The sequence below is a fragment of the Molossus molossus genome, unplaced genomic scaffold (genome assembly GCF_014108415.1).
Source record: "Molossus molossus isolate mMolMol1 unplaced genomic scaffold, mMolMol1.p scaffold_m16_p_1, whole genome shotgun sequence".
NCBI lineage: Eukaryota > Metazoa > Chordata > Mammalia > Chiroptera > Molossidae > Molossus > Molossus molossus.
In genome coordinates this window covers 2,583,320-2,702,059 of record NW_023425344.1, presented here as the reverse complement: position 1 = coordinate 2,702,059, position 118,740 = coordinate 2,583,320, and the positions used below count along the sequence as shown (strand labels likewise).

Sequence of the window (118,740 nt, the reverse complement as noted above, 5' to 3'; positions counted from 1 at the left end):
CCAAACGCCCGCCTCCAGTCTTGGGAAGCACAGTGACTCCCTGTGGACCTCTCTCCTGCCCGAGCACGTGGCCTCTGGGCTGGCACTGTCCTCTGATGACCTGTGGCCGAGTCTGTCTCCCACTCGTGCAAACGAGGAGATGTGTTCAGAGAAGGTGGCTGTGCCGGGCCCCACAGCCCGCGGGGGCAGAGCAGAAACGGGAGCCTGGGAGTCTGGTTCTCAGTCAGGCGTGGGCCCCACGCACGCGGCCTGCACAGCCGTTTCCCAAATCCCTCCCGGCCCTCCTGCCCTCGGCCAGCCTGAGGGAAGCGCCGGTGGCGGCGCCGGCAGACCTGGCGAGGACAGCAAGGCGCCAGGGAGCAGCCTGCAGGAGGCGGCCATGCGGAGGGACAGTGCAGCCTCCCCCAGTCACACCCTTACCCAGTCCCCGCCCCGGGCTCTGGCTCGACCTTGGACTCTGCACCCTAGAACACAGCGGATCTGGGGTCACCTGTCACCCCGTGAAAGGCTCTGCTGGACTCTGCGCTCAGCCGGAGGCGCGTTGTGGGGGTTCAGCACGCCATCCTGCCTTCCTGTCCTTCCTGTCCTTGGAAGGGCAGTGTGACTCAGGGAAATGCTTCAGAGCCAGACGAGTGTGACCTGGTGTCCTGACTCCCCCACCCATGGCTGTGAGACCCGTTAGTTTCCCACTCAGGCCTCAGTTTTCTCGTCTGTCAAATGGGCACACAGTCTTCCCCTCACAGGGCCCACAGGAAGAGTCTCCGGGACCACCCAGGGTCGAGTGGTCAGTGCTGTGCAGCGGGACCCCACTGTGTGAGGAGCAGGTCACATTCTGGGGTGACCCTGAAGGGTGAGAGCACACACTCACCCAGATCCACAACCTGCTAAAAGTGGACGTGGGACCTGCTGGCCCTCTCCCGGACCGTCCAGTGGGCAGATCAGGTGGGTGAGGTGGTTTCTGTGCCTGGCCCGGGTCTGGTGCTCGTGTGACGAGGGCAGAGTTGCAGGGGCCGGTGCAGAGAACCCTGCGGGAGCCAGCTGGGGCTCCAGGTGGCCCTGCGCATGCCCCTTCCCGCGGAGGACCACAGCCCCCGCTGTGCAGCGGGCTGCCTGCCCCGGGGACTGAGGGAGCCTCCCAGGACCCTGCCAGCAGGGCAGTTTGGGGGGCATGGAGAGATGAGGTCACGGGGACGAAAGGTATCACGTGTTTACAGGAGCACACCCACAGTTACAGCTGCTGCGTGGAGGGTCCCACGCGGTGCCGTGGACAGACAGCCCTGGGCAGAGAGGGCAGCCCAGGAGGCTTCGGTCGATGGCGGGCCCGTCTGCAAAGGACAGAGCGTGACACACGGTCGCGTGTGAGCTGCTGGGCGCTGCTCAGGGCTGCAGCCCCGTAGCTCTGTGCAGAAGCCACGCTCCGTGGCCGCCAGCAGGCACCCCGAAAGCTCGGCCAAGCAGCCGCAGAGGAAGTGCCGTCTTGGCAACTGCGTTGGTGAAGAGGCAGAGGGTCAGGACACCTGCTCGAGCCTCCCCCACATGCGCCTGTGCGCGAGGCCCTGGTGGACTGGAGCCGGGGCGCCCTGAGGGAGGGAAGGCCCGAGGAGAGACCTGAGGGTGACCAGGAGGCCGTGGGCAGGCCTTGAGAAAGCCCCTCCCCAGCTCCTGGCCGGTACCCCGTGGCCTCCCGGTCCCTCTGCCCATCAGCCCACCTGCCCCGTCCCATTCACGGAGAAGTCACTCCACGTGGCCAGTTCTCAGGCCCCTCCGGTGGCCCCAGGGCCTTTGGTTGGACACTGCTCATCCCAGCAGGCATTCCGGTCTCTGCTTGTCCCCGCCTCGACCCAGCGCCCCAGCCCGGGCCTCCCCCCCCTTCTGGAAGAGGCAGCTTCGCTGGTGGGACCCCGTGAGCTGACGGGGCTTACCGGCCGCGATGGCCCCAGAGGGCTGTGCGGAACAATGCCAGCTGGACGGGGCCGGGCAGGGGGTGACAAGTCCTAATGAGAACCAGAGGGAGCGGCCCAGCCCTTCCTGGCGGGTCCCCTGCCTCCCAGAATGCCGTGGTGCGGGGCGGGGCCGAGGCCTCTGTCTGAGCATCTGGGCCCACCTCGGCCGGGCCCTGGGGCAGCCAGTTCGACAGGGAACGTGACACCTACTGTGTGCGACCCTGTGCCCATCGCACCGCATGTCGTTACTGACTTGATTTTCAGAATCGCTTTCTCCTCATTTACAGACGGGGAAAGGGAGCCGCCTACCTCGGTGCGCACAGCTGCGGAGGAGCCTCGTCATCTTACACCTAGCCCACGTCCAGGACGATCACACGCAGGGCAGACGGAGGAGGGACAGAGTCTGCTTCCCCGGAGGGCTGCCTGCAGCGTCGGGGTCCCTGAGGCCTCCTGCGCCCCCCACTCCACCCTGCGCTGGGAAGAGGTGTGCGGCCCACTCTGCTGGGAGGGCCATGGAGACCGGGAAGGGGGCCGATGCAGGGCCACCAGGGCCAGGTGTGTGCTGGGGAGGGTCCCCCGCTCCAGGGGGGCAGGGACCACAGTTCTGGAAGCCCCACCGGCCGCGGGCCCGCCGTGTCCAGTGCTCAGCGTCCGCACGCACAGGTTCTCACAGCACGGACCTAGAACGCGTGGGATCCCTGGCGGCACGGAGCCAAGGGTCCCTCCCACCCCCCTGCGCAGACGGTCCGGTGTCCCCACGCCAGGGCGAGTTGGGGGCAGCAGGGTTTGCTCCTCAGGTTATTCTGAGACTTGCAGTCCCGCTACTCTGGCCCATCTGCAAAACCCTCGCTTCTCCGGCCTGGACGTGGGGTGGGGTGGACACCAGGGAAAGGTCCCGCGTGAAGAATTAGGAATCCGACCGGCTGGGACTGGACAGCGGCTGGACTGGACGGAGCGAAGTCGGCTTCCGCTCACCCTTCGCTGCAGGAAAAGGATGCGGTTCTACGCCCAGGGCAGAGACGGGGTGTGCGTGCCCCGCAGTCCTGTTCTGAAGCCCTGACCTCCCCGGGCTGGCATTCAGAGGTACTGAGGTCATGAGGGCAGAGCCCCCGTGAACGGGATCAGCGTCCTCCTAAAAGACACCCCCCGAGAAACAGCTAGAAGACGCCATGTGTGAGCCAGGGGGCGGCTCTCTCCAGACACCAGACCAGCCTCGGCTGCTGGGTCCCAGCTTCCAGACCCATGAGAAAGAAGTCTTGTTTCGACGCCTCCCCGCCTGGCATCCTGTTACAGCTGCTGGACGGACCGAGACAGCCAGCAGACTGCCCCTCGGGTGAGGGCAGGATGGGCCATTCTCAGGCAGCCAAGGTCACAGCCCTTCGGTCGCCCCTGCACCCGGGTCAGGAAGGCAGCTCCCAGGGCGCAGGTCCTGACCAGGGAAGATGCAGACGCCCGCTGTGCCACAGGCCCAGAGAGTTAGACCAGGGGCGGAGAGTTTGGCATCAAGTTAGAAATAAGTACATTTTAAAAAACAAACAGGTGAGCGAGCCCTGGCTGGGGTGGCTCAGTTGGTTGAGCAGCATCGTGGGCACCCAAAGGATGCCAGTTCGATTCCCGGTTGGGGCACATGCCTGGGTGGTGGGCTTGATCCCCAGTAGGGGGTGTGATCCATGTTTCTCTCTCCCTCCCTCTATCTCTGGAATCAATAAAAACATGTTTTATATTTAAAAAAAAAAAAAAAGAGGAAAAAACCCAAGTAGACAAAACAACAGCGCGTGATATCTGTAGGGGGAACAGATAAGGCAGGAAGAGTCATCAGTGTGCGACAGGGCTCTGCTGGGAGCCGCATGTCGGGGTCACCGGGATCCAAGGCAAACACTCCCTCCGCCTTGGAGGGCGCTGGGAAGGTGTGCAGGTGTGTGGGGAGGAGAGAACGCGACCCCTCTCCTCTGAAGGGAGGTCAGAGGGCACCGACCAAGTTGAAAAGCAAGAAGCAGCAATACGACAATGCTGTTTCCGAACACAGACATAAATACCAGAGACTCGGCTTAAAAAAAGGAGAAGGGAAGTGGCTGCCTCTGGGGGAAGAGTCGGGGTGGGTGGGGTGGAGGGGCAGGGGACTGCTGCTTTGTATAACAAGGGGGGGTTAACCCCTTAGACGACAGGCGGACACAGCTTTGATTTCAGCAGAGAGGTGTCCCTATGAGCCAGGAACAGAGAAGAGTTCAGACCGTGGGCAGAGGGAGGGCTGCCCGAGAGGGGATGGGACCCTGGCTGGGGGAGCGAGGAGGGGAACGAGACCTTAGAGACCAGGGGGTGCAGAGCTTCTGGCTCTGTGGGGTGTGTCCACAGCTGGGAGCAGATGCTTGGCTGGGTGCCCTGAGATGGGGGGGGCTCAGCAGCAGGCCATGCAGGGTGGGCCCACAGACAGGAACATCTTCTGCACCCTGGTCTTGCACCCTGGTCTCACCTCTCCTGCATCCTAACCTCCGAACCAGAGAGTCTGGGGACAGGGACCCTGCACAGGCCTGGGCGAGCCGGGTGCTCCGTGGGGGGAGCCGACTCGGCCAGCCCGCCCCCCACGCCGGGCCCCCCTCATCCTGCCCTCACCACCAGGATGTAAAGCCAGCCCTGATGTCTTCCCATTTGACATACTTGGGAGTGAGCGCCAAGACTCATTTGTCTGCTGAGAAAAATATGATGTTCTGGTCCCTCTGCCCCAGTGGGGGAACAAACACCCTGGCGGATGCAGGGCGGGGGCGGGGCGGCGCGCACAGGCCCATCTGTCCTCTGGGCTCCGTTCCTCCACGTTGCTGGCGGCTCTGCGATCCGACAGCAGCTGCAAACGCTTTGCTTTCTCCCGGGAGCCCCACGCCCAGCACAGGGGTTCAGCTTGCTGATCCCCGAATCTGTCCCAGCGCCCTGGGCCCGAGTGCCCCAGGCAGTGACGTGGGTGCCGAGGGGCCACGAGGGGTTTCGCGGGCTGGGTCCTGTGCTGGGCGTTTCACAGGCTCTGCGCCTCCCACTGACCTCAGAGTCAAATCGACGTGGTCTGGGGGTCCCCACCCCAGCAAATACCGTCGTCCCCCCTGCTTGCCATGGACAGCTGTTCGCCGCTGTCACTCCGGTCTGCCGAGTGCACCTGCAGCCCACCGCAGAGCTGGGACCTGCTTACCACCCCCGATGCTCGGAACCACCGTCGGCTGCCGGGTCCCTGCCTCTGCCCTGGCTGCCCTGGGCCCATCCCTGCCCCGTAGCCCGTGCCCGAGTTCTCATTCACTGTTCCTCGTGTGTTAATCTGCCCACCAGCCCCGGCATGGGGGCGTCAGCGCCACGGGAGCCCCCGTCCGGGGATGGCGCCCGGAGCACGGCGAGAGCTTGACGCGCACAGGCCGACCGAGGGACCACACGATCTGATTCACACCTTGAAGGGCTGCTGCTGGGAACGGGTCAGGGAGGGAAGACGCAGGGCTCAGGAGGACTGCCTGGAGGAGGTGTGGCGTGGTCCGCCGGCCTGGCTGAGCACATTCAGGGATAGAGCAGGACGAAGACTTCCATTAGCGGCTCACTAGCGATGCCTCCCCGCTGCCGACTGGGACTCAGCTTTAAAGGAGCATCAGCGGAGGGCCGGGGCCCTGGAGGCTCGCTGCTGCACCCCAGTATCCAGTGCATTGAGGCCTCCACCCAACAACCGCTAACTGGACACTTGCCACATACATGCGACCAGGGACCCAGAGGAGGACCACAGGGCCGTGGCCCAGCCACAGCCACAGAAGAGCAAGTCCTGGGGCAGAATCAGGCCACCTGCGCCACAGAGGTGGGCGGGAGGCAGAGCGAGGGTTGGTCTGGAAACAGCCCCCAGAACAGGAGCGGCTGCGAGGACCAGGCGGGGACAGCGCTGGAGGCGAGGGAACAGCCTGTGCAGAGGCCCTGAGCAGGCGCCCAGCTGCCCGCGTCCTCGGAGGGGCCTGGCAGGACCTGGGAGGGCAGCTCCGTCAGGCCAGGGGGCCGGGCTCTTTAAGGTGAGAGTGTCCAGCGCAGCCGCTCGAGTTTCAGGGACCCGACCGCGGCCTGGCAAGCGTGCCGCTGACATTCCGCTGCGTGTTTTGGTTTGTGTTTTTCTTTTTAAGGAAAAGCGGCTGCAAAGCCAAGAGAGAATAAATGTTTTCAAGAAACTTCTGACACTACAGCCCCCAAGCAGCCCCCTCCCGCGGGGCTGGCTGCAGCCACCCCACACCCAGGCAGGCCAAGCTGCCGGGCTCGGCAGATTTCCACCTCCTGACCTCCGAGGAGCTGGGCTGCGTCCCCCCTGAGCCCCGCGTGCGGGTGACGCTGCCCCACGTTACAGATGAGGAAACTGAGGCACCGCACATTGCAGCCCTGGCTGAGCCCCAGAGCGGGGCAGGAGCTCTGACGTCAGCAGGGGAGTTGGTGCCCCTCCCAGGGACCCGGGTCCAGCTGGCAGGGGAGAGGCAGGGGGTTTGGGGAGGGGCTGCAGGCTGGAAGCCTGTGGGTGGGGCTGCAGGCTGGGTTCTGACGTCAGCGCAGCCGGGAAGGCTCGGGTGAGACAGCAGCCCCCACCTTCCCCGCCCCACCCCAGTGCAGGACAACAGGGCTGCCCGTGCTGTCCCTCGGTCCCTCGATCACGGGGACCTTGGAGCGGAGGCAGCAGGAGGTCCAGAGAGGGTGCAGTCTGAGGTGGCCGAGGGCACGGCCGGGTGGGGCCGGACAGGGGGAGGGGGTTCGGGGGAGGTCCTTGGAGACGGCACGTGAAGAGCCCTGAACGCCCACCCGAGGGCTGGGGGCCAGTGAGGCCGCACCTCTGGGCACGTGTGGTGGATGCTGGCTCTGAGGGGGGTCTCCTGAGAGGACACCCTGCAGCCTCGGCGGGACCAGGTGCCAGGGCTCGAGGGGGACTCCTGGGTGTCTGGCTGGGGTTCCCAAGGACTGCCTGTCGCTGGGGAGGAGGGAGAGGAGTGAGCCAAGGGTCTCGGGGACCTGGGCACAGCTATCGGGGCGGGCGAGACGGGAGCCCAGGAGCCCGGCACTGGAGCCGCTGGGGACCCTGCTGGTGTCCATTTCCCTGGACGTCCGCAGGCTCCGAGCAGCTGCTGCCCATCCAGGCGGACAGGTGGGGCAGGTACAGGGCCTCCTGAAACCTCCCAGAAACCCCGCCCCTAACCATCTGCCTTCACCCCACTGCCCGGGCGTGGGGGGCCAGGGTGCTCGCCTCCTGGGGCAGCCGCAGCAGGGGACCAGGCTGGACCACATCCCCCCTCCTGGAGGCCGGGGTGCCTGAGGCCTGTCCTCGCCTGTGGACGGCCACCCCGCCTCTGTGTCCTCACAGCGTCGTCCCTCTGTATGTGTCTGTCCTCACCTCCTCTCCTGATCAAGACGTCAGCCAGATTGGATCAGGGCCCCCCAATGACCTCATCTTACCTTAATGACCTCTTTAAAGACCCCCATCTCCAAATACAGCCCCATTCTGAAGCCCTGGGGGTGAGGCCTTCAACATAGGAACTGAAGGCGGGGAGACCTGCAGCGTCGAAGCCCCCTTGGCCGGGCTTCCTGAGCTGCTACGTCATCGCTGTGCGAGCTGAGGAGCCGTCTGGGTCTCTGGCGGTGTCCGCCCTGTGTCCTCCCGCCGCCCGCCGGCGCCCTCCTGCCTGGTCAGCCTCCAGGGCCCCGACCCTGCACTGGTGGCAGAGTCTGAGCAGGAGTGACGGCGGCGTGCTGGGGCGACTTCGGGGTTTGTGTTCGGAGTCCTGCCCAGTGTCCTGCCGTCCCACACGTGACTTCAGAGAGAGAAAAGACGGGCGTGCAGGCTTCGAAATCCGGCCACTGTGCCTGGCGGCGAATTACCTGGAAACAGAGGCTGTTCACCCGACAGGGCTGGAGACCCTCAGCGGCTTTGGCTTTTTCTTGATCTTGGTGATATTTTGAAGAATTCTAACTGCAGTGACATCACGAGGTGAACAGTGGCCTTTCCACTGGCCAGCCAGCTCCGTCCAGTCATGTCGTCTCCGGCACGATTTTCAAGGCTGTCCGCCTGTCTGGGCCGCTGAACCCGGGCTCCATCCATCCTTAGCGTGGACAAAGCGTCTGCCCCTCGCTCACCCTCCCTCTGCCAAGGACCCCATGGGGGGGCCCTGTGAGGAACAGCAAAGTATCTGGTCACAGGGGCACGAGGGGAGGCAGCCCCACCCAGGGTGCGGACCACCCACAGCCCCTGGCTGCTGCTCTGGACAGTGCTAACCAGGGGCTGCAGCTGCACAGGCAGCAGCAGGTTGGGGTCAGCATGGGGGTCAGTGCATCAGCACAGCCTAGGGTGGTCACAGGAAAGCCCACGTCCTATGTGGAAAGGGGTGAGCACCCCAGCTGACGGCATGATAAGGCCACCCCTGTAAATGCCACCACTGTGCACTGCAGCATCCAGATCCGCCCTAATCTCTCCTTCCTTCCTTCATACTCATTCATTCTTCTTCACCCTCACCCAAGGGTAAGTGTTTTCACTGGTTTCAGAGCAAGAGGAAGGGAGGGAGAGAGAGAGGGGAACATTAATCGGTTGCCTCCCACACACGCCCCGACTGCAACCTTTTGGTGTATGGGATGACGCTCAAACCAACTGACCCACCCAGCCAGGGCTCACTTATCTATTCTTATCCCACTCATTCATTCATTTGTGTGTCTGTCCATCTTTCTATCCATCCACCGCCATCCACCCACCATCCACCCTCCATCCACCCTCCACCCACCCTCCACCCTCCACCATCCACCATCCACCATCCATCCACCATCCTCCATCCATCCTCCACCACCATCCACCATCCATCCTCCATCCATGATCTACCCTCTGTCCACCATCCACCCTCCATCCACCATACACCCTCCATTTACCATCCACCCTCCATCCACCCTCCATCCACCATCTATCCACCCTCCATCCACCCTGCATCCACCATCCATCCTCCATCCAATATCCATTTACCATCTATCCACCCTCCATCCACCATCCATCCTCCATCCACCCTCCACCCTCCATCCACCCTCCATTTACCATCTATCCACCCTCCATCCACCCTTCATCCACCCTCCACCCACCATCCACCCTCCACCATCCACCATCCACCATCCATCCACCATCCTCCATCCACCCTCCATCCACCCTCCACCACCATCCACCATCCATCCTCCATCCATGATCCACCCCCCGTCCACCATCCATCCTCCATCCATGATCCACCCCCCGTCCACCATCCACCCTCCATCCACCATCCATCCTCCATCCACCATCCTCCCTCCATCCACCATCCATCCATCCATCCTCCATCCACCATCCATCCTCCATCCACCCTCCATCCACCATCCATCCTCCATCCACCATCCACCCTCCATCCACCATCCATCCTCCATCCACCATCCACCCTCCATCCACCATCCATCCTCCATCCACCATCCACCCTCCATCCACCCTCCACCCACCATCCACCCTCCACCATCCACCCTCCATTTACCATCTATCCACCCTCCATCCACCCTCCATCCACCATCCTCCATCCACCCTCCATCCACCCTCCATCCACCCTCCACCATCCACCCACCATCCACCCTCCACCCACCATCCACCCTCCACCATCCACCCTCCATCCACCATCCTCCATCCACCCTCCACCCACCATCCATCCCCTCCACCACCCTCCTCCACCCATCCTCCATCCCACCATCCTCCCTCCATCCACCATCCATCCACCATCCATCCTCCATCCACCATCCACCCTCCATCCACCCTCCATCCACCCTCCGTCCACCATCCACCCTCCATCCACCCTCCACCACCATCCACCATCCATCCTCCATTCACCATCTATCCACCCTCCATCCACCATCCACCCTTCATCCACCCTCCATTTACCATCCACCCTCCATCCACCATCCATCCACCATCCACCCTCCATCCACCATCCACCCTCCATCCACCCTCCATTTACCATCCATCCACCCTCCATCCACCCATCCACCATCCATCCACCCTCCACCACCCTCCATCCTCCATCCAACCTCCATCCACCCTCCATCCACCATCCACCCTCCACCATCCACCATCCTCCATCCACCCTTCATCCACCCTCCATCCACCATCCATCCTCCATCCACCCTCCATTTACCATCTATCCACCCTCCATCCACCATCCATCCTCCATCCACCATCCTCCCTCCGTCCACCATCCATCCATCCATCCTCCATCCACCCTCCACCCTCCACCCACCCTCCATTTACCATCTATCCACCCTCCATCCACCATCCATCCATCCATCCTCCATCCACCATCCACCCTCCATTTACCATCCATCCATCCTCCATCCACCATCCACCCTCCATCCACCATCCACCCTCCATCCACTCTCCATTTACCATCTATCCACCCTCCATCCACCCTCCGTCCACCATCCACCCTCCATCCACCATCCACCCTCCATCCACCATCCTCCCTCCATCCACCCTCCATCCACCATCATCCATCCACACTCCATCCATCCACCCACCCTCCACCATCCACCATCCATCCACCATCCATCCTCCATCCACCATCCTCCCTCCATCCACCCTCCATCCACCCTCCGTCCACCATCCACCCTCCATCCACCATCCACCCTCCATCCACCCTCCATTTACCATCTATCCACCCTCCATCCACCATCCACCCTCCCTCCACCATCCACCCTCCATCCACCATCCACCCTCCATCCACTCTCCATCTACCATCTATCCACCCTCCATCCATCCTCCATCCACCATCCACCCTCCATCCACCCTCCATTTACCCTCTATCCACCCTCCATCCACCCTTCATCCACCCTCCACCCACCATCCACCCTCCACCATCCACCATCCACCATCCATCCACCATCCTCCATCCACCCTCCACCACCATCCACCATCCATCCTCCATCCATGATCCACCCTCCGTCCACCATCCACCCTCCATCCACCATCCATCCTCCATCCACCCTCCATTTACCATCTATCCACCCTCCATCCACCATCCATCCTCCATTTACCATCTATCCACCCTCCATCCACCATCCATCCTCCATCCACCATCCACCCTCCATCCACCATCCTCCCTCCATCCACCATCCATCCATCCATCCTCCATCCACCATCCACCCTCCATCCACCCTCCATTTACCATCTATCCACCCTCCATTCACCCTCCATCCACCATCCACCCTCCATCCACCCTCCATCATCCATCCTTCATGCTCCATCCACCCTTCATCCACCATCCACCATCCATCCATCCACCCTCCATCCACCATCCACCCTCCATCCTCCATCCTCCATCTACCCTCCATCCACCCTCCATCCACCGTCCATCCACCCTCCATCATCCATCCTTCATGCTCCATCCACCCTCCATCCACCATCCATCCATCCATCCTCCATCCTTCATCCACCCTCCATCCACCACCCATGCCTCCCTCCAGTGCTTGCCAAGTCCCTGCCCTGGGCCTTGCCCTGGAAGCTGGAAGCACACCGCTGGTTCAGACCCGACCTCAGTGAGCTTCCGGCCGGTGGGAAGAGTAACTGCAGACCAGTCAGGGCTGCTCAGGAAATCAGGGCTGTGCCAAGCCTAAGGCAGTCACAGCTCCTTCCGGAACCCGGGGTACCAGGTAGGAAGACGTCTCCTGCCAACACTGGGCCACATCCACGTCATGTCCACACAGCGGCCATCAGTCACGGAAGTGGGGGAGCACCAAGGAAGGATGAAGGGAGCTAGGCCCACGTGCAGCCCCAGCAGCTGCCCTGGGTTTGGGAGTCCATCTGGGGAGCCAGCAGTGGGCAGTGCCCGGGGCCAGAGTGAACTGTCCATGGGGCCCCTGGCCCTCCACGGCTGGGTATTGAGGGTGCTCACACACAGACAAAAAACACGTGGCCAGGGCTCCCCCCGGTGCAGGCCTTCTGTGCAGGTGCAGGATTTGCAGAGAAGGACCACCTGGTCCCTGGAAAAGACTCTCTTTTGAGAGGACAGGCTGGCGGCCGAGAGCAGAGCCATCCTGGGCACCGGGCAGGTGGTGGGACCCCACGTGGTCCTCCTCCATCTTGGCATCTTCAGAAGGGACACAGGATGGCTCCTCCTGTCCCCAGGGCCACTGACCACTCCCATTTTCCCCAATTCAGGCTCCATGCCCATCAGAACTGAATGAAATGAGCTGGGCATCAGCCAACATGAGCTCAGCCCTGGGGCGGGAGCACGAACAGAACGGGGGTCCGTTACAGAGAAAGAGGGGGCTCAGAAGCTGGGCAGGAAGCTGATGAGATGAGAAAGATAGACATCTGACCTCCACTGGGCCCCGGCTGGCCCTGGCGCTGGCTGGCAGGCACATGCCGCGTGAAGTCCGGGGACTGTCCCATGTGGTTGGGGAAGGAACCTGCTCGTGGTGAGCATGCCTGCTGTCCCTGCCACAGCGCCAGACAGACAGACTGCACAGGAAATGCCTGTGGCGCAGCCCGAGGCGAGGGCCGCCTTACAAAGAACACGGGGAAGGGGGGTCAGCGCTTGGCAGCAGGTCAGAGGTGCATCCAAGTGACAGTGCCCAAAGGTATGCCCGAGCCACGGCACGTCCCGACTGAGGGGTGCTCTCCCCAGGGGTGCTCCCCTCCACTGGAACCTCAGCGGTGACGCGAGGACTCAGTCCTGGGGTGTGCGTGGGCCGTCGCGGGTGATGGCGGGGTTCGGGCTGATTTTTGTTTTCTTCTTTTAAAAAATATTTTTCTTTATTGATTTTATTTTATTTATTTATTTATTTATTTATTTATTTATTTATTTATTTATTTATTTATTTATTTTTATCCTCACCCGAGGACACTTTTCCATTTCTTGTTCAGGTAGAGCAGGAGGGAGAGAGAGAGAGAGAGAGAGAGAGAAACATCGACGTGAAAGGGACACATCGAGTGGCTGCCACCCGCACGACCAACCAGGGCTGGGGACAAACCGCAACCGAGGTACGTGCCCTTAGCGGGAACCGAACCCGGGTCTCTCCGGACCGCAGGCCGACGCCCTAACCGCTGAGCCAAACCGGCCAGGGCTTCTTTATTGATTTTAGAGAGAGGAAGGGAGAGGGAGAGAGAGATGGAAACATCGATGAGAGAGAACATCGATTGGCCGCCTCCTGCATGCCCCCCACTGGGGATCAGGCCCACAACCTGGGGATGTGCCCTGACCGGGAATCAAACCGGTGACCTTTTGCTGTCTGGGTCGACGCTCAGCCACGGAGCCACACCAACGCGGCATGATTTTTGTTTTCTTTACCCTGCACGGCCGTGCCTATGAGACACTGCCCGCGAGCGCACCGGCTGCCACGCCGTGGGAGGGAAGCCGTCCCGACGGCTGGGTGTGAAGGTGCGCCCCGTGCAGTGACAGCCAGGTCACACGGTACAGCGCACACCTGAGTCCACCCCCTGGCCTGTCCGACACGAACGCCCCAAGGAGCCTACTTTCCTGGACGCAACAGACTTTTGACCCTGAGCCACGTCTTGACCTGTTGGTTGAACAGGTGCTTCAGACGCAAGACCAGACAATAAACCAGTGACAACCAAGGCCAGAGGTGACAACCCAGGATGCTCAGAAAAGCACTGGTAAATGAGGGCGCAGGCTGCTCCGAAGGGGTGTGAGGGGGCGGAGGGCCCCACCCCGGCACCAGAGGCCGGGGTGTCCGAGGACCTGCCAGCCCCTCTGCTGAGAAAACCACGGGGTCTGAGGAAAGCAGCAGGTGCAACACTCCTCATCCTCCCAGCGGACACCGGAGAGACCGGAGAGACCGGCGTGACCCCAGCTGGCAGGCCCGCCCCTCTCTGGCTGGGACCCAGGTGGGGACCTCTGAGGAACAGGCCCCGGGGGCATCGGCAGGCGCCTCTGGTCATTCGGATTTGCGCTCAGAACCGACCGTCTAGACTGCCGGGTCTGGAAGGCCGTCTGTTGCTCCCATCTCTGCAGGCACAGAGGCTCTAATGCACAAAACAGCCCTACACACGCGAAGGTTTGTTTAAAACCAAGGAAACCGCCCGGCCAGACACGTTAAATTCAGGCAGATTGCTCCCTGGTTAGACTCCCCGATACTAGTGACTCGTGCTATGTGCCGGCCCGAAGACGGGCTGGGCCCCAGAACGTCGGGCCCCAGCGGGCGACAGGTCAGCCTCAGCCTGTCCAGCTCTGCCGCCTCTGGCCCCTGGCCCCTGGCCCAGGCAGCCATTTGGCCTTGAGGGCCAGATTCTCGTGTGTACCACGGGCACAGCGACTCCCCCACACCGCTGTCGGAGGGTCCAGTGAGACAGAAAGTTCCAGCATGCTCCTTAAGTAGCCACTCGGCCCGGCCCGTGTGGCTCGGTTGGCTGAGTGCCGTCTGCACCACGAGGTCACTGGTTCGATACCTGGTCAGGACACATGGAGGTGTGCGGGAGGCTGCTGATAGATGTTTCTCTCTCTCTCAAATCAATAAAAACATATTTAAAAGGGCTCGGGTGACTCCGTTGGTCAGAGCCGGTGAGAGTGTCAGCCCTACGCCAAGGCTGCGGGTTCTATCCCGGGTCAGGGCACATACAAGACTCGACTGATAAATGCATAGATAAGTGGAACAACAAATCGATGTCTCTCTCAAATCAACCAACTAAAATAAAATAATAAAATAAACAGAGGCAGCCACTGATGCTCCTGGCAGCTCTGGGGTGGGGGTGAGGGTGCACACCTCTTTTCTCGGCATGAAAACTGAGGCTTGAGAAGCAACCAGCCACATCATTTAAAGAAATCTGGTCTTTAAAAACAGACTCATGTCCACACCCTTCCTGTGCTCAGAGGTTCTCTGGGCCATTTTGAAAAATAAGAACCCAGGCTGATTCGTTCTGCACCCCATGGGCACCTGGGTCAAATCTGCCTGCCGGGCTCCACGGTGACAGAGGTCGGAGGGCACTGGGGCTGCTGACGGCACACCGTGCCCTCCCGGACTGACCAGAGGCCAAAGGAAATGCAGACCGGCCAAGAGGGCCCAGCACCAGGCTCCATCCTGACCTTGAAAACATGAGTTTTGGGGAGGTGCTCAGCGACCCCCGTCTGGTCTCAGTGACCGGAACAGGCACTCACAGACCTGGGCCGCGCGGGGGGCACGGGCGAGGGCACACGCACACGCACACGCACACACGGAAGGGCCTGCTGAGCACACGCTCCATGAGGCTGAGCAGCCCGGATTCACCAGTGTGCAGAGCGAACCGATTCAAGCAACGGGCACATGACCTGGCGGCCGGGACGGCAAACTGACCAGATGTTCCAATTATCAGACATTTTTTATTTGGAAACATATCCTTGATGGAACATGATTTTCTTTTCCTTAAGACTCTGAAACAGCGTCATTCTGGTGGTCTACAGAGCAAATCAGTCCAGCTGGAATTTGACCACATGGTAAAGCCAGATCGTTGAGGAACCAGACCGGCGGCGTCCACCCCCGGCGACGGCCGAGTGGCTGCTGAGCACAAAACCCCAATCATGAGCTGTCGGCTTCATTTTCCACGTGTGAGAATAGAATGCGTGAAGTTCTCATTGTCAAAAGCCGATGGTCCGTTAAGAAGAGGTGAGCTGTTGGTTTTCCGTTCACACAGCCAACGGGCTGCCCCCCTGTGAGACTTGAGGCGCAGACGGGCCAGGGCCCCTGGGCTGGCACGGTGGCACCAGGAAGCGGGTGCTGCGATCTGAGGTCCGTGTCTTCACTGGCTTCGTCGGACTGAGTGGGACGCGCTAGGCAGCTACAGCTTCGAGCTCAAGGTCCCGATGGCAGGCTTGTTGGTGCAGAATTCCGGCCACCATGACACCCTCTCCAGCACTTGGCTGTCCTGAAGGATGGTCCCCCAGAGGTTTTTATAGAGCTGCAAAGAATAAAAACGCACATCAACAATGGTGTCCTCTGATGGCCACGTGTGCAAAACCAACTCCCGTGTAAGCCCTTGTTAACCCACGGGGATTCTCTCCTGTCGCCTTTCATGAAAAGTGTAAGATGACTTACCTTTAATTTTTATTAACCTCTTTTCCCCAGTAGAAAACAATGGGGAAATGCAACTGTAAAATACCATCAAGTACACTTAGGAGGGAAACACCCCCCTTGTCTTGTCTTTGGAAATTGTCTCCAAGGACAGACGCTGGGTCCCGGTCGAGTGTGGCCACAACGGAGTCCGGCGGGTCTGCGTTTCTGCTGTGCCGACGCCCATCCCCGGCACCTGCAGGCTGCCGGCTGGCACGGTGGAGGCGCAGCCAAGCAGAGAGTGACAGCCGTCGGGCTGGCCTGCTGTGTGGTCCCCAGCCCCCTGGCCCAGCAGGCCTGGCACATACTGTCCCTCTCTGCCTGCCCAGTGACTCCTCCAGGGCTTTCAAAACAAACAGCTTTCAGCCAAGTCACCTCACTAGACAAACAGAGCAGCTCCGAGGACGGTCACGAGAATCACATGTGGCCAAGTCCGCACCAGCTCCCAGCAAAGTGAGTGCCCAGGTCAGGAGCCCGTGGCAGACAAGCCCCCTCGCCGTCCGGGGACAGGAGAGGGATCCATTTCACTGTCACGGAGCCACACTCCCTGCACCTACTGAACGCACTTGGCCCCTTGGGCTCCACCACTGCCGTTCTTGGCTCCCGGAGACCAGAGCCGGCGCTGGCTCCACGGGTTGTAAATCCGAGGTACGGTTTATAACCGGGAGCACCGTGCTCCATCACACGGCCGTCTCGGGCGTCTGCCGCAGCTGGTTCGCTCACTCGCAAGGAGTCTCTTACTAGCGGCACCTGGTGTAAACACCCGCCCACAGACTGGAGAGACGCATGTTTCTGTGGGCGGGGCCCCCGCTGGCTGGGGTGTCAGAGGGGCGCACGTGGGGAGGGCCTGCGGTCACCCCGCCCTGACTCGGGCGGCCTCCTGTACCGCAGCTCACGCCCGTGCTCAGGGACCTTGTCCAGGGCAGGCACCCCAGTGTGCTCAGGGGTCCCCAGAAGATGCCACCCCCAGCCCTCCCTGACAGGCCGATGCCCACCCACCTGGGTGCCTGCTCAGCCCCCGCCAGCCCCTCTCCCACGGGCTGAGCGTGGCCGCCTCTGCAGCCCTGGCCGGACCGGGGGACCAAGGGGCACTCCCCGGCCTCGTCCTGGCTCTGCCACTTCCTGGCGGGGTGGCCACCTGGCCCGGCTGTGGGTTTCTGCCCAACACTGGGCATGAAACATCCACCCATCCAACGGGAACTCTCTGTCCTCCACACCCTCCACCCAGCACGCATGTCCGACCCAAGTGTGGCATAGGCTGGGAGAGGTCAGGGCCCTGCCCTTCCTGGACACGGCAGTTGCAATGCAGAGTGACTGTGAGGTGCCGGCCTGTGTCCTCTGAGGACAGGTGCAGGCTTGTCCCTCACCACCACCCTCCACGCAGACCCTGAGCTAGCAGCAGGCGTCTCACAGAGGACACGGTCTTGGGGTCAGGGGTGGGGGCACCCCCTGTTCCAACGCTAGCAGCTGTGAGCCCTCAGGCACGTCCCCAGACAACACGGAGGATACCCGTAGACAGCGCAGTGCGGGGAAGCGCGGAGCAGATCCGCGAGCGCCACCCAGCACTGGCATCTCCGTGTGGCAGCCACGAGGGATAGTCTGGGCTCAGTAACGAGCGCACGGAGGGTTACACAGCAGACGGAGCGGGGGCGTGAGTCGAGACACCTCACGGAGGCCGGAAGACCTCTCTGAGAGGCGGCATTTTGCTTAGAACCCCAGGAACGGAAGTGCTCCAGGCAGTGGGGACAGCAGGTGCAAAGGTCCTGGGGTGGAAGGAGCCTAGCATGATGGATGAGCAGAGAGGACAGTAGGCTGGAGGCGGGTGGGCAGGAGGAGCACAGTGCACGGTGACCTTGGAGAACCAGCCCGGGCCGGGCCAGGCAGCGGGCACAGGAGGAGGGCTGGGGCGATTTCAGGGGCGGGAGTGCTGGCGGAGGACGCGGTCAGAGACGTGGCCTGACAACACTCGCTTTGTGAGAAATCATTCTGGGGGCGGGGCCAGAGGGCTTAGGGAGCCGCACAGGCGTCCCCAGGGAGTGCAGGCTGGAGAGGGGGTGCCCGGCCAGCGGGGGGCAGGAGCCAGCCCTGTGAGATGATCGGGAAGACCGGGCTGGAAAGGGAGTGTTAAGGGAGGGAGACGCTGCAGGGTCCCGGGCCCCGCATCACAGCCCTACAGAGCCCCGCTACCCACCCCCCATTTCTCAGGGGAAGGCTCTGGGGGACAAGACACCCTGGCTTCTCCCTCCACCCCTCCACCGCGGCCGGAGCGTGACAACGGCCCGCGGGCGTCAGGAGACTCCTGGGCAGGCCACCACCTCAGGCCCTGCAATCACTGAGCAGCCCCCGGGGCCCCTCACCTCGCCGTCGGCTCTGGCAATCGGGGAGTCCAGGATAAAGTCAGGAGGGGCCAGCACGTCCACCAGGGCAACCGCGTCGTCCTTCAGCTGTTGGGAAACAAAGGCCACACACTTGGCATCGCCCCACGTCTCCATGGCGACCAGAGGAACAGAGCCCTGCAGTTTGTTGCTGGACGGCTAGCAACGGTAACCCTAGCAGGCGGCTTGGTTCCCAGCCCGCGTCCCCTCGAGGGGTGAGCCTCCAGCTCTCCCACCAGGCTGCCCTCTGCCAGCGGTTCAGTCTGCCGGCCGGTAGGGGCTGCTTGCAGTAGTGACCCCCGCAGCGCCCACTGCCTGCCTCTGACCCCCGACTGGTCTGGGCAGCGGCTGCTCCAACCCAGGAGCACGTGCCAGGGCGAGCCCCAGGGCGAGGCCCCCTGCGCCACTGGAACAGCCCTGACGCGCGCCTGGGCGGCTCCGCTGTCCCGCCCTCTGGTCGTCCGTTGCTGATGAGTCTTCAGTATGGAGCGCACGGGAGGCCTCTCTTGAAATGCAAAAACACATTTCTGCTCTTTCAGTCCTTGTGCAACGCCACAGCTGTGCCGAACAGACCGCGGGGACGGGCGGCCTCACGTGGACCGAGAGCGAGCGGTCAGCACAGGGGTTCCCAGCCCCGACGCCGGGCTCACTCGCTCACCGGCCCACAGCCCTGGGTCGCAGTGAACCTGGACGCAGTGGGCGGCGGGTGGACAGGGGGCGTGGGCTGGTTCCTGTACCTGTGACCCGCGGCCTGGCCACGGGGGGGGGGGGGGACAGCGGGCTGGAGCGCCAGGGACACAACGCTGTGACTGTGAACCGCACACAGCACCATAAGCCACCAGGACGATGCCCGTGCCGCTGGTCTCCCTGGGGGGACGGGGAGGCGCTGAAGCTACACCCTTCCCAGGGGCAGGGAGATACTGCTGACACCCGCACCCATGAGGGGTGACCGGGCCGCCCACGGGGCTCCAGGACACGCCCACCCCTGTGGAACCTTCTGCGGCACAGTCACTGGGACACTGGGGGTCGGGCGGCTGGAATTTTCTGGGCGACAAGGGTGGAGGAAAAGGTACAGCGGAAGGAACTCAGACCGGAGGCCTCTCCACCAGCTGCGAAGGGCGCCGCGTGGGCGTGAACAGGGTCTGAGGCAGCTCCTCGAAGCTGCTCTTTTCCGGCAGTTTCCGGCACGAGCACATCTTCCGGCACCGCCCCTGCTCTGCAGACGCCGTGGGCACGGGCCCCTGGCGAGAATGCAGGGTCTCACCTGTGAGCACAGCTGCAGGATGGCGTCCTCGACCATTTTACCCGCTCGCTCGCCAGAGAAGTAGCCACCTGCAAGCACAGCGCCGGTTACCCCGGGTCTGCGAGTCCAAAATCACCCACGCGTGGCCACCATCCCAAAGCAGCTTTTCAAACCAGCCCATTTTGTGTGAAAATGGGTTGCCATGGCCGAGCCCAGCTGAGCTGTGACCCCTCGGCAGGTGCTTCACTGAGCACCTGCCAGGGGTGGGGGCCAGGGGTGGGGGCCAGGGGTCGGGGCTGTGGGGCCGAGGCAGGCAAAGCCCGACCGGAGGCGATGGGTGGTCTGCCTGGTGCTCAGGGCCGAGGGGCTCAGGGGAGGCTGGCGGGCTGGATCCTTCTGAAGATGGGATCCTGAGAGGAAGGCACCGGCGCTGTCGGGACCCCAGGAAGGGTGCCAGGGGAGATGCGGCTGGGGTACGAGGGGCCGTCTGGAGCCGGCAGGGGCAGGACGCAGACGCCCCTCCGGGACCTCCCCTCCGGAGCCACCGAGGCGTGGCTATGGTGTGTGGCAGGCCCCAGTGGCCCTGCGTGTCTGAGGCCGCGTGTGTGCTGCAGGACCTGCTCCAGTCTGACTTTTGCTATAAAAAACCGCCAGCGGTCACCCGAGCTGGCGTTCCCCAGAGAGGTCTCCTGCCCTGCGCCTGGCCCCCCTGTGCCCACAGGCCCTGGAGTCTTCCTCTGTCAGGGAACCCTCACCACCTCCGCAGGGCGACAGAAGCCCAGAGGGAAGGGCAAAGCCGTAGGCCTCATAAGGCCCAGGTCCGCACCCAGGACGGACAGACAGACTCTCCGAGCAGACGTGCCCTGGGGCGCTCAGGGAAGCCTCAAAACGGCTCTGCACGGGGCGATCAGGAAAACTCAGGCTTTCCCCCTCCCACCAGTCCTCTGGGGAGCACCCCTCCTTCAGCAAGCCCTGGCCCCTGCCGGGCACTCCTGGGGTGCTCCCAGCCGCCTGGCTCTTCTGTGCCCATGGATGACATCCTGATGCTGCTTTGCCCTCGTGTCCCCTCCTGTGGTGTTCGGGCTCCCTCAGCCGCGCTGGGTCCCACCACACGGAACCGCAGTGTCGCCCAGAGAAGGGGGGCGCCCAGCTTGCGGGCGGGGCAGGGGCGGAGGTGCTGCGGGGCCTCACCTCGGTACAGCAGGGCCGTGTGCTGGCTCAGGGACCACAGGCCGTAGAGGGCACTGAGCCGCCGCAGCACGGCCTGCAGTGGGGGCGGCACGTCGGGCCGGTGCGTGTGCTCGTGGAATCTGCGCACCACGGTGAGTTCCAGGAAGGCCAGGGCCAGGGAGCGGCCACAGTACACCTGCGGACAGACGCCACCGTGAGCCGCAGCCCCAGGAAGGCCAGGGCCAGGGAGCGGCCGCAGTGCACCTGCGGACAGACGCCGCCGTGAGCCGCAGCCCCAGGAAGGCCAGGCCAGGGAGCGGCCGCAGTGCACCTGCGGACAGACGCCGCCGTGAGCCACCGCAGCCCGGCTGGTCGCTGGGCTGCCATCCCCAGGAAGCTTCCAGCCTCGGGAAGGGGGTGTGAGCCTGCTGGCATCTGGGTGCTAATTTCTGCCACACTCTAATTTCTGAGGACGTTTCAACAAGAAGATGCTTGAGGCGATACACTCCGAAGTGTCCAGGTTCAGAGATCAGTGTGCAGCCCGGGGAAAGAGCTGGGCCCTGGGGTCGGCGGGCTCGGGGGGGGGGGGCGGCCCCGGCACAGGTGGGCGGTGACCGGGGGCCTTCCTCTCGGCTTTGACTCCTTTGTCCACCAGGGACAGTGGTGTGAGCACATGGCGGAGGAAGATATTCTCAGGGCCCCTGAAGGCACCGGATCCCCGGAGGGTGTCCCCAGGAGCTCAGGTTGGTGCCATGAGGGAGTGGCGATGCTGCACTCCAAGGCGGGGACCCCCCACTGCCCACCTTTCTGTATTTCTCCCTTTGAACATGTGATGACGGTGTCACCTGGCCAAAAATGCGATAGGCCCTTTTTTTTAAAAAAAAAAAAAGAACCGGTTGGGTGTGTCTGGCTCGCCAGAGTCAACAGTAAGGGCAGCTGCTGCCGCAGGAGCCGGTCAAGAAAGGTTAATAAAAGTCCCCCCTGGTCAGAGAGGAGGCAGCAAGTTCTCCAGACACAGCCGTTCCCACTGTCCATCCACACCGGGCTAAGTGGCCGCTGTCCCTCAACCTGCATGGCTCAGGCCCCCGTCAGGCCTCGTGCTAGCCCCCGGGCCAGGCTGCCGTCAGTCTGCGGGAGCTGTTTCCCCCGGGCACGCTCTGTGGGTTACAGGGGGCATGTCGCCCCAGCCGGTGTGGGGATGGAGGGCAGCTGGGACGCAGTGACGGAGGCCTCGGGACAGCTCTCCGGGGCTCAGGGGGCGGAATACCCCTTGGGCCCCTGTCTCTGTGCATCCCCGTCTGGAGCTCAGAAGAGGGTCCTCATCTCCATTTCAAGAGTGAGGATCTGACGCAGGGAGGGGAGCGCGGGACAACCAGGTCCACAGCCATCGGCGTCCGAGCGCCTCAGCCCGCTGGGACCCCGGCTGGGACCCCGGCCGGCCCCGGAGGCCCGTTTCCGCCTGCTGTGCTGGTCACCGTGGCACCGAACGGGAGCACGCTGGTGCTGGCGTTGCTCAGTTCACTCCTGAGCCACAGGTTCAATCCTGGTACAGTCGCCCTAGGCCGGACTTTCCCATCAAGGCCCCTCCCGAGCCCTCACCCCTGCCCCCACCCGAGAGGCAGTGTGCCCAGCAGGTCCCCAAGGACACCACGGGCTCTGCGTCCGGCCGAGTGTGACGCTGCCCCTGCTGGTCAGGAGGACACAGCAGAGTTCTCAGAGGACAACGAGCCTCGCGGAGCAGGACCAGGAGAAGGGACACTGGTCTGAGAGGCGGCCCACACCTCCCTCCCCTACGGCCTCCCGCAGGACCCCATCACACAGGTCGCAGCTGACCAGACCCTGGGGTCACGGGAGTCTCCCCACAACCCAGCAGGGGGCACCACCGCCCCACAGCAAGCGAGGCCGCAGGGCCAGAGGGGCGCAGCACAGAGCGAGGTTTCCGGAACACACACGCACCTGAGAGTTGTTTCGAGCTTCGAAGTCACTGCTCCCTGAGCTCCGCTCCTGGGTCAGCTTCTGGTGAGTCTCCCGGAGCAGGCTGCACACCAGCCACTCGTACGCCGCCAGCGGGACTTCAGGTGGGGAAGCAGAAGGGACACCGGAGCGTCAGCAGGGGCCCAGCCTCCCCGAGGGATGGCACCGTGAGCGCCGGGCGTGCCCGGGGGAGGGGGGGGGTCCAGTTTACAGACAGAGACTGAGGCACAGGGAGGGGACCACCCGAGGGCCCCCTGGGTGGAGGCCAGGACAGGCGCCGGTGAGGGTACTTCCTGGCCTGGCCACACTACTCAAGCCCGGAGCCACGTCTTGGGTGACCACCTCACTGACATCGGCTACGCTGGCAGGTGCTCTGGTACTTAGGGTGGACGGAACGGGGCAGCCCCTCAGTACCACTGGGCGTTTGCACGGACATCAAGACAACTTTCCGGCACCCGGTGGGTGGGCCATGGTGACAGGAGGGGGCACTCCGTCCACATGGCAGCCCAGCCCTCGACCTCACTGCCCTGGAACTTGGCCTGAGGCCTCACCGCAGACGCTCTCGGGGAGCAGAGGGAGCTGCGGACAGGGCCGTGCCACGGCGGGGTGCAGGCAGGGTGGAGCCGGAGGAAGAGCAGGGTGAGGGGGGGAGGCACACGGCCCCTCGCCCTGCCCAGGCGGTGCCCAAACCGGCTCCTCCTCACATCTCAGCGAGGGCTGATGTTCCCACACGGCACTTTCTGGGGACCAGGTTCCAGAGCCTGGCGGTCCTCGGAACACCTGCCACCCAGACGTTACCACCCTGCCCGTGAGCACCGGGCACAAGGAGGCGCCCAGGCACAGGGAGAGCAAGCGGAGTGCCGGAGGGCCTGACTGGTCTTTGCAATTAAGTTGAGCTCCCGGCTGGTGAGGCTCCGTAGCTGAGCATCGACCCTGCACCAAGAGGTCGCTGGTTCGATTCCCGGCCGGGGCACATGCCCAGGTTGTGGCCCATCCCCAGTGGGGGGCGTGCAGGAGGCGGCCAATCGATGTTCTCTCTCATGGATGCTTCTATCCCTCTCTCCCTCTCCCTTCCTCTCTCTAAAGTCAATAAAGAAGAAAAATTAAAAAAAAAAAAAAGTGGAGGGTCTCGAGATGAGGCCACTGTGGGTGGGGTGGGTGGTGCGCCCAACACGCGTGCCCTTCCACAAGGGACCGCAGAGGGGACCCAGGAGGTGGCATGTGACGATGGAGGCAGAGACCGGATAAATGCAGCCAAAGCCCCGGAACCCCAGGAGCGCCGAAGACCAGAGACGCGAGGACGGACCTGCCCCCGGAGCCTCCAGAGGACACTCCCCTGCGTGCACCTCGATCCCGGACCTCCCGTTTCAGCACGGTCGGGAAATGCACGGCCTCTCCAGGGCACAGACAAACCAGGCGGCCCCGTGCGCTCGTGAGCCTCAGTGCGGCCCTTCCGACGACCCTGCAAACCCAGCGAACACGACAGAGCCCGTGGGACAAATGCGTCCTGGGCCCTCGACTCTGCCACTACGAGCCTTCCCAGCCGGACGCCGGTCACCAGCAGCAGGCTCTCCTTCTCCATGGTCCCCTCGCCCAGCAACAAGCCCAAGGGCCTCCCCAGGCCCAAGGGGATGACCCGCCGACCAGCTGCTGGCCCCCTAGGCCTGTGCACCCCGGGAGGCGCCCGCTGCAGCGGCCACACCAGAGGTGCCCACGGTGCCCGAGGCGCCCACGGTGCCCGAGGCCAGTGCCCGCTGGCTGTGCTGTGAACGTCGCGCCAGCCCGACCCACGAGGTGTCGGAAGTTGCTTTTCGTTGAAGCCTCGCTGTTAGCTGTCAGTGTTGTAGAAGACAGTACATCACGCTGCTTCGAGGTGTCCACGTGGCAGGGGGGGACCTTGGCGAGCACACGAAAGTGTGACAAGTCCTCGGATTTGGAAGCGAGAAGCCGCTGCTGGACAAATGCAGTGGGAAGCAGGCCCAGCTCACAGCCTCGCTCGCCTGGGAGGCTGCTGACGGCTCAGGGCCTCCCGATGCTGGTCACAGATGGCCTCCCAGGGCTCCTCCACGCCCCCTCCGTGCCCTCGACGCTCCTCACCATGCCCGTGCCTCCCGGGGCTCCTCCACGCCCCCTCCGTGCCCTCGACGCTCCTCACCATGCCCGTGCCTCCCAGGGCTCCTCCACGCCCCCTCCGTGCCCTCGACGCTCCTCACCATGCCCGTGCCTCCACACCCTGTGTGGCCTCATCCCTCCATGCACACGCCCCCAGCTGTCACCCTCAACTCTACTCCACTCACTTCTAGGCCTGCTGCTCGGCCTTCGTCCAGGGGCTTCTGAGCATGCCCACCGGACACTCGACTCATCATGTGACACCTGAACTCCCAGCATCGCCAGGGGGTTCACTCGCGCCCAACCACCTTTTGACCACCTCCCCTGCCCCCCCAGCCTGCCCCCTCCTGCCCTGTGCTGCCTCTGCCGGGGTCTCAGTTTCCAGGCTGACTCCAAGGCTGGACGCCCTGCGCCCACCTTCTAACGCAGGGCTCTGACCCGGGCACTGCGGCCAGCGAGGCCTGGACGCCCTGCGCCCACCTTCTAACGCGGGGCTCTGACCCGGGCGCCGCGGCCAGCGAGGCCTGGACACCCTGCGCCCACCTTCTAACGCGGGGCTCTGACCCGGGCGCCGCGGCCAGCGAGGCCTGGACACCCTGCGCCCACCTTCTAACGCGGGGCTCTGACCCGGGCGCCGTGGCCAGCAAGGCCTGGGCGCCTGGCCCCCGCTCCTCAGCTGATGCACAGCCCCAGGGCCGGGCACCACCCACTCCCCACCCGTGCCCACGTGCCCTTCACCACCCTGCTACCCGAACATGCTACTCTGGACCTCCGAGACCCAGGCCGTGAGCTGGCTTCCTGGAAAATGGCGAAGTCCCCCCAGAGCTCACCCTGCGTCTCCTGTGCCCGAGGGGAGCTGTGGCCCCGCCACATCGGCCAGTGCCCAGGGAGGGTGCAGCGGCCCAGCCCTCACTGCAGGCACAGGCTGATGCGTCCCTCCCTGGGCACAGCAAGGGACGGTCAGGGGGGGCAGCACTGAGCCCCGCCCCTGCACACACAGCTGTCAGCCACAGACAGAGCTGCGGTTACTTAATACGTTTGCAAATGTGCCAACTACAGAAAAAGTGGGCCTCGGGTCGCTAAGTGATGGTGCAGGTCCTGGGTGCAGGACCGGCTGTGAACCCATCCTCCCCGCACACGCAGGCGTAAGTCAGGACCTGGGCGCCGTGCCCGCCCCTCCCTCTCCAAAGAATCGTTTTCTTCCCTGAAGAAAGACCTGTCCTTGCAAACAGGCTTCGCTCAGTCCTGGAGAGGCCTCTCGCGCCAGTCCTGCCAGGCTCGAGGGTCATAAATCTTCTATGTAACTTTCACAAGGACCCAGCTAAGACGAAGGCCAGCCCCGAGATGCGGGCCGGAAGATCGGAGGCCCAGAGACGGGCTGGCCGCCGCCGCGCCCCCTCTGCGGTGCTCCAGGGAGAAGGCCGGGTGCGCGGCCCAGCCGCTTCCGCCAAACACGTTTCAGTTGCGTTTCTTCCCACCAGAAGACGTTTGCACTTCCTCGGACTTCTCAAAAAGTACGGCACTCAGGGAAGACAGATGACGCGGCCCGACGCCTCTCCTGGCCTCTCCTGACGCCGGGTCGGCGAGGACGGACGTGGGGGGCACGGGAACACACCGAGGCGTGAACTTGTTTACTTCCCGTTTTACAACGGGTGGTGGCTTTAGGGAAGAGAACGTTCTGGCCGGGTATGTCCCTGGAAGGAGAGGTCACCCTCTGGGGCTCTCTGCGGAGGCCGCGGGGAGGTCTGCAGCCGTCAGGCACATCTGGAAGGCGAACAAGGGCCCTCGGGTGACTGGGTGCCAGCTGTCACGAAGGCTGGTGCCCGACGAGGAACGAAGCGGTCACTGGCCGAGAAGTTTCTGGATGACGACGATGATGACGAAGAGGACGTGGACGGGGTGGACAGCTGCGCCGCCCTGCTCTGTCACTGTCTCCTCTCTGAAGGGCCACAGCTGCTAAGGCCACAGTGCCACGCGCTCTCTGTCCTTCGTGGAAGGGAGGGTGGCGGCTCCTTCCCCCAGAGGACCCAGTGGCGCCCCCAGGGGACACTCACGCGGGGGTCTCCTGCCTGCAACGCAGGGGCCCTCCTCCCCTGCCGAAAGCTCTCGGCAAACAGCGCTCAGTGGAATAAATGGCACCTCGGTGGTGATTCTGTGATTGAAATTGGAATCGTAACAAGGTTGTGTGTCTGCCATAGTGCTCATTAGTGACTGGCCACACGGTGACACGTGCCGTGCTGAGAGCTGTCCGCGTGTCAGCTCACTCATCCTCAGGAAAGTCCGAGTGCAGCCAAAGAAACCGAGGCAGGAGGGGGAGGGGAGGGGAGAGGCGGGAGAGGAACTCGCCCTGGGTCCCTAGTGGAGCCAGGTGGTCTGGGTGAGCCCAGCGCCCCCTTGTGGCAGGAGGCTGCTTGTCCAGTGTCCTGGGGTCTCAGCAGAAGGGCCCGCTCGCGACCCACCCCCGGCCCACAGAGCCAGCTGGGCACCTGGAGCAGGTGTGGGCAGTAAGAGGCGAGGCTCAGAACTCTACTGGACAGGTGACGGCAGCCTTTCCACTCTGGCTGAAACCTGCTACTTCTGACGTGAGATTTGACGGAAGAGCGGGCGGACAAAAGTGCTTCCTTCCGAGCCATGAACTGGGGGTGGGGACCTCGGAGACGAGAGCAGAAGCCGCAACCCAGTTCTTCGGGGAGACCTCAACCCGACGGCCCACTAGAAAGCTTCCGGAAGCTGGGCTGGGTCATCCTGAGCTTTGGGGCCCAACAGGCTCCAGTCCAGACCTGGCCCGTGTCCCCTTGGACAAGCCAGGGACGTCCCTGAGTGAGGGGAATGTCATGCACAAGGAGCTCTCCCTGCCCAGCCACTCCGTGCCGGTCCCGGTGGCTCCGGCCTGCGCCCGCCCCACGCCACGGCCACTGCCCTGCCTGGCCACCCTCTGCTCCTGCCTCACAGCACAAGGACGACACACCCCAGCCACCAGCTGCTCTCTGCTCGCATCACCGAGTGGCTCCTGGGGCCCTGTCCATCTGCCCTGTCCCCGCGGCCAGCCTGTTCTCTCCACCGAGACCTCAGCCACCAGGCCCCTTCCTCAGGGGACTGTCCTGGCCAGCGCTGCCGTGCGGGGCCACCGCCTCGCAGCCCTGCTTCTCTGACGGGCCTCTGGCGTCCCCCAGCGACGCGGAAGCACTGACAGCAGGGACCCGGGTCTCCGTGACCTCTGCACCCGGCGCGGGCAAGTGCTCAGTGAACACCTACAGTGAACACACGGGCCCCGGAGCGAAGTCAGGACACAGGCCTGGGGACACCCCAGCTTCCCAGGAGGGGGGCCGGCTGGGGGACTGGGCTGCCCTCAGGCCACCTGTGGGGTCGGCACTTGCTCAGTGTCCCCACGGGGAGAGGCCGGCTGACCGAACGAGGGGCACACGGGGCCATGTCGCCCGCACAGGGAGAGGCTGAGGGAGGGCACACGGGGCCATGTCACCCGCACAGGGAGAGGCCGAGAGAGGGGCACACGGGGCCATGTCACCCGCACAGGGAGAGGCCGAGAGAGGGGCACACGGGGCCATGTCGCCCGCACAGGGAGAGGCCGAGGGAGGGCACACGAGGCCATGTCACCCGCACAGGGAGAGGCTGAGGGAGGGCACACGGGGCCATGTCGCCCGCACAGGGAGAGGCCGAGGGAGGGCACACGGGGCCATGTCGCCCGCACAGGGAGAGGCCGAGGGAGGGCACACGGGGCCATGTCGCCCGCACAGGGAGAGGCCGAGGGAGGGCACACGGGGCCATGTCACCCGCACAGGGAGAGGCCGAGGGAGGGGCACACGGGGCCATGTCGCCCGTACAGGGAGAGGCCGAGGGAGGGCACACGGAGCCATGTCGCCCGCACAGGGAGAGGCGAGGGAGGCACACTGGGGCATGTCTCCCCGCACATGATGAAGGCCGAGGGGAGGCGGCACATGGGGCCATGTCGCCCGCAGCCAGGGAGAGCGAGTGAGAGGGCCACACGGGGCCATGTCACCCGCACAGGGAGAGGGACGGCTGACCACCGGAGGGCACATGGGGCCATGTCGGCCCGCACAGGGAGAGGCCGAGAGAGGGGCACAGGGCCATGTCACCCGCACAGGGAGAGGCGGCTGAGAGGGGCACATGGGGCCATGTCACCCGCACAGGGAGGAGGCCGAGAGAGGGGCACACGGGGCCATGTCACCCGCAAAGGGAGAGGCCGAGGAGGGGCACACGGGGCAATGTCACCCGCACAAGGGAGAGGCGAGGGAGGGGCACACGGGGCCATGTCACCCGAACAGGGAGAGGCGAGAGAGGGGACACGGGGCCACGTCACCGCCACAGGGACGGCGAGAGAGGGGAACACGGGGCCATGCACCCGCACAGGGAGTGAGCCGAGGGAGGGCACACGGCGGCATGTCACACCGCAAGGGAGAGGCAGGAGGATGAGGGGCACATGGGGCCATGTCGCCCGCACAGGGAGAGGCCGAGAGAGGGCACACGGGGCCATGTCACCCGCACAGGGAGAGGCCGGCTGACTGAGGGGCACATGGGGCCATGTCGCCCGCACAGGGAGAGGCCGAGAGAGGGGCACACGGGGCCATGTCACCCGCACAGGGAGAGGCCGGCTGACTGAGGGGCACATGGGGCCATGTCGCCCGCACAGGGAGAGGCCGAGGGAGGGCACACGGGGCCATGTCACCCGCACAGGGAGAGGCCGAGGGAGGGGCACACGGGGCCATGTCACCCGCACAGGGAGAGGCCGAGGGAGGGCACACGGGGCCATGTCACCCGCACAGGGAGAGGCCGAGGGAGGGCACACGGGGCCATGTCACCCGCACAGGGAGAGGCCGGCTGACTGAGGGGCACACGGGGGCCATGTTGCCCACAGCCTCATGCACAGTGCGCCTGCCTTGTCGGGAGGGAGCAGACGGGACCGCGGGTACCTGAGGAGTCCAAGCAGTCCTGGAGGCTGGTGACCTCGAACCTCTGGCCAAGGATGGCGGGGTAGGCTTGCAGGAAGTTCACGCTCTTCAGCGGGCTCTCGCAGCGGGGGCCACCTGGGAGCACACCAGTCCCATCGGGGGAAGCCCAAGCCCCAAGCACAGAGGGGGAGCCCACCCGCCCGCACGCCGCAGCGACTTCAGGAGCTGGTCCGTCGTCGTGTGACGGCACCTCCCTTCCTGCCATCACGGGGTCACTTGAGAGAACAGCTAACCTGGGGCCCAAGAACCCACGCCCCGTGTGAGTTCCGGAGCCGTCCAAGCTCGAAGGCGCTTTACCTGGCTCCATCCACCAGCAGGCCGGGCAGGCAGTGCTCACCTGGGCCCCCCCCCCCCGGCAGTGCTCACCTGGGCCCCCCGCCCGGCAGTGCTCACCTGGGCGCCCCCCCCCTGGCGGTGCTCACCTGGGCCCCCCGCCCGGCAGTGCTCACCTGGGCCCCCTCCCCTGGCAGTGCTCACCTGGGCCCCCTCCCCCGGCAGTGCTCACCTGGGCCCCCCGCCCGGCAGTGCTCACCTGGGCCCCCCCCCCGGTAGTGCTCACCTGGGCGCCCCCCCCCGGCAGTGCTCACCTGGGCCCCCCCCCCCGGCAGTGCTCACCTGGGCCCCCTCCCGGCAGTGCTCACCTGGGCCCTCCGGCAGTGCTCACCTGCCCCCCCCCCGTAGTGCTCACCTGGGGCCCCCGCCCGGCAGTGCTCACCTGGGCCCCCTCCTGGCAGTGCTCACCTGGGCCCCCGCCCGCCAGCAGGTCGAGCAGGTAGTTGCTGGTCTGCTGTAGCAGAACGTTGTTGTCCCCCTCGTACGTGCAGTTCGGGTCGTTGTCATCTCTGAGAATGCCCAGACGGTTCTCTGCAATGAATCCACACATTCTCGTCACTTCAGGTACGTGTGTGAGAAACACCGTCACTTCCGGGGCTGGGGACAAAGCACCTCCCACCTGCCCCCTGCCCCTGCCGAGGGGCCCCTGACCGCTGTGGCCGAGGCTCTCTGTAAGGCCGCAGTGCCGGCCGGCAGGGTGCGGGCAGGGAAACCGGCAGCTCCCGAGACACACTGAGCAGCACTGAGGACTCGGGGGCATGACACCATCAGCATCCCCGTCCTCGAGGGGCCACCTGGCAGAGCCTGGTGGTTGTCCCCACCAGAGCTGGCCGTCTCCTCCTGGAACTGAACGAGCCCTTCCCTCTCTTTACACGAGAAAGTCCAGATATCTGAAAAAACTCATTTTTCTCGTGTTGTCTCTCTTGCTAATCGAGGGACCCAGTTCTCTTGCACATTTTATAAGGTGCGCTTTCCAGAACCTCATCGTTGCTCCCCTTCCTCCGGTGCGTTCTGGGTGTGAGGCTGAGGTGGGAGGGGCCAGCGGGGACAGGCGGGACCCTGACTCTGGCTCACTTCCGCCGGACTGTGGTCACCTGTCACACCTGGTTGTTCCCAACTCACGCCCCACGCCACGGCCAGGCCACTGGAGGTGAAGTGCTGGGAGCGACCGGAGAAACAATCTGCAACTGGCACTCGGGCCCCGACACCGGCTGGCTGCCCACCCCGCCGGGGGCCTGGGCCAGCGCCCAGCACCGGTCTGCGTAAGGACACTGGAGGCGAGCATTTCTGTCGTCTGCGGTGCGGCAGGACTCCACTTCCTTATTCTGAACTATTTATAGCGTCTCCATGAGCTACAACAACAAACAGAAACTACAAAGGGCATGCCGAGGGGGACCGAGCGCGGCGCGAGGAGCTGTGGGCTCCAGCGTCAGCGAGCAGCGGGCGGGCGTGGGCAGCCCAGGGCACCGGCTCCAGGAGGCAGCTGTCCACAGGCTGTCGCCGAGATGCTCAAACTGGGCGAGGGCCTAAAGTGCCCCTGGAGGGGAGGGCTCTGCGGGGTGGAACATGCTCGTGGTCGCCCCAGAGGAAGTGGGCTTTTGTCAGTCAGCCCCTTAGCAGCAGGACACAGGACCGGGGGCAGGCTGGCCACACACAGTAATGACGACTGTGATGGTGATAAGTCGGGTGACCGCAGCAAACACCAGTTCCTGAGCCCGCCCGCTCCAGGGGCGCTGGCCCCTCAGTCACGGCTGGGGGCCGCATCAGCAGCCCCACTGCACAGATAAGCAGCCCGAGGCTCAGCGGGGTCCGGCAGCTGCCCACGGTCAAGCGGCTCGCGTGCTGGAGCCGGGACTGGGCCCCAGGCTCTCGGTTGCCCGCTCTCTGACCCACACGCCCGCTGCCCCAGCAGCAGCGAGGTCACTAGAAACTCACTCTCGCTTTCCCATGTTTGAGACTTGTTCGTCGGAACCAAAGCTGGTGCTAATTTACTGCCAAGTCATTAACCAGAAAGCTACGATTCAAAGGAAGAGATGTCCTCCTTCCCGCTCTGGTCTTTAGGGGCTCCCCCAGGTTCCTCCACCGTGGTCACTCTCCTGATGTCCGTGTTTTCAGAAACGCCAAGCATCGGAGAGTGGGGGACCTGTCCAGGGCAGGGGAGCAGACTCGCCGTGGGAAGGGCCAGACAGTGAACACTGCAGCTCTGTTGAGGCCACAGAACTCCACAGACAGTGGGAACACGGCCCTCAAAAATGCGCGAAGGAACGGGGTGGCCACGCCCAGTGAAACTGTTCATAAAAAGCGGTGACAGCTGGTTCGGCCCACGGGCCATCGTTTGGGGACCCTGGGTCTGGACTGAATGGGGGTAAGGACAGGAAATGGTCACACCCTCCCCCAAGAACCTACTGGCCAGGTAGCCGTGCCCTCCACATGCTTCCCGGCACTCCTGAATCCCCCGCTGGGCTGTCCATGTGGCCAGGGCCTTGCTGGCCGACACCAGGGCGTGGATCTCTCGGCCGAGCTCCACCTTGGGAGAGGAAATGCAGAGAACAGGTGGAAAGAGGCTCCGACACCAGAGGGAGGGGTCGGTTCAAGCGCAGCGTCGAAGGCACGTGTCCGCAGCAGTCCGACCCAACCCACCCGGCACGCTGCAGTGAAGACACGTGGACCCCGCTCTGCCCGGCACACAGATCCCGGGGCACAGGCTGCGGGCAGAGCCAGCTGCGGGGACTACGCGTAACTGTCCACACACGAGACACGGAGCAACACGCTGTTGAAGGTCCCCGCTGTCTCTCTGAAAGCAGGGGTCACACCCCGTCAGGGCGGTACTCTGAGGGGGGGTCGGGCGGGGGCCGGTCCTGAGCAGTCGGGGTGATGGCCATTCCGTCAAGTCTGCAGGGGGACCCCCGCCAGCCTCCCTGGGCCTCCCACATCTTATAAATACCTTTGCTTCTACCTGGTATTTATTTTTCCTTTATCGATTTTACAGAGAGAGGAAGGGAAAGGGAGAGAGAGACAGAAACAACGATGAGAGAGAAGAATGAGAACATCGACTGGCTGCCTCCTGCGTGCTCCCCGCTGGGGATCAGGCCCACAACCTGGGCACGTGTCCTGACCGGGAATTGAACTTGCGACCTCTTGGTGCAGGGTCAACGCCCAGCCACTGAACCACACTGGCTGGACTCTACTTTATATGTAATAAAAACAACTCGGAGAAAGACACACACACGCCTGCTGAGGAAGTGTTTTCAACCTCAGGGACGGTGACAATCCCCTACGGTGCCTGGCTCAACCAGGTCCGGCCAGGATAAAGCGTGCTCGCACTTAACACCATTAACAGGAGACAGAGTCCAGTGTCCCCTGGCAAAGGTTTCGATGACTCAAGCTAAGGGAAAAACATGCTTAACCCCCGCCCTCCTGGGGGGGAACAGGCCCCTGCAGACCTTGGCCAGCTCCGCCGCGCCCCCTGCTGGCCACCCTGCACCACCACGGCCTGGACTCCAGATGCCTGTGCGGACAGTCCTAGGGTACAGGCCTTTAATCCGTTTGCAAACGTGTGGTTTGTGGGTCACACCAGCCCAGGAGGCAGGGAGGTGGCGACGCAAAGGCGACTCGCACCCCGGCTACAGAGGTCAGGACGCTGGCCTGAGTGGCCTGTCTCCGGCCAGTCCTCGTGTCAGCTCGTCCCCTTAGCCGGGGTCAGGCCTTCGCGGCTGTTTACGAAAGGATCAGCCCCGTGAGATCTACTCGGGGCTGGTCACGCTGTCACAGGACCGCAGGAACACACGGCCAGCCAGGCGCTGCGTCGGCACGCCCTCGGGGAGCGGGAACGGGAACGGGAACAGGGCACGGCTCCGAGAGCTCCGAGGGCGGGCACGGCCACGGAACACGGCGGAGCCCGCGCCCCCGAGGCCAGGGGCTGGCTGACGTAACCCTGCGGAGAACAGCAGGCCGCCCTCACCTTCCTGGCGCTCTGGCCGCGCCCCAGGAGGCTCTGCTGAAGCTCCACCAGGTCCAGGAACAGCGACTTGGCAAAGTGGTCCAAGGCGTAGGTGGCCGCCAGGTACGGGAGCAGGCGCCACTGCTGAAGTAAGCAGAGACGCCGCATGAGCACACCTGCCACGGGCCGACGAGACGCCGTGCGTGGCCGAGACCGGGACAGGGCAGTGGAGGTCCCCGTCACTGTCCCACCTAGCGAGCAAGGTCCTGCGCATTGGACTCTGCCTTGGAACTCGGCCACTCCAGCTCCCAACCCCCAAACACCTCGCTCACACACGACTGCTCCGGGCAGCCCTGCACACCCGGCTCACCGCTGTCCCCGTGTTGGCTGGCACCACGTCAGCCCACCTGGGAACCAGAAAAACCAGCCCGTTGTGCCCAGAGCGTGGGACTGACCAGTGATACCGGGTGCTTTGCAGAGGGAAATGGGGAAACGGAGGCTCGCGGGGAGCCCGAGGTCCTTCAGAGGCAGGGAGCGGTCTCACTCACCTGTGCACATCCAGCTGCGGGAGGGGGAGGGGCCTGAAAAGACCTGGATGTTCCCGGATGTTAAGTGCCCGGCACTGGGCCGACTGCTTCTCACGTGCTAATGTATTTAACCTTTGTGATCACTCAAGAAGAGCGGCTACTGTCAGTTCCCGAATGAGGAAACCAGAGCACAGAGGCCCAGTGCCGTGCCCAGGGGCACACAGCCAGTACAGATGGACCTGGGGTCAGAGCCCAAGCATTGTGGCTTGAGTGGGCTCTCTCAGCTGCTGAACCACCCCGATGCCCAGGTGATCAGGTGCACAGTGACCCATGAAACCATGGAATTTGTGGTGGTGGTCAATGTGCCACGGGATGGGTGGTGGGCAGGGTGATGTGCCACGGGATGGGTGGTGGTGAGCAGTGTGCCACAGGATTGAGTGGTGATGGGCGGTGTGCCATGGGATTGGGTAGTGGTGGACAATGTACCACAGGATGGGTGGTGGTGGGCAGTGTGCCACGGGACGGGTGGTGGTAGATGGTGTGTCACAAGATTGGGTGGTGGTGGGTGGTGTGCCACGGGACGGGTGGTGTGGGCGGTGTGCCACGGGATGGGTGGTGGTGGGTGATGTGCCACAGGACAGGTGGTGGGGGGTGGTGTGTCACAGGGTGGGCGGTGTGCCACGGGACGGGTGGTATGGGCAGTGTGCCACGGGATGGGTGGCAGTGGGTGATGTGCCACAGGACGGGTGGTGGCAGGCGGTGTGCCACGGGACGGGTGGTGGTAGATGGTGTGTCACAAGATTGGGTGGTGGTGGGTGGTGTGCCACGGGACAGGTGGTGGTAGATGGTGTGTCACAAGATTGGGTGGTGGTGGGTGGTGGGCCACAGGACGGGTGGTGGCAGGCGGTGTGCCACGGGATGGGTGGCAGTGGGTGATGTGCCACGGGACGGGTGGTGGTGGGTGGCGTGTCATAGGGTGGGTGGCGTGCCACGGGACGGATGGCAGTGGGCGGTGTGCCACGGGACGGGTGGTGTGGGCGGGGTGCCACGGGACGGGTGGTGTGGGCGGGGTGCCACGGGACGGGTGGCGGCAGGCGGTGTGTCATGGGCATGAAGCATGGCACTCTGCTTTTCCTTCCTTGTTGTTAAAGCAGGTTCACGGCCATAATACAAGAAGTATTAGAAGAACCAACTGTGAACGGTACGATTTCCTGCGGCTCTCACCCAGACACACCTGTGCGTAGGTGCAGCTGGGCCCGGGCCTGGCCAGACTCAGCTGCTGCCCTCTGACAGGAGTCCCTACCGGTCCTCAGCCCCCACCCGTGAGCTGGAACGTGGTGTGAAGACCAACACGAGGTGTGTGTGGAAGGCTATTCGCTGGGATAACTGCACATCCTCCCCCCGGTGGCCTCAGCAGCCCCCGCTCTGCAGACCTGCAGGACAAGCGTCCCTCTGCTACCCTAAGTGACGTCACGGCGGACAGCGCGGCACACTGTGCTGCGTTTCCTGGGGTCAGTTCTCAGGACGGGACGGGTGGGTCAGAGCCCTGGACGTGCACGGCCACCGGCCAGAGCCTGCAGGGCTCCTCGGGCAGGCGGCCACCTGTCTCCCGGGGCCGCACCAGCACCAGCTCTCCTGGCTTCCTTATCTGGGGCATTGCACAGACTCCTTCTCATTAGACCATTTGCTAAAAGCCTCCTGCCCCAAAGGCTGCCCCTCCCTGGCGATGGCTGCCCACGCTCGCGATTCGCCTGAGCGGGTTTGCTCAACTCCCCGTCTAGCTACTCGGGGAAGTGTATTTGCACGCGCGCGAGAAAAAAGCCTGACCTGCAGTTGGTACTCGAGGACCGGCAGCTCCTCGCCCTCCGCTGGTCCAAACTGACGCCGCGTGGCTGAGAACCGAAGGGCTATGCACATGGCCAGTTTCAGGTTAGTGGCGGCTACGGTCACGATGCAGACCCGGCCCGAGGACAAGCTGCCCAGGGACGCTCCCAAGCGCTGCCTGTTGTCCTGCGGGGAAAAGCAACGAGGAGTATCAGCACGGCCACCGCCGCCACCGCGGCCACGTCAGGGAGAGAGGCGCAAGGATGGGGTGCTTATTCATCCTTTCAACCTGGGCAAGTGACCACCTGCAAGGCCCTGCCCCCAGGTGCCCCAGACACAGACCTCCAAGTGAGGGAGGACTGGGCAGCAGGGGTGCAGGTGCCATTAATGAATTGTCATGGGACAGGTGAGGAGGCACCTGGGGACGCTCAGCTCCATGAGGAAGGGGGCTCCAGACAGAGTCAGCAAGCTGCCCGCCAGTGTCTGGACTACCGGTGTCAACCCCAGACCAGATGCACAGGTGGGGGCCACCCCAGATGGACAGTCCACTGCTGGAGCCCATATTTTGTTTATAAAATGCCTCCCTTTGACCCTGTTCTCCCCCAAATCCCTCTCTCCCTAAGTGACACCATTTTAAGGGGTGTGACGTTCACCTGTGTTCTTTCAAAATTGGCAATCACCTTGTGGGCACCTCCCTTTTTTTAAACTTATTTTTATTGTTGAATGTATTACAGATGTTTCTCCTTTCCCCCCATTGACCCCCTCCTCCCGGCCCCCCTCCTGCCTTTCCCACACTGTTGTCTGTGTCCACTGGTTATGCATATATGCATAGAAGTTCTTTGGTTTATCTCTTCCCGCTCCCCCTTCCCTTTGAGGTTCATCAGTCTAACAACCAATGTGTACTTCTTCATCCCTTCATCTTTTTCATACATTCCCCCAACGCCCCTCCCATCTGGCAACCAACACAATGTTCTCCGAATCTATGAGTCTGTTTCTGATCTGCTTGTTCACTTTGTTTGTAAACAATGTTGATAGATATGTATTTATTGCCATTTTATTGTTCCTATTTTTGTTTTTCTTCTCCTTCAAGAAAACCCTTCAACATTTCATACAATGCTGGTTTGGTGGTGATGAACTCCTTTAGCTTTTTCTTGTCTGGGAAACTCTTTCTATGGCCATCGATTCTAAATGGTGGCTTGGCAGGATAAAGTCATGTTGGTTGTTCTTGTTTTTCATCACTCTGAATATTTCTTGCCACTCCCTTCCAGCCTGCAAAATTTCTTTTAAGAAATCAGCTGACAGTCTTATGGGAACTCCCTTGTAGGTAATGAACTGCTTTTCTCTTGCTGCTTTTAAGATTCTTTTTGACTTTAACCTTTAGCATTTTTATGATGGTGTGTCTTGGTGTGGGCCTCTTTGGGTTCATCTTGTTTGGAACTCTCTGTGCTTCCTGGACTCGTATGTCTGTTTCCTTTACCAAGTTAGGGAAGTTTTATGTCATTATTTTTTCAAATAAGTTTTCAGTTTCTTGCTCTCTCTCTCCTCCTTCTGGCACCCCCATGTGTGAATATTGGCACGCATGATGTCCCAGAGGCTCCTTACACTATCCTCACTTTTTAAAATCCTTTTGTTGTTCTGATTGGGTGTTTATGCTTCCTTATATTCCAAATCAATGGTTTGCTTCTTGGCTCCAACTATTCTACTATTGATTCCCTGTAGATTATTCTTTATTTCAGTTAGTGCACCTTCGTTTCAGACTGGTCCTTTTTTATGTTGTTGACATTCTCACTAAGTTCCTTGGAGGTCTCACTGAATATCTCACCAAATTCCTTGAGCAACTTATAACCTGTGTTCTGAACTCTGCATCTGATTGTTTATCTCCATTTCATTTAGTTCTTTTCCTGGAGTTTTGTTCTTTTCTTTCATTTGGGACATGTTTCTTTGTCTCCTCATTTTGGCTGCCTCCCTGTGTTTGTTTCTATGTATTAGGTAGAGTTGCTATGTCTCCTAGGCTTCCTAGGGTGGCCTGTTGTAGGTGTCCTGTAGGGTCTGGTGGCACAGGCTCCCTGATCACCCCAGTTGGGCCCTCGAGGTGCACTCCTTGTGTGGACTTGACACCCTTCTCTTGTAAGTGAGTCTTGATTGCTATTGGCATGTCAGTGGCTGTGCTCACTGACCTCTGACTACCTTGGATGATCAGCTGTGCAGGGCCCACCACACAGAGCAAGACTTACTTCAGCAGGGCTCTGGTACCGAGTCCATTCCTTGAGTGTGTCACTTGTGGAGGTGGTTGGGTGGTGGTGATTACACATGGTCTGAAGGTGTCCACTGGGTGTGCTGGCTCTGGAGCAAGGTCAGCCACTGCCGGTGTTCTACCCAGGGCCACCAGGCATAAGCTACAGAGCAGTCTGCTGATGGCTGCTGCTTGTGCTGGGCTTGGAGGTGCCCAGGCGAAGCCAAGCTGTGGACCAAGGCTGGCTGCTTGTAGTGCTGGGCCTGGGGCCACTTAGCGAGAGGTGTGGGGCTCGCTGAGACCAGATGCTGCTTGTTTGAGAGAATTTAGGAAAATCTGAAGCAGGAGCCAAGACAGGCCAATCCAATGGTAAAGCCACTGGAAAGAGCTTGGGTGGGCCTGTAAGTTGGGTGGGACAGGGCCTCAGAGAATCACAAAGCTGGGGCAAACAGTGTGAGCCAGGTTGCTGGAGCCCCAGGTATGGCAGCCCTCTGCCTGCCCATGGGGGGAAGGGCTCCCCAAAGGAACAAAGGTCTCCGCCAGCATGTCTGTCTGGGAGAAAGCTGCCCTCCAGCTTTTGGGGGGCACCCAATTTTAATCTTCTTTAAACTCAGAGCACTACCTCCGTGTCCAACAGGGTCGGTGGGTAAGGCTGGCCCAGAGCCGCCCCCGTGGGCCACACACCTGCTCTGCCCGCTCCAGCTGCCTCTCCTGGGTTCATTTCCGTATGTGATTCGGGCTCTTCTTCCAAACTGTCCCCTGCAGGCTTTGTGTGGCGCCCTTCCCGACCCCAGCAAGTCCCGTTCTCACTTACGAACGGCAGCCTGGCTGGATTTTAACATGTACGTTTCAGTCACGGCCGTCCGCGGCGGCTGTCCGCGGTGTGCGATGTCACCTCAGCTCCTGCATGCGGACATCTGGAGGAAGGGAGTTTCCCAGGCTCCTGCCGCGTGCGGGGTGCCCTCTCCGGTGGCTCTGGGGCTCCCTGCAGTCCGAGTCTCTCTTCTCCAACTTGGATGGTTACTGCCCCCCCCCCCCACTCTCTCCTTTTCTCCTCTGGAGCGCCGCCCCCAGGATTCCCAGCCTCCCACTTGTTCCCGGGCCCCACGGATCCTTTCCACGCGGGTTCAGTTCTCCGTGGGCCTCGCTCCAGCTCAGCCGTCCTGCCCATGTTGCTGTCTCCCTCCCCTCCAAGCGCAGGTTGGCTCCAGCCCGGGCGGGGGCTGCTGCCCGGCAATGTTCTCAGGTCTGTGCTGGGGACGTGGTCATCCAGCTGTGAGCTCGGGACCCTCTCGGGAGGGCAGTCGGCGTCTCTGACGGGGGCTGTGTCTGGAGAGGCCCACGCCGCACTACTGTGTGGCTGCCACTCAATGGATTTAGGGGGCTCGGAGCCCTGGACACCAGAGAACACTGTCACCCCCATTTGTGGACCAAGCAGCCTTTCACCTTTGAACTTTCTGTGGAGAACAGCAGGGGCAGGGTTGGGGGGCTCCCTACCTAACCCTGAGGGCCAGCAGGGCGGTGCGGGGGAGTGGACGCTGGTGGGCAGCCAGCCAGCATCCATTGTACGCCCAGGACCCTGGGTGGCTGAACCAGGCACCCCCTTTCTTGTTGGGGACACCGGAACCGAAACCTAGCGAGGTCCACCCCCCGGCTTGGCTCTTGTGGCCGAGCTCCTGGTGGGCACAGGGGAGCTTCGCACCTGGAGACACCTGTACCTTAAAGGGGGTGACGTAGGTGCCCTCGGGGGTGACGTCTCCGGTCTGATTCAGGAGGTCCTGGCGAGGAACCCTGACCTTGTGGAACACGGCGAACCTGAGGAAGGCAGGGGCCTCGGGTCAGACAGGGCCTGGCCGCGGCTCACCACTCCCCTGAGCCCCGGCCAAACGAGAGTGCAGGACGGCGACACAGGGACTAGTCCACAAAGACAGGAGACGGGAGAGAAGACACCAGGAGACAGAAATTTCAACACCTTGTTCTATCCAAGAGAGTAGGTTTAAACAAAGGTGGGTGTGTGCGGCAGTTCTGAGTGTGACAAACCGGCCACATGCCGTCTTCACAGAGCCAGAGGTGAGAGAGCTCCTAACACTGGCCCCCCACCGGACACAGGCCCCCCCACCGGACACAGGCCCCCCGCCGGGACACAGGCCCCTCCGTGGAGACACAGGCCCCCCCACCGGACACAGGCCCCCCGCCGGGACACAGCCCCCCCCGAGACACAGACTTCCCCCACCGGACACAGGCCCCCCCCCACCGGACACAGGCCCCCCCCCCACTGGACACAGGTCCCTCCGCAGGGACACGGGCTGCTCCAAAAAATAGAGCGTGTCAGCCCCTGCATGCCCAGAGGCCGTCACGCAACAGGAGAGGTGCCGGTCTCGAAGGGTGGGGTGTCTGGATCTCACACTGGTCTCCGAGCACAATCGACACCACCATGTGATGAATCAGCACATCGAGGTTTTGACACTCTCGGGTCAGACAAAGCCCTGTCGCCATACCCCACCGGGTGGTGGGCGAGCCGGCTCTGAAGGGTGGGGAGGACCCCACACGCTCCGCTGCTCCCGCCTGGGCCCCAGCACAGCCGTCAGGGCAGGCACGCAGGCACGCTTCCCCGCCAGGCCAGGGCCAGGCCAGGCGGGCGACCCACCTCACCACCCCCACAACAGCACTAGCTCTGGTCGCTCAGCGGTCACACTCGCCCACAGGCTGCTTTCCCTTCCCACCCACCACAGTGGCGCCCCCCCCCCCCCCCCCCCCCCCCCGTCTGCTCCACTCTGACCCAGCCTGGCTGGTGTGTCCTGTCCCGTCCCCATCCCCACCTGCACTGACCAGGGCCCCTGCTGGCAGCTCTGCCCTGCTGGGTCCCACCCCCCTTTGACTGACAGCAGCCATCTCCCCTGGTCCTTTGCATCTCCCCTCCAGCCTGTCCTGGGCACAGAGCAGAGGCCTCCAGACTGTCCCCGCCTGCAGAGCTTCATGCTACCACCTAGGGCTCTACACCCCTAAAACCATGGTGAGCCCTCAGAGGGACCCTGCCTACGGCTCCTACCACTGGCTTGCATCTGCTTGTGACCCGCACACTGGCCAGGCTCTCTCCCTCCAGAAGGCCTGCGGTGGGCACCGGTGGTCTCAAGACATCACTGGAGGGTGGTCTCATTCTGTGGTGACCACCCACTGTCCGCTCCTTGCCGAGCCACCTGCTTCGCGTTGGCAGTTTCTAGGGTCTGATTCACCCTGGACCATGAGGCATGGAGCCCGGCGCCTGCCAGACTCAGTAAGTGCCGTGGGATGAACCAGCTGTGAGGAGACAACGTCCTCCGGGCGCCGGTGTCATCTCCACAGAATTGGGTCTGGGGACTGACAGCCTTGGGGACAAGACGAGTGGCTCGTTCCAGCTCCCCCAGGGAAGAGCAGAGACCTGGGCTGGCACAGAGCGGGCTGGAGGAGACCCCTTCCCGTTCCTCAGGAAGCCACGAGGACACCGCAGGTGGGCCCTCAGCAGGCCGCGGCCCTGCTGGCTCCACGCAAGGGGCTGACTTCCACAGGTCACCCTTCGGGGGTGAGATGAAGGCCGGGCAGACCCGGTGCTCAGCAGGCCCAGCCCAGCACACCAGGCCTCTGTGGGTGCTGACGGGCTGCAGGGGGGCCGTCCGATCTGACACCCGGTTTATCAGAGCAGATGGGTGTCAACCTCCCCAGCGTGCTCCTGCGCGTCACTAGACGCCGAGGAGTGCTTTTTCAAGCATGATCCTGTAAACTCAATGTGCCATCTGTGAGGGCTGGAAGCTGTCACCTCCCTTGCCGCACGGCGACGGGACAGTGAATGTTTACACGCGCACAGGTACTCGCGTGAGCTTACAGAAAGCTGTTTCCCACCTTCTCTTCAGTATCTGTTCCAGGGACAGTTAGCCGGTGGCCGGACTGGGGGTCCAGTCTGCAGGCCAGAATTCCCAGTATCCCCAAAGGGCACGGTATGTGTGTGTGACATGGGGTGGCACGGGGAGAGTTCGTGTGCCGGGAGCGTGCGGATGGCAGGCCCTGCCTCTCGGGTGCCACTCACACCCTCCCTCCTGGGACCAAGCGCCCCAGGGCCCTCTGGGGACTTCCTCCGGCCACTTTCGAGATGGCTTCCCAAGGCCTGGACCCCGCCTCCCCACAAAGCCAGTGGGTGAGAGCGTCCTGCAGCCCAGTACAGGGTTAGAGGGTCTCACTTGAGAGAGTCTTCATTTTGCTTTTATTCGCCTACATTTATCTATAAAATTTATGTCTGCCTCTGATTTCTAGTCATCCTACATCCTTAGAAACTCTTGTGAAATGACAAAATCTAACCAATAATTTCAAGATAAATGAACTCTGACCAAAAAAAGCACTCAATTCTAACACTAATAGAGTTAGACAGCAAAGGGCATGTGAGCCCCGACAGCCGGCCCGGATGTCCTGTCTGCAGAACCCGCGCGCCCCCTGCTGGGCGTGCGCGCCTGGCTGGGAAGGAGGCAGCGCTGACCCAGGGACCCTGCACAGCTCACTGAACCTTCAAAGGCTCAGGGACCAAGTATGGCCACTCCCAGCATCTCATGGGCCTGCCGCGGAGCAGCTCCACGGGGCACGGTGTCCCTCTGGTTTGGTGGACCTGCTCTCAAAGTCCAGGGGGTGGTCACTGTGCTGCCCATGGCAACGCTGGTCTCGGCAAGCCTGGCTACACTGGCGTGACGTGTGCCCATTGACTGCTCCCAAGGCAGTGAGAGACCACATTCCGTCTCCGGAAACACGCGTCCACTGAGGGGCTCCAGTGACGATCCAGAGAACACGAAGATTCTCGTGTGAAGCCAAGTGACAGAGGCAGAGACGCTGCCGGCTGGCCGTGACCTGGCCCCTCCCCTGCACAGCGGGAGGGGAAGGCACCACCGCCTGGGGCTGCGCCGGGCCAGGCCTCAGGCACATGCAGCCCTTTCCCAGGTGCGGTCACAGGGCGGGATTTCCTGAGTCCCACACTGGGAGGCACAGACCTGTGCTGGTGTTCAAAGTCCAGGAGGGGCAGGACCTGCCACCCCCACTTCCTGGGTGGTCCCCTGGTGCCCCCTCCCACAGCCAGATGGATGCTCTCAACCATACCAGCTGCATCACGGCTGCGAGCGGAGGACAAGGGCCCCCGGGCACCCACACAGACTGGAGATTTGAGGGAACCGCTGGCCCGTCAGGTGCCAACATTCCCTAGCAGGAAGCGCACGGAGCCAGGGGTACACATCAGAAGGGTTCTGTGTGTTTGCCTTTTCTAACCACTTCCTGTTTTCTCCTCAAGCTAACTGCGTGAACTCAGGCTCCCCAGCCCTCTGTGGCATAGCCTGGGCTCGCCTGTTCTGAGCAGAGACCTGAGACGCTCCCCCTGCACCCCTGCTTCGTGGGAGGGACAGCTGGACGGAGGTTTCTCCATGCTCAGCATCTGTGCAGACCACCCGGTCCCGCTTCTCTCTCTGGAGAGGACCTGTCTCCTGACTTATACTCAAAAGGACCAGGTTTGGTCAACCAGTGAGTTCAGACTACGGACAGCAGGCTTCCCCTCCTCTGCCTCAGCACAAAGCAGCAGGTGTACGAACGTTCTCGACACTTACGCAAGACGCAGGGCGAAGGGACCCCTGGCTCTGCTCCCTCCCAGTTATACATGAGCTCATGGAAACAGGCGCAAACCCCTCGGCCAGGCTCTCCGGGGCGTGTGCAGCATCTGTGTGTCTGCGGGGAAGCACACACAGCCGCCAGCCTGGTAGCCCACCATGTGCAGGCCAGACTGTCCAGGGTCTGGCTTGGGGACTGTCGCCATGCCCACATCGCCGATGAGGAAAGGCAAGGAAGAGCTAAAGGTGGGCCCAGGATTTGAATCCAGATCTGCGTGGTCCCAAAGCTGATGCTGTGCGTGACCCTGGGCTCTAAGATCAGCTCAGGAAGGTGCCAAGGCCCTTGTGCCAGGCTCTCCCGCCCACCCTGCCCACTGCTGGGCCCCTCGCCCTCTCCAACCCTGGAGTCTACAGGACACTGCTCCCGCTACCTGGAACGCGCTTCACCCCCAAGATCAGTGTGGACGCGAGCTGTGTGCTGCAGCCCCGGGAGGTTGCTGACGGGACCGCATCTGGGACAGGTGGGCCCCGGTCATAGCTCAGCGCTGCCCGGGCAGAGGCCCACCAGGCTGCAGCTGTCCGGCCTGGGCCCGAGGGCAAGTTCACTGCCCAGTTCTCAGGCTCCTTTATAGGTTCCGGCACTGGAGTTGACGCAGGGGACCGCCCTGCAGGACGTGGCTCGGGGGTGCGGTGAGCTGTGTGTCTCACCTGGCGCTGAGGGTCCCGGGAGTCACAGACACGAGTGGCCACGTGGCCTTGGACCTGGCCCGGCTCTCAGCCCCGCGCAGGCAGCCCGAGGACAGCCCCTCGGAGAGTGCCGGGGCCAGGAAGCTCGGCGCATGCTTACCCGTTATCCAGACCGTTCTGCCCGAGCTTCTTCCCCATGTCGCCCAGCATCACCCCAGGCATGGGGAGCAAGGTCTTCGGGTCCCGGATCTGTACAAACCACAGGACACACAAACAGTAACTGTATTGAGCATGTGAGTCTCAGAATGAGTCTGTTCAAACCCCCGTGGCGGGCACGGGCTCCCTCAAGCACAGCTGTGGGCTCATTTGGAGATGGGTCTTTGCAGATGCGACCAAGTGAAGGTTCTCGACATCAGATCTCCCCGGATTATCCAGGCGAGCCCCAAAGCCCGTGACAAGTGTCCCAGGAGAGCCAGAGAGACAAGACGTGGAGAGAAGAGAGGCAGGGACAGAGCGACACAGCCCATTCCAGGAGCTCAGGCAGGAACCTAAGGCCGGGCAGGTGGGGAGGACCCTCCCCGAGGCCTCCAGCAGGAGCACAGCCCTGAGCACCCCTGAATCTGGGTTGTCTGAGCCCCCAGTCTGTACGTTTTGCTTTGCTCCGGCAGCCACAGGAAAACTAAGCCAGGAACCAGTTAGCGCACGCGCCTGGGGCCCTCCAGGGCTCCGTGGTCCTGCTGGAGCTGCAGGACTCCCTGCCGGTGTGAATACGACAGAGGCTGCTTGTGTGCTGTGGGAGAGACCACCTAACGTCGTTTCTGTCTCTCTGCTCCCAAAACGAGCTTCCCGTGCAGACTTTCCTAGGAAGGCAGATGCAGCTGGCAGACAGTTCCGCACCGTGTGAGCTCTGTGCTCAGGTTACGGGGTTCCATTCTGGAAAACCTGGGGGCCTGAGTGCCAACCGGAAGGGGTGCTCTAGAGAGCAAACGCTTCAACCAGACAGGTGGTGGCTGCACACCCTCAGGGCACTGAATGCCACGGAATTGTCCACTTTAATATGGCTAATTATAGCCCGGCCAGTGTGGTTCGGTGGTTGAGCGTTGACCCCTGCACCAAGAGGTCGCTGGTTGGATTCCCGATCCAGGCACATGCCCAGGTTGTGGGTCAATCTCCAACAGGGAGCATGAGGAGGCAGCCGATTGATGTTTCTCTCTCCCTCTTCCTTTCTCTCTCTCTAAATCGATAAAGACATATTTTTTAAAATGACATAAAGTAGTTAATCGCATGTTGTATGAATTTCAACTCGATTTTAAATACATAGATGACTTCTGTAGTGAGCACGGACCAGAAATGCCAGCATGGGGCTGGGCGGGGGAGGGGGCTTCACTCGGGATCCAGCGCCCAGAGAGGAAGGTCTGAACGAGCTTCTAGAAGGCCCAGCCCTGGACACACTGCAGCCCTGGACGTCGGGAACCCCTGCCTGGCCGCCGGTCCCAGGCACCATCCCCTTGGGGCACCCCCAGACCTGGCCGGGCAGTCCAGCCGGTGCTGTATCTGAGATGACACCCATGTGGCTGAGAGGAGGGGGAGCCCCTCTGCCAGATGACCTGGGGCCCCAGGCTCAGGGCTTCTCAGCAGCGGCACCGATATACTTGGGGAGGACGAGCCTCATCCGAGGGCGGGGCCCCCCTGTGCGCTGAAGGACGTTTAGCTGCATGCTTGTCCACTCACTAGAGGCCAGAAGCACCGGCCCCCAGCGGTGACACTGTCCCCGGGGCGGCAGCCCACCTGCACGACGAAGGGATGCAGGCCGTGGCACTGGCCCCCCGGCATGCACAGCTGGGCAAACACTACCGCGTGGGTTGCCGTCTTGCCCATGTTACCGACCCAACACTTGGCGGCTTCAAAGTCGGGGGAATGGATGATGAATTCCTGCACAGGGCAAAAAGTTATGATCAGCAACTCACACGGATGCAGGAGTCCTTCTCCTCCGGAGGTTCTTCTAGGGAAAACGAGGCCCGAGCCCTGGCCGGGTGGCTCAGTTGGTTGGAGCATCGTCCCAAACACCAAAAGGTTGCGGGTTTGATTCCCGGTCGGGGCACATTCCAAGGATGCAGGTTCGATCCCCGGTCAGAGTACGTATGGGAGGCAACTGATCGCTGTTTCTCTCTCTCTAAAAGTCAGTAAAAACTTATCATCCTCAGGTGAAATTCAAAGGAAAAAAAAGAAGATACCCAATATATTAAACAATGTGACGTATGCAAAACCTTGGCAGCTGGCCAAGCCCGGGTGGCGGTGTCCTCTCGCGAGTCCTCCCCACCAGGTGTTATTCCCGCCAACCCCGCTTCACGCCCACCCCAGCCCCTGGGGACCTCCACTCAGTGACGTTTCCAGGGGCGACAGGCGTGGCCAGCTCCCATCTCCTGAGCTCCCACGTGGCAGCGTGACGGACTCAGCGTGCACTCTGCGAGCTCGCGTGTGTAAAGCTCACAGATCTGGGGCTCTAATTACTTTTTCACTGGTGACCACACGTGCTCAAAGCCCAGAGAGCGAGGGGACGGGAGCGCCTACCTCGGTGGCGGGGTCGTAGTGAGCAGTCGTTCGTATGGCCTTGGTGTTACTCCCGTGACTCAGTTCAGTCAGAGCAAAACACCCAAAAATCTACCGTGGAAGCAGACACACCGTCAGGCCGGACAGCTCTTCTCACGCTCCTGGAGGGACCCTGCCCCACCCTTCCCGTGAGGACGAAGAACCCTCTGACCACATGACGGGCCCCGGTCGCCTTCTCCGACCTCCCCACATCCCTCTGCTGTGCTGGCTGCCACGTGGCACACCAGCTGCAGCCCGGCTACGTCGGCTCCGGGCAGCGTGGCAAATGGGAGGCTTTCGTTTGATAAGAAAAAGCCAAATTCACCCAGTGCTAGGAGTCAGCAGACCCTGTCTGTCAAGAGGAGCATGAACTACCCGGTGAGAAGACTAAGAACACCGCTCCGTAGGTGAGATCACCCCCGCCCGGGCTCCCACCTGCAGTCCACCCTTTCCAGACCTCAGGGGAACAGGTCAGACGCCGTGGGCTCTCAACTCCCCACCAGCCCTCAACCTACCTCCATAGTGAAGATCGGGGGAATGTACTTGAAATGTCTTTCAGAACCAGAGTTGTAAATCGCTGATCCAAAAACCTGAAAATATAACAGCGTTCCATAAACGGGTGGAAGTTCACGAGGACTGCCGTCCTGGGATGTCACCCGTGACGGGCACGTTAACCGCCACCCACCCCGGTTCCGCATGCTGGTCGGGACAGGAGCCTGCAGCCGAGCGGCTGGCTCTGCAAACCTGCAAGGCCCCTGTTCAGAGCCGTCTATGTAAGTGCAGCAGAACCACCTGCACTTAAGATGCTGGACAGACAGCCCGAGGGCCTGTGAAAGGACAAGGGGCAGGACAGGAGGGCAGGACGGTGGGTGAGGGCAAAGCAGACCCACTTTCTGTCAGACAACAGTGGGCAGATGACCTGTGTTCCCAAGGTTTTGTTTGTTAGTTGGTTTTTCTTTTTTGGTATAAAAGCCAAAAAGTCCCAAAGCTCCTCCTCTTATGGAGCCCGGACTTCCACAGCACTGTTTTCCCAAGGACTCGTGTGTGAATTTGCGTATAAAGGTACGAGAAAACGGGACTTCTCGCTAGTAACCACAAAATCAGCCCACACCTTCTAATCTCTGCTCATTTCCTACACTGTCTTTAGAAATCTCCTTAAACAAGCATTGCCCCAAATGCGTAAATCCCCAGAACTTTAAAGGTAAGTAAATACTGCCGCCGGTGTGGCTCTGTGGCTGAGCGTCGACCCTGCACCAAGAGGTTGCTGGTTTGATTCCCCATCAGGACACATGCCCAAGTTGTGAGCCAAATCTCCAGTAGGGGGCGTGCAGGAGGCCGCCAATCTATGTTCTCTCTCATCGATGTTTCTCTCTCTCTCTCCTTCTTCCATCCTCTCTCTGTAAAAATCAATAAAGAAAAAAAAAAAGCAAGTAAACACTAAGAACCCCCAAACCACCAAGACGCGCGTCTCAATCCTACAGGCTGCATGTTCGAGTGTTCCCTGTAACCGGGTTCCTGTGCCGTGGCGCCCTTGCCCCGCTTGGACCCGCACCCAGTAACCTCACTGCCTCGCGGCGAGGTGGGAAAGCAGATCGCGACTTCCTCTCCCGTGCCGTCCACTCACGAGCGTGTGCAGGAGGACCTTGGTGGCCAGCGAGCTGTCGTACATGCACAGGCACTGCAGGAGAGCCAGCAGCGCGAGAGGGCTCCGCAGCAGCTCGTCCATGCGGAGGAAGCCGAACTCGAAGAGCCGCTTGCAGCGCAGGAAGTTCAGCTCCCGGTACTTCTCCATGGAGAGCTCGCGTCCACTGGGCCGGGCGAAGAGGGGGTCGCTCTCCAATGCTGAGAAGATGGTTTTCTGGAAATGCAGGAGAAGGAAACCAGCGATTTGGAGGCAGAGGATGGAACCTCGCTCCACTCGTTCTTATACAGGTATGCTCGAGGCCACTGGGTACACGGAACACACTGTCATTCCCCGAGGCTCTGGCATCCTGGGGTGCAAAGAGGGGTCAGGCTTGTGTTGCTCCTAGGAACAGCCCTGTCTTACGGAGGCTGACATGAGGCCCAGCGAACCCAGGTGGCTTTAAGGGTACTAAGCCCCATTTTGCCAGTGACCTGACACCTACCAGACCCCTGTGTGGCCGGCACGTCCAACACCGCACAGCCTCACCTTAAAGCGCAGAATGTCCTCTCCTTCCAAGAACAGCGCCAGCTCCTTCCAGCAGAAGGACGCGCGTGCGCGGTAAGCATGCAGGGGCCCTCTGGGGAAATCGGGGAACAGATCAGCCTCACTTCTTGCCAAAGGAGGTGCCATCGCTTGACATCAACCTGCCAAAATATACAGCCTGAGTCAAGGTCCTTGCATCTGTCTGTTCACTTCAGCCATGAACAACTGTGTGAGTGTAATGTGTTACAAATACGAGAAAACGAACACAGAGACAGCAGAGAACGGCCACATTTAGAGCTAACGTTCGTTTTCTCCCAACAGAAAGGGAGGGATCTCTTTGAACAAAAGTCACAAGGAGAGGAGACAGAGGGAGCAAAGGGCAGTCCTGGGGCTGGAGCCGGGCAGCGCCAAGGTAAACAGGCCATGGCCTCCATGCGCGGAGGGTCGCCAAATCCACGCGGTCACTTGGCAGTTTCCTGGCCACCACCCCTCCTGTTCTGGAGATTCTCGAACTCTGAATGTTTGACAGTGAACTCACCTCGGCCCCCTGACCAGCCTGTCCTGCAGGCCTAATTCTATAAACTGGGGTGTCATCCTGGAATTCCCTTTCCCCCATGCCCCAGAGTCCCGCACTCCTCTCTTGGACGCTTTACTGAACCTGTCATTTCGCTCCGTTCCTAGTAAATCTAGCATAACTTCCAGTTGTTGAGCTATCTCTGCATGCCGGTGAATGTCTCAGTGCAGTGGCAACACCAACTCCTATCTGTACTCATTTTCGACTGACGAAACTGTTAGCGTGAAATCAGTTTCCCAAGATCATACAGCTGTTATCAGGCACATTTGACCCTGTGTCCAATGATCCTAAGCAATCAGTAAGCCCCCTATGGCCCCACGCCACCTGAGGTCACCGGCATTACTGTTGCCGGGAAGGGCTCCGAATCCAGACTGCCTGGCGTCAGGTCGCAATGTTAGAGCTTAGGAGTTGGATAAAGTAACTCACTCAGTTAGCAAGCCACTTCACCTCTCTGTGCCTCAGGAGAGACAACACAGCAATGCTGGGCTGGAATGGAGGACACCGGGTCCTGGCACAACTCGCTTCCTTCAAGGTGGTTTCACTGAAAGGTTGATGAGACGCGTAGCAGTGTAACACTGGTTTGCGTCAAGGAGCCTGTGTACCTATAAGCTGGTTTCCTTATCCTGCCAGTGCCGAAGGCAGAACCTATCAGATCAGCGACCAACAGCCACAAGAAGTGAGGACTCGCTGTTTCTAGTATCTGGGCTGCTGCAGTTGGGAGGAGGCACCCAGAACAGTTCCCAGAACTGTGGCACCCACATCATCACGGGGCCACAGTCTCCTCCAGACAGCTTCCCTCTCTGGGGTGGAGGAAGTAACCCTAAAATGCAGATCGGATCATTCTCCCTGTAGGTGACAGCTGCCCGCGGCGACCTCAGGGGACTACGTCTGAATTCTGTAAAACGTCACGCAGGCTGACCCTCCAGGCCATCGGCCCCTGCCTCCGGTGCGCCCCGCAATTCCCCGATGGCCGGGTTTGCACAGGCCCCCACGAGTGCCCCTGGGCCTTTGCACTGCGGTCCCCTCCCCCCCAGGCAGACGCGGGCTCGACCTTTGGATCTCGCGGGGCACGTCTGTTCGCTGGGTCGCTCACCGCTCGGCGCACACGGCGGGCGCTCGGAGTCCCTGGGGCGCGGAAGCCGGCCCTGGGAGACACGAGCGCGCAGCTGCTGCGTACTTCGGCCGTCTGTCCCCGCCTCCTCCCGGCCACTGTCCGACCCTGACATCAGCGCACCGCCCATCCCCGTCGCCCTGGAAACGCAGAACGCGTCAGAGTGTCTGGCTCAAGGTGGCCGCAGGGGTGCGCCCGAGAGGGGAACCTTCGCTGGACTCTCCGCGCCCTTCCCAGGGGGCCCCCTACACAAGAATCCTGGGATGTTTGTCTGCTGCGCGAATTCCAGGGCTACGGAATCAGAACCCCTAGGCTGGGGCCTGGGCATTTTCCAATTACTGAGCACCTCCAAGTGCTCAGGAAAGTTAGAGGGGAGCCACGGATGGTGCTCCCGCGTTCATGAGAGTGTCCCCAGTGGCACCGAGCCCTGGCTGCCCACAGCAGTAGCCAACTGGATGATCCACCCTTTGCTGCCGTTTCTTTATTTCTGTCTCACACTTCCGACCTCTCCTGCCCGCGTTTGGAGTCAGCTCCACGTTCAAACACATGCGCCCAAAGCCCTGGGTTGCAGTTTGTCCCCGGCCCTGGTTGGTCGTGCGGGTGGCAGCCACTCGATGTGTCCCTTCCACGTCGATGTTTCTCTCTCTCTCTCTCCCCCTCCTGCTCTATCTGAACAAAGAATGAAAGCGTGTCCTCAGGTGAGGATAAAAAAAAAAAAAGACCGGCACATTATGAAATGTCCCGAGAAAGAATCAGCTGGTCTTGGCAACTGGCCATATAAAGAAGGAAGGGAGCCCTGGCCGGTTTGGCTCAGGGGTTAGAGCGTCAGCCCGCAGACCAGAGAGTCCCGGGTTTGGTTCCCGCTAAAGGCATGTACCTCAGTTGCAGTTTGTCCCCGGCCCTGGTTGGGGTCGTGTGGGTGGCAGCCAGTTGATGTGTCCCTCTCACATTGATGTCTCTCTCTCTCTTTCCTCCCTCTCTCCCTCCTGCTCTATCTGAAGATAAATGCAAAAATGTCCTCGGGTGAAGATTAAAAAAAAAAAGAGAGAGGAGAGGTCAAAAGGTCTCCATTGAGGGGGGCTGGGAGCTGAGCACTGCAGTCATGGGGAAGCAACAGGTAAGTTCCACTTTAGAGACGCGTCACGTTTAAGGTGTTGGTAGGACATGGATGGAGACATTCAGTTGATATTTAGAAATTCTCTCTCTACTCCTATTCTGCTTTAAAATACATTTTTCATTCCACGACAACGTTTTTTTTCATAATTGTGACTCTTATTCCAAACAGACTTATCATTAGGGGTATCCATGCGGCCTTCCTGTTGCAAAAGCAGAAGGAAGAGACTAATGGACAAACTAGGGCCCTGAATGTGCCCTACTGAGCTTTCAGAACCCATCCTGCATCGAGGCTTCCAGCCCGGGGTCCCCGAGTCCATAGGAGTACCCAGGAGACGAGAACAAGGGCACACCTGCTTCTCCCACGCTTCAGAAACTGCTACACTCTTGGGGACTATTGTTCTGTTCTGTGATTTTTATCTGGACAGCCAGGTCTGGAGTCAGGACTCCCAGCAGATGTTTTACATCGTTAGTTCTATTTAACTCAGGTGTCACGGACTCCTCCTTCACCCCTTGCTTTTGCGATAGAAGGAGCCTTAGAGAGTGAAACGTTTCCCTGTTAAAACTCTGTATATGTTGACTGTTGCACTTTTCACGTTTCATGATCACTGTCTGGTCTACCAGTCTGCCTCCACTATTGGCCTGTCCGTTTCTTAGGGGCAGTATCTAATTTAGCTCTGCGTCCCCAATGCTGAGCCCAGGACCCTACACACTTGAGCAGCCAGTAAGATGTGTAATTATTAATCTTTTGGCTGCCCTAACCAGGCTAAGTCTACTTGGACAGTATAGGGATTTGAATTATGTTCCCGACCCCCAACAAGACATGGCAAAGTCTTTACCCACTGTGCCTAGGATCTTATTGGGAGTTAGAGTGTTTGCAGGAGAGACAGAGAAACTCAAGGAAAAGGCTATGTGACTATGGAGACAGAGATTGGAGTTATGTGGCCACAAGCCAAGGAAAGCTAATGATTGATGGCAACCACCAGGAGCTGAGAGGCAAGGAAGAGATTCTCCCTCAGAGCCTTCAGAACTGTAAGAGAATAACTTTCTGTTGTCTTAAGCCACCAGTTTGTGGTGATTTATGGCGGCCCTAGAAAGCTCATTGACAGCGTAAAAGTCAACCCTGTGCTCAGACTGAAAGGGCTGGAATGAGCAGGTGTAACTCCGGGGTTCTACCACTCATTTATCTTATACTTAATTCCAGACATTTGGTCTGCTCTTCTCTTTGATAATCACATGATTTGAATTAGTTTTCACTTCTCTTTGATTCTGAAGGAGACATTCTAAGGAATGGCAAAATCCCAACTGAAGGACTCTGCAAAAAGAATGAAGCCCGGAGAGAGAGAAATGGCGGCGGAGTGAACGGAGCTACACAGACCGTCTCCCAGAACCAAACTGGAATTGTAACAATAACACAGACAAATCGATGGGAAAAGCAACAGAAAAGCAGCTGGGAGGACCATATAACCAGGGACACTGACTCCATCCCGGTAGGCTTGCGAAGGCGCGAGATGGGGCTGGGAGCCCACGGTCGGCAGCTCGGCAGCGGCCTCAGCTGGGAGCGGCGCCCTCGGGTCACACTCCCAGGCGGCTCCGCAGCGCAGAGCCGGGACAGAGGCTAAAACAGCCACAGCAACTCACCTTGGGCTCCGGCAGAGGGAGGGCGGACTGGACTGGAGCTGTGTTGGGACACTCGGGATTTGGAGGGCGCTCAGAGCTTTGGCTCAGTGCAGCCACTCAGGACGGTGGCCACATTGCTCCTTCCCAGGGCTCTGGGGAGAGGCAGCAGCCCCTCCCTCGGAGATCCAACCCCACCCTGTGGGCCATTGAAGTGCTAATTGGGGCTCATTAACAACCAGCATCTGCCCCACCCTCGCGAAATCCCCTTGTGCTGAGCACCTGAGGGAGTTTCAATCAACTGACAACCCAAAACTCTTCAAGTAACCTCGACTGCTAGCCTCCAGGCAAAAAGCTAGTTTCCTGGGCTGGGAACTTTAACCAGGAAAGTAAGACTTGACAGTAGCCTCCAGGCAAAAAGCTAGTTTCCTGGGCTGGCAACTTTAACCAGGAAACTAAGACGTGACAGTGGTGTTTAACTTGGGTCCTCCCTCGCTCATCTAAACACAGGAGAGGGAGCCACAAACAGCAGAACACCAACACCCACAGGGAGAACTTGACAGGCTCCAAAGCCCACAGTGATAGCCAAAAGGGTGAAACACAGAAACAGAAGCCAAATGAAAGAGCGAGAGACCTCCACCGAAGATGAGATCAATGTGGAGCAATTAGGCATGTTAACAGAGCTAGAATTCAGAGCCATGATCTTGAAGAAGCTGAACAGCATGAGTAAGGACATAGAGACACTGAAAATAAGCCAATTGGAAATTAAAAACCATCAAGAAGAGATAAAAAAATGACATATCAGAAATGAAAAACACATTGGAAGGTTTAAAAAGCAGAGTAGAGGAAGCGGAAGACCGGATCAGTGATTTAAAAAAAATCAACCAATCAGAAAAACAAAAGGAAAAAACTATTAAAAAACAGGAAGACAGCTTAAGAGAACTATGGGACAACTGGAAACGTAATAATACTCGCATCATAGGAGTCCCCGAAGAAGAAGAAAATGAGCAAGGGATAGAGAATATATTCACAAAAATAGTGACAGAAAACTTCCCTAATTTGGTGAAGGAAGAAGGCATTCAAGTTCAAGAAGCACAGAGAGTCCCAAGTAAGAAGAACCCAAACAGGCCCACACCAAGACACATAGTAATTAAAATGCCACAAATTAAACACAAAGAGAGAATCCTAAAAGCAGTAAGAGATAAGCAACAGGTTACCTACAAAGGAAACCCCATAAGGCTCTCAGCTGACTTCTCACCAGAAACACTACAGGCCAGAGGGAATGGCATGAAGTAATCAAAGTCATGAAAAACAAGAATCTGAATCCAAGACTACTCTTCCCAGCAAGGCTATCATTCAAAATAGAAGATCAAATAAAGAGCTTCCCAGACAAAAAAAGGCTAAGGGAATACATTAGCACCAAACCAGCACTGTAAGAAATGTTAAAAGGACTGCTGTAATTAGCAGTAGAAATGGAATGCTCCCATAAAAAGACACAGAGTAGCTGATTGGATAAGAAAGCATGACTCATCTATATGTTGTTTACAAGAGACCCACCTCACAACAAAAGACTCACATAGGTTGAAAGTGAAGGGATGGAAAAAATTTTTCCAAGCAAATGGAAAGCAAAAAAAGCTGGGGTAGCAATACTCATATCTGATAAAATACATTTCAAAACGAAGACCATAACTAGAGACAAAGAAGGCCACTACATAATATTGAAAGGATCTATCCAACAGGAAGATATAACCTTGATAAACATATATGCACCCAATACAATCATAGCAGGGGACTTCACCCCGTTGACAGCACTGGATAGATCCTCTAGGCAAAATATTAGCAAGGAAACGAAGCACTAGACCAAACGGATTTAATAGATATCTACAGAGAATTATACCCCAAAACTACAGAATACACATTCTTCTCAAGTGCACATGGGACATTCTCAAAGACAGACCACATGATAGGACACAAATTAAATCTCTACAAGTTTAAGAAGATTGAAATCATATCAAGCATCTTCTCAGATCACAATGGCATGAAACTAAAAATCAATTGCAATAAGAACATGCAAAGACATTTCAACACATGGAGGCTAAATAGCATATTATTAAACAATGAATGGGTCACCGAGGAGATCAAGGAAGAAATTAAAAACTTCCTGGAAACCAACACAAAATCTATGGGATGCAGCGAAAGCAGATCTGAGAGGGAAGTTCACAGGCCCACCTCAAAAAACAAGAAAAATTTCTAATTGTCTAACCTCACAACTTAAAGAATTAGAAAGCAAACAAAAAGAAAACCCCAGAGCAAGTAGAAGGAAGGAAATAGCAAAGATCAGAGCAGAAATAAATGACATAGAGACCAAAAAAACAATTCAAAGGATCAATGAAACAAAGAGCTGGTTTTAGAAAACTTGAACAGACCAATAACAACGAAGGAAATTGAAGAGGTAATGAAGACTCTCCCAGCAAACAAAAGCCCAGGCCCAGATGGCTTCATGGGGGAGTTTTACCGAACATTCAAAAAAGATCTAACACCCATTCTCCTCAAACTATTTCGAAAAATTCAAGAAGAAGGAAGACTTCCAAACACGTTCTATGAGGCCAGCATAATTCTAATTCCAAAACCAGAAAAAGACACTATGAAGAAAGAAAACTACAGGCCAATATCCCTGATGAACATAGACGCCAAAATCCTGAACAAAATATTAGCAAATCGGATCCAGAAATACATCAAAAAAAAATTATTCACCATGACCAAGTGGGATTCATTCCAGGGATGCAAGGCTGGTACAATATTCGCAAATCAATAAACGTGATACACCACATAAACAAAATGAAGAATAAAAACCACATGATCATATCAATAGATGCTGAAAAAGCATTTGACAAAATCCAGCATCCATTTCTGATAAAAACGCTCAGCAATGTAGAAATAGAGGGATCCTATCTAGACATAATAAAGGCCATATATGAAAGACCTACAGCCAACATAATACTCAATGGACAGAAACTAAAAACATTTCCATTAAGAACAGGAACAAGGCAGGGATGTCCACTTTCGCCACTCTTAGTTAACATTGTACTGGAAGTCTTAGCCACAGCAATCAGACATGAAGAAAAAATCAAAGGGATCCAAATTGGAAAGGAGGAAGTGAAACTGTCATTATTTGCAGATGACATGATATTATACATAGAAAACCCTAAAGACTCCTTCAAAAATTTACTAGACTTAATAAATGAATTTGGCAAAGTAGCAGGATACAAAATTAACGTCAAGAAATCGACAGCATTCTTGTACACCAATGATGAACTCACAGAAAGAGAAACTGAAAAAACAATCCCATTTACCATCGCGCCAAAAAAATTAAGATACCTAGGAATAAACTTAACCAAAGAAGTAAAGGACCTATTTGCAGAAAACTACAGGTCATTGAAAAAAGAAATAGAGGAAGATATAGAAAAGTGGAAGCACATACCCTGTTCATGGATTGGAAGAATTAACATCATTAAAATGTCCATACTACCCAAAGCAATCTATAGATTCAATGCAATCCCCATCAAAATACCAACGACATATTTCATAGAACTAGAACAAATACTTCAAAAGTTCATATGGAACCAAAAAAGAGCCCGAATAGCCACAGCAATCTTGAAAAAGAAGAACAAATTAGGTGGGATCACAATACCATATATCAGGTTATACTACAAAGCCACTGTAATCAAAACAGCCGGGATCACAATACCAGATATCAAGTTATACTACAAAGCAACTGTAACCAAAACAGCCTGGTACTGGCACAAGAATAGGCATATAGACCAGTGGAACAGAACTGAAAACCCAGAAATGGACCCAAGGCAATATGCTCAGTTAATATTTGACAAAGGCGGCAAGAGCATACAGTGGAGTAAAGACAGCCTCTTTAATAAATGGTTTTGGGAAAATTGGACAGCTACATGCAAAAAAATGAAACTGGACCATCAACTTACACCATACACAAAAATAAACTCAAAATGGATAAAAGACTTAAATGTGACCCATGAATCTATAAAAATTCTAGAAGAAAATGTAGGCAACAAACTTTCGGACATCATACGGAGCAGATTTTCACTGATACATCACCTAAGGCAACAGAAATAAAGGAGAAAATGAACACATGGGACTACATCAAACGAAAAAGCTTCTGCACAGCAAAAGAAACAATCATCAAAATGGAAAGGCAACCCACTGTATGGGAGAACATCATTGCCAATGATGTATCAGATAAGGGGTTAATTTCCAATATATAGAGAGTGCTCATACAACTCAACAAAAGGAAGACAAAGAACCCAATTTAAAAATGGGCAGAGGAGCTGAATAGACACCTCTCCAAACAGGACATACAAATGGCCAAGAGACATATGAAAAAATGCTCAACATCACTAATCATCAGAGAGATGCAAATTAAAACAACAATGAGGTATCACCTCACACCTGTCAGAATGGCCGCCATCAATAAATCATCAAACAACAAGTGTTGGCGAGGGTGTGGAGAAAAGGGGACTCTAATACACTGCTGGTGGGAATGCAGACTGGTGCAGCCGCTGTGGAAAACAATATGGTGTTACCTCAAAAAATTAAAAATTGAACTTCCATTTGACCCAGTGATCCCACTGCTAGGAATATACCCTAAGAAGCCTGAAACACCAATCGGAAAGAATATATGTACCCCCATGTTCATAGCAGCACTATTTACAATAGCTAAGATCTGGAAACAGCCCAAGTGTCCATCAGTAGACGAATGGATAAAAAAGCTGTGGTACATATACACAATGGAGTACTATGCAGCGGTAAGAAAGAAAGATCTCTTATCCTTTGAGATGACATGGAGGGACCTGGAAAGTATTATCCTAAGTGAAAGAAGCCAAGCAGAAAAAGACAAATACCACATGATCTCACTTATATACGGAATATAATGAACATAACAGTCTGAGGAATACAGTAGACCCAGAAACATGGAAGTAGGGCACCTACTGACACCCCTCAGAAGAGGGGGTGGGGGCGTGGGAAGAGATAAACCACAGAACTTATATACATGTATGCATGACCAATGGACACGGACAACTAAGCCGGGGACAGGGCGGGGGTGGGGTGGGGAGAGGGGTGCCAATGGGGTAGAAAGGGTAAAATATCTGTAACAAAAAAATAAATAAATAATTTATTAAAAAAAAGAAAAAAAAGAATGAAGCCTGGCCAGTGTGGCTCAGTAGTTGAGCATCACATGCACCAAGAGGTCACCGCTTCAATACCCGGTCAGGGCACATGCCCAAGTTGTGGGCCAAATCCCCAGTGGGGATGGGGGGGGGCATGCAGGAGGCGGTCAATTGATGTTCTCTCTCATCGATGTTTCTAACTCTCCCTCTCTCTAAAAATCAATAAAGAAAAAAAGAGTTTAGTTGTTTAAAAAAAAAAAAAGAAGACTCTGATATTTTGTTGTTGTAGTTTTGCCACTAGATTCTGCAGACTGTGCTGGTGGTATTGGCTTAAACCTGCATCACCCCAGCCTTCCCTGTTTCTCCTGGGGACATGCAGGTGACAGCTGACTTAAGACACACACACCCAGGGCTGTGCTGGGGCGCAGGAACGCACCCCTGTAGCTCCCACACACAAGAAAACACACCAGAACAACAATGGAGAAGAAGGAGCTTCCCTAAGAGGTGTAATTAAAAAAAAACATTTTTCTTCTTTATTGATCTTAGAGAGGAAGGGAGAAGGAGAGAGAAATAGAAACATCGATGATGAGAGAGAACATCGATTGGCCGCCTCCTGCACGCTCCCCACTGGGGACCGGGCCCACAACCTGGGAACGTGCCCTGACCAGGAATCAAACCGGCGACCTCTTGGTGCAGGGTGGACGCTCAACCACTGAGCCACACGGCAGGGCAAGAGGCGTAAATTTCCCCCCCCTTCACGTGTTTTTAGAGAGAAAGGAAGGGAGAAGAGAGAAACGTGTACGAGAAACATCCGCCGGCTGCCTCCTGCACACCCTCTAGTGGGGATCAGAGCCCACAACCGGGGCACCTAACGGGAATCCAAAGGGGATGTCCCAGTTCATGGAGGGGTGCGCAATCCACGGAGCCACACGGACCAGGCGAGAGGTTCATCTTGAACCTTCACGACCTGGGGCTCCCCGACCGCGATCGATACATTCGGAGACAATCCGGTGCTGGATGCCGGGCGACCACTATGATTTCATAAATACACCTTCCCCCGAACGCTCCAAATCTCAGCTCTGACCACGTTCCTGTGCGGCAGCCACGCGCCCGGAATGCACCCCCAGAGAAGACAGCTTTCGGAGGTGCAGCTCCGCCGCCGAGAGCCCGGAATGCACCCCCAGAGAAGACAGCTTTCGGAGGTGCAGCTCCGCCGCCGAGAGCCCGGAACGCACCCCCAGAGAAGACAGCTTTCGGAGGTGCAGCTCCGCCGCCGAGAGCCCGGAATGCACCCCCAGAGAAGACAGCTTTCGGAGGTGCAGCTCCGCCGCCGAGAGCCCGGAACGCACCCCCAGAGAAGACAGCTTTCGGAGGTGCAGCTCCGCCGCCGAGAGCCCGGAATGCACCTCCAGAGAAGACAGCTTTCGGAGGTGCAGCTCCGCCGCCGAGAGCCCGGAACGCACCCCCAGAGAAGACAGCTTTCGGAGGTGCAGCTCCGCCGCCGAGAGCCCGGAACGCACCCCCAGAGAAGACAGCTTTCGGAGGTGCAGCTCCGCCGCCGAGAGCCCGGAACGCACCCCCAGAGAAGACAGCTTTCGGAAGTGCAGCTCCGCCGCCGAGAGCCCGTGGCCCGGCCCTGCCAGGCAATCGCCGCCGGAGAGCGCGGCGGGTCCTCGCCCCTCACTTCCGGCCCCGGCGCCCCGCCCCCATGACGCCAACACGCCGCGCCGCCGGTGCGTCATTGCGGCGCGCCTCTCGGCGGCGGACCATGGCGGAGGTGGGCCGGGCTGTGGTGCGTGACCCCGGCGCGCTGCTCCCCGGCGGCTTCTGGGCGGCGGTGGCCGTGTGGCTGGAGAGGCCGCAGGTGGCCAACAAGCGGCTGTGTGGCGTCCGCCTGGAGGCCCGGCGGAGCGCTGTTCTGCCGGGGACCGAGCCCCGCGGCCCCAGGCCCGGTGCCGGCCCCGAGCCGGAGGAGCCGGCCGCCGCGGGATGCGGGTCCGAGGAGAGACCGGGACCCGGCGAGCGTCCCTCCGCGGACGGCTCGGGCCTCAGGCCCAGCGCGGGCCCGGACGAGCCCCGGGGCCGGCGCCAGCAAGGGGAGGGCCAGAGGGAGGCCGCCGCGGCGTCTCTGCTCGCAGGGGCCCCGGGACAGCGCGGCGGGGCTGAAGGCGGGGAGGCCGCCTTCCCCACCGCGGATCTGGACTCTCTCTGGGACGATTTCTCCCGGAGCCTCGTGGGCGACCACCGGGAGCTGCTGGCCTTCCTCGCCGGCTCAGGGGCAGGACTGCAGCCCGAGGCCCGGCACGAGCTCGACGTGGTTCTCAGAACCGTCATCCCGAAGAGGAGCCCGCACTGCCCGCTGGCTGCTCCGAGGAGAGAGGTGGTCGTGCGAGGTAAGCGGTGCGCAGGGAAACGCAGCCGGGCGCTGGCGAAGGTGGCAGGGCGAGGTGTTCATTATTCGTACATTTGCCGGAGGGAGCCGAGTCCACATTGCCCCACACTCTTCGCTTTGTGACTGGGCGTTTTAAAGGGAGAATGGTGGTGTTGGGGGAGGGGGTTCTACGCCTGTGAAGCCCATCTGGGTTTGTTAGCTGGTGCCTATAGCTTCCTATCCTCCCACAGCCGCAGATGGGCGTCCTCTTCAGGTGTGGGCTGGAAGACTTTTTTTTTTATTTTTTAATGTCCGTCTTGAATTTTCTCAGGCAGACACTTTAAGGGGGCTTAGGGCTCCTAGGAATGCAGCTTTGAGCTGTTAGGATCCATGCTAGCGTTTGTTCAAGTGTTTCTGGCCAACATCGAGGTCTCTTGGAGAAAGGGCTCAGAGGAGCCTGGCTCGAGTTTGGTCAAGAAGAGAATCTTTTGTTTAAAGAGCATTCGCGGAACCCAGGTCAGTGAAAAGGCGCAAATGTACCTACTGTACCGGTTCCTTTGCAACGTTCTAGGGAGGTTATAGATTTTTTTTGAGGGGAGGGGGGTGCATGGAAATGTATTTTAGTGTAGAGGGTGGGGGTCATTGATTGGGTGGTGTCTGGAAGTCTTGGGGAGAAGGGCAAGGTGCAGTGGACGTGGGACGACAGATAGTTGAACAGGTAAACAGAGGCTCGAAGAAGCCACTCCTGGAGGAGCCCGCAGAGGCCACCCACCGGCTCGTGCACACAGCTCCCTACCTCTGAGAGCCGGCTGGTGTTGGTCCTTCTCATGCTTGGAATCTCTCTGATTTCCCCGCCTGCTGCACTGCTTCTGCCTCCAGCTGAGAAGGCTCAGTTTTAGATGGAGCCCACCTGTACTCTCCCTCTTCTAAGGTCTGTAACCTGAACCACTTCTGCAAAGTCCCTTTTTGCCACGGAACAAAGCATAGTCACAGGTTCAGGGTATTAGGGTGTAGACACCTTTGGGAGGTTGTTCTGTTTGCACAAGCAGCAATGCTAAATTTCTGGTAGTGCATACCTCCCTGCCCCCCTTCTCAGTACTGTCTGCCCCTGTGACCCTGTAAGACTCTTCCAGGTGTCCCCTCCTCCAGGAGGCCCTCTCAGACTCTGCTGTGCCTAGGCTAGTATAGGTCTTCCAGCTTTTATCAACTGTGTTTGATTACCTTTTACATTTCACCTCTACTAAACTGAAGCAGACCTCTAAGAGGCAAAGCTAAATGTCTTTTAGTGAGTGTGGGCTGAGACCTACTAAGAAGGGCTCTGGGTGGCTAACTGGACTTGAAATAAAATAAAATAAAATAAAATAAAATAAAATAAAATAGAAACACACAACAAAAACCCAGAACCTAGCAGCCACTCCTGCACGGGGCCTTCTCAAGCAGAGTGCATTCAGGGAGGAGCCTGCATGGAGCCACCTGCCAGTATTGCCTTCCTGCCCTCTGAGCCTGACCACTATAAAGGAATTCCAGGATTCCTATTTCAACCAATAGGACTGAGGCTTTCCCCATCCAATGGGAGCTGTGCTGCTCTGACCAATAGAGTGACTGTATTCTGACCAATCAAACTGGGAGGATTTGGAATCTTCATTTGCATGATGAAAGACTAATCAGGGACCAGGGGCGGGGACTTCTGATCATATAAACCAGCTCCCCTCTGGCTTTGAAAATGTACCTTCCTTTTCTACTGAAGGCTGGGCTCCCTTCCTGAGCAGAAACACCAGAGGTGTCTCTGGAGTGGAAGCCGGAAGTGGAATGGAACGGCAGGGAGCAGAGCTGTGCAGCTGGAGAGGGGCCTGGCCCAGGGCAGCCTCACAGTCTTGCTGTTTCACCGCTGTGCTGCACCACAGTTGAGCTGTTTTGCACTGAATGAAGTTCCCTTTTCTTAAAAATCCTTACCCAAGGATATTTTTCCATTTATTTCCAGATAGGGTGGGAGGGAGGGGTATATATAGAGAGAGACACCAATGTGAGAAAGAGATACCACAGCTTGGTGGCCTTCTGCATGACCCTGACCAGGACTGGAGATGAACCACAACTGACGTTCGTGCCCTTGACCGGAATCAAGTTCATGACTCTTTGGTCCGGGGGCCGACGCTCTAACCATTGAACAAAACTGGCCAGGGCAAGTTTCCTTCTTCACGGCACTCTAAATTGGCGATTCTTTTGGTGAATTGGTGCCAAGCACCATCCATCGTAGATTGGCAAGAAGATAGTGCTCTGTCAACCTGGAGGGCCATTTTTAGGACTGCTCCTGCTGGCACACGGGCTCGGTGCAGCAGCGACCAGGACACAAGTCTGTCTGTCCTGGGCACTGTAAGTAGGGTGGGGGAGCCCTGGGAGGCTGAGGCACACCACCTGACGGTTACTATGGTTAGTAGCACTGCTGTAAGACACTGAGCTAAGCTGCTTGAATCTATCTATATCTTTTTTCCCCAGACGTCCTTAATGGAACTGTAAGTTTTTTACCTTTGCAAGAAGATAACGAAGGGAATTTAAAGGTTAAGATGGACAACGTGTATCAGATTCAGCTCAGTCACAGCGGAGAAGAATGGTAAGAGCTGGGTGATTGGTTCCTCACTGTTTCAGTTGGTTGTTTCTTTAGGTGTCTGTAAGGTCCTGGGCCGAGGAAGAGCCGAGTGGACTCTCAGGTGGTTAAGTGTGTGTGTGTTTGCTCTAGCTGGTGCCTGGCTTGCATCTGTGTGGGCACAGCCTGGCGGGAGTCTTCAGTCTCTACATCCCATGTAGCGCTTCGTTATAGCAGTGGCTTCAAATGAACTCAGATCCCTTTATTTTCCTACTGTTTACAGCTTGGCAGCGGAGAGTAAGTGTGAGCTTTTTGTTTCCTGCTGAGGCCCCCAACTTTGGATAAGTGGGTATTTAGTAATGCATATTACAAAACTAGCACTTTAATTAGCTCCCTTTGTTCTGAATGGTTGGGTGTGCAGAAAGTCGAAATTTGGTTTACTTCCATCTGGTATTTTTTTAAATGAAAAAGCCAGAGGAAGGGTAAATTCACTCATCACTGATGTTTTCCTAAAGCCACATCTGGCCTGAACTTTCTAAAACAAACTGGGGCTTGCCTGTTTCCCCAGAATGGGCTTTGCTCATGGTTTTGTAGAAAGCAGAGGGGTGCAGTAGGCAGAGCTTGGTTTGGGGTCAGAGGGACTTGGATTTCCTGCTGGCAGTGTGACCTTGGGGACGTAGTAGCCTTCATGGCCCTCAGTCTTCACGTTGTGAAGTAGGTTCGTAATTAAGCCTCTGAGGAGGGGTTGGACTTCACGCTGCCAGCTTAGGGGCCTGATGGGAATGCTTAGGGCCTGCCCCGCGACACCTCTTGAGCATTGTCAGGAGGTTGCCAAGGACGTGTCCTGAGACCTTTCCTCTCAGCCTGCTCTTGTGGGAAAGGGGAGTGAGCGGACCCTGTGGTTTGCCTGTGGTGGTCGCTGCGTGGGTACTCGTGTCGAGCTATTCGGTGAGCATCAGCCACGTCTGTGCTCGGGTATGTGGTGCGGCTCCTGCCCAGCCTGGTCATGGCAGGTTCTCAGTACATTGATGGGTAATAATCACTTTTTCTGGTTTTCAGTGAGTTGCTGAGGGCTCGACTGGCTGCTCCCACGTGGCCGGGTTGGCATTTCCTGCCGTGGCTCACTGGCAGCTGGCAGGGCCCTCCGAGCAGGCACACGTGGGGGTGGACTTGTGCCCTCTCAGCGGAGCACACGTTAATGGACGTCTGAATGGCTGTCACTGTCCAGTGTGGCTCCTCAGCCTTGTCTCAGCTGTGTGCGTGCACCACGTGCTGGCCCGGGGACAGGACGGGAGGTCGGGGGTCTCTGCCCACGGTCCCTCCTTAGCAGAGGCGGTGCCAGCACGCAGGTGGGTGTGCAGACCTCTGAAGCGGGGGCACCCAGAGAGCCTCAGTGGGTGAGGGGCAGGTGTGGGCCAGGAAGAGCGGGGGGGCCACCATGGTTTTCCAGCCCCAGCAGGAGAGCCTCGAGGTGAAGGGACAGGAAAGCTGAGTATCAAGTGTCCTTCCCAAGCTCTTCCTGCACGGCCTCCGCCCTGGGTGCTTCTCGAGCTGCAGAGCTGTTACCTACGGGACTGGGTCTGCCTGACAGCCATCGCTCTCACCGGGCCACTTGCCCTTCTCCGCGTGCCTGTCTTCAGCTCTGCCCCTCATCCAGCCGCCTGCTCCTGCCTGCTCCGAGGAACCCTGTTAAACGCCTCCCCCTTTTTTGTAGCCCAGCAGACTTGGCTGCTCTCCCCTCACCCTGCTGCCTGAATTGCAGCCTTGGAGAGTGTGTTGTGATCTGGGCCTGCTGCTTGTCATGGATCAGGCAGTGTCGGGAGCTGTGACCTCGCTGTGTTCTGGTGGCGGGCCGCACCACAGGCAAAATGACCTGGATGCTGCCAGGGACTGCGTGTGTCCTTAGCTCTGTGCTGAGCACATGGCTTCCTGGCTAGTAAACACTTGGTGGACCAGTAAACTCACATTTAAGATGTAGAGTGCAAATGCGTGAAGAATAGATGTTGGAAAATCCACAGACACTTTAGAACCTGCTTAATTAGTGGCTTCAACAGAGGGTGAGGAACTTGGCTGTTTGTTGCCTGTCCTTCTGGTGGGCTCTGTAGGGTGTGTAATGCGTTGTAGCAGTGTTTGCAAGTGAAGGGGAATGTTTTTGCTTTTGAGACGTGTTTTTCTCTTAGATGAGAATTCTGTGATGCATGCTAGATATTTTGTGTCCGGGTGAGATACTTTGTAACGTAGCTGTCTCCTCTCTTTGGTGGATGAACATGTAATTCACAAACAACTGAAACCATCTTACTCTGTTTCTTATTTTTAAAGGTTCATGTCTGTTTCAATTTTCTGTCCAGAAAGATGGCATTCGGATGGAATTGTTTATCCCAAACCCACCTGGCTGGGACAAGAGCTGCTGGCCAAGCTGGCCAGGTGGTCGGTGGAGAGCAAGAGGAGCGCGTTTAAAAGCACCCTGTCCCTCATCCCCATTCTGAAGTACAGCCAGGCTTACCAGGAGCTCAGAGCGAAGTACAGAGACATGGTCAAGGTAACTGGGAGGAGGCTGCTGCCCCCTTACTTAAGAGGCCGTGTGACCAAGCTGCGCAGGTGCAGAGCTGCGAGGTCAGGAGGTGCCTGAGGGCTGAGGGTGCGAACCGCAGAGGTGCCAGCAGCTGTGGTGTGGGGGAAAATCCCGTTCTTTGCACATTACTAATTTTTTCCCTAGAGAACAAAGGGAAATACTTTTTAAAAATAATTGAGTGCTAAATTAATTACTAAATTACCATAAATCTTTGTGTAAACTTAAAGAAAATACATGAAAAGTTAAAATACAAAAGTATATACTTACAAAAAAGGAGATAAATTTTATAACATGCCCTTCACTTTATATCTGAGATATAGAAAGGCAGTAACAACAATCAGCTGTGTGTACGCTGAGCTTAAATAATTAATGTAGTTAAACCTCCTTTTTACTCTGCCTAATTCACCTCTCCCTCCCTCCTCCTCGAAGCAGCCATGATGTGTCATTTCTTTGTATCTTTATCTTAGTCACCTGTTGCCATGCAACAAAGCACCCAAAAGTCACAGGCTTAGGACAGTAATGCTTCCTTCCTGCTGACACCTGTGTCGGTCTGGGGGTTGGCTGACTGGGCTTCCTCTCCCAGGTCTCCGCCAGGTCGCTCTGGGTTCCCTTGGTGACTGGGCAGTCCCTCTGGGAAGCAACATCGATGTTCTCCCAGCCTTTAGAATTGCCCTCAGCGAGTGGTTCGTGCGAACTGTCCGCCCACTCTGACTGGGACAGCAGCCTGAACGTTTAGCCGGCCGTCGGTTCTCCCTCTTCCGCCAGACACCCGTCTGCGCATCGTTGACATTAACCGTGGGGCCCTGCTTGCACAGCTGGCGTTTCACATTTTCACAGCACCTGGGGGCATCCTGTGTGCTGGTTACAGTTTTATTCCTGCTTTACAGACAGGGCGATGGGGACGGAACAGCTGAGAAGTGGCAGCCAGTCTCTGCAGACCGGAGGGCCGGAGCGCTGGCCTCCTGACCTGCACTCGCTCCCCATTCCCTCGGTGTGTTGTCTTCATCTGGACAGGCCACCAGGCTAGTGCAGCTGAGTGTCCTGTAGCACCGAGATGTCTTACACCCTGTCTTTGCTGCGGACTCTGCCCTGGGTTGCCTCGCCCTGAGGTGTCCCCTTGCACACAGACATGGGGAGAGTGTTGTCTCTATACAAACCTCTTATTGTAAGAGACTGAATTTCTGCCTTTGGAACAAGTTTATTTTTTTAAATGTATTGCATAATCAGTTCAGTTTGATATGCCTATTGCGGCACTTGAAGTACTGAGACATGTTGTGAGGTGGAGAACAATGTGTTCAATCCAGAAAATTTCCTAGGTGTGGCCTGAAGTGACTGATCCTGAAAAATTTGTGTATGAAGACGTGGCTATTGCTACCTACCTGCTGGTAAGAGCATCCCTAATCCAAGCTGCCATTGGGGGTGGGGGTGGCCACCAGCCAGTGCTGCCGGTGGTAAGCAGCGTTCATCACACTTTGGGGGCTTCTGCTTTGGGAGGGCCAAGGTTGGTTACGCATGCAACGTGTTCTTTGAACTTTGCACAAGTGGTGAGCAGTGTGAATTGGGCAGCCTAACTGTAGGAGCGCAAGCTGAACCAGTGCTCCCGTAATTAATAGTCAGTGTGAAGATGCTGGCGTTCGGGGGCCCCTGACGGGAGGCACCTGGGGAGGACATGCCTGGCAGCCTCAGCATTCAGGGTCCTAGCTGGATCCTGCCCTGGCCAGTTCGCTCAGCACCTAGGTTTGCACGTGCCCTTTGACTCACTAGTCTTGGTTTTTTACCTATAAAATGTTCAGACTAGGTGTTTTTCAGCTTCCTTTCAACTATAGTTCTCTTAGTCTTTTGAGAAATAGCATAATTTCGTTTTCATTATCAACTTGTACTAAACTTGAAGGCTGTAGAGAAAGCATGAAGAAACTAGTCTCTGAAGCTGTTGCCTAGAGATGGCCCTTTTGATGTGGACTGGCAGGCAGAAAAAGCCCGCTGCCCCACGCAGCATCAGACAGGGGGCCGACCCCCTCCCCGAGAACCTGCACATCACCTGTGCGGAAACCCAGGCCCTAGCCCCCCCCCCCCCCCTTCTCAGCGCGAGTTTGAGTCCCTTGTGGGCTTGTGCCTGGATTATTCTGGGTTGGGGTGGATTACAGACTTCTCGTTTATTTTTTCCTGTTAGGTTTTATGGGAAGAAGAGAGAGCCACCCGGGGAGTGACAGCCAAGCAGTCTTTTGTGGACTTGGGGTGCGGGAACGGTCTCCTGGTGCACATCCTGAACAGTGAGGGGGTAAGCACGGGCCACGCCATTCCAGCACCTTTCCTCGCGCGTCTCCCATCCAGCCGTAGCCACGGAGAGCTGCTCTGGAGGCGGAGGCGGCCTGGCTGTGGGGCTAGTAGCTGGTGCGCATTGCCTGCAGGGTGGGTGTCATGCGACACGAGGAAAGCCAGCCGGGTCGTTAGACTAGAGGAGGTGTTATCGGGGACATGCCAGGCGCCTGGAAACCACAGGCTTCAACAGCACGTGGGTTTTGCTGTCGAGTATTTTCTTGGAAATCCCACCATTTCAAGGGGCTGGAAGGGGAAGAAGGTGGAGGAGGGCTCTGCCCTCGAGGAGCTTTTCTAGCCCAGAGGACTGGTGCGTGCACACTCACCCCTGGGCGGCTGCTCGTGTCTGCAGCCCTGTCTGCGCCGGTGAAGCAGTGGTCAGCACAGGTGCGTGCACACTCACCCCTGGGCGGCTGCTCGTGTCTGCAGCCCTGTCTGCGCCGGTGAAGCAGTGGTCAGCACAGGCGCGTGCACACTCACCCCTGGGCGGCTGCTCGTGTCTGCAGCCCTGTCTGCGCCGGTGAAGCAGGCGGTCAGCACAGGCGCGTGCACACTCACCCCTGGGCGGCTGCTCGTGTCTGCAGCCCTGTCTGCGCCGGTGAAGCAGGCGGTCAGCACAGGCGCGTGCACACTCACCCCTGGGCGGCTGCTCGTGTCTGCAGCCCTGTCTGCGCCGGTGAAGCAGCGGTCAGCACAGGCGCGTGCACACTCACCCCTGGGTGGCTGCTCGTGTCTGCAGCCCTGTCTGCGCCGGTGAAGCAGTGGTCAGCACAGGCGCGTGCACACTCACCCCTGGGCGGCTGCTCGTGTCTGCAGCCCTGTCTGCGCCGGTGAAGCAGTGGTCAGCACAGGCGCGTGCACACTCACCCCTGGGCGGCTGCTCGTGTCTGCAGCCCTGTCTGGGCTGGTGAAGCAGGCGGTCAGCACATAGAACAGCACCAGGCACGGCGGTTGCCCAGAGCTGTTGGCACTGCTCCGCCCTCCTGGCCAGTCCAGTGCACTAGGACCCGGACCTCATCACCTGGTGCGGCTGACGGGGCTCAGTGGCTTACACTGAGGCCGATAGCTGGGGTGTGAATCCCAGTGGTGACCCCAAGACTGATTTCTATCCCCACAGGAGCCTCTGCCTTGGGATCAGGCATGTTTGTCCTCACTGTGGGAACTTGGAAAGGGTTTGTCACGGTGTACTTTTTGAATTGCTTTGTAAGAGGATAAATCGTAATACCTGTAAACAGGTTGTGTCCGGTATTAGCACATGGCGTGATGACCTGGAAGCTGGTAGAAGACAGGCTGGGGGTGGGAGTCATGAAATAGATACAGTTGCCCTGTGGGAATTCGAGAGTGGAATGCCACGCGAGAGGCCACCTGAGGGGCCACCTGAGGGCAGGGCCGTCTTGGCGGGCGACCTGGAAGAGGAGCCCAGCCTGCGGTCCGAACCTGACAGAACCAGGAAGCCTGTGTCCTGGGCTCCAGCCAGAGGTGTTCCATTACGTCCACTCTATGTCCCCTGACAAGAACTCAGACTTCCAGGGGGCGCAGGTCTGCCGTGCACACTGACAGCCATGCCTGCGGGCCCGATGAATTGTCAACTGACCTTCGTTTCCTGAAATTATTTCAGCATCCAGGCAGAGGGATCGACGTGCGCAGAAGAAAGATCTGGGACATGTATGGGCCGCAGACTTGCTTAGAGGTACTGGCTTTGTTCATTGCCTTGCTCTCCGGTCACTACCCCTTCTGATTATTGCTTTGATGAGTGTATTTCTGCGTATAGGTCAATCAGATGCTAACCAAAACCATTCACGTTGATCTAAATAATCTGAGGGTTAGGAAAAGGATGCCTCTTTAGACTTTTCAAAGCCTCTTGTTAAGTTGAAGAAAGGATGCTGACCCCTGGAGCCGGAAGTGTGTCTTCTCCACTGGGTCTGCTGCAGGGGACTTTGCATCTTCTGTGGGTGCTGGGTGCTGCCTGATGGGGCAGAGGACAGGTCGGGGAGAAGCCGGGTGGGGGTAAAGGAACCTGGGCTGGACGGCAGGCTGTGGGGTGGAGCCAGGTGAGGGGTAAAGGAACCTGGGCTGGACGGCAGGCTGTGGGGAGGAGCCAGGTGAGGGGTAAAGGAACCTGGGCTGGACGGCAGGCTGTGGGGAGAAGCCGGGTGGGGGTAAAGGAACCTGGGCTGGACGGCAGGCTGTGGGGTGGAGCCAGGTGAGGGGTAAAGGAACCTGGGCTGGACGGCAGGCTGTGGGGAGGAGCCAGGTGAGGGGTAAAGGAACCTGGGCTGGACGGCAGGCTGTGGGGAGAAGCCGGGTGGGGGTAAAGGAACCTGGGCTGGACGGCAGGCTGTGGGGAGGAGCCAGGTGAGGGTAAAGGAACCTGGGCTGGACGGCAGGCTGTGGGGAGGAGCCAGGTGAGGGGTAAAGGAACCTGGACTGGACGGCAGGCTGTGGGGAGGAGCCAGGTGAGGGGTAAAGGAACCTGGGCTGGACGGCAGGCTGTGGGGAGGAGCCAGGTGAGGGGTAAAGGAACCTGGGCTGGACGGCAGGCTGTGGGGAGGAGCCAGGTGAGGGGTAAAGGAACCTGGGCTGGACGGCAGGCTGTGGGGAGGAGTCGGGTGAGGGTACAGGAACCAGGACTGGACGGCAGGCTGTGGGGAGGAGCCAGTGAGGGTACAGGAACCTGGGCTGGATGGCAGGCTTGGGGAGGAGCCAGGTGCGGGTTAAAGGAACCGGGCTGGACGGCAGGCTGTGGGGAGGAGTCGGGTGAGGGGTACAGGAACCTGGACTGGACTGCAGGCTGTGGGGAGGAGCCAGGTGAGGGTACAGGAACCTGGACTGGACGGCAGGCTGTGGGGAGGAGCCAGGTGAGGGTACAGGAACCTGGGCTGGATGGCAGGCTGTGGGGAGGAGCCAGGTGAGGGTACAGGAACCTGGGCTGGACGGCAGGCTGTGGGGAGAGCGGTGAGGGGTAACAGGAACCTGGACTGGACTGCAGGCTGTGGGGAGGAGCCAGGTGAGGGTACAGGAACCTGGACTGGACGGCAGGCTGTGGGAGGAGCCAGGTGAGGGTACAGGAACCTGGGCTGGATGGCAGGCTGTGGGGAGGAGCCAGGTGAGGGTACAGGAACCTGGGCTGGATGGCAGGCTGTGGGGAGGAGCCAGGTGAGGGTACAGGAACCTGGGCTGGACGGCAGGCTGTGGGGAGGAGCCAGGTGAGGGTACAGGAACCTGGACTGGACGGCAGGCTGTGGGGAGGAGCCAGGTGAGGGTACAGGAACCTGGGCTGGACGGCAGGCTGTGGGGAGGAGCCAGGTGAGGGTACAGGAACCTGGGCTGGACGGCAGGCTGTGGGGAGGAGCCAGGTGAGGGTACAGGAACCTGGACTGGACGGCAGGCTGTGGGGAGGAGCCAGGTGAGGGTACAGGAACCTGGACTGGATGGCAGGCTGTGGGGAGGAGCCGGGTGAGGGGTAAAGGAACCTGGGCTGGACGGCAGGCTGTGGGGAGGAGTCGGGTGAGGGGTAAAGGAACCTGGACTGGACGGCAGGCTGTGGGGAGGAGTCGGGTGAGGGGTACAGGAACCTGGACTGGACGGCAGGCTGTGGGGAGGAGTCGGGTGAGGGGTAAAGGAACCTGGGCTGGACGGCAGGCTGTGGGGAGGAGTCGGGTGAGGGGTAAAGGAACCTGGGCTGGACGGCAGGCTGTGGGGAGGAGCAGCTTGTTTGCTCTGAGCTGCCTGCTAGCCTGCTCTTGGACCATGACCATGGGCTGAAGTGTTCCCCGTCACTCTGTCCTTAGTACATCCTAGAGCGCCGTCTCCCTGGGGGCAGGAGTGACCTGTCGCCTCTGGAGCTGGTCTGCTATCGAATGTTCACAAGTGGTCTCTGGCCAAGGCCTCCTAGCCAGCCGGGGAGCACTGCAGTGGGTGCCTGTCCTCACTCCGGGTGGGCACAGCCGCCCTTGCACAGCTGCTGCTGCTGCTGCTGCTGCAGATCACATGGGCGTGACCAGAACACAGGTTCTCACTCCCCAAGGGCAGAAGGCTGACTTCAGATGTGAGAAGGTGTTTACTTTCATGATGGAGAACGTCAGGAATACAGCCACATGCCGCCTAGCGACATCTTGGTCGACCGTGGACACACACAACCGTGGTCTCATCAGGTTACAGTGGAGCTGCAAGTTCCTGTGGCCTAGTGACGTTGTAGCTGCTGGACTCTCTCAGCACAGCTGGACTCATCTGTGCTTGTGGTGACGCTGGTGTGAGCAAGCCCACTGCACTGCCGGGCGTGTGAAAGGGCCACCTGGTCACGGAGATGAGGCTCTGTGTGGTTCACGGATTCACTACTCAGTTACCCCCAGCACGGGCCACCTGGTCACGGAGATGCCCGGCTTGTGCGCTTTCCGTATTTACTATGCTTTCATTACTCTAGAGTCTGCTCCTTGCAGAATCAAGCTTGCTGCACCGCCATCGATGTGTCGTGTTGGTGGCAGCCTTGCACATCTCGTGTCCACCATGTCTCTCAGTGGCATCATTTTCCCTGTGCTTGTTCATTCTCGCGCTGTTGGGTGCGGTGACGTGCTGTACAGGCTGGTGGTCTGGGAGCAGCGGGCAGCGCCCTCCAGGTGGAATGGCTCGGTGACGTTCACATGGCGGTGAGGTTGCCTGACCATGTCGCTCAGAACACACGCCTTGCACAGCGGCGCCTGCTGCAGAGTGGAGAGAGGAATGTGACGAGCCGGAGGCTCGGCGAGCTCCAGAGGTCACCCGTTTGTCTCGCGCTCCCAGCTGAGACTCGCTGCTGTTTAGCCAGCCCTCAGGCATGCCCTTTCATCTGTATTTTCTCTGCCTCGCTTTTTTAAAAGTTGAGAATGATGTTGCAGAAATCTAAAAGATGGGCAGGAAGTTCACTGCAGCTGCCCGACAGCTCTTTGCTTATTTCCCACTGTGTTGCAGCTCTGCTGTGCTACAGGGTTTGCGTTCGCTTATGTAGCCACGTGTTGCAACAAACTACAGATTCTAACTCAGCTCGGGGGCCTGCGGGAGGCGCAGACGTGCACGCAGTCCGTGTGCTCCAACACTGAACGAGGTGGGCTCTCAGCCAGACTCCGTTTTCTCGGGCAGAGTGGAGTCCTGTCTGGATAAGGGGTCAAATGCCAGCTGAACAGGCTCTGTGTTCAAGTCGTGACCCCGCGGAGCTGGTGGCGCAAGGAGCCCTCAGGAGGGGCAGGGGTTAGTACTGCAGTTCCTCGGCAACCTGCCTCCGACTTTTCTGTGCACCGGGACCCACCCCAGCACTCAGTCGGGGTCTTCCGAGAGACAGTCTTGTGTATTTTCCTCATGGTTCCTGACTTTCTTCTTTGTGCTGAGCGAGTCCTGCTTATTCTCGTGTTAAACGTGAAGCCGAGATGACGTTTCTGTGATGCCTCCTGCTTTAGAAGGTCGTGGCCGGAAACACACGTGGTCCTATTCTCCGGTGCACGGTTGTGTGTGGCCTAGTGAGGGAGGCACTCCTGTGAGTGGAAACAGCCTGGACATTCACAGGCCAAGCATGGGGTGCAGCTTCGCCCACTCTTTCCAAAACCTCATTTGATTATAAGCAAGAGACTGGAAAACACACCTGTTTTTAGTGACAGCCTTGTGAGGATCACAGAGTCTCACCTTGTTCGTGAAGTTCAGCGTGAAGTAGGGCTGTTGCAATTTGATAGACTCGGTGTCAATTGAAACTTTATAGAATAGATGGGCTGTGTTATCTAACGTGCTATTGGCAAGATAACTAAACAATTACTATGGTAATTACTGAATGTAAATGATTTTTTTTTTAAATGTATTGATTTTAGAGAAAGGAGGAAGAAAGAGAGAAATGTCGATTTGTTCCACTTATTGATGCATTCATGGGTTGATTCTGATATGTGCCCTGACTGGGGATCAAACCCGCAACCTTAGCATATCAGGACAATGCTCTAACCAACTGAGCTACCCAGCCAGGGCTGAAGGGTGTTTTTATTAATGCGGGCCATTTAAAGAGACAAGTAGGCAGTTTTAACTGTAGAATGAAAAATATAAAAAGAAGGAAAAGTAAATCTAGATGGGGTGTGAATAAAGAATACAGAGCAAAGGTTTGCTTTCCCTACTTTCAAATTATGTATGTACCAGTTGAGCGGTACTGTTCCCAGCATTTTAATGTCATGTAAATAGAAGCATATGTGCTTATTTAATAAGCAGAAATGGAGACTTTAAGGCCTGTTTTCATGTACATATCATGTTTGCAAGACTCCTGTGCTGAGGTTGTACCACAATCCTTGAACGTAAGTGAGTGCTCATAGGTCTCGGTTGTTTTGATCAAGGAGTGATAGTTCCGCTCCTCCTGGGAACTTGTTCTTCAGCTTCAAAATTGAGAGGATTTTGAGTAGTTACATAGTATCTTTTCTCTTTCTGTATTTGACTGGACAAATTCACTTTTGAGACTGTTACCGATTTCAGTAATTAATGATGGACTGCTATTGAGCAGAAAGGCTAGTGTTTCAAGTCCTTAAATCCTAAAAGCAAACTGTTTCAAGCTTAACTTCAGAAATAATCAGGATAGAAAGTATCAGCGGACTCCTGAGGCCGTGTGCTCCTATGTCAGCTTCACCCCGCTGCTCTGTGCTCACCACCGGAAGGCCATTTCTTCTTCCCAGATGCTGCTGAAGGGACACCATTCATGTGGCCCTCTCTCCCACAGTGCTTTCTTATGTTTGTTTAAAGAAGCTCATTTCTAATGATCAAAAGGAGATGAGCTCTTAGAGAAGTGTTACTCGTTTCTCTGGCGATGACACTAGAAGTGGCCGGTTTTCCGTGCCTGTTGCAGCGAACAGCAGGCAGGTACTCAGCCCCTCCCTCCTAGTCCTGGTGTTACCTTCACCCGGAGCCCAGGCGCTGAGGCCCTGCTGGAACGCAGCTGTGTTTATACAGGGCCCTGCCCCCACGGCGTCCTGCTGCCGCAGCAGCTCTGGTGCATCACTGAGCTTTCGTTCTGTTCCTGTACTTGCTCTCAGGAAGCTGCAATCACACCCAGTGATGACACCCTGTTCCCTGACGTCGACTGGTTGATCGGTAACCATTCCGATGAGCTAACACCATGGATACCTGTCATTGCAGCCAGGTGAGTGCAGACATTGCAGGGTGAACGCTGGGGTGTTCGTGCCTGAACCTCGCTGTGCAAGACGGCAGCCCTAGCTGGTGTGGCGACTGAGCACCTGAGACGCAGCTGGTTCAGGTTGTTGAAATGATCACATATTGGATTAAACGTGAAATTCCACCTATTTTATTATTTAAAATATGGGTACTAGACAAAGCTAAATTACACACGTGCAGGTGTGTTTCTTTGGGACAGTGCCGATCGAGACAGGTTACTTCCACAGTGTTCATAGTGCTGCAAGATGTCTTTTTTTTTTTTTTTGGAAGGTCTCTTTACTTGATAGGAGGGTTTATCTTCAAAGGAAAAAATCTGTCAATATAAAAACAGCTTGCAGCAGTTTCTCTCCAATAACTTTATGCGTCTGTCAGCGATGGCGTATATCTTTGTGTCGGGCCTTAAGAGGTGCCACTTATGCTGCTGCCCTGAAAGATTCTGTTGCCAAGTCTCCTGTCTCCAGGCTTCTTGTGCCCCATTGCTGCTCTGGAGGAATCGCAGGGCAAGGAGCAGGTCTTAACCTTCTTGGTGCCTGCCCCATTTCTGGCCTGAGTTTGCAACATTGTTACAACATCATTAGCTATGGGTTTCATTGGAAAGGTGCCCTGTGCTACTTTGTTTTTGCAGGTCAAGCTGGGAAGGCTGTGCTCCTTTTCATAGAACACAACAAACACACTGGTGTCCGTGGGTTTCGGTCCATGGGGGCCACGTGGCTTTCTGTTCTCTTAACAAACATGTTGAAGACCTGCTTTTTGTGCTTGTGCATGTTTTGAAGGTCTTCCTACCACTGCCGTTTCTTTGTCCTCCCCTGCTGCTTCTTTGACTTCGTCGGAAGGTACTGCCGGAGGCAGAGCGAGAAGACGCAGTACCGAGGATACCTGGATTTCATCCGAGAGGTGGGCTCCGCCTGTGGGTTCCACGTGGAGGAGGACTGCCTGCGGATCCCTTCCACCAAGCGAGTGCGTCCTGACCCTGGGTGTTCTCGGTGGGCAGCGTGGCCGCGCGTAGGTGGGAAGCTCAGGTTCACGGCACAGAGCCGTGTTCCCGCAGGCGCCTGTGCCGGTCTGACCCCTTCTGCGCTTCCTCCTCCGGGGTGTCCTGGCACCCCTTCTCCAGGCTGCTTGCGGGAACCCTCGCCAGTCTGGATTGTTTTTCCAGAAACTGAAGGGCCCGAGGGGACCTCCCCAGAGTAGGTGTCAGCTTGGCCTGTGTCGCGCTCTCTCAACCTTGTAGTGTTGTCTGAGGCCCAGCACCTGCGCAGGCCTGAGCAGTGAGCATTTCCTGGGCCCTTGCTGCTGTTTGCCGTTAGGGCGCTGGCGCTGGCGCTGGCATGGGTCCTTGGAGGAGGGACTTCTTCATGGTAGACAGCCAAGGCTTTGTGTGACCGTGCTCCGGGACACGTGAGTCCCACGGAGAGCGCTGCCGCACGGAGGGCTGACGTGTTCTTCTCAACGCAGGTGTGTCTCATCGGGAGCTCCCGGACGTACCCGCCCGCCGCCGAGCCCGCCGCCGAGCAGCAGCGGACGCAGTACGTTCTCAGCCGGCGGGGCCGCCCTGGAGGACCGCCTGTCGAGGGGCCTGCCCCTGCCCCACCCCAGGTGGTTGCTGGCAACGTTGACCGCTGTCCCCGTGGTCATTCCGACGGTCACAGAGCCCTGGATGCAGGGGCTGAAGGACGCTGGCTGCCTGGGTTTCACCCGAGAGAGAAGGTGGAGCGTGTGAAGAATTGCGCTGCCCTCCCTCGAGAGTTTGTTGACCACGTGGTTCTGCAAGTGGCAAATTTGTTATTGGGTGGAAAGCAGTCAAACCAGAGAAGTTGTCACAGCGAGAGTTTGAAGACCTGGAACCAAGGAGGTAACCGTCCCCACTGGCCAGGGTGCTGCTGGGTTTCGGGCAGCGGCTCCATCTCCTGGGGTGTCGTTCTCTGTTAAGTGTCTTCTAGCGGCCGTGGTAACTGGGAGGCTCCTCACAGCTCATAATTGCATTCCCTGGGGTCCTGCTGACCAAGGACGGCCGCCTCCCAGGAGGGGCTGAGGGCAGGCATAGCCCTGGGCCTTAGTGAGCTCTCACAGACCTTTGGGTCCAGGGTCTGCAGCTGTTCATGTTCAGTCTGCAGAGCTCATCCTAACAGAAAACGGGGTGCGGGGTGCGGGGTGCCGGGTGAGGCCCTGTCCCCGGCATGTGTGCTGAGCTTGGGTACCAGGTCGACGTGGGAAGGGGGAGGACCTGACTTCTCACGGGGTGCTGTGCTGCATCCAGTGGCATCAGAGCTCGGGGTCCGAGTCTGAGCCTGATTCTCTTTCTGAAACTTTCCGCATGACTAGAGGTCCCGAGGCTGCTGGCAAGGAGCCCTGTCCTTCCTGTTCCTCTGCCCCGCAGGGATCTCGGCCAGCCACCAGGGGGCGCTGCGGAGCTGCCCAGGCCCACCAGAGCCCTGCCTCCAGGATTGAGGTCAAGGGAGAAAGTGGAGCACCCCTCCCTCCTTCAGCCTGTCAGGACTCTACCTGGCTGGCCCTGTGGGTGGGGCAGGCGCGGGAGGAGGGACCGGTGGATCTTCTGCCCTGAGCCTGGGCTTCCTCAGCCACAAATGTGGTGCTTGAGTTTTTCTTCATCATTCCCCCATCTCGTGTCCCTGTGCCGAGGCAGCCCTTTGGGCATGTCCCCTCCCCAGGACATCCGCCCTCCTAGTGTCTGATCAGGAGAACCTCTGGACCCCACAGCAGCCCCGCCAGCATGACCTTGGCCCTAGTGACTGGCCATCTGTGTAACTGTGGCCAGCCCAAGGTGCCAGGGGGTGTTCTCTGGATTGGCACCCCACTTCCTAGGTGTACCCCACTGAGGCAGATCCTGAGTAGAGGAAGGCAGGCTGGTGGGGGGGGTTGGGGGGCCGAGAGTCCCAGACCTTCAGGAGCATCTGAAAACATGGGGTTTGACCTGCGTTCCCAGGGTGACCCTTTCCACTGCTGGTCCTTTGGGAACGCCGTCTGCCGGGGTCGGGATTCCTTTCCGTGAGCAGAGATGGGCGCTCGCCCAGGCTCAGCTGTAGATGGGGCGGGAGAGGGGAGCTCGGTTATCATTCCTCACGCACCCCTGCTGCACACATCTGCGAGCCAGGCGCGGTTCCTGTCTGTCTGGGGCTGGCCGAGGCCTCCCGCACCCACTGGCGGGGAAACTGCTCCAGCCAGGGGAAGCATGTCCTTGGCTGCCCAGCCTCCGGCTCCCACCGCAGCTGGTCTTTCTCTCCGTGGTCACTGGAATTAGTGACCCTTCCCCCCCTGCCCCGGCCTGGGACCCTCCATGGTTCTGAGCCTGTGGGACGTAAGAGTGGGTCTGTCCCAGGACCTCGCTGATGGCAGGCCTAGGGCTCGTCCTCTGCCAGGCAGGCTGGGGGCGCAGGGGGGAGTGGTGTCCCTGCTCTGGTAGCCCCGACACCAGTGACAAGGTGGCTAGGGGAGCAGTGTGGAGGTGCAGAGTGGCCGCCAGGCTGCACCTGGAGCTCGAGGGGCAGAGCCTGGGGGAGGGGAAGGCTTCCTAGGCTCCTGTTTCATCTTCCCTTGGACTCCTGCTTTCTCTCGGAATGGCTCGAGGCAGTTGAGAGGTGGACTGGGAAGGTCGGCCTGGCCGGGTCACAGCAGCTGCTGACCTTTGTGTTGTGCAGCTCAGCTGAGGACGGGCTGCAGGGGAGGCAGTGCGGGGCCGGCGGGCAGCATGCTCCTGGCATCGCAGGCAACACCCTGCCGGCCCCCGTGGCTCAGCTGCGCTGCGGGCTTCAGCACCTCCACCCAAACGTCTGGCCCCTCCCGACACACGTGCGATAAGTCCCCAGCGATGGCCTGGTTTTCTGCCTGTTGAACAGGTGTAATAGCCTTTTTGTGGTCGTTTGGGGGGAACCCCATTTCAACAGAGAGCCTTTCCCTGGCAGAAGTAGCCAGCGAGCTGGACAGGGAGACGCTGCAGAGGCTGAAGCGGGAGTGTGGCGGCTTGCAGACGCTGCTGAGAAACAACCACCAGGTGTTCGAAGGTGAGCGGGTCACCCTCTGTGTGCTTGCTCCTCACACAGGTGGCGCCGCCCTCCTTGCCTGTTGCTGCCAGACTGAACCCTCAGCTCTTCCCAAGTGGTGTGTGGTGGGCACTCTCCACAGCTGCCCTCCCCCAGGGCCTCCTGCTCCCACCCACCCTGTGTCCTGGCCTTGCTGCCGGTGGCCCTGCTCTGTCTCCTACACAGCTCTCCATCTGCCCCACCTGGTCCTGCCTCTGGGTGGCCCCAGGGGCCCACCGGTGCTCCTGTCCCACCGCCTCCTGCACTTGTCATATCCCCACCCAGCTAGACCAAGAGCTCCCTGTAGGCAGTACAGGTCAGTGTCTGGGAGGAAGCCACACCCACCTGGCCCTCACCTGGGGTGGGCAACCAATGGGTCCCAGGGTCTCTGGCCCCCAGGGTGCCATCTGTGGGCTGAGTTCTCCCCAGGTGTGCTCTGTGCTGGAGGCTGCAATGCAGAGTGACAGCCTCTCTGTCCCTGGGACACGGCGGGGGTACTGCATACCATGTGGCGGGTCCTACACAGCGGTGCCTCGGTCAGGGTCTGTGTGAAGAAGGAGGTGACTGGGGCGGGGGACCTTTCCAGAGGTGAGGGAAGGACACAGTTGAAGTTAGCCCAAGGCTACTGGCACATGCCAAGTCCATCCCCAGGGGTGTGTGCACCTGTGTGGAGCCCAAAGATCTTAGCTGCCCACATCCTCAGACGTCCGAGCCCCAGAGTTTGGGCTGATCCCCCCACCCTCACATTCCTGTTGAGCAGGGTGGTGGGGAAGGAGCCCTGGACTAGGCCACACCTCTGGTAGGGTGCATCTCTCCACTCCTTCAGTCTGTGAACTGCCTGGGGTGGAGTCCTGCCCACATGTGCATGGGGGAGATCAGGTGTGCACACTTGCACTGCCCCTCCCCTGTGTGTGCACACCTGCACTGCTCCCTCCCCCATGTGTGCACACTTGCACTGCCCCTCCCCATGTGTGCACACCTGCACTGCCCCTCCCCATGTGTGCACACCTGCACTGCTCCCTCCCCCATGTGTGCACACCTGCACCGCCCCTCCCCCATGTGTGCACACCTGCACTGCCCCTCCCCCGTTGTGTGCACGCCTGCACTGCCCCTCCCCCATGTGTGCACACCTGCACTGCCCCTCCCCCGTTGTGTGCACACCTGCACTGCTCCCTCCCCCGTTGTGTGCACACCTGCACTGCCCCTCCCCCGTGTGTGCACACCTGCACTGCCCCTCCCCCGTTGTGTGCACACCTTCACTGTCCCCTGTGTGTGCACACCTCCACTACCCCCTCCATGTGTGCATACGTGCACTGCCCCTCCCCCGTGTGTGCACACTTGCACTACCCCCTCCCCCATGTGTGCATGGGAGGGCTCAGGTGTGCACACCTGCACTGCCACCTCATTGTGTGTGCACACCTGCCCAGCCCCCCTTGTGTGTGCAAACCTACACTGCCCCCCATGTATGTGTGTGAGAGCTCAGGTGTACACGCCTGCACTGCCCCTTACCCCCCGTGTGTATGCCTGCAGTGCCTTTGGGTGGCCTGGTGACCCTGTGGTGCTAAACTTGGTTTTCATTTAACTTGATTTCACTAGGGTAGTAAATGCAGCTGTTACTGGGGCCTTGTAAGGGAACCAGGGTCTCCATGTTGGGTGGTGCAGGAGGGCAGCCCCAGGCAGTGGGGTGCTGGAAGGAGGTGGCCCTGCTGAGCTGGCGTGGACTGCGGGTCGGCTCTGCGTTTCGCAAGCCCTAGTCTGTGCAGGCTCCCCACAGCCAGGGCCTGCTGTTTGGTTTTTCCAACACATTTTTCTGTTTATTTTCATGAGCTGGTATCTTTTCCATGATGAATATGTGTGAGTCCGACTGCTCTGTGCAATTTAAGGGGGGGGGCGTGTTTATATTTGGAAACGATGCTGAGTCGGAGGCCTGGGGGTGGGGTTCCGAGTAAGCAGTCTACTCGTCATGCGAAAGCTATGCACTGAGCGGAGACTTATATGGGGGGTGTTCTTCTACCCCCGGGCCCGACCCTGTCACGTGCACAAGGGTGAGGGAGCACACCTGGTGCCAGGCCTGCTGGGCCACAGCACAGGGCGCAGCGGGCAGGGTGGGGCCCGCTTGTCCCTGGGCCCCCAAGGCCAGGTGCACATGTGGTCAGCACATGGTCAGGACGCTCTGGCCGGGAGCAGGGAGCAGGAGCTGTGAGTGGTCTGCATGGGGGCGTCTCAGTCACTGTGCTTGCTCATGGCCTTGAAGATGCCAAGGCCTCCCGAGGGGGGGACTGGGCTGGCAACCCAGGGTGAAACGGACCGGAACCAGTACACCTGAGAACTTGGCACTGTCCCCAGAAATGGTCTGTACTGATTTTCTGGAAAGACCTTCAGCCAGCTCCTCAGGACATTTAAGTTAAGGTGGTGTCCGCGGTCAGAAACGGAGGCGGCACAGCCAGGAGCGCACATGAGGCTGCGAAATGTCAGGCCCGCCTCTGCCCCCCAGGCCGCCGTCCGCTGTGGGCAGTGCTCTCCCCAGGCCTCAGGACCCCTGGCTGGGCCCTTCCCCACCTGAGGTCCACAGCTGTGGCCAGGCGCCCACTTAACTGCCTGTGCGGGGCCCGACCTCTGGGGGGCAGGGTCATGCCCAGCTTGGGCCCTGGTGTTACTCATGAGCCGTCCAGGCCATCAGGCCCCTCACCTTTCTGAGGTGCACAGCCGGGAGTCTTGCCTCCCACACAGGCGGGCATGTCATTTCGCGGTGCGCCAGGAGGTGCTGCCGGGGTACAGCAGTGGACACGGGGACGTTTCCTTGACCCAGGCTTTCAGAGGAAGAAAGCTGAGGTCAGCGTCCTGGGGAGGACAGACTGGCACAGGAGGTGCCCCGTGGCCCCGGGAGTCTTGGGTCCCGCGCAGCGCACCCCTGCGGCTCCTCTGGTCCCAGGGTAAAGTGTTCCATGCTGTCCGTCTGGGACCATGCCGTTGCCCTAGCGTGGGCCAGGCAGAGAGCAGAGTCCAGCTGTGACCCACAGTCCAGTTCTCAGACGTCGGAGAGCCAGGTGTATTCAGTACGCCCCTTCATCTCTCCCGAGCCTCCGCCTCTCCATGGGGTGCACGGCTTCCAGGACAGACTTGGTTGCTTTGGCCTCTGTTCACAGGGAGTTGTCGGCTCTCAGGAGGAAACAGCCAAGTAAGTGCAGGCTCTTGGGGGAGTCTCGGCTGTGTAGGGGACCAGGTCAGGAGGCAGCTCAGGGGACACAGCCAGCCCCCTCCCCCTGCCCAGCTCTGAGGTCACCCTCAGCCCTGCTTGCTGCAGTCCCGCCACTGATTACAAAGCTGTTACCACTCACCCTCGTTCACCTTGGGGGCTCTGGAGGTGGGGTCTCCGCAGTCGCCCCTCATTGCTTGCCTGGGAAGGACCTCTGCCTGCTTGCTGGCTTTCTCGCTTGGCTATGTAGAGGTGGTCCTTACGGGCCAGTTCAGCGTGCACGTGGGGTCTGACGTGGACTCGAGTCAGGGCCACGCTGATGGTGTCACACTGGGGCCTGACCTGGTTCCCCACAAGCTTGACCCATTGCTGCCCCAGACACGGGCGTCCACCGTCCTCCCCGTCACCACTTGAGACCCCACCAGGCGCTGGCTGGCCGGGTGTGGCGGGGGCTCTGGGCTCAGGTCGCTGCCCCCCACCGATCCGGGAGTTAAGGGGACCGCACGTCAGCGTCTGTCTGCTTCTCCCTCGCTGCAGTTCGGAATGGGAGGGTGCACATCCGAGACTGGAGGGAAGAGAAGCTTCAGAAGGACGAGCAGCCGGAGGCCAAGCGCAGACTGTTCTCCGAGGCTTTCAAAACCCGCCTCTGCTGGTTCTCCACTCACCACCCCGACGGCTGTGCTCTGCCTGCGGCCCGCTGCCCGTTCGCCCACGGGCCTGAGGAGCTGCGGCCACCCCCCAGCACCAAGAGGAGGAAGCAGCTTCTGTGAGCAGCGCCGTCGGGCTGGTCCTGCTCCAGCCGCTTCCCTCTGCCTGCCCTCGGCCTTCCTGGGGCTCCCCGGACGGGGAAGCTGGGAGCCGAAGGTCCTCCTGCCACCCGACCCGAGCCTGGGCTCGTTCACACAAGGGACTGGTAACGTGTGCGTCACCGCCAGAGCGGGGAGGTTCTGACGTCCTGTCGCTCAGGAGGCGCAGGAAGTGCCTACGCCAGCCTTTTCAGGGCGCCTGGCCCACCTGACCTGGGTGTCTGTGTGTGGCGGGCAGGGTCACCCGGATACAGCCAGTCTCTGCCAGCTCACTGCTCTGGAGGCCCAGCAGCCGGGGTGAGCCTCCCTCCTCCCTGCCCTTCTCCACTGCAGCCTCCCCCAAGTGCTGACCCAGCTTTGTCTCTGGGGAGAAGTCCTGATGTCTCCATTTCAAATTATTTATACACACAAATCACATCAACCAGACACTGTCGTGGCCCTTGAGTTCCCGTGGACAGTGTCCCAGCCACCTTTCTGGGTGCAGGTGTTCTCGTTCTCCAGTGCTGAGGGTCAGCTCGTGCCTTCTCCCAGAGGCCTCAGTGCGGTGCAGTGTTGGCCCTGCCCCTCTGCCCCTCTGCCCCTCCCAAAGGCCCTCGCCCCTTGGGCATTGTGTGCGGGCTGCCGAGTCGCAGCAGTGCTTCCCGCTTATGGGTGAGCTTGGCCGGGTGGTTGATGCTGTGCCTGTCCCAGAGCTCCCCAGGCACAGCCAGCCTGAGCGCCCCCTGTGGCCGGATGGTTGATGCTGTGCCTGTCCCAGAGCTCCCCAGGCACACCCAGCCTGAGCGCCTCCTGTGGCCGGATGGTTGATGCTGTGCCTGTCCCAGAGCTCCCCAGACACACCCAGCCTGAGCGCCTCCTGTGGCCAGATGGTTGATGCTGTGCCTGTCCCAGAGCTCCCCAGACACACCCAGCCTGAGCGCCTCCTGTGGCCAGATGGTTGATGCTGTGCCTGTCCCAGAGCTCCCCAGACACACCCAGCCTGAGCGCCTCCTGTGGCCGGATGGTTGATGCTGGGCCTGTCCCAGAGCTCCCAGGCACAGCCAGCCTGAGCGCCTCCTGTGGACGGGGTCTCATGAGCTCCCACGGAGGCTGTGAGGGAACTAGGGCAGTGTTGTTTTTCAGCCGGAAGGTTACCGTTTTGTTGTCTTCTGATCTTTGTTTTTCTTTTTTCTCCCTTAACTGATTTGAGAGAGAAACATCTATTTGTTGTTCCATTTATTTGTGCATTTATTGGTTGCTTCTTGTACGTGCCCTGACGCGATGGACCTGTAGCCGTGGTGTGTCCAGACGATGCTCTAACTGTGGAGCCCCCCCGAGGGCCCCTCCTCTGTTGTTTCTGATGAGAAGTCAGTCATCACTTCATTGTACCTCTGTGCAGCGCGTGCTGTGCTTTTCCTCTGGCTGATTGCGAGGATTGTTCTTGTTAGAATTCGGCAGTTTTGTGTCATGCGCATAAGCTGTGGTTTTCTTTCTACTTGGGGGGTTTACTGAACCCTGTAAATCCCCGACTTACTGTTTTTGATCTAATTTGGAAAAAAATATCAACCAATATTCTATAAATATTTTTTCCTGCCTTATCTTCTCCTCCTAAACTCCCACTTTTATGTGTGTGAGCTCACGGGACACATCCCACACGTCATCGGGGCTTTTATCTTGTAACCTTTTTCCCCGTGTACCTAGGGTTGGATGATTTGTAACTTGACTTGTATCCGAGTTCATCAGTCCTTTCTTCTATTGCATCTAATCTGTTATTCAATGATATATATTTTTAATTTCAGTCATTATAGTTTTCATTTTTAAGGTTTCAATTGGTTATTTTGTTTTTTCTTTACAAATAACTTCTGAAATGTTCTCTCTCTTCAGCCATTGTCCCTCAGGTTTCAATTCCTTCTCTGCCAGTTCCAGCGTCTGGGCCGTCTTTGAGTCTGTTTCTGTTGACTGTTTATTCTCTTGACTGTGTCACATTTTCTTGTTTCTTCACATGACTGGGTTCTGCTGCTGCTGTTGACTAGTGTTCGTGTAAGCTGGACATTGTGGGCGGTGCGTGTGCAGGTTTGTCTGTCTCTTCCTCTGCAGGGAGCAGGGTCTCGGCTAGGGCTCGTTTGCAGTGAGCACTGGTTTGGTGGAGGCTCAGCATGAGGCACTGCTCAGGCAGATCCCCTCCAGTTCCTTACCCCATGTCCCTGCAGTCCTGGCCCAGTCCTTCGGGGGCTTTTCTGGGTTCTGGGGAAGCCAAGGTGCCTCCTCAGCCCCCACCTCGGCAGGACTTGAATTCCACACTCTGCCGCCCCTGGGGCTGCAGGCTCTGCTCAGCTACGCTCTGGCTCGTCTTCAGCCCTCCGGCCCTTTGCCGCTCCTGGGCCCTTCAGGCCCTTCAGGGGTCAGCTGCCAAACACCTGGCCTGCGGTCCTGGCGAGGAGGGGTCAGAGGAGGTGGCACTCCAGGGTCTGTATGTAAACGCATTCATGCTCCACTGTTCTGTGATCGCTGCTGGCCCCTGGCCACCGGCACTGTGGCCGTTGCCACTGAGGAACTGGTTGCTCTTCTGTGACTGTCATTCAGGTTCGAGCAGCCACACGTGCCAGTGACTGACATCGCACAGAGCTCCAGGCCTTTGCTCAGGGTTACCCTCGCCCGGAGTTTGTTGGAAATGCAGAATTCCTAGGCCCACCAGGACCTGCCAGTCACCATCGCTGATGTGAGACCCAGCAGGCTGTCTTAGCTCACTCTGCAGGCGGGGGATGGCGGCTGAGTTTGAGGGACAGCCGCTCCCAGGCTCCCTGCACCTCCTCAGCCTTTTCAGAGGGTGTTTCCTCTCCTTGGCTGAACTGTTGGAGGGCTCGGGACCAGGCCTGAGGATCCCACTCAGAGGAGCAGCCAGGAGCTCAGCCTCGCTCCAGGGGGATCTGAACGAGAAGTGGGAGTGCAGGATGTCCCGAGTGGAAAGGCAGTGAGGCCACGTACCCCCGCGGCCAGGAGCAGAGAATGCTGCCCAGGGGACCTGCCGTTTCTGCTCGCAGACTGGCCCTGGGCTGGAGGGTAGGGGTTTGCTGTGTTTCTCTAGTCCTGGTTCCTTGGTTCCCTTGCCTGTGAGACGGTGGGTGGGGACCCCCAAGGCTTTCTCTGTGGCCCTGGGGAGGCTGCGGGGCGGTGGGCGGGCTGAGTCAGGGAGGAGGGGCAGGAAGCCGGGCTGCTGAGCGGTCAGCTCACCGCCCCAGAGGAGCGCGTCCTCATCGGCCAGCCGTGCTGGTGAGAAACCACCTCGAGGGCCGCTCTGGGGCTCGGCCCAGGGCTGTGGCTCCGGGGTGCCCGGGCCTGGGGGAGGAGAGGCTCCCCTCTGTCCGCTGCTTTACACGGAGTTGGGGCTGAGGGGGCCTGGGCCAGGAGAGGCTCCCTGCTCTGTCTGCTGCTTTACATGGAGTTGGGGCTGAGGGTGTCCAGGGGCCTCAGACGGAGGCCTGGAGCCCGGAGGGTGTCACACAGCTCCCGATGGGCCGTCCCCTGCTGGACTGCGAGCACCCAGATGCAGGGAGACTTCCAGTGGGGGTGGGGCCCGAAAGGAATTTCCCCTCAGCCCCCAGTGCCCCAGGGAAGGACAGGGACAGCACTCCTTCCTCCCAGCCAAGCAGAGCCCAGCCCTGCCCAGGGGCCGGGAGCCATGACTGCAGCCAGCGCACGTTGGCCAGGCCCTGCTCATGCGCAGTGCCGACTTACCCTGACTTCACCTCTGGTCCTGGGCTCCCCACGGTCCTGGGTGCCCTCTGCCCAGGGCTGCGTGTGCACTTCCTCCGCGGGGTCGCCTCCCCCGTGCTGCCGGCCAGTGGGCTCCCCAGGCTCCGGCAGGGGCCAGGTTTGGCGCGCTGGGAGCTATTTCTTGGCAGGAATAAAACCACAGCTCAGCTCCCTCGTGCTCCAATGAAAATGCTCCTGGTTGGCCAGGCGGCTCCCTGCAGCCGGGCGGGGCCTCTAAGCCCCTCGAGCAGCCTGGCTGCCTTTCCTCAGGCCGCGGGGGCCTCCCTCGGAGCCCACCTGGCACAGCCAGCCCCGGGCTTACGGGCCTCCAGGGCCTGTGCCCATGCTTCCCAGGATCCTTCCCAAGGCCCATGCCCGTGTCCCCCGCATTGCCCCATGGGGTCTGTGGAGCCTGCTTTCCCAGGAGCACCACCTGCCCTTCCTCCACACGGCTCAGCCAAGGGGCCGTGTTCGTGGGCTGAGAGCCCCTGACCCAGGCCAGCCACAGTTCCCCTGGAGGACAAGGCTGCCCGCGTGGGACTCATGGAGCCCAGGTCACGCTGCAGGATTGGCTCTGCGTGTCCCTATGGAGAGGACAGGAGACACCGGGAGGGGCCTGGTCTGGGAGGGCCTGAGCGCCCGTGTCCCTATGGAGAGGACAGGAGACACCGGGAGGGGCCTGGTCTGGGAGGTCCTGAGCGCCCGTGTCCCCATGGAGGGGACAGGACACACCGGGAGGGGCCTGGTCTGGGAGGGCCTGGGCGCCCGGCACATTCCCATCTGGCTCGATGACCCTGCCCTCACCTGGGTGTGGTTTTTTGAATGAAGCTGGAACTGGTTTCTGTTACTTGCATCCAAAAAGAGTTTATTCTCGGGTGTCTGGGGCCCCCTGCCCTGCCCTGCCCACTGCACCCCCAAACTGCAGGCAGGGCTCTGCGGGCCTAGGGACGAGCCGAGTGTCTGTGGTTGGCACATCTCCTTCACCCCCTTCCACACTGTCCCCAGTGACAGGTCCACCAGGAGGCAGAACTGGGAACCCCAGAAGCCCGTACCTCATGCCCCTTGGAGCTGGAGGCATGGACTCGAACCCCAGTCTCTAGCTCAAGTCTGCTGTGTCTGTGGGGCCGAGGCAGCCCCTGGGCCAGTGTTCGGCCGTGAGGCAGGAGGTGACTTCCAGTGGTGCTGATACTAGCAAGGGTGGGCGCGGAGCCCCTTCCCCAGTGGCTGGCTGCAGAGGCAAGGCCTCTAGTGACCCCAAGGGCCAGTCCGAGTGACCTCTGCAGGCAGGTGCTCAGGAAGCCCAGTGCAACTGGAGGGGAGCCTGTCCCTCAGGCCTCGTGGTCGTGGAGGGCGTCACCCTCGCCCTGGAGGGGAGCCTGTCCCTCAGGCCTTGTGGTCCTGGAGGGCGTCACCCTGGCCCTGGAGGGGAGCCTGTCCCTCAGGCCTCGTGGTCGTGGAGGGCGTGACCCTGGCCCTGGAGGCGCCCACGACGTAGTCCCCTTTGGCCACAGGTCCTGCACTTGCTCTGTTAGACTTGGGGCTGGTGCCTTCCCCTCCCGAGCCTCGGTTTGCTGACCTGTGAAGTGGGGAGTAGCCCCCTTCCAAGATGGGGACGAGTTCTTGGGCCCAAGGTCTCCTTGAGGCCCCTCCCCCACTGTGCTGGCGGCCTAGCTGCTGGTGGGACCTGGAGGGCCCAGCCCAGGTAATCAAAACTCCTCAAATAACCAAAGAAACAAAGAGACTCTGTGGCTGACTCCAGCCCTCAGCACACAGGTTTCCTCCAGGGTCCTGAGGACCCTCCGGGGGAAGGAGCTCGAGAGGCAGAGAGGGCACCTGCCGGCCCAGCCTGCTCCTCCTCGGGCGGCCCCGGCGTGCCTCTGCAGGCCGGACAGTGAGGGCCAGCTGGACGTGACCCCGACCCGCAGCGCGGGGATGGCCTTTGCGCCCAGCCTGTGAGGCAGGACAGGCGGCCTAGGTCCCTGCTGCCCGAGGGCCTGGGGCGGGCTTCTGGCCACGTGATATACTCAAGGTGCTGGAGACGGGGCGTGTGTGGGCCCCCAGGTGGACCCCCGGAGGCTGTGCTTTGGTTGGGGCGGGAGCCCCCCAGGGGAAGCACTGACTGGGCCTGTTTCCCTTTGAAGGGCTCCCGGGAGGAGCTGGCACCCGGCTGCTGGGAAGAGAGTGGCCACCGAGGGCTCCGGCAGGCTCAGGGGTTCCTCTGCCGGTGGGTCTGCCACTTCACAGTGAACACAGGCTCGTGTCTGATGGGGCAGAGCCGGGCCTGCCCTGCCCACACTCCCCGTGCACGGCCGGCATCCTCTAGGGTGCCGTCTGCCCCTCCGGACACTGACCTGGGGGCCTGGTGCCATCAGCCTGCACTGTCGTGGGGACGAGCGCCCCTCAGCGGGAGGGCCGTTGGCCCGGCTGACCCCTGGGGGTGGCCGAACACCAAGTCTCAGAAGAAGATGACATCTTCATGACTTGGGGCAAAGACTTCTCCACCAGGACCGCAAGGCCCAACCTGAAGGACAGCGCTGTAGACAATGGTGACCGTGGGCCGGCGCGGAGACCTGGAGGGGAGCTGGGCCGGCACACAGCTGAGTCCAGAGCAGGGGACCGCATGTCGTCCACGCCTGGCTCCACTGCACCTGCGGCCGGCGGGTTTGGTGGTGACCAGTGCTGACGTGTGGGGTGGGTGGGTGCACCTGTGGCGCATCATCTCCCCCCCCATCTCCACCCACCGCCCCTCTGCCCTCCAGCAGGGATGCCCCTTTTGCTGGGTGCTGGGTTGTCTGGGGCGGGGGTCCCTGGTGGCATCTGCAGCAGTGTGGCTGGCAGTCCCCTGCCCCACAGGAGGCCTGCACCCCTCCAGCTGATCCTGACACTGAGCAGGGTTGGGGCCAGCGTCTTCCCGATGCTGCTGCTGTCCCATTCATCACGGGGGAGGAAGGGGGTGCTTGAGAACAGCCCCTGAAGGTGCGCGTGCTGGGTGGTCTGGAAACTTATTTAAATCCATTCATATCCAGTGGTGATTGTGGGATGTCCAGACCAGAGTCCGGTGAGGTTCTCCGGCCCCCTTCCCCCCAGCGCCAGGGAGCAGAAGAGGGGGCCAGAGAGGAGACCAGGCCACTTGGAAGGGAAGTGCGGGGCTCCCTGGGTTTGGGGGGTGGTGGCACTCATGTCCGGGCCTCCTCACCAACCTGCTCTGAGGCTGGGCAGGCTCCACCCTCTCTGGACCCCTGAGGACGGCACACAGGCCAGGTGGCTCTGGGGCCCTCGCTCAGGTGCTCCAAGTCTGTGACATTGAAGACCTACTGGGGTCCTGCTCCAAGGAGTCTGTCTCCGCCCGCTGGTGTGGGTTGAGCTTCGACCTCTGCACCAAGAGGTCACTGGTTCAGTTCCCCTTCAGGGCACATGCCCAGGCTGTGGGCCAAATCCCCAGTGGGGAACATGCAGGAGGCGGCCAGTCGATGTTCTCTCTCATTGGTGTTTCTATCTCTCTTCCTCTCTCTAAAATAAATAAAGAAAAAACTTTTTAAAAAAGGAATCTGTCTTCATGGGGGGGTGGGGGGTGACTGCAGGGAGCGCACAGGCTCCGGAGTCAGACTCTGGCCCTGCCACGCACCCCGCCCCACACTCCGGGGTCACCCTGCCTGCCCCGGGGGTTCCGGGACAGGGAGCATGGCAGGGGCCCTGGGGGCGGACGCCCTGCCGGGTCTGTGTGCATGCCCCTGGGGGTGAATGATGGGGGTGGGGCAGCCCCTTCCAAGGGGGTCCTCTCTGCTTCCTCTCCAGAGAGCCCCCAAGACGTGCCTGCTGCCGTCCGGTCCCTCTGAGCGTAGCGCCCACGGTTGGTCCCCGCAGGGCTCCGAGGAAGGTGCCCCTCCCCAGGCGACCCAAGGTCAAGGCCACATCAGCAGCCCCAGGGCTGGGAGCCCGTCCTCCCAGCTTCCAGGAGGCACAGCCCCTGGCAGGACGCGAGCGAGGGCGGGCCGGCGGCTCTGCTCCTTCGGGGGAGAAGGAAAAAGTGACTTCCAAGAACTGAGCTGGATTCAGGAATCTTTCCGCCTTGAAAACATCCTCCGTGCTGGCCCCGCCCAGCGGGTCGGGGAGCGGGCAGCCGGCTGGGGTCCTCCCGGGCGCCGGGCAGTGAGGGCTCCGCGCAGGGGGTGCCTTCAGGCCATTTAACGGAAGCTCCCATCTGCAAAATGAGAAGGGGACCCTCGCCTTGTAGGGTGTCAGCAGTGACGGGCAGAGAGGAGCTTCCGCGCAGGCGTGTAGCACTGGCCTGGACAGGGCGACGGCGGACGGGCTGCCCCCCATCATCACATTCTTTCTCCCCACGATCAGTGCGCTCCCGCCCTTGCCCCTAAATCCGTTTCCTGTCTCAGCCTGCCCTCCCAGCGCTGTGGCGCCCTCACTGGGGGACAGGGAGGCCAGGGGGCTTCCAGGAATGAGCACCGGGAGGAAGTGCCTTTCGTCTGGGGAGGCGGGAGCCTCCGCTGAGCTGCCAGGCTGGGCACCACATTGGGCCTGCGCCAGGGGCCTGCCCACCCGTGGGAGCCAGTGGGCACAGGCCAGGGTCCTGGACACCACAGGGGGCCTGCGTCCGGGGCCTGCACACCTGGGGAGCGAGTGGAGCAGGCCAGCATCGCTGAGAACAGGCGGTTCTGGAGCTCGGCCTCTGCAGTGCTGGCTGACCCAGCCGCTGCCCACTGCTGGGCCTGGGTCCCCCAGGCACCTCTCTGAGCCGTCCTCAGAGCCCGACGGAATGTGCCAGCTACAGCCCTGCCGAGTCACCAGCTTTGTGAGGGACCCTAGGCGAGCCTCTTTTCTCAGAGCCTCAGTTTCCCCCTCAGTAGAGTCATGGGCAATGAGGACCATCCTCTGGGCGTTGGTGGGGAAGGAACCCAGGCTTCCTCTTGTGGGAGGGAGACCCCCGGGCACCGCGAGAGCAGGTGAGGTTGAAGCGCGGGTCTGGGTCAGTGAGGTGTGAGTGGAAGTACCCAAGTGGGACTTCAGGAATGTTCCTTAAGGGGGAACAGACAATAGGTGCTCACCCCCTGGGGCCCCTGCTCTTCCCTGCTCCTTGGCTGGAATGCAGATGTGTTCGTGGAGCTCCGGCAACCACACTGTGACGTTGAGGATGGAAACCACACACTGAGTGTGTTGGAGCAGAAAGAAAGGAGGATCTGGGTCCCTGCGGACCCCACCCTCCTGACAGCCGCCTGCTGACATCCATGAGAGTGTCCCCCGAGTCTGTGTAAGCCTCCGGTCTGTTCTCTGCTGTATGCGGCCGGCCTGGTCCCTTGGCTCTGATCCTGGGGGCCCAGCCAGATGCAGGACCCAGCGGTGAGAGGGGAAGGGAGGAAGGAGGACATGTTCAGGGTTCCGGGAAGAATGTGAGCCCCTGCCCTGGCCAGTTTGGCTCAGTGGTAGAGCGTTGGCCTACGGTCCAGAGAGACCTGGGTTCGATTCCCGCTAAGGGCATGTACCTCGGTTGCAGTTTGTCCCCGGCCCTGGTTGGGTTGTGCGGGTGGCAACCACTCGATGTGTCCCTTTCACATTGATGTTTCTCGCTCTCTCTCTCTTTCTCTCCCCTCCTCCCGCTCTATCTGAACAAACAAACAAACAAAAAAGAATGTGAGCGCCTGCTGGAAGAGCTGGCTCGGCGTGTCTGGGTGAAAGGGTTTCCTGTTTCGTGAGATCCTGTCAGTGCAGAGCCTGCCAGTATTCCCAGCATCGAGCGGGAGGACGATGTCCCTGCAGATTCCACACATGTTAAAAGGAAAATAGGGAACAGTGTAGGCAATTTCGTGCTAGTGAATTCAATGGCCCCTATAATGACACATTTTTTGAATACCAGGGCTCACTCAAGGGAAGACAGATAGCCTGAATAGCCCGATATCGATGAGAGAAATTGAATTAGTAGTTAAAGAAAAAAATTCAGGTCCAAGTGATTTCACTGGAAAATTTTTACCGACAGGTCTACCGATTGTACCCAAACTGTTCTGGAAAACAGAAGAGGAAGAAATAGTTCTCAACTGTCTAGAGGCCAGCACCATCCTGATACCTAAACCAGACAGGGACAGTACAAGAAAAGAAAGCTACAGACCAATCTCTCTTAGGGACGTACGTGCAAAACATTTAAGTAAAACTGTAGCAAGCTGAACCTAATAATATGTACATATGACGCTCTACAAGGCGGATTTATCCCAGAATGCAAGGCTGGCTTAACATTTAAGGCGCAGTCAGCGTCATGTGCCACATTAAGAAACTAAAAATGAAAAATCACATGATCATCTTGACAGAGGCAAACAAAAAGCTTTGCCAAACCCAAGGTGTTTGGTGAAGGGACCCCGCACACCAGGGCTGGTGGAGCCCACGGGACCCTCGCGTTCCCATCGCGCCTAGGGAGGACGGCTGAGGCCTCGAAACCAGGGCCGGGCACGTGCCCACCGGGTCGCAGGCATCACCCTGAGGCTCCGGCCAGGGCGATGGGCAGTGAAAAGCAGTAGAAGCCTGCAGCTGAGATGAAGAGGAACCGCCTGTTCACACAGCAGGGCCCTGTCTGCAAACCCGGATGGAGCGACGGGAAGTGCTGGGACGAATACACATGCGGATGGATACGGGGATGCGTGTCTGCACCCCGATCGGGCGGGGTGGGGGCAGGATGCATCCCCCTCAGTGTCTGCACCCCGATCGGGCGGGGTGGGGGCAAGATGCATTCCCCTGACAGTGTCTGCACCCCGATCGGGCGGGGTGGGGGTAGGATGCATCCCCCTCAGTGTCTGCACCCCGATCGGGTGGGGTGGGGGTAGAATGCATCCCCCTCCGTGTCTGCACCCCGATCGGGCGGGGTGGGGGTAGAATGCATCCCCCTTAGTGTCTGTACCCCAATCAGGCGGGGTGGGGATAGGATACATTCCCCTGACAGTGTCTGCACCCCGATCAGGCGGGGTGGGGATAGGATGCATTCCCCTGACAGTGTCTGCACCCCGATCGGGCGGGGTGGGGGTAGGATGCATCCCCCTCCGTGTCTGCACCCCGATCGGGCGGGGTGGGGGTAGGATGCATTCCCCTGACAGTGTCTGCACCCCGATCGGGCGGGGTGGGGGTAGGATGCATCCCCCTCAGTGTCTGCACCCCAATCAGGCAGGGTGGGGATAGGATGCATTCCCCTGACAGTGTCTGCACCCCTATCGGGCGGGGTGGGGATAGGATGCATTCCCCTGACAGTGTCTGCACCCCGATCGGGTGGGATGGCGGGTAGAACGCATCCCTCTTGGTGTCCTCAAAGACGGGATTTTCCGAATCCCCCATGGACTCTGGCTCATGCCTCCGTGGGCCCCTTGCACAGGAGTGTTCTTCCCACAGGGAGCGTGTACCTGTAGCTCCCCCGCCCCGTCCACTCCAACTTCGCTCCTCTTCACCGCTAGATTTTGGAGAAGCCCTGTGGGGGCCTGCAGTGGTCACGGGTGCTTGTGGTGGGTGGTGGCCTAACCCTGGTGGCCGGCACAGGGAACCACCATTGCTCCACATCTGAGCTGTGTCCTGAATCCAGCCTTTTAGTTGGTTTTAAGGAATAAAACTGGTATTTTATTTCCGCGGCCATCTGCCTGATCTCTTCGTCAGCGAGCTCTCCCCCGGGCAGGCAGAGATAATGTTCATGAAGACTTCCTGGCTCCCAAGGTGATCAGGCTCCCTGCTCGTGGTACTGCTACGATGCTCATTTTGCAGACGAGGAAACCGAAGTACAGAGACAATGAATGAATGAATGAACGGACAGACGGATGGAAGGACAGTTTGCTGTCAAAGCCTGGGCTCTGTGCCATGAGCCCCCCTGCCTTTGACATGAAGAGTGGGGTTGCCCACAGAGAGGTGGGTGGGGCAGGACCTGGCAGTGTTCTGGACATGCAGAGTGGAGGGGACAGACCGTCTGGGGACTGGACAGCAGCTGCCCTGTACCCTGTTGCTGTGCCTGGTGGACATGGCCCCCCCGTTCTGTCAGCTACCCTCTTAGCAATGGGGACTTGGGTGGCACCGGAGTGTGGCGGGCAGGGGCTGGGCCCTGTGCCCTCCCACCCTGCTCCCGTCCCAGGGCTGGACCCAGAAAGGGCAGGGAAGTCTTGTGAAGGGCTGGCGGGCCTCCAGCACCCCAGCGTTCCCTTGTGGACCTTCATGCAGGAGAGGGAGCCAGAGAGCGGGACCCCCATGCTGAACCTGCTGCCTGTGCCACCCACTGAGCAGTCCTGCCGGCTGGCTCGGGCTGCCGCTGCGGGCCGGAGAGCGCTCTCCGCGGCCGGAATGCCCGAGGCCCGGCCATCTGGAGGAGTCCGCGCCAGGGCTGGCCAGCGCTCGGGCTCAGCAGGGAGGCTGCCAGGCTGGCTTCCCGCTGTGAAGAGAAGTGATCTGGAAGGAGCTGGTGGCCACGTGGACTGGACCCGTTCCCGGCCACGTCCAGGCTGCTGGGCTCCCCCGGGTCCAAGTCTCCTCCCCTTCCCCAAGGCTGTGGTCACGCCCTCTGATGGTCCTCACTGCGAGGCTGCACCCCACTCTGCAAACACAGACACCCCAAGGGGCAGAGCTCCGTCCCCTGGGGAGCAGGCAGGAGAGAGAGGCCCTAACAACCCGCACGGCACCATCCTGATGACACGGCCCCTCCAACGTGCGGGAGGCTGGTGGAAGCGACTGTTTAACACTCACTTTATAGACAAAGACACGGAACTAAGAGAAGCCAAGGGAATTGCACCAGGTCATGGAGCTGAAGCAGAAGCAGGGTTTTAACCCGTGAAGACGGACCCCAGTTTGTCAGATTGCATTTTCGTGTGTTTTCTGCCCTGATGAGAGCAGAGAGGTTGTGGGAGTCCAGAGGAGCCCCGATCCGAGGCCTGGCGTCGGAGAGGTCTGCCCAGGAGCAGTGAGCACACAGTGGGGTGTTGAGGGATGAATAGGAGTTGGCCATGCAATGTGGAAAGGGCGAGAACTCTGACCAATGGGGCTGGAACGGTTGCTTTTCTGTGCAGCCGATGAAAACATGAGCCTGGCCTCACACCACGCGCAAAACCAAACTCTGGATGGACCCGCGCCCAAATGTGAACCGCGAAACTCCCAAACGCCGAGAATGTGCGGGAGACTGTTCCTATGGTCCTGGGTTAGAGGAGTCCTGACCAGGACAGAGTGTCCAGACCAGGAAGGAAAACGTGGATCCACCGCGCGGGCACACGCTGGGCCGGGAGGAAGGAGCTGTCAAGCCCTCAGCCGCCCTCTCCTCCCTTACCACCTCCTGGGGCGCCGGGAGAGGGGCCACCTGGCGCCTCACTCGAGGGCTCCTCTTGGGACCCCCGATGCCCCAGAGCTGAGAGGCCCCCGTTGGTGCCCAGGGAGGGGGGCTGTCCTCAAAGGCTTGTCACAGGCCCATGGCACGTGCAGGAATCGAGAGCAGGTGTTTGGGGACCGTGACAGCATCTCTCAAGCACACAGACACACCGGCTCGTGCGGTGAATCCCACACGATGTGGGCCCCACATGGTCACACACGGTAGGATCCCCTTCGGCCTGGGGTGGATGGTTCTTCCCCACAGACAGTTTGACCGAGTGCAGAAGAGCCAGGAGGGCTTCCTGGGGGAGGTGGTCCCGAGGGTGACATGTGCTTCAGAATCCCTCTCGTGGAGGCCCCTGGGATGGCCGGGGGCTGGAGAGTCAGGCCGTCTCTGAGGCCCCTGCAGACGTCCTGGGGAGCCAGAGCAGGTTCTGGGCGTCGGAGAGGCTAGGGGCAGGGGGAGTAGGCAGAAGGAAGGCGCATTCCAAGGCCGGCTCAGGAATGTGCTGCCCGGGAGTAACTCTGGGAGAGTTCAATGGGGCGTCTGCTGGAATCTCAGCTATTCCCAGTTTAAGAGGAAGAGGGTGGTGTTCCCGCCTGTGCAGGCTCTGATTTCACAGGCCAGGCGCGGCCGCGGGCGGGCGGGGTGGTCAGCCGTGGAGGGACAGCTGGGGTGGGCGCAGGAGGGGGGCTGCACCGGGCTACAGCAGGAGAGGACGTCCCGGCTCTGCCCCCGCTCCCGTGGCCCTGGGGTGGGGCTGGGGTCGTGAACCCGGACACCCAGTAGGGCCTGCAGGAGTCAACCACAGCCCATGGACTCTTAGCTCCTCAGGTGCCCAGTGGCTCACACACCGGCAGGAATCAGGACGGTGCCCAATCTTAGCGCCGGAATGTTGTCCTGAGACACTGACCTCTGCTCGTGTGAGCATCGTGACAGACCGGAACGTCGTCCTGAGACACTGACCTCCGCTCCTGTGAGCATCGCGACAGACGGACGGCCTCCTGGCGAGCCTGTGTGTGTGTGTGTGTTGGGGGGGTTTCAGGCCCACACGGTTAAGTGGAGAAGGGTGATGAAGTGTGACGACCTCAGTCCTGGGCTGGGATCCTGCCCCTCCTGTTTCTGTATCTTCTGTTTTGTTTCCAGTTTTGTAGCTAAGGAAACGGGCACGGAGAGCCAGTGGCTTGTGTGGGGGAGCCAGGGCTGGCCTCTCCGTGTGCCCCAAGTTCCCTCTGGAGTGGCGTGATGCCGCCTCCCTCCTGGTGCCTACTCATCCCACGACCTGAGCTCAGGGTAAAGGGAAATTGTCCGGGCGGAGGTGGGGCAGGGAGGTGGTCCGGGCGGAGGTGGGGCAGGGAGGTGGTCCGGGCAGAGGTGGGGCAGGGAGGTGGTCCCGGCAGAGGATCGTGCCGAAAGCATGAGCCTGGGCAGTAGAGAAACCAGCCCTGCCGAGGGCCAGGGTCCGGGGCTGCTCTCTGGAGCTCAGGTTTGCTCACCTACCTGAGCGGGTGCATATGAAGGGCACACGTGGAAAGGTGTAGAGGGCGTGTCAGCCATAAAGTTCTGTGAATGTGTAAACATTTTTACTGAAATAAAATACTAATCATGACCATCTTCCACCTTTTCTTAATTCGGGTTTCCCAGGGGGTCTTTGTTTTGAACCCAGGTTTAAAAAATGTTTTGTTCATTTTTCTATCCTCACCCAAGGACATTTCTGCATTTATCTTCAGATAGAGCAGGAAGGAGAGAGGAGGAAGAGAGAGAGAGACATCGATGTGAAAGAGACACATTCACTGGTAGCCACCCACACGACCCCAACCGGGGCCGGGGACACACTGCGACCGAGGTACGTGCCCTTAGCAGAAACCGAACCTGGGTCTCTCCAGTCCGCAGGCTAACGCTCTAACCATGAGCCAAACCGGCCAGGGCAAAAAAATGTATTGTTCTTAATTGTACTATATTTTATTGTTTCAATTATCGCACAGGCCACTTGCCTCTTTGGCGTCCAGCGCTGTGAATTCTACCACACGTGTCCACGTGGTAAGCACACCTCGTCGGAACAGAGCAGCCGGCTTCCCAGAGCACCCCTCCGGCTGCCAGGGCCCTTGCCCAGCCCTGCCCCTGGCGCCCTGGTCTGCTGTCCCGCCTGCGGCTTTGCCTTTTCCAGAATGTCACCTCCGCGAAGACCCTGGCTGCCCCGCCGCAGACCCGAGGGAACTGCTGTTGTCCCCAGGAGGGAAGGTGGGCGGGGGAAGGCTCCCTTCCTCTGCACGAGGCCCGTGTCCGTGGGTCGTCCCTTCTTAAAAAATATTTTTGTTGGTTTTTCAGAAAGAGATGAAGGGAGAGAGAGGTGGAAACATGGATGTTTGATGGCTGCCTCCTGCACGCCCCCTGCTGGGGATCGAGCCTGCAACCCAGGCGTGTGCCCTGACCAGGAATCCAACCGGGACCTCTCTGTCCGTGGGATGGTGCCCCATCCACTGAGCCACCCTGGCCGGCTGGCCTGTCCCTTTGAATCGCTGGGTGGCCTTCTGTCATGTGGTCACGTGGATGTAGCCCTGTTTGTTTGTTCACCCGGTAGAGGACATTTAGGTCACTTCAAGTTTACGTGTTTTGCCAAATTTGGGGAGTTTTCAGCCACTATTTCTTCATTTTTTTTCTGCCGCCTCCCTCGCACTGTCAGGAGTCTGATGATACAGACGCCGGATTTTTCATTGTTTCCCACTGTGGTTTCATTATTTTCAAAATTGCGTTGTTTATTGAGATATAATTCACATAACATAAATGTAACAATTTAAAATCTACAATTCAGTGTATTTACAGTGTTGTGCGACCACCACCCTCATGCAACTCCAGGACACTTTCACCATCCCCGAAGGAAGCCCACACCTGTGGCCGGTCACCCCCAATCCCCCGCCCAGCCCCTGGCACCTGCCCGGTCACCCCCAATCCCCGGCCCAGCCCCTGGCACCTGCCCGGTCACCCCCAATCCCCCGCCCAGCCCCTGGCACCTGCCCCTCTGCTTTTGGCCTCGACCGATTGGCTTCTTATGAACATTTCATATAAATGAAATCATGTAACGTGTGCTCGTCTGTGTCTGACTTCTTTTACTCAGCCTCATGTTATTACTATAACTTCTTTTGTTAATCCTCACCCAAGGATATTTTTTTCATTGATTTTTAGAGAGAGTGGAAGAAAGGGAGGGAGGGAGACAGAGAGAGAGACACATCGATTGGTTGCCTCCCCACACCTCGACCAGGGCCAGGGATTGAACTTGCAACCCAAGTATGTGTCTTTGACTGGGAATCAAACCTGGGACCCTTCAGTGCTTGGGCCAGTGCTCTAACCACTGAACACACCAGCCAGGGCTCAGCATCGTTTTCAAGGTTCATCCATAGTGTAGCAGGTGTCAGTGCTTCATTTATTTTCATGGCTGAATAATATTCCATTGTATGGATATACCACCATTTAATTTTATTTTTTTATTTTATTTTATTTTATTTTATTTTATTTTATTTTATTTTATTTTATTTTATTTCCTCACCTGAGGATATTTTTCTATTTATCTTCAGATAGAGTGGAAGGGAGAGAGAGAGAAACATCAATGTGAGAGGGATGCCTCCCGCACGACCCAGACCAGGGCCAGGGACAAACCGTAACCAAGTACAGTATGTTGAAGTCAAACCCATGACTCATTGGTCTGCCGGCCGACACTCTACTGCTGAGCCAAACTGGCCAGGGCTGGACATACCACTATTTTAAAAAATGTTTTCATTGATTTTAGAGGGAGATAGAGAGATAGAAACTTCGATGAGAGAGAAACACCAATCATCCGCCTCCTGCATGTTCTCCACGAACTGGTGACCTCTTAGTACACGAGGCTATGCTCAACCAAATGAGCTACACTGGCCAGGCCAGATATACCTCCTTAAAAGGGTTCACTCATGACTTGAGGGATATTTGGGTTGTTTCCACTTTGGGGTTGCTACTAATGATGCTGCTATGAACATTTGTATATACATTTTTGTGTGAATATGTTTTCAAGTCTCTTAAACTAAAGTATATACCTAGGAGTGAAATTTCTGAGTCACATAGAAACTCTGTTTCTAATGTTCTGAGGAGCCTCCACACTGCTTTCCACAGTGGCTGCGCCACTCGGCATCCCCACCAGCAATGCACAAGGTCTTGGTCCTTGTAGAATGCCGTTTCTCTCAGCCTGCTGGGGGTCATCGCAGTGCAATGAACTACAAGCACACACTGGTCGGAGTGAGGGGGAGCATTGCAAGAGAGCAAATGCTACAGCTATCGCTCTCTTTTTTTATTTGCAAATTGGTTCCCAACCAGGTAATTATTTCCTTGAGATGGTATCTCTGCTGACCATTCAGCCAAGCCCTGTCTTTCTTTTTACAGCAGAAAAACATCAAAGGAGATTTTAAAAAAATAACAAACCCATTCACGCCGGGGCTTCTATGCCCATTATCTTCTTAGGGTGGTCTTCCAACCCTTTGACATGCAAACCTTACCTATTCACATGTAAACAAAACATTCAGTTTCAAACAGGGCAGTCTTCCTGCCTTCCAGGCCTGTTCACACATACACTTTGATCCTAGGCTGGCCAGGTCACAAGAATGAATATCGCAAGGTTACATTTTGTTCACCCACCAAACCCCCATCCCTACAGTAGAAAATCAATTGGCCATAACTGTGGGTTTATTTCTGATTTTCAGTTCTTCTCCATTGATCCATGTGTCTCCTCAAGCCAGGACCACACTGTCTTGGTGACTCTAGCTTCACAGTAAGTTTTGTGTGGGAGCTGGGCATAGTTGGGGGTGCACTGCCATCCTGACAAACAATCTCACCATCCGTGGACATTGATGTCTTTCATTGATTTAGGCCTTGACTTTCTCTCAACACTGTTTTGTAGTGTTTGGTGTACAAGTCTTGCATTTCTTTGATTACATTTATTCTTCAGAATTTTTTTAGTTGTTTTAATGCCATTGTGGAATTTTCTTAATTCTACCTTGAGATTGTCCACGGTTCATGTATGGGAATATGGCTATTTTGGGTTTGGTTTGGTTTTTTAAAGAATAGTTTATTGATTTTTAGAGAGAGAGGAAGAGAGAGAGAGAGAGAGACATCACTGTGAGAGTACAACATTGATTGGCTGCCTCCCGCACACCCCAAACCTGCACATGTGCCCTTGACCAGGAATTGAACCAGTGACCTCTGGGCGCATGGATGACACCCAACCAACTGAGCCACACCGTTCAGGGCAAAGCTCATTTTTGTATATGGATCTTGTATCCTACAACTTTGCCCAGCTTGTTTGTCAGCTCTAGTAGGACTTGGAGGAGAGTTCTTTAGGGTTTTCTATATATAAGATCATGTCATATGACTGTTGAGATTGGCTTGCATCTTCCTTTCCAATATGAGAACCTTTCATTTCTTTTTCTTGCCTCGTTGAACTGGCCGGAGCCTCAAGGACAATGTTGAATAGCAGTGATGAGGGCAGATGCCCTTGCCTGACCCTGATCTTAGGCAAAGCTTCCAGCCTGTTACTACTGAGTATGGAGTGAGCTGTGGGTTTTCCATAGACACCTTCTACCAGTTTGAGGAAGTTCCCTCCTACCTCCTATTCCTAGTTTGTTGAGTATTTTTATCATGATAGGTTGTTGGATTTTGTGATCATTTCATTTATTTATTTATTTATTTTATTATTATTATTTTTTTATCCTCACCCGAGGATATTTTTCCATTTTTTGTACAGATAGAGTGGGAGGAAGAGAGAGGAAGGGGGAGAGAGAGAGAGAAACATTGACATGAAGGGACACATCAAGTGGCTGCCACCCGCACGACCAACCAGGGCTGGCGACAAACTGCAACCGAAGTACGTGCCCTTAGCGGAAACCGAACCCGGGTCTCTCCAGACCGCAGGCCGACGCTCTAACCGCTGAGCCAAACTGGCCAGGGCGGATTTTGTGATCATTTTTAAAACTTTTTCGTTCATATTGAGTAACTTCTGTCTTCAAGTTCAGGCCCTCTTTCTCCTGTCATTTCTATGGATGAGCCCCTACGATGAGTTTATTTTGATTATTGTGTTTTTTAGTTCTAAAATTTTTATTTGGTTCTTCTTCATATCTTCTCTTTCTTTGCCTAGACTTCCTCTCTTTCTGTTCATTCCACCAGTGTTCACACTTTCTTCGTGGGTTATTTTTATAATACTTGCTTTAAAGACATCATCAGATAATTCTGACCTCTGAGTCATCCTCAGATGAGACCACTGGCCTCTGTGGGTGGTCTCTTCCAGCACAGCCTGAGGTTTTCCTGGTTCTCTGCGTGCCAAGTCATCCTGGGCTCTATCCTGGACATTTAGAATGTTACGTTTGAGACTCTGGGTCTTGTTTAAGTTCTATGCAGTGTGTTTTTGTTTTAACTGGAAATTAATCCAGCTGGGCCCAGCCCACAAGTTTCGACCAGCCTCCTGTCGGTTGTGGTTGAACAACAGTTCCATTATTTTTGTTACTAATTTTCAACCAAGGATATTTTTTTTTCACTGATTTTTAGAGAGTGGAAGGGAGGAAAGGAAGGGGAGGGAGAGAAACATCAATGTGAGAGAGACACATTGATTGGTTGCCTGCTGCAACCAATGGCTGTAGGGTTGCTGGGTGAACTGCTGCCCAGGAGGCGGGGCCCCAGGAGGCGGGGCTCCAGGCTGCTTAAGGGAACTTGGGTAGTTGCCTCAGGAACTCCTGAGACTCTGGCTCCCCACCTATTTCCCCTCCTGGGCTGGGGCCCTGCAGAACTGGCCTTACCTGCTCAGGGCTCTTAGCAGCTGGAGTCTAGGCTGCCTCCAGGAGACCCCAGAGGCCCCCAGACAAGGACCTACACACAGCCCTTGCCAAGTCCTGCCAGAGCCCTTTGACAATTTAAAAGTTTATAAAGTACGAAAGTCACAGTAAGCTAAGGTCAAGTCATTCCTGATGTTCACATGATACCAAAATCACCTAAGGACACATTGCTTAGAACATATTTCCATCCTTAAGTATGAGGGATGGTGCTTTAAAAGACAAGGGGGTGGCCCTCAACCAGCCACCTGGCTCATTCTTGCTGAGAAACACACATCTCAGTTACAGAGCTCAGTGCTGGCTCCCAAAGGTCCCTCCCCTGCTCAGTATTTCTCTTTTTTTTAATCCTCACCCGAGGATACTCTCTCCACTGATTCCCAGATAGAGTGGGAGGAAGGGAGAGAGAAATGTGAGACACACCGATTGGCTGCCTCCCACAGGACCCTGACGGGGCCAGGGATCGAATCCGAAACCAAAGCACAGGTCTCTCACTGGGAATCAAACCAGTGACCCTTTGGTCCGTGGGCCTATGCTTCAACCACTGAGCCAAACTGTCTGGGGCTCCTGCTCAGTACTATTTAATGCTCCCCCATTGCCTGAGAAATTCCTTCAAGTCCCCCAGAGCCCCCGGAATCGGCGGGCTCTTCCTGCTGCTGTGGTCACCTGTTGGGTCACTTCTTTGACGCCCGCTCTCGGACTTCACCTAGGTGGTTGTCCTGACCTGGGATGCCCTCTCTCGCCTTCCTCCTAAGCCTCTGCCACCTGTCAGCCGGGAGGGTCCTAGCTCCCTGGGCACCCAGACGTCTGTTTCCTGGAACCACGGCTTCCGAGTGCTGTTCCCTCATCCTTGTCCTGCCCACTGTTTGTTGAAAGGATTGGAAGATTCCCTCGGGTGACTCGGCTCAGAAGCCCAGAGGGCTCAGTGGAGGAGGGGAGAGACCACCACCACCACCACCACCACCACCACCCCAAACCCTGCCCGGGGGGCTCAAGAGCCACAGGGAGGGGCAGATCTCTAGCCCCAAAGGTGTTTGCTTGTTGCTCCTCCCAGTCTCCGCCCTCCTCTCTTCTCTCCTTTCCCCCCTCCTTCCTCCACCTCTCCTCTACCTTTCCTTCCTCATCTCCCTCCTTCCTCATTCCTCCCCCAACCCGGTTGCCACTTCTTCCCGCCCTGCTTGGTTCAAGAAACGTGGATCAGTCCCGGCCCTGAGCTGGGGTAGGGAAGGGGCCGCTGCCCAGCCTGCGCAGGTTCTGTCTCTCTAGCTCCCTCCTCGCCTCTCCCTCTGCCCGCCCTGCACGGCTCCCGACCCCCACAAACCTCCGGGGTCACTCCAGTTTGGCACCAGCAGAGGAGGGCGAGGCGCAAGGTGAGGGGCGACGCCTCCGAGGCACAGACCTTGCCAGCGTCTAGCCCGGCAGGAGTCAGCGCAGGACTCTCCAGCGGAGGTGTGACCGCAGCAAGGGCCGACCTGGTTCGGAGCAGCGGGGTGCGGAGCACTCTCCCCGCACCCTTCCGCCTAGATGCAGCCAAGGGGCAGCTCTGCGCCGCGCGGACGGCGTGTGTTCAGCACCCGGGACAGCGCCGCGGGCGGTGCGGCGCGCGGCGGCATCTGCGCTCCGCTGCCCGGGGCGGCTCCCAGCGCCGCAGCGCAGTGCGTTTGGCCAGGACACCGGCGACCCCGAGCTTGCCGCAGCTCCGGACCCTGTCCGCCGGTTCTGCACCTCCGAGACTCCGCAGGCGCTTTCCCTGCCCACGCCCGGGAGCCGAGCCAGGAGCGTGGGCCCCTGCAGCCACTGGCCCGCGTGACGCCTGGCGAGACTCTAGCGCCCTGGGCCCCGGAGAGGCGCGGCTGGCGGGGCTGCTGGCGCCGGTGCCGGCCGTGTCGCTGCTGTCCAACGCGCTGGTGCTGCTCTGGGACACCTACGAGCCGTGCTGCGCGAGCCTCTGGCGTCTTGCTGATGAAACTGTCTCTGGGCCACCTGCTCCTGGCGGCGCTCGACACGCCCTTCACGCTGCTCCGCGTGCTGCGCAGGCGGCCGTCGGGCCTGGCGCGTGTCAGCGGTCAGCTCACTGGACCCCTTCCTGGAGTCCTCCGCAAGGCCGCGCGTGTCCAGTGGCTGGCTGTGGGTTCCCCCTTGCTCTGCGACCAGCGCCTGTGACTGCTGCCTTCGCGGGGAGACCGTCGTTGGCCTTCACAGCTGTCACAGTCGCCTGCTCAAGTCTTGGCTACGACGCGCCTTTGCGTCCTGCTCGCTGCGCCTGCATCTGAGCCGCAGCGCCCGCGTTTCCCCGCCGTCCCCGCCGTCCCCGCCGCGCTCCACGCGGGCTTCCAGCGGCGGATTTCTGCGCTGTTTCGCCTCCTTCAAGGGGCCGCGGCTGGCGCATCCGCGATGTCACCATGCAGGCTTGCGCGCTGCTCAGCGACCTGCACCCCAGGTAGCTGGCCCACGGTCCCCGCCCAGGCCCAGGGCCGCACCGGACGGAGCGCCTGCGGGCACTACCACTGCCTAGGCATTGGCAGGCCTGTGGGCTTCCCCTGCATGCTGCTCCCAGGGTCTCACGTCGGCTTGTTTGTACACTTCGTGCGTCTGCACTCCGCAGGGCATTTGCCTCATGGATTGTGTGCCCCCAGCACGCAGGGAGGTTTTGCCCCAACTGTGAGGTCTGTGCCACCGCTCTGCTGTGCGGACTGTCAGCCGCTCCCTCTTGGGGCAGGTGGGCGCGGACGCAAACACTCCTTGCCATTTCCGCCCCATGACCGCTGCTCTCGCCTGAGCTGGGGTCTCGGTCCCGGGACGGTCTCCCTGGTTCTGTCTGCTCACTGCTTGGAGTGCCTTCGCCCACTGAGTCTCTGCTGGTGTCATTGCTGGCAGTGGCGAGGGCTTAGAGAGGGACAGGGGGAAGGGTTGCCTCCCCTTTCTGGTCCCCATGCCTTATTACTTCACTTTTGCAAAGGAACACCTGTCTGCATTGTTCTCTCTCTTGTCCGGTCCCTCAATATTCCCCAGGCTCTCCAGCCTGGGCACCCCCGACCCTGCCTGGTCCAGCCCTGGGTCCTGGACTCCGGCCCTGCACCCTGCCCTCACAGGCCCTTGTCCGCTGCCCCTTGACTGCCGCTCTGTCCTGTCTCCTGCAACGTGTCTCGGTGCTGCCTCCGTGAGCAGTGACGGTGCCCCTCGGGCTGCCACGAAGATCAGCATCTTTATTGGGTCCTTGGTCATCTGCTTTGCCCCATTCTGGTGACCAACTGGGCCCTGGCTCTCAGGCCCCTGTCCCGAGCTGCTGGGGAGTGGGCTCCGCCTCAGTCGGGCAGGCCTCCGAGGTCTGGTTCCAGGGGGGCCCTGCCTCGATGGGCTCTGGTTCTGATGGCAGGGATGCAGGTCAGCAAGACATGCAAGTGTCTCCAGGGAGGGAGGGGCGCCGAGGGGTTGAGTTGGGGCAGCACCGTGGCTCTGGGTCCCACACCCCTGCCATTCCCGGCCTGCCTGCTCCCGGAGGTGAACGCTATATCCTGGCTCCCTGCTCTGCTTGTCACACTCTGGGTCTTAATCCACACTGTTGACAGAATAAATAAAACCCAAGGTGACAACCAATAAACAGGGAGGAGACATCAGTCCCCTTTCCCCTCCTCACGCACACCAGCAGGCGTGAGGTGGCTTTGTGACATTTCTACTCAGGGTGACTTCACCTTCAACATGTCTACAGAAGCATCCAAGAACATACCCCAGGTCTGAAAACAGTTTCCGGGAGAAGATCCCTGAAATGTCTCAGTAACAAGTGTGCAGCCTTCTAGGGGCGGGGCCCCCTGAGAAGAACACTCATCCTGGGTTCGAGGATTCTGTGAGTTAGTCACCCGTGGCTGTGAGGTTCCGATTTGGTTCATGCTTATAGTGTGGGAGGCAACTCCTGCCGAACACAGGCCGCTGTGCTGCCCCAGACTCGCCCCTCTGTGCTCCTCACCGTGTTACCCCCAGACGGGACCCTGCCAGGGCACGTCTGCCTCGGGCAGCCTAAGTGTGTGGATTCTTGGCTTCGTGCAGGAAAGATTTCACAACACGAGTCCAGGTGACGTTGAGAGGACGTCTGTTAAAGCTGGGGACAGTGAGACAAGGCGGGGCCTAGGGCAGAAGAAGCACCGGGAGAGGCTGGAGGGGCTGCTGTGGTTTTCCTTTGTATAGGAAGAAGTGAGCCACACTGGGCTGTGTGGGCTCACTGAGCACCAAAAGTCACAGCCACAGGAGAGCCCAGGCTGGGCTGCTGTTGGCTCACTGAAAAGTCAGAGAAATGGGGCCTTGGAGACAGGTTCGAGGTGAGCCCAGGATGAGCTATGCTGTCCACTGCTCCCCTGGCTGCAGGTCTCATAGGGCCCCCTAGAGGTGAGGAGAAGACCAGCAGAGGCACAAGGCATGGGTGTGTGCCCGGGGAGCGCCCGGGCCCTTCATCTCGAGGGTTTTTCTCTCCCTGGCCCTGGAGTCCTCGGGAGGTGTCCGGAGGGTCGCACAGAGCAGTCATCAGCTTCTCAGGCGAGTGCTTCAGTACGGACGTTCATCACAATGAGCACAGACAGGGCTCAGCGGTCTTTTTTTTGGTTAGTTTCTTTTTATTTTTTAAATTTATTTTTATCCTCACCTGAGGACATTTTTCCATTTTTTTGTTCAGATAGAGAGGGAGGGAGAGAGAAACATCGACGTGAAAGGGACACATCGAGCGGTTGCCACCCACATAACCCAACCAGGGCCAGGGACAAACTGCAACCGAGGTACATGGTCTTAGTGGGAACCAAACCTGGGTCTCCCTGGACCGCAGGCCGACGCTCTAACCGCTGAGCCAAACTGGCCAGGGCTGGTTAGTTTCTTTTTAAAGAACATCACTGAAGAGGGAGGGGACCGAGGCCGACCCGCCGGACAGGGTGGATGTGGGAACATCTGCTCCGAGGTGTCCTTGGTGAGGGAAGGTAAAACCGTGTGGTTCACCAGCTGGCTGTAAACTGCTGGAATTGTTTGACCTTGTTTAATTACGTTGTCTCAGTTTCCCTCGTTCCACTTGTGGAGGAATTTCCCAGCTCCTCACTGTCCTGCCTCAGAACCTGCCCAGAGTGCTCGGCCAGTCACGGCTGCCCTCTGTACCTGTCTGTGGTTCCGGAACCTTCCGAACTCTAGAGCACGGGCATGTGTGTGGTCACTGCTGTGGACCCCTGGCCAACTCCCCAGCAGGCTGGTGGCGCTTGTGCCCTTTGTCACTGTCAACGGTCACTGGAGCGTCCTGAGCAAGGGCCAGAGCTACGGCAAGGTGGCAGCCGACCCCTTCGTGCACTCCCTGCTCACCCACAGTTCCACCAGGTCCTGCCTGGCTGCCCCACGGGCGGTGGGACACATGTCCACCCACTGCAGCTGTCAGGACGCGGAGAGGCTTCTGCCCGCAGTGGACATGCGGAGGGCTGGCCAACCTCACCGGAGCCCACTGGGCACTGCTCCTGCCACCGAGACGTCACCTGGGACCCGAAATGGCAGCCTGGCTTTGGGCAGAGGTAGTGGGGCAGCGGTTGCGGGGTGGAGGGCACGCACAGGCTGTGCGTCGGTTCGGCTCTGGGCTCGGCTGCCTGGCTGCTGGGTGGCCCTAGGGCAGTGCTGTCCCTGTCTGAGCCTCAGTTTCCCCACGGCATGCAGCGCCTGGTACACAGCGGGTGTCCTGTAAGAGGACTGTCACATGGGGAAGGTGGCCACGTTTGCTCGGGTGGCCCAGGCTGCTCCAGTCCAGTTGTTGGTACTGCCCGCTTCGGTCCCAGCTTCATCCAGTTGGGAAGGTCAGTTCCACGGAGTCTGGTCTGGGCTCCCAGGCGTCTCATCGGACAGTCGTGGGCAGGGCAGGGCGCCCAGTGCCGGCTGGAGCAGGAGTCCCGGGAGGGCCTGGCTCCGGGGGCCTGGTGTCCACTCCCTGCTCCAGGTCTGTCCGTCATGGCACCGGGGCTGGGCCCCCTGGGCGCCTGCGCCCTGTCCATCTGGTTTTGCTTCACCAGGGAGGACCGGAGCCTTCCCTGGAGAAGACATGAGAGCGTGTGGACTCTGCTCCCCTCCCCAAGGCCACGCTGGGCCTCTTGATCCCGTCCTGAGACAGTCGACAGCAGGCGGAGCCCACGAGGGCGGGGCCTCCCCCAGCTCAGCTGCTCCGCCCTGGGGGAGCCGAGGGAGGGGGGCTTCCCTTGGGCCACTCCCATTGTTGCCGATCAAACCCAGGGACAGTGTCTGGGAGGGTGCACACCTGTCTCATTTCTCAGTTCAGGGAAGGGTGGTGCCAGCCTGTGAAGGCCCTGAGGACAGGTGAGCTGTGTGAAGAGCTGGGAGCACCTGGGTGAAGGGACAAGGTTTGTCCTCAGACCTGTCTCCTCTGCACCTGTCATCCTCTGCACCTGTCTGTTCTGCACCTGTCTCCTCAGCACCTGTCTCCTCAGCACCTATTGTCCTCTGCACCTGTCTGCTCTGCACCTGTCTCCTCAGCACCTGTCTCCTCAGCACCTGTCTCCTCAGCACCTGTCTCCTCAGCACCTGTTGTCCTCTGCACCTGTCTGCTCTGCACCTGTCTCCTCAGCACCTGTCTCCTCAGCACCTGTCTCCTCAGCACCTGTTGTCCTCTGCACCTGTCTGCTCTGCACCTGTCTCCTCAGCACCTGTCTCCTCAGCACCTGTCTCCTCAGCACCTGTTGTCCTCTGCACCTGTCTGCTCTGCACCTGTCTCCTCAGCACCTGTCTCCTCTGCACCTGTCATCCTCTGCACCTGTCTGCTCTGCACCTGTCTCCTCAGCACCTGTCTCCTCAGCACCTGTCTCCTCTGCACCTGTCTCCTCAGCACCTGTCATCCTCTGCACCTGTCTGCTCTGCACCTGTCTCCTCAGCACCTGTCTCCTCAGCACCTGTTGTCCTCTGCACCTGTCTGCTCTGCACCTGTCTCCTCAGCACCTGTCATCCTCTGCACCTGTCTGCTCTGCACCTGTCTCCTCTGCACCTGTCTCCTCAGCACCTGTCGTCCTCTGCACCTGTCTCCTCAGCACCTGTCTCCTCTGCACCTGTCTGCTCTGCACCTGTCGTCCTCTGCACCTGTCTGCTCTGTGGCCAGGCTGTGTCCTGTAGACACAGGTGGCGTGTGGCTGGGCCCAGACTCCCGAGTGCACTCCAGAGGCCCCCGCTGGCCCCTCCCCAGGGTCTGGGGAGCTGATCCACGCACAGCAGTCACGGTCTCTGGCCCTTTTTTTTTTCTTTATTGATTTGAGAGACAAGAAGTGAGAGGGAAAGATAGAAACATCGATGAGAGAGAACATCGACTGGCCGCCTCCTGCATGCCCCCCACTGGGGATCAGGCCCACAACCTGGGCATGTGCTCTGATCGGGCATCGAACCAGTGACCTCTCAGTGCAGGGTCGACGCTCAGCCACTGAGCCACTCCGGCCAGGAAGCACCTCTGGCCTTTAGCAACAGTTACAGGCTGGGGAGCCAGCCTGACAAAGTCTCTGCAGCTGACTGGGTGCCTTCCGGCTGCTCTGGGCTGATTCTTTAACCCTACCCTCCCTCGCAGGACATATGTGAGTACTTACAAAATGCGATTGAAATGAAATAGATTATCGTTCGGAACAATAACTATGCATATGTGGTAGGAAGCGGTTTTTACAAAGTTAAATAACAAACAAAACAAAACAACCCGCCCCCCAGCCAGTCCCATGGACGCATCCTTCCAGGCCTGGGCTGGGGCCCGGGTGTGAGGCGATGACGTCATTCCCTGCTCAGGGGCACAGGGGCCTCGAGCCTCCCGCTCCCCTGGGTGCCCCAGAGCTCACAAAGGAGGGCTTGGTCTTCCTTGTCCGGACCCCAGAGCCGGGACGCCTGGCAGCCGGCCCAGCTGGACCCGGAGCTGGCGCAGCTTGGCCACGTGAAAATGCAGTCTCACGGTGCCCGTCCTGTGGGCAGGGCCACGGTTGGAAAGAGACGACACTTTTAGGAGGTGGTGACTTCCTCTCCCATTTCACCTTCTCTGAAGCCCCCACAGAATTTTCTAGAAGACCACTCAGGCACAGCTGCCTCAGGGGAGCGCTGTGTGTCTGTGCTGGGCATTCTAGAACATTCTCTCTGCCAGCTGCTGTGGCCCCCTCACTGTGCCATCTTTCCCCTGGGCTTGTGGTTTTTCTGTTTCTGTTTTGTTTTAAATTTGAAAGATGCTTTTCATGTAAATGTGTCTCTTGCAAAACAGGGTCGTGTCCCAAGGATTTTGCAAAGGAGTAAACATTTTGCTCCAAGGGTCTTCTGTGTCTCTGCAGAGCGAAGGTGCTGGCTTTGCAGGAGCCGGAGCCAACGGCCGAGCTGCCAGGAGGGCGAGTCCCCTGCTGGGCTTCCTGGACGACCCAGTGCAGGGAGGGCTGGCCCAGCCCCTCCCCTCTGGCAGGGACCCTGCTGCCAAGGCTTCCGAGCTGGCAACCCGGCGGCCGCGGGATGGCGGCTCCTCCGTGCCCAGCAGGGGCGGTGCCCAGCCTGCGGTTGGAGAGCCCTCGAGGATGAATTAACATGGTGAGGTGACAGGCTGTGCTCTTGCCATGAGTGTGCAGCTGGTCCTCCAATGGCCGCGGGCTCCCCGCCCGGCTCCTGAGCTCAGACCCCGGCGCTGGGCGCCTCTGCTGGTCACCTGACTCATCTTGACCTCGCAGAGCTGGCTTCAGGCTGTCCCGCCCCTCCGGTGGGCTGGCTGGAGGGGGCTGGGGACTCAGTGGGACAGGGAGGACCCACACACCTCATGGCCCTTGGGACTTCAGTGACTTGCCCCCGACAAACCATTGGTGGGTCTGCTCTCTTGGCTAAGCAGCCTTGGGTAGGGGGCTGTTCCTTCCAACTCCCCGGGGAGGGAACAGGTTGGTGCTAGAGGGGTCACCAAATCTCACTGGAGCTTTAAAACTAACAACAGCGAACACTGACCCTTTTGCGTCACCGACCCTTTTGCGTCAAATCTAAAATGCCAGTAGCTTAAAGCTGTATCATTATTGTATGTACCACTCAGAAAAACAAACAAACCCGAAAAGAGGGCTGTAACTGGGGGGCCACGCCGGCCACCTGCCTGCAGGAGGGGAGAGCAAGGAGACTCACCTGTCTGTACTCCACACACAGGAGGGAGGGGACTGAATCCGCCCTCCCAGCGGGGCCAGAAACCTCAGAGGGGGCCGTCTAAGGGCAGGCCCGAGAGACCGGCTGGAGCAAGCCAGGGTCTGGAAGGGCAGGCTGCAGCCAGGTGGGCAGAGGGCAGCGTGGGCCCCAGATGCCCCAGACTCCCAAGGCGCCGAAATGGGCAGCGGCACGGCTGGCTGCACACGGGGTGCACTCTGGCTGGCTGCATCTGTGGGGCTGTGAGAAGGGGCCGCAGGCAGATGTGTGCACATCTGGACAGCAGAGTCATCACCTGGCCAGCTCCATGGAGGGGGCTTCAAGGCTCTGGCTGAGCCCCAAAGCAGTCCTGGCCCTGGGAGAGAGAGGGGGCTCTGGGCAGACAGTGAGCTGGGGTTTTTCTTTCCCTTACCTTGGGGGCCAAGGATCCTGGGCCTCTCCCCTCCCAGGCCCCTCCGATGACGCAGGCATGGGCACCGGGAGGGGCCCTCCCACTCCCCTAGGTGTGAACAGGTCAAGGCGAGGCAGGGGTGTCTACTAGGTTGTCTGGGCCCCTCCACATTGCTGTCCCCCCTCATCAGGGGGCAGGAAGGAAGGGGGAGGGGACTCATCACCGTGAGCCTTTGTGCCACCACCCGGACTAGCTATTGTCTTGGGTGCGCTGGGCTGATGGCTGCCACATTTGACTGAGGACCCAGGGGCCAGGGGCTCTGCGGGGCCCTGCTGGGAGCAAACCGGGGGGGGGGCTTCTCAGGGCGCAGGCAGGCCAGGCTCAGAGGTGCAGGTCGCCCAAGGAGCCACCTGCCCTTCTAGGGACCCAACATCCCCACAGACCCTTTGGCGCATCCACACCCTGGGTAGGGCAGGGACTCGCTCCCCCGGGATGGAGGCCCAGAGCGGGGTGCCTCGGCCTGGCTCACAGTCAGCTGGGGTCCCCGCTGGCCCACTTGCCCAGGAACCGGGAGTTTTAGGCAGGACCAGCCGGGGACTTGGAGCTCCGCCCCCGGGCGCCAGGTAGGAAACTGGAAACTGAGCCCCAGGGGGGCGCCCAGCCCTGGGGGCGGGACAACCCGCGGCAGGGCCGCGCTGGTCGGTCCTCCGCCCCCTCCCCCGTGCGGTCCCAGCGCCTGGCTGTAACCCGACTCCGCTCTGGGGGGCGGGAGCCGAGTGCGCTTCGCCCCGGCCCGGGCTCCAGCGCCACATCACGGCGCCCGCTGCCACCATGCTGCTGCCGCTGCTCGCCGCGCTGGCGGTGGCCGCCGCCGGGCCCGGGTGCGAGCCCGCCGGGGACCCTGCGGGTAAGGCCGCCCCGCGCGCAGGGACCCCACAGCCTCCGCAGGCCCCTGGCCCGGGGAACCTCGGTGGGCGCCCTGTGGCCTTGGCCTGGCAGGAGAGGGCACTCTGAGCACTTCGAGTCTGGGGCCCGGGTGGAGCGCACAGGAGCTGGGGGCAGCGCGGGGCACTGTCCGGACGTGAGGTCCTCAGGTCGGGGCGCAGCGGGTGGGCCCCGGGCAGGTGGGGTCAGGGGCGCGGGCGCCAGCACTTTGCACCGGGAGGGGGCCGTCCGAGGTCGCTCCTTCCAGGAAGGGGGCGGCCCCTGGGCCCCAGCGAACTCTAGACCCTCCCTCCCAGCTCGGCTGATGTGGACAACGCCGCCTCCGGAAGTGGGCGCCCGGGGCCTGGGAGGGCGCGGGTCCCCTGGCAGGGGGGTGCTGGGGAGGGGGCGGGGCTTCTGGAAGGCTCTGGGGCAGGGAGAGGGGGTCCCAGGGACCCTCAAGGTGTGTGTGGGGGTGTCTGCCTGCGTGATCGCACCTGAGCGTGCCCCGTGTGCTGGAGTTCGGGGTCCTGGCCACACCTCCCCTCCTGGAGTGGGCCTCAGTTCCCCTTCTTGGCCGGTGTGGCTCAGTGGATTGAGCGCGTCCCATGGACTGGGAGGTCCCTGTTGGACTCTGGGTCAGGGACATGCCTGGGTTGCAGGCTTATCCCCAGTAGGGGGTGTGCAGGAGGCAGCCAATTCATGTTTTTTTTTTTTCTCTCTCTCTCTCTAAAATAAATCAATAAAAACATATATATTTTTAAAAAGGTAGGGTTGCATCTAGTCCACTGTCCTCGGGTCCTGATCAGTAGCAGGCATCTGTGCCCCCGGAGGGTGGAAGTCCCTTGGGGGACAGGGTCGGGGCTGTCAGACTCAGAATCTCTCCGGGCCGGGCTGGCGGCTACCTGAGAACTCGCTGCCCTGCCAAGTGGGTGTCCGTGGAGCAGCGCCCCTCAGAGGTGCCCTTGTCGACCTTGTCCCTTTCTCCTCTCCCAGTCTGAACTTCTCTCAGCCTGGCCCTCCCCCACCCCTCCCCGCCCCCTCCTTTCTGCAGAAGGCCCAGGCCGGCCCAGCGTGTGGGGTGCACTGGGATGCGGTAGAACTTGCAGTTCTCCGACCGGCCCCGCCTTCCCAGGGGGACGTGCAGCCCCCCCCCCATGGGCAGTGCAGGTCACTCCTCCTCACCTTCTTCTTGGCTTCAGTGGCTCTTCCTAGAATAAACCCTCCTCCAGGCCCATCTTCCTTACAAGAGCGGACTACGGACGCCACCTGCCTTTCCCAGGCTGCAGACGGCTCCGGTGAGGCTGGGCGGTTTGAATCCAGGCTGCTGCGGCCAAGGACTAAACCCTTCCCCACCTCACAGGCCCTCCTCTGCCTTGTCTCTGGTCTGGTGGAGGTCTCCAGGTCTTTACGGGGAGCCTGGGGTCTGAGGAGACCTTCATGCTCCTAGGGCTCAGGTGGTCTGGGTTCAAATTCTGACTCCTCTACTCTGCTGTGTGGCCTTGGGCAGATGGCTTGACCTCTCTGACCTCGTTCGGGTTTCTCGCGGATAGAGGAGGCCCTGGCCAGGAGGCTAGTGGTCTTTAGAACACTAGCCCCAGGTCAGTCTCCATCTCTCTGCCGCAGAAACGCTGCCACCTTGTGGTCACACGTGGACCAGTGCCTTTCAAGATGCGGGCCCACCGTACGCATAATTTTCCATTTTCCAGTAGCCACACTAAAGAGGCGATAAGAATCAAGTGAAATTAACTTCAGTAACAACATTTATTTAACCCGATATATCCAAAATATTGTTTCAGTGTTTTTCATCAATATAAAAATTATTAATGAAATATTTCACTTTTTTTTTTTTAGTACTGAGTCCGAAACTTGGTATTTTACACCTATGGCCAGTGTCGGTTTGGACTCAGCACTCCAGTGCTCAGTTGCCACAGATGGCTGGTGCAAGGACAGGGCGCGGCGGGGCCAGAAGAGCCAGCTTTCTCCGGTTCCCTGCCCCAAGCCTGCCCAGGCACACTCTGTGACTTGCCTTTTGTTGTGGGTTGAATTGTGTCCCTCAAAAGATAAAGTGAAGTCGTAATCCCTAATACCCATGACTGCGACTTTATTGGGAAACAGTCATTGCGCACACAGATTAACACGAGGTCATTCTGGCTTTGAGTGGGTCCTGAACCCAATGGCCAGTGTCCTCGGAAGAACAGGGAACTTTGGATACAGACACACACGGGGAAGGATGTGAGGGAGGAGGCAAGATGGGGTAATGCGGCCCCAAGGCCAGGACTGCTGAGATTCCGGGGCTGGCGTGGCAGGGCTCTGTCCACGCCCCGATTTTAGGCCCTGGTCCCAGAGCTGGGAGAGAATCTGTTGTAACCCAGAAGAGTCATCCTCACTCAGACACCAAGTAATTTTGAATATTAGGAGCTTTATTACCTGCGCAGGGACTGCAGCCAACCTACACAGAGAACTGCAGCCCCGAGCTCAGGGGGAGGGTTGCTTATATAGGACAGGGGTTACTCAAGAGTTTAGCAGAGCGAGCAAGCAACGTGTACAGAAGCAGATATCAGCAGTTAGTAACTGCACAAGTTGTTTATTTTATATTTCTTAACATTTACTAGACCCCAGCCTTGAACGTCTCATCGCCCCGTCTGGCATCTCCTGATTAGTTAAGCTCATGGTCAATACCCTTGTGGTCATGGCTGATGCATACCTTCCTCTTCAAGAATTTTTGCAAAAACAACTCGGGTTCAAGGAACCCAGGAGAGGTTCCTTCTTCTAGCGGATGGAGAATTACTGGGTTGTAACCAATCCACGTCTCTTGTACCAGTTTGCGGTGCGACACGGGGGCCCCAGGAAATGTGCCCACCTGTTTTCTGCCTTGCTCCTGGGGCCTCCTGGAAGTGTTGGTGACTAAGCCGGCCAGTGCCCCGCCCTGTCCACCCCACTGAGCACTGGGGCCTGGTGGGAGGGTCACATGGGCGGTGTGTGACCAGAGAGACCCTTTGCTGGCCCTGCTGCCCAGGCACCTCTTGCTTTATTTCACTGGGTCCTCTGACAACAGTGTGCACTCATCACCCCTGTTCTACAGAGGAGGAAACTGAGGCACAGGGAGGCAGGCCATCCGCGGACTTCCCATCTGTACACGGGGGACCCGTGGAGCCATGTGCCACCGGCTTCCCAAATCTGCTCCAGTCCACAAGTCCAGTCGCTTGTGTGGCATCTGGTGGCTTTGAGGGGGCAGATATGGGGGGTCCTGGTTTTCTCTTGCCTTCCTCAGCCTGGGGCCAAGGGGTTCTGCTCCCTGAACATCTGCACGAATCCCCAGGTCCCGCACCCCGCCCTGTGCGGGGCACACCCGGGGTGGTGTGCTCAGCGGCGATGCTCGCTCGGGGGGCGAACTGACGGTTCAGTGACACCGTCCGTCTCTCTGAGGCTCCCCACCGGCCTGTCCGAGCCACGGCCTCTGCCTCGGTCCGCGCTCCATGGCTGCGACAGCAGACTGGCGTGTTCAGTGTCTGGGACTTGATGAGAACGAGTTGCTCGACAGCCGGAAGCTGGAACGTGGCTTTGGTGGAAGTGTCCACAGCAGGGCAGTCGGCAAACACGGGTGGGGCTCCCTCCTCCTGGCCACAGGCTAGCCGGGGCCGCTGTCCGTCCGGGGCTTTGGAGAACCCCTCCACCTCTGGCCGTCCTTCCCGGAGTCACGTGGCCTCCATGACGCTCGGTCTCCGCACCTGTGCGATGGGGGGCGGCCGCGTGGACGGCAGAGGTGGCTCTGAAGCCTGAGACGAAGGCCGTGGAGGGCCAGCATCAGTGAGTTTTAGGACAGCAGGGTCCGCACCCCTAACCTTCCTGCTCTTTCTTTGCAGGTGGCTGCCCCCGGCTGTCAGCCTCCGACAGCGGTATGCACGTGGACTGCCCTGGTTTTGTATATAGGAAGGATGCAGACCCCACACTATCGAA

General features: G+C 59.1%; 2 protein-coding genes across 9 annotated transcripts; one reads left to right on the top strand and one right to left on the bottom strand.

The window, feature by feature from the left end:
- Positions 1 to 15,322: 15,322 nt before the first annotated feature.
- Positions 15,323 to 61,061, bottom strand: ACOX3 (acyl-CoA oxidase 3, pristanoyl). 8 transcript variants are annotated; one of them, XM_036272077.1, is made up of 18 exons: positions 60,966 to 61,061; positions 49,782 to 49,939; positions 49,236 to 49,469; positions 48,127 to 48,201; positions 47,594 to 47,683; positions 46,811 to 46,954; positions 45,183 to 45,271; positions 40,445 to 40,541; positions 36,497 to 36,679; positions 34,164 to 34,286; positions 32,609 to 32,729; positions 30,611 to 30,733; positions 29,831 to 29,944; positions 22,755 to 22,870; positions 20,820 to 20,994; positions 19,650 to 19,717; positions 18,368 to 18,454; positions 15,323 to 15,858 (listed from the first exon to the last, which is right to left on the bottom strand). In XM_036272077.1, the coding sequence occupies exons 2-18, from the start codon at positions 49,923 to 49,925 to the stop codon at positions 15,739 to 15,741; spliced, it is 2,103 nt and encodes a 700-aa protein (XP_036127970.1). In that variant the 5' UTR covers positions 49,926 to 49,939; positions 60,966 to 61,061; the 3' UTR covers positions 15,323 to 15,738. The 8 variants fall into 8 exon arrangements, with proteins under 8 accessions (XP_036127970.1, XP_036127945.1, XP_036127985.1 ...); XM_036272052.1 differs by having other exon boundaries at positions 60,510 to 61,032; XM_036272092.1 differs by having other exon boundaries at positions 34,164 to 34,283; positions 60,510 to 61,032.
- A 95-nt stretch (positions 61,062 to 61,156) lies between these two features.
- TRMT44 (tRNA methyltransferase 44 homolog) lies at positions 61,157 to 86,171 on the top strand. The gene is made up of 11 exons (XM_036246320.1): positions 61,157 to 61,781; positions 64,253 to 64,367; positions 66,660 to 66,879; positions 68,229 to 68,297; positions 69,083 to 69,190; positions 70,847 to 70,918; positions 76,257 to 76,363; positions 77,169 to 77,352; positions 77,851 to 78,247; positions 80,298 to 80,414; positions 84,166 to 86,171. Exons 1-11 carry the CDS (start codon positions 61,157 to 61,159, stop codon positions 84,396 to 84,398), a joined length of 2,247 nt encoding a protein of 748 aa, XP_036102213.1. The 3' UTR covers positions 84,399 to 86,171.
- The last annotated feature ends 32,569 nt before the right edge of the window (positions 86,172 to 118,740 follow it).

Bases quoted from the DNA above. Each gene is read 5' to 3' on its own strand.
- ACOX3 (XM_036272077.1), bottom strand. From the start codon at position 49,925: ATGGCACCTCCTTTGGCAAGAAGTGAGGCTGATCTGTTCCCCGATTTC. The intron at 40,542-45,182 runs GTAAGCATGCGC...TGCCTTCCTCAG, and splicing joins CAGAACGGTCTGGATAACGG to GTTCGCCGTGTTCCACAAGG. The intron at 30,734-32,608 runs GTAGGTTCTTGG...GATTCATTGCAG, and splicing joins AGGGCACGGCTACCTGGCCA to AGAACCGTCTGGGCATTCTC.
- TRMT44 (XM_036246320.1), top strand. From the start codon at position 61,157: ATGGCGGAGGTGGGCCGGGCTGTGGTGCGTGACCCCGGCGCGCTGCTC. The intron at 68,298-69,082 runs GTAAGAGCATCC...TTTTCCTGTTAG, and splicing joins CTATTGCTACCTACCTGCTG to GTTTTATGGGAAGAAGAGAG. The intron at 77,353-77,850 runs GTGCGTCCTGAC...TTCTCAACGCAG, and splicing joins GGATCCCTTCCACCAAGCGA to GTGTGTCTCATCGGGAGCTC.